This window comes from Camelus ferus, chromosome 16, assembly GCF_009834535.1.
Source record: "Camelus ferus isolate YT-003-E chromosome 16, BCGSAC_Cfer_1.0, whole genome shotgun sequence".
Lineage (NCBI taxonomy): Eukaryota > Metazoa > Chordata > Mammalia > Artiodactyla > Camelidae > Camelus > Camelus ferus.
In genome coordinates this window covers 4,847,300-4,962,961 of record NC_045711.1, presented here as the reverse complement: position 1 = coordinate 4,962,961, position 115,662 = coordinate 4,847,300, and the positions used below count along the sequence as shown (strand labels likewise).

General features: G+C 34.7%; 2 protein-coding genes and 1 pseudogene across 6 annotated transcripts; 1 reads left to right on the top strand and 2 right to left on the bottom strand.

The window, feature by feature from the left end:
• Positions 1 to 3,557: 3,557 nt before the first annotated feature.
• Positions 3,558 to 8,829, bottom strand: PTRH2 (peptidyl-tRNA hydrolase 2). Of its 3 annotated transcripts, none has more exons than XM_006181434.3 (2): positions 8,602 to 8,829; positions 3,558 to 4,187 (listed from the first exon to the last, which is right to left on the bottom strand). In XM_006181434.3, exon 2 carries the CDS (start codon positions 4,185 to 4,187, stop codon positions 3,648 to 3,650), a length of 540 nt encoding a protein of 179 aa, XP_006181496.1. In that variant the 5' UTR covers positions 8,602 to 8,829; the 3' UTR covers positions 3,558 to 3,647. The 3 variants fall into 3 exon arrangements, with proteins under 3 accessions (XP_006181496.1, XP_014412003.1, XP_032354277.1); XM_014556517.2 differs by having other exon boundaries at positions 8,611 to 8,747; XM_032498386.1 differs by lacking the exon at positions 8,602 to 8,829 and adding an exon at positions 4,548 to 4,954.
• On the top strand, positions 8,790 to 114,515 carry VMP1 (vacuole membrane protein 1). Of its 3 annotated transcripts, none has more exons than XM_032498383.1 (12): positions 8,790 to 8,997; positions 30,609 to 30,710; positions 32,590 to 32,725; positions 33,786 to 33,876; positions 35,244 to 35,354; positions 54,481 to 54,648; positions 61,485 to 61,616; positions 88,686 to 88,766; positions 92,354 to 92,470; positions 96,369 to 96,430; positions 110,875 to 110,977; positions 112,104 to 114,515. In XM_032498383.1, the coding sequence occupies exons 2-12, from the start codon at positions 30,635 to 30,637 to the stop codon at positions 112,245 to 112,247; spliced, it is 1,221 nt and encodes a 406-aa protein (XP_032354274.1). In that variant the 5' UTR covers positions 8,790 to 8,997; positions 30,609 to 30,634; the 3' UTR covers positions 112,248 to 114,515. The 3 variants fall into 3 exon arrangements, with proteins under 3 accessions (XP_032354274.1, XP_032354275.1, XP_032354276.1); XM_032498384.1 differs by having other exon boundaries at positions 8,838 to 8,993; XM_032498385.1 differs by lacking the exon at positions 54,481 to 54,648 and having other exon boundaries at positions 8,838 to 8,997.
• On the bottom strand, positions 69,395 to 70,936 carry LOC102515515 (annotated as a pseudogene).
• Positions 114,516 to 115,662: the final 1,147 nt, after the last annotated feature.

Below are 115,662 nucleotides of genomic sequence, written 5' to 3'. Positions count from 1 at the left end.
TAGCCTTGTATTGCTCTGCAACTCTCCAAGTCTGGCCAATGGCCATAAACTCCTCAGAAGTTTTTTTAAACTTAGAACTCTTGCCTCTCCCCTGCTCCAATTTTCCCTTAGGAAATTACAGTATTAGTTGGAAAATCCCTTTTCCTTTTTTGGTTTGTCAGAAGCAAGTCATCTTGCTGTTCAGGTCCTGGCTGTACTTGTGTTTCTCCTGGATCTCTGCCTGCTCTCTTCATTATCAAAACAAGAGGGAGAACAGTGATGGTCCCTGGGAGCTCATTCTTTTCAGAGTCAAGATTTGTTCTCCTGGCCAAACTGAATCAGCTGGTTTTCATCAATGGAATGACTGTCTCTTTCCCCTTCCCTAATAGAAACAAGTTAAAATAGTAAAGGTTTCCTTACAGGATACTTAAAAATTTTTTTTTTTAAAGCCTTGTTTAAATCTGGTGCTGTGTCTCTGATACTGAGTTGCCACTTAAACCATCCATAATGGGCTGCAGTAGAAAGAGAAACTGCTGTAGTGTATGACTTAGGTCCAAACTGAGAGCAGGCTGAACTTCTAAGCTTGTTCTCTGATGTGTATGTTCACACTGTACGTACTTTTCAGAATTATTTGTTGGAGTATGTTTAAACCACAAAATACCTAGCTCAAGACTTGGGCAGTAATAAGTATTGTACAGTAAGAGACAGAATGAATTGGTAATAAATTGTAACTTAAGGGATCTTCCCTAACTTCACTCTGAACAGGATGATAGTTGATAGTCTGGAAGAAGGAATTGAAACAGAAAACCAAGAGTACTAAGAGTTCTTAGCACTCTCTAAAGGTAACAAACAGGAGGGAAGAAGGGGAAAGAGATTAATGGGAAACTTCAGGAGGTAAATGAGCTTTCAGTGATCTTCCTCCCTAGCATCCAAATATAGCCACTATACAAAAAAAAAAAAAAATGATAGTGTTGACAACCATTTCAACATAGACGTTAGTATGATAGCAAGAGACTGCTGACCTCCAAGTAGGGCTGCTTGAATTTTCTATAAATTTGCTTTTGTCATTTAGACATTCTCATTCTAGTAGTTCTCAAACTTTCTTAGGATCCTTTTACACTCAAGTTATTTAAGATCCCAAAGAGCTCTAGTTTATGTGGGGTTATATCTATTCACATTTACTATGCTAGTAGTTGATTTTTTTAAAGTATTAGCCCATTTAAATATGACGGTAATAAATTCATTGCATGTTAACATAAACAATTATGAATTAACCGTATTTCCCAAAAAATCAAGGGAGAAGAGTGGCATTTTACTGTTTACAAGTCTCTTTAAAGTTTGTCTTAACAGAAGACTGCTGGACTCTCATATCTGCTGCTGCATTCAATGTTAACATTTTGAGGTATATGAAAAAGATCTGGCCTCATGCAGATATGTAATTAGGAAAAGGAAGGAGTATTTTAATAGCCTTTCAGATACTTGTGGTTAGTTGAAATGTGGACTCTGAAGCTATAAAAGTGAACTTTTTGTAGTTATAGCTGCCAAACATCCAAGTCTGGATAACTAGGTTTTTGTCAGTTGTTCCAGTAAGTAAAAATGTTCCATGATAAAAGCAGCTAGTTTGCTCAGGACTCAGTCTCACAAGTCTTTTTCCTCAAGATAACAGTCATACGTCGATGTGCACTAGAAAAGTTTGAGTATTAAGACATAGTTTAGGGTCAGATTTAATAATTTTTTGTACTGCTTCATCAAGTACACAAATGAAACTTTTTTTTAACAGTTAAGTGTAGGGCAGTGGAAAACTACAATGACTACTTGTACAGGTAGGTGCCCCTGCCTTGATTTGTGAAAGGTGCCAGCAGTTTTACCCACCATTGCTTTTTTTATCGTCACTGTAAATGTCGAAACATTGAAAAAGAAAAATAATGTCTTAGGATTATGAGTTTTGATCCCCTGAAAGGGTCTTTGAGACCATAAAATAAGATTATGAACCCTATAAAATAAATACTAAAGAACAAGTGAGCTAGAAAACAAGCCTGTTTCCATAATTACCAGAATTTGTATACAAATCATCCTAGTCGATATGCCAAGATTTATTACAATTACTTCTATCAGCTGCACACAGCGGACCATCCTGTTGGGAATGCATTGTCTTTGGACCTGTAACCATCAGTCTCTGGGGCAAGCCTCAGAAATTACCTGAGCCAGAATCATACATTTAGGATTGCACTGTCTTCAGCTGTTACTTGCTGTTGCATCACTTTCCAATCCAGTATAAACATTTTATTTAGAAACAGTTGCTACTGTGGCATCACTCACAGTTGCAATTTCTTCTGTGCTGTCAGATGCCAGTGGAAACCATAAAACTGAACAAATATTAGAACCTTTAAGGCTGGCTGCAGTAGTCTTCAGTGCTCTGCCCAGACTCCACTGACCTTAGACCTTGAAGTTGTAATATTTTGCTGCTTATGTTGATGTTAACTGCTAACAAATGCTCATTGTTTAAGTTAACCATGGAGAGTTGCAGTCACTTAACATGCGTCTGTTACCAGAATTCTCCCTGACAATCACTGTTCTTTGTGATACACTGAATTCAGAAATAGTGTCAGGATCCCCTAAAAGAAGGCTTTCAGGAAAAATGGCTTTTTGCAAAGAGATCAGGAAGCTATGTGGCTCTTGGGAGCTGGGACCTTCCTATTCTGGGCAGCTGTTGTAACAGAAATTATTGGAATTCTGTCATGCTAAATATATAAACAAACAAAAAAATAAGGTGCCCTTAAATAATTGAACCATCCAGTTCCTTAAGTTCTAGGTAAAGAAATAGTGGGATGTTGGGGTGATAAGCTAAGTTTACTTCACAATTACCATAAATTTGTTTAATTCCTTATTTATTTTTTAAACATTTTTAATTGAGTTATAGTCATTTTACAATGCTGTGTCAAATTAATTACCATAAATTTTTAATGGGCCCATTACCACCTTCAGCAACCATACAAGTCACTTCACAAGTGTCAATGCCTGCATTGTTAGGAGGGGGGGGGAACTAAACATGTAGAACAAAGAGCTGAGAAACGGACTAATGTAGGTGAGGGAAATGAACATGAAACACTGCACAGGTTTCAATGCTAGAAAAACCTCAACTTTAAAACAAAAAGAAGTCCACAAAGTTAGATTCTAAAGCTTGTGGGTGTCTATAACAATGATCTATTTAGTAAAGCAAGTAGGCAGTCATCCAAAAACTGAGAGCAGGAGAAACAAACTGCAGTTTGCTTCCAATGGGAATGCCCTCGAACCCCTGATTCTCCAGGGGGACAGCACCACGATCTTGGGGAAGAAGAGCTATTAACACACAAAGGGACCTAACCACACAAAGGAAATGCTGTTTCCCACCTCGTAATCCAGTTTTATCGTGACCTGTTTCACCTTAAGTACTTATTTCAGTACCCATCACTTGAACCATCAAGACTATTTATTAACCAAATTTTTTTTCTTTTTTTTAGCCCAAGATGTCTGTGTAATTTTGCCAAGTACATGATAGAAGAACACAGGAATGGATTTTCATCTCAAGAATACTTAAGTTGAGGGAAGAAATTCAGCTTTTATTGTTAGACTGTGACAGTTTCAAACACTTGTGGTGGTGGGATGACCATCATCATACAAAATTCCACCTAGTAAAGTTTTAGGTGACCAGTGACCTTGTCAATTAGGTCTACCGGTCCTGGTCCAATTCCTAAAACAGTTCGAGAGCCTGGTGCAATCTGAGTACGTCCAGCATCTTGGATTAAACTTACAGTCAGTCCCAGCATTTTTGCATGGGTCAATAATTCAACCAGAGTTTCTTCATCAGGGGCTTTGACCACCACTTTGGGCTGGCCACAGTATTCCCACTGTTGGAGTAATTCGGGGTTTCTCCTTTGAATTTGCTTGTAGGCAGAAACAGCAGCATGAGAGCACTGGGCAGCCACCTTCCCTTTTCCCATCTTTAAGTCACTTCGAACCACAAGAATCATTTTGTACTCCCCACTCTCTCCTAAGATGCTTGCTTCAGTTCCAGTGTCGGTGTCTGTCTCACTCGCTGAGCTCCTGGGGGTCATCCCAAAGCGTGCTCGGAGGCCCCAGCCCAGGCACATGCCACAAGCAACTCCAGCAGCCAAACTGAGTGCACCAGGATGAGCCAAATACTCCATAACCAAGGATTTGGAGATCATCTTAAAGGAAAAGAAAAAAGTTACCACTATCTAGCAGTGGAAAGTTAGAGGCTTATCAGATAAAACACACAATATATAAGCAGCAATATTTTAGTTCATCCAGAAAAAAGGCAAAATATGTTTTGGGTCTGAGGCATGTATTGATTTTTTTTCTCCCCTATGTATCAGAAAAGATTCAAGAATACAGATAAAGCAGTTTAGGTCATTTTGAATTTCTGTGAGGAGTACATCTCTCTTTCTTGGACACAACAAAGCTCTGTTCCTCAGTCTTCCCTAAGTCTTTTGGAGAAAGGAAATGTTCTGTTTTACCAAGATGCCTAAAGGATATAGATATAAAGAAACCAAGAGTAACTAACTCACCCTCTTCGGGAATATAGTGCTTATTGTGTCTTCATAATGCAGCTGTTCTCAACAGGGATGGTACCAATCCCTTAGAGAAGTTCCTGGTTGTCACAGCAATGGGCCCGGAGTGAGGTGCACCGCTGACATTTACTAGACCTTGGCGTGGAATGTTAAAAGCCGCACAAGTGAAAATCTGTCTCACTGGACATGACTGTAGGCGAAAAACTACTATACCTAAAACTAGAACCCGACTTCATTTTGTGTATGAACACAAAGTTTTTTTTTTTCATGGTTTTAACGCACACTGAATTTACCAGTAGTATAACTATCATAGAAAACAAAGGAAGATTATCCTTTTTCATTTTAGAAATTCCTGTCACCCCAGCAGAGCTGCTCATATTTGAATCATCAACAATAAAACACCTATATCAGTCTACATTTGAGTCTGTTGGATTCATACTTACATGTATAGGCACAACAACCATGAGCTTCTTCTAGCAGAACAGTATCTAAGCATTTATACATTGAGATACATGAGGACACCATGTTTCTAGTGCTTATAAGTAGTGCCCTTGGAATCGTGCAGTACATAATCTGCATGGATAGACAGCATTTGTAGAAATACATATGTTATCATAAATTCCCTTTTTGTACTTATTTAAGTTAAAATTAGGACATTATATTAATGTTTCTGAAAGAAAGAATGTGTTGGGTCTGGTAGGGTGAGAACCACTGCTCTAAGTGCCTATGAGTCAAGTCTCTAACTCAGAAACAAAATCTCCAATGCCTTTGCAAATAGATTTTCATATAAGTCACGGCTGTCTCCAGATCTACACGGATTAGGAGGATTATGAGAGAAACTGGGCCAACAGACCTTCAGTAATTGTTAGAAAATGATAAATTACACTCTATCTGAAGAAAAAGAAAATGTCTATATAAGTTTGTGTCCAAATTATAAAAGTACAATTAACACATTACTGCTGTGCTATGTATCTTGCTTTATAAGGCTAGATCTAGGTCAAAGTACAGTTAATAAACAAGTGAAACAACCCAACATCCCATACACTTGCAATCTCAAATTCAAACCTTGCCCTCTCCTCAACAAAACTAATTTCCCTGAAACTGCTACTTAATCTTATAAAACCTGTAGCTACTGCCCCTTCCTTGGAGTCCATTAGAATCCTTTACTATTCAGATACTTTCCGAAACACCTACCAAAAACCCCTCTGCATTTTTAGTTTATGCACCCCTTTCTCTAGTTGGAGTTCTTTCTGAAGCTACCTTCGTTAAAGCCCAACTTTTACAGATAATGGAGGCAAGAATACCAGGACAATGTGGTGAGCAACATATTTCCAGAAGTTCAGAGCATTCTAAGACACTCTTTGATCCTTAGGATGTTCTAATCTCCTATCAGCTTGATCTGATTATCATCTAACTCCTCTAAAAGGTGTTTCAGCCTGTCCCCTTCTCTGTGTATCTCTTATAAACCAGTAAACTTATGTATCAGTAAACCCAGTGTTTGAGACTAAGGTAAAATAACTACTCTTAGTCTCATTGATAATCCCAAGCAAAACAAACAGGTCGTATGAAACCCTCCTCTTGGTGCCTTCCAATTCCTCTGCCAGATTAAACCCCTTTCACAAATGCTCCTGATCCCATTACCTCTAGAACCATCCTCCACCCATTAATCTTGTTTCACTGGCTATTGCCCCTTGGCCTTTTCCAACCTTAAAAAAAAAAAAAAAACCAAAAACTTCCTGAATCCTCTTTGACCCTTAAATCACTGTCTCACTTTTCCTCTAAACATCTTCAGTTACCTGCCTCCCTTCCTCACTCAACTGAAATTCCTAAGGAATCAGAAACTAGCCAACTGCCAAATGAGGTCTCTTTAGTTTTTGGCACCACTCATTGGTAACTTTTCCTTAACTTTCTTCCCTTGAATTCCTTAACCCAATTTTCACCCTATTATCATCCTACCTTTCTGACAGCTTTTTTCCATAGTCTTTCTCTGGCTATACATCCTCTGTTTGCCCCTGATTTATCTATCACCCAAGCTTAAACTTTAGCCCTCAGTCTGTACGTATGTCATCCTATGTAGCAACCATTAGCCAAATGTTGTTATTTAAACTTAAATTAATTACGGCCAAACTTTAAAATTCAGTTATTCTGTTGCACTTAGCCACATTTCAAGTGCTCAATAGCTCAACAACTTAAAAGTGGCTAGGTGCTGTTCCGTCAGTCAGTGAGACAGAGAACATTTCCATGACTTTCATGGCAGAAAGTTCTACTGGACAGGGCTGGTCTATATAATCTCTTTCCATTCTATCAATCAATCAATATCTACTGAGGGCCTACTGTGCACTGTTCTGGATCCTGGAGATAAAGCACTGAACAAAACAAAGTCCCAATATTCATGGAGCTAACATTCTAGTAGGAGGAGACAGACAATAGTTTGTCAGATGAACAATCTCATCTATTCCTGAACCATCATATGCTGAGGAATCCTAAAGCCTCTCCCAGGCTCCACGCCTGAACTTCCAGCTTCTGCTGTATTTCATCACTTAGATGAATATGAAGTAGCCTGAACTGTGTCCTAAACTGAACTCAGTATTTTCCCTTCCCTCTCAGACTTCCTGTAATCTTTCCACATTTGGTTCACTTGTGCTTTAGGTCACCCTAGTTCATCTGACATTGTAATTAATTGCACTTCTAAAGCACAAATCTCATCCTGTAACTTCTCTGCTCAAAAATCACTGGATAAATGCGTAAGGTATGACGAAACTGAGTTCCCCTAAAACTGAGTCCTCTTATTGGGTTTATAATTAGTTTCATTAGTCAAAACTTAATTCCCTTTCTTGTCTGCTGTGATCTCAATCTTGCACTAATTCAACACTAATCAACCAGAGTCAATGACTAAAACTGCTGTTGTAGATATCATCATTAACATACAAACTCGGGTTGTTTCGCCAGGGCAAGATGAACTAACAGACTCTTGAGCCAGGGACCACCTGGCCGGGAAAATCATAAACCAGAGATATCCTGACTCCTGAATTAAAAAGTGTCACAGAAATGTCAAGAGATGATTAATCTAAGCCTCTCTGTTCTTCTTAAAAAAAACCAACCAACCAACCAACCATCCAACAAAACTAACTCCAAGACCAAACTGGAGTGGAAATGAGGCTTATCGCCCACTCCCTTGCTTGGGGCAGGGCCCCACAACAAACACTCCTTTCCTTCACCACAACTCGGGTTGTCAGTATTATTGCCTTTGCTACCCATCAGGCAAGTGGACTCGTTCGTTGGGTCCCTTAGCACAAATTCAAAGCACTACACACTTTGGTTTTGATCCACTTTACCCTTCTAACCTACTTTCCTGTCACATACTGTACTATTCAGCCACACCAAATTACTATGTATTTCCAAACAGCAATTTCACTTAAACACACAAACATCCTCTTCACCCATGAAGCTGCAGTTCAATGAAACCTGTCTCTTAAGTCTTTACCATCCCCCGGTCACCTTATTTACTTTTCAGAGTCGCTGTAGCAATTATACATAACCACTGTAGATCATATTCTCAACGTCCAGTACAGTTCCTGGGGTACAATTTGAAGGAGTAAATACTTCTCTAGACATTGTATCTGTGTAACACAGGAGGTCAAATTTTTGGATCATATTCTTAGAGATCTTTTCTCTCCTCGTAGGACTCAACAACTTGATGCGCTGTGGGTATTCAACTAATACTCATCAGAGCGTGAGGCCTACTCGGTATCTTCTGACTTTTGGGGCGAGTGCATCGATACTGCCTATGGAGGCGTTGCCTGGAAACTAGAAATTCTGGGTCCTTCCCCTCCCCAGCAGCTTGGTTCCTTCCAAAAGACTGGCCGAACCAGAACAGTGGCTCCAGCGGCCACTGGGCGGAAGACCGTTTATAAAGGAGAAGATGAAAGGTTGGAGGAGGGCGAGGGGGTGGATAAAGAATGAGATGGGAAGAAGCATTTCAACTGGGGAGAGAACGGGAGAGAACGGAGAATAACATCCTTCTCCTTCGCCCCCTGAGGGACCGACCTACCTACAGTACCTCTCCTCCGTTTCACCCGCGACTTCGCGTTCCTCACTTCTGGGCGGCGAACACGCTTCTTTCGTGCGAGTTACCTCTTCCGGGGTCTCTTAGACAACAAGTTCCGGATCAAGAACCGCGAAGAGAACAGTCATTCTTCCTTTCGCCCCGCCCACAGGTCCCTAACCTAGACCCGAGCTGAAATCCCGCGACAATCAGCGGAGGTGGCCAAAAGGAGAGGGGAACGCTTCTCTTTTGGAGGCAGTCTCCCAGGGTGGGGCGGGGGAAACGGACCGGAAGTGACGAAGGCGAGTTCCGGTTGGCCGGAGCCCAGCGGCGGGTGTGAGAGTGGGTCGGAAGCCGCTTCCAGGATCCGGAGATCCGGAGAAGCTGGAGTCAGAGCGGTAGGTAAGCGAGCGCGGGGATTTGGGGACGGACGCGCGAGACTATCCTCAGAGCTTGGCTTCTTCTGAAGCGCTCTCACTTAGACGGTGCAAATCTGGGGCACCGTGATTTCGACTTCAAGCAGTGTTTTAGGGCGCTGCTGACTGTCTCAGTCTGGCAGGAGCCAGGTTATTTTGGGACGCCTCCCGGTGGTTGGCTACCGGCACATTGAACCCATGCACTGGACTCCCAGCCTCTCATCGCCGCGGACTTGCAAGCCGTTCTAAGCTTCTGTAGAGTACCCGTCTCCTCTTCCTCCTCGGGTGTCTAGGACCTTGGAATAAATGGAGAAAGATCTTCCCTGCTGATGACCAAGCTGTTTCTCAGGGTCTATCAGTTGCTCTCCCCAAACACTAACGCATCCATTTCTAAACAGAATTCAGAGGTTCAAGTGCCACCTAAAACGTTGGTGACCAAGGGAATGGGGCCTTGGCTCCGTAGATCTCTGCCAGATGACCTGAAGATTATCCCCCACTATTTTCATGAAGAATAGCGTTCTCTGCCTTTTCCAAACCCCTGACCCACTGACCTTTTTATTTCATTACAGTGGAGACATTTGCAATAAAACGTGAAGGTTGTCTTAATCTCTAAACTTCTAAGAAGCCATATGTGACCCAGTGTCACGCTGCTAAGATTTATGACCTAAGTTTTACACTATTACCTTTTGTTTTTCTGCAAATTCCTGCAGAAATCTCATAATACATAGGCTCTGGCACTGTTTTCCTGTCTTGACAACATAGCTCCTTTTCCTAACTTTGATACCTTTCCATTATCTTTTGGGGCTCTTCAGAAATTTTGTAGGCACATTGCACTGATCCTTCGGAGAAGTTTGTACAAGTATTTCTAATGTAATGATAGAAAATTTAATGTTCTAACTGCTACTACCTATTAATTGTATTATCATCAGCTCTGATTTTTGTTGTGTATTCTTAGCATAAATGATGATAGTAAGAAACTTATCTACTAGGCAACATTTTATGCATTCTGGATTACATTTTTATTGACCTTTGGAAGAGGTGGTGGTACTCACCCAGACAAATGTGGCTGATTTGTATAGGTGTGAAATGACTCTACAGAAGAAATCTTTTATATTTTACTTCTTTGTCTATATTATTTTAAAACACTGAAGCATTTTTTCCCTTTGAGATATATATCCTGCTTCGTTAATACAGTTTAATTCCTGTGATTCATGTTCCAGAATAACCAAGTGTCTGAAATTCTTTGATAAATGGTTTAATGCCTTTTACCAATTTAATGCCTTATAGCTACTTTAATTTACATATTATTTTTGACTTAGAAATTTTTTTCACGTTTGTCTTTGAAATGAAGTGACAGAATTTTTTGAGATATGGAATTATATAAATTAGAATCATTAGTTTTAACATCTGATAAATTTATTTCTCGACTTTATAACTGCCAAACTTGGTCTTATATTCTTTTTATTCAGTTCAGTTATCTAGGGACCAATTATCCAGATTTTCTCACTTTCCAACTTCTTCCTGCCTTTGACTTGATTACCACTTTTTATGATTGCAAAGATCATTTAACTTTAAATCAGAAGACTGAATTGAAGTCTGGGCTCCAACACTTGTCAGCACTGAGTGTATGTTGACAAGTTACCTAATTTTCTCAGCTAATCTGGATTGTGTTGATAAAAGTATTGCTCACTTCATAAGACTGCACAATGAATAAGTAAGATAGTAAATATGAAATCACTACATAAATGAAAATATGGTGATATTGTCATTGTACGCTGAAAGCAGGAAATATATCAGTGCAGAATACTGTTACTTTGCATCATTTCAAAATTTGATTTTGTTTAATACTAAATGTGTTATTGATCGGAAAATATTATCACACACTTTTCTGAGATGATCTTTGTCCTACTTTTGAACACAATAAAAGCTAGCCAGGAGTAGTTTGAAACTGTAATCAATTGAATTAGTCACCTTGGTTAATAAGTAGGTGGCTGGAAAATGAGTATAGTTTTGCATCTGGAGTTTAAATTTGATCTCTTTGGCCATCGTGTATTGTCACTCAAGAATTTCCAAGTGCAGAGGGAGTTGAAGTTTTGGGAGCTTACCTGTAGTTAACTAAAGCCCTATTTATGTATATACTTGCTTATATTAAGAAACTTTGTCATTCTTCTGAAAGCAGTATTTAAAATTAGAAGCCCCCTCTGTGAACACATAGATTCTTCTTATTTAACAGAGGAGAAAATTAGGGCCCAGAAACAGTAATTGGCTTGCCTGAAGTCATATGGCTTAGGTAGTGCCAGAACCTGAACTGGAAATGAGGTCCCAAGTGTTCTTTCTTTCTGCTTAGGTTGTCTCTGGGTATCTTTATTTGGTTTGGTAATACTTCCTGATTTGCATGAAAATGGTTTCTTATGTATTAAAGGGATCTATATGTGTGTATGTATTTTTCCCTTTTTAGCTGATTTAGTTGTATGAATTCTAGGAAAACAAAAACTATGCTTGGCAGGATTTGCAGTGGAATGGAATAAGGAAAGAAAAAAATTAGTTCTATTCAGAACAGTTACTCTGTGTTTATGCTTCATTACTATCAGGTATCAAGGTGTCTTCTTTCTAGCAAGTGGAAAAGACAGGATCTTTGCAACACATGGCTCCACTGAGTGAGTGTTGTTGATGAAAAGAAAGCTGTGTTATTTCTTTGCTTCTGATAAAAAAAATTTCCCCAAGCTGTTTGTAATTTTCATATAATTATTTCATTCTGGATAAATAGCCACTGTAAAAGAGTTATTTTTTTGTCTTGTTGGGAATCCTTTTGCTTCCCCTGATTTCAAAAAACTTGTTTAGGTCTTCCCTTTCTTGGAGATTATAGTGCCAGGTGTTTATTATTACTGTTGTTTTGCCTAAAAGTGCTCGTTGTTGGTGTTTCTCTCTCTTTGGTATAGAAATAAAGTCCAGATTAGAGAATTCTGTGTAACCTCAGGAACGGATTGGATGAACTGAAACTGAAATTGACAACTTGTTTGTTGTTGTGTTAGTTAATCTGTTCTCAGATTTGCAAATATTTTGGGCAGTAAGCTTTTAAAGTATTTATTGCTTCAAGAAACTCCTTTTTTGTCTAAGAAAGCAACTTTGTATGGAGTTTACTTAACTGCTATTATGTATCATGTTAATCCCTTAAGTAAAACTCATTTCAAAATAATAGGTTCCTGAAAGGTTTTGGAAATTTGAACAAGATGTACTTTCTGTGTCAGATAAAAGGTGATACTTAAAGTTTGAGGCATTTTTAAATTAAGCAAGGGCAGTCCATTGAGTAATCCTATCCCAGCTGGTCTAATTGTGAAGAGTTTGTCAATATTCTAGAAATACAATCTTTTCAGTAGGTTATTGTGGTTTTTTCTCTTGTTCTTGAGGTTCATTAATAATAATCTGAGTCTTTATAGATTTTCCTGGAAGGACTAGGTAGATAGCGTTAAGAGCCTGAGCTATGAATTTAGATTTCCTTGGTTCCAATTCCAAATTTACTGCTGTGCAACCCTTGGGCTAGTTATTTAATTTCTTGCTATCTCAGTTTCTTCCTAGATGTTGAAGTCAGTACATGCCTTTATTGTTAGGGGTGAATGAATACATTTAAGTAAAGCATTTAGAACAGTGCCTGGCATATAGTTAACCATGATTGTTACATCATCATTATCTTGTGGCCTACCAAGCAGTTGCTAAAAACTTTCTCAACCCTCTTTTGAAAGCATATCTTTGTGTCTCTTTTTACTTGATTATTATTTGCTCATTATTAATATAGTTTCAGTAAATAAATAAATATATATATATATATATATATATATATTTCATTTTGGAAATATTTTACAACATATGCAGGATTCTTTACCAAATGTGTCCTTTTTGTAGGCCATTACCTCAACCTTTTTGTGTTATTATTAACAGTTTATGTTATATTTGTTAGGCCATAACACAGAATTTGAGAATTGCAGCTTGGAGATTTGATGTTTAATGATGTCTTCTAGCACTTACTTTCTTTGCATGAGAAGATCATTTTGCAGTGATATCTATCGCCTTGTCTATCTGTTCATTCATCCAGTCAGTGAACAAACATCTTGTGTCTTAAGCCTTTTACCAGGTTCTGGGGAGAACAGTGGGAAACAAAGACCAATAGATATTTTAGTTAGGAGCCTGATAGAGGAAAAAAATACAAAAAATGAAAGACTAAGCACTGTGTAATAAATGTTATGAAGGAAACAGGCAAGGGTCTGAGAGAGTTAGTGCGGATATGTGCCTGTTTAAGACTCTAGCACAGTACACCTAGAATATGGAACATGAGATGATGTAGGAAACAGCCATAGTCCAGGTTACATAGAGCTTTGCAGTCCATGCAAATGAATTTGGATTTGATTTTGAGTATAATAGGAAATCATTCTACAGTTTGAAATAGGAGAGTAATATGATTTATAAGAAGTTTACTCTTGCTCATTTGTGAAGGATGAATTGAAGGGAACAAGAGTAGAAATGGAGAGAGGTTAGGAGTCCACTGGAGTAGTCCAAGTGAGAGATGAAAATGGCCTGGACCAGAGTGGTGGCAAAAAAGGGGAGAGCAGTGAGTGGATACTAAATATATCTGGAATAGGACTTGGTCCTGGGTTAGATGTGAGGAGTAAGGAAATGAGAAGAGTCAAGGATGACTGTGCTTCTGCATTTAGTAACAGGGTGGATGGTTGTACCAAGTACTGGAAGAGGGTAGTTTTGAGAAGGACCAGGTTTGTTACAAGAAGGGGGCTAGGGAAGGAAAAGAAAGTACATGTTAAATTTGAGATGCTTAGAAATTAATTATCCAAGTGCTGCTATTTGGTATACACATCTAGAGGTCAGGACCAGAAGTACAAATTCAGAGTAGTATTTTAAACTGTGGAGCCACGTAAGTCACTTGGGGAGGCAGGGAAGAGCAGAGGGCCCAGGTCAGGTAAAACAGAGAACTGGCAACGGTGACTAAGGAATGTTTGAAGAAAGAATGATCAGATACACAAAACTAGTAAAAGTGGTCACCCCTTGCAGGGAGAGTATTAGATGACAGAGGGGAGCGAGGTTTTTTTCACTTTTTTTCTTTAATATTTTAAAGCATACGAAAGTCAGCTTATTCAGACCTCGTTAAGAAATGTTCAGGGGGTGGGTATAGCTCACTGGTAGAGCATGTGCTGAGCATGCATGAGGTCCTGGGTTCAATCCCCAGTACCTCCAATTAAAAAAAAAGAAAAGAAATGTTAGGCTCTGTCAAATGCTGCCCACTGGTCTACAGAACGGGATAAATTCAGTAAAGTAGTATTGGTTAATCTGATTAGCCACTTCTAACCTCATCATTAAGACTGGTTCCTTCCAGTAACTTTTAGGTCACCACGTTCAAAAGCATTTAATCAAGAGAATATGCAAGTTTCTTTCACTCTTTATTGAGTTTTTAAGGTCTATTTAGAGGAGATTTTAGTACTGCTTTTGTGGGGCAGAGGAATTTTCTTTAATTTTTATTAAATAATCAGAGAGATCTCTAGAATCTCTGTATCTATAGAACTATGCTTTTTAGGAATTTGAATATTTGAATTTATCAGTAACCTTAATAACTATTGGTAGTTAAAACATGCCAGGCAGATTCCTGCCTCAAAGTCTTTGCACGTCTTTTTTTCTCTTTCACTATAGTGCTCTTCCCCATATTTTTCATGTTCCTTTTCTAATGTCAGATTCTCAGAGAAAGCTTCTCTATCCACCCTGTTCAATATTGTGCACAAACACATAAACACACACACCAAATTGCTTTATTTTTCACTTGTAGCACTTACTACTGTCTGATACATGTTTGAATTTCTGTGTGTTCACTGCTGTGTCTCTAGCATCTCAAACTATGCCTGGCAAGTAGTATATACTTAGTAAATATTTGTTAAATGAGTAAATGAAAAAATTCGTTTTCATAGCTGTATAATATTCCATTGTGTAACTATAACTTTATTTATTTGACTTCCTGACAGTGGACATTTGAGTTGTTTATAGATTTTGCTGTTAAGACCAGTGTGGCTAAAAACATTATTGTACACATCAGCTCTTCACATATGCAAGAGGTTCTTTTGGCTATATACCTAGGCACAGAATTGCTAGCAAGGGTATACCAGTATTCAACTTTATAAGCTATTTCCCAAACTTTGCTATTACCATCCTTCCTAATTTTTGCCAAAGGAAAAGAAAGCATGTAAAGAATGATGTAGTGAATTATAAAATTGATTGTTGGATTATAAAATGGTCACAAATTCATCTCATCATTGTATACATACCCCTCTGCAATGCGATTTTACTTCTAGAGTCTGTTATTCCACCCCTAGACTCTGTACTTGGCTGTGTGACTTGTTTTGGCCAAAGGGGCATCAGCAAGTGTGACCAAGGAGAGTCTTGAAAAGCCTGACTTCTCTTACTGCTCTTTGGAACCCGGAGCCCACTGTGTGGAAAAAGCTCAGGCTAACCTACTGGGTCAAAGAGGACCAGGTGGAACAAAGACAAGGCATCTCAGCTTAGTCCTGTCTAGCACGAGAGCCAAGCCAGGCGAGACCAGAACTGCCCAGCCTAACTCACAAAATCATGAGAAATTTTAAATGATTTTTTTAAGTCACTAAGTTTTGGAGCTAAGTTGTTACACAGCAAAAGATTATGGATACAAATGATACCTCATTATGATCTTGATTTATATTTTTTGATTGCCATTGAGGTCAGGTAGATCCTCTGCTATGAAATATCTCCTCATGTCTTTTGCCTGTTAGTTTTATAAGGTTGTTTCTCTTTTTCTTAACATTTTAAATTCTTGATGTAGTCTGCCTTATAGTCCTTTTTACTTATATGTTTCTCTGGTTTATCTTCTCATTTAAGGAATCTTGTGATGAATTTAAGTTTTAATACTGTCCAATTTATCAGTCTTTTCCTTTATGAATAGCTCCTTTGTGTGTCTCAAGAAATCCTTCCCTACCCCAAGGCAGAACGCTGTTTATGTTTTCTTCTAAAACTTTTGCTTCTTGACTTTTAAATCTTTAATCCATTTGGAATTGAATTTTGTGCACGGCTCAAAGTAGGATCCAAATTTTCTTTTCTTTTATGGATAACCAGTTTGAATAGTCTCTTCTTTCCCCACTGATCTGTCTTGCCATCTCTGTCACATAGAGTTCCAAGTACAGAAGAATCTTTTGAGAGGTCCCTTTTTCTGTTTCTTGATTCATTTTTCTATCTCCATATCTATACAACTTTCATTATTAATATAACATATCCATAGAGAGAGACAGCTATACTCTGGATACAAGAACTTTGTCATATACATGTAGTGCAAGTTTTTTCTCTTGTTCCATGGCTTACCTTTTTTTAACAATGTGTTTCAAAGAACAAGTTTTTAAACTTGATGAAGTTCAGTTTATAAATATTTTTATGATTCTTTTTAAATCCTGAGAAATATTTGTCTGCCCCAAGATTGCCAAGATTTTTCCTGGTTGTTGTTTTTTGTTTTTTTTTTTCCCTAGAAGCTTTATAGTTTTAGTTCGTACATTTAGGTCTATGTCTGTTTCAAATCAGTTGTTGAATATGAGAGATAAGAGACAATGTTCATTTTTCAAAAGAACATGCAGTTATTTTAGCACCATTTGTTGAAGACTTCCCTTTCACCATTAAATTGCTTTGCACTTTTGTTGAAAGTTAATTGACCTTATATATGTGGGTCTTTCCTGTATTCTCTGTTCTGTTCCGTTGAATGGTATCTATCCCTTTGCCAAAACCACACTGTAGCTTTATAGTAAAGGAAGTCTTGAAATCGATTAGTGCAAGTCTTCCAACTTTATTCTTTGTCTAAATTGTTTCATCTATTCTAAATTCTTTGCATTTCCATATAAATTTGAATCCATTTGACATTTTGCTTGAGTTTTGATTGAGATTGCATTAAACCTATACATCAGATTGAGGGAAATTGACATAATAACAGTATTGAACCTTCCAAATGATGAGCATGATATATATTTCCCCATTTATTTAGGTCATCTATGATTTCTTTAAAAAAATTTTTTTAGAATAGGTCTTGTACATATTTTGTCAAACTTACCTGTAAGTATTTCATGTTTTCAGATGCTACTGTAAATGAAATTTTTAAAAATTTAACTTTCTGTTTATTCCAGGTATGTAATAGAGAGTGTTGGTTTTGACTTTTTATCCTGTGACCTTGCTAAATTCACTTAATAGTTCTAGTAGTTCTGAGCATTTTTCACTTTTCTCTCATTTTGACCCGAGTTAGTTAGAACTGTGTACATTAACTTCTAAATATGTGCAAATCTTATATTTTTGTTGCTAAAATTTGACATAATTTCTGGTTGAAAATGTGGTCTATGATACCCATTGTTTGGAATTTGTTAGTTATTTCTTGACTTGATCATAAGTGGCTTATGAAAAAATCTGTATTCTTTGTTAGATGCTGAATCTTATACATATCCCTTCCTACATTTTAGTTATTAATTTTATTGTTAAATCTACTATTTTACTTGATTTTGTTTTTTATTTGCTTGAGATGCCAGTAATTAACAGTCGTTCTGTGAAATCGCCCAGTAAAATGTTGGATCTAGCTCTGTGTATTTTTATCTATTTTAATGTTATAAATTTTGATGCTATATTCTACTAGGTGCATTCAGATTTAGAATTCTTACAGTTTTTTTTTGGTGAGTTGAACCTTTTATTATTATGTTCTCTGTTCCTAATGATGACTTTTGTCTTATTTTTAACCTTTCTATATCCTTATTTTTTATATGTTTTTTAAAAATAATTTTATTTAATTTATTTGTGGAGGGAGGTGATAAGGTTTATTTGTTTTTAGAGGAGGTACTGGGGATTGAACCCAGAACCTTGTGTATGCTAAGCTTGTACTCTACCACTTGAGCTATACCCTCCCCCTCCTTATTTTTAAAAATGTAGATTTTTAAAAAATATAATTTGCAGCCAGTTTTTAAAGGGATGAGTTTAATCTGTTTATGTTTATTTTGATTATTCACATATTTAGACTTGTTTCCAAGAAGTACTATTTTGATACTCACCAACTTTAGAACACGTTAGCTCTAATCTCTCTCTTCCTGATTTATATACCATTGTCCAAATTTCAGTTCTTTTAAAAATGATCACAAACTAGACTCATTATTTTATACAAACTTTTAAAAATTTGCCTTTATATTTACCATTTTTCTACATTTTGCATATCTCATCCAATTTGGGGGATTATTGCTTTCTTCTTATAGAATATTCTTTAGAAGTTTCTTTTTTAGCAGATCGGGTGGTAAACTCTGATTTATTGCTTACTATTAATGTCTTTATTTTGTTGGGCACACACTCAGATGATATAATTCCATTGTTTGTTTTCACTTTCATTGTTATTTCTGAGAATTCTGCTTTCATTCTAACTGTTCCCATCTTCAGCAGTCAGTCCTTTCTTTTTGACTTCTTTGAAGATTAAGAGATCTTTGATTTAGTGGTCTGTAGTTTTTAGTTCCTGGATGGGATTTATTTTCATTTGTTCCTAGATCTGTGAGCTCATTTCTGAAAAAAAATTAGGCCTTCATTTTTTTTTTAATTTACATTTCTCCCATTATTTCTATTTTTCTGGGGTTCCAGTCAAACAAATGATAGACCTTCTCATTCTGTCCTCTATGTCTCTTACTTACATTTTCCATTTTATCTCGCTGCAGTCTTAATAAATTTTGTGAATAGCTCATCCAGTTCACTTCTGATCTGCTATATAATCCATCCATTGGCCTTTAATTTCAACAGTTATATTTCTTATTTTTAGAAGTTACATTTGCTTTTCTTTCCTTCAAATCTGTTTAGTTGTGATAGTTTTTATTGTATGCTCAGATTTGTAATTGCATTTTTTTCTGTAAACATTTTATACATAGCTATTCCATAATGTATTTATTCTTCACCTGAATCTCTAATATCTGTTGTTCTTGTCCTGAAGGAGTAGGGGGTGGAGGGTGGGGTCTATACTAATAATGGCTGCTAGCATCATGTTAGCTAATCTACATGTGAACTGTAAATCACTATACAGAAGGAGTTATTATGTAAATCAAAAACCCTGGCCTTGGGCTGGGTAGAATTCATAGACTATTAGAATAGAAAGAAAATTATGTCAGTTTTTTATTCTGTGTGCCTGATAATTGGATGAGGAAAGAGAATTAGGGTGTGAAATGACATTCCTGAGGTCTCTCAGTCAGCTGAATCTCCCAACTCTAAGACTATTAGACTATTATTCCTTTTGCTATCTTAATTCTTGACCTTACGCTTACTCCCCCATCTTTTTGGTGAAGATGTTTTGCTGAGATTGCAGTAATTATGAAAAACAGTATGAACATTTACGAGTAGATTGAGAGAAAATGCAAAATGGGGTTTTTTAAGTTGTAGTTTTACAAGCTGTGCGTTTTCCCTATGAAAATAAAATCGTATTTTTTACACGTAGGAACATAAGATGAAGATGATATTTTTACATACTAGAAAGAGAGTTGAAGAAACCTTCCCCCAAATCAGTCAGGCTTGCAAAAAAGAAGTGTCTAAAATGTCTTCCAGGTTGTAGCTTTCTAAAATTTGGATTTTTACTTAAAATTTTACCTAGTGAAAAAGTACATCTGGAGCAGTGGCCTTTTCAACAATTAGAAGACTGTGATGAGTTCAATGTATTTTACACTTAACTAAGTTGAGGGACATTTTAGGCCAAAAATATATACAGTCATAACCTGCTAACCCATTATTAGGAGATTTGTTGCTTTTCTCTTGCTGATTTTAGTATTTTCTCCTTATCCTTAATTTTTGTCAATTTGATGACTATGTTCATGAGTATGTTCCTCTTTGGGTTGATCCTGTGTGGAACTCTCTTGTGCTTCCTGGACTTGGGTAACTGTTTCCTTTCCCAAGTTGCGGAAGTTTTGGGTTATTGTTGCTTAAAAAGTTTTCTTAAGTCCTTTCTCTCTTCTCTCTCTGAGACCTCTATAATGCAAATATTAATGTGCTTCATGTTGTCCCAGAATTCTCTTAAACTATTGTCATTTCTTTTCATTCTTTTTTCTTTTTTCTGTTCTGCAGTAGTGATTTCCACTAATCTGCCTTCTAGCTCATTGATGCATTCTTCTGACTCATTTAGGCTGTTCTTAGTTCTAGTGTGTCATTGATTTCAGTGATTTTATTCTTCAACTCTGTTTGGGTATTCTTTATATTTTCCAACTCAGGAGGAGCTGGTGCCTGCCCACTGCTGGGTGAAGCTTGGTCATGGACCTCTGGCAGTTAGGGCCTGTGGCATTTGTGGCTCAGGAGATCTGCTGATGTATGGAGTTGTGTTCCCAACTCATATGTTGTTTGGCCTGAGGCTTCCCTACAGGCTGTTGGGTGGGGCTAGGTCTTGGTGCTAATGATTCAATCAAGTAGCCAGCCTCCAGGAAAGCTCATTTATATGAACACTCCCAGAATGTCCACCACCAGCTTTTATCTCCCCTGAGTGAGCTGCAGCCGTCCTCTACATCCCCAGGAGACCTTCCAAAACCAGCAGCAGGCCTGGCCCAGGTTCCTATGAAATCACTGCCTCCCCTTGGACCCAGCACATGCAAGATTCTGTATACACTTCCCATGAGAATGAAGTCTGTTTCCCCCAGTCCCCTTGGGGCTCCTGGAGCTAAGCCCCACTGCTTCAGAACCAGATGTCTTGGGGTCTCCTCCTCCTCCTGATGCAGGAAAAATGGATGTGGGGCATGAGGAGGGCCATGTCCCAGGTCTTGGTGGAGCCCCTGGGACATGCCGCGCCAGGTGTGGGTCCTGGCTTTGCACAGGAGAGAATTCAAGAGCGAGCCACAGCTGAGTAAATGTAGATTTATTTAGAGAGATACAAACTACATAGAGTGTAAAGCAAGAGAAAGACCACGAGGTGTGGCGGTTGGGTGCTCAGGTTAAAGAAAAAGCTGATGCACACTCCATAGACAGAGTGCGGGCCATATCCAAAGAGTAGGGAGTGAGAGAGGCGTCTTCAAGGCGCAGTGTTGTTAGTTTTTATGGGCATGGTATCTTCACACAAGTGGGAGGACTATTCCAACTGCCCTGGGGAGGGGGCTGGGATTCCTAGGAATTGGGCCACCGCCCACTCTTTGACCTTTTGCAGTTAGCCTTGGGACTGTCATGTCGCCTGTGGGCATGTTTTTAATCATGCTAATGTGTTACAGTGAGCATATATGAAGCTCAAGTTCTGCTAGAAGTCAAACCTCCCGCCATCTTAATCCACAAGGCCTACTGGGAGTTGAATCTTCCACCATTTTGGTGTTAATTGCTGTCATTCCTTGAATGGCTGTGCCCTGCCCACTTCCCTCCTGTCTCACTCCGAATGCCAGAACTGTGGTCTGGGGAGCCTGACATGGGGCTTAGAACTCTCACTCCTGTAGGAGACCCTCTGCTACTTAATTATCCTTCAGCTTGTGGGTCCCCTACTCAGGCAGTATGGGGCCTGATTATATCGTGAGCATGCCCTTCCTGCCATCTTGCTGCGGTTCCATCTTTTGATTTCCAGTTGAAGAAGATCTTTTTTTGCTAGGTTCCAGTCATTTCTTTGATGACTGATTAGCAGTCAGTTGTGGTTTTGTTGTAGTTGCGAGGAGAGGCGGGCTCATGGTCCTACCACTCTGCCATCTTGATCAGAAAGTCGCATTTTAAGGGAGGTACTGGAGATTGAACCCAGGACCTGGTGCATGCTAAGCATGTACTCTACTACTGAGCTATACCCTCCCTTCCCCCCTGAAAAACATTGTGTTTTATTGAGAAAGCTGACTTAATATTTTTGTGAAAAAGTAGAAACAGTTGGATAGATGATTTTCTCAAAAGGTAGTGTGTTCATTTTATTTTGGAATTCAGTGATGAAGAAAATTAGAATCAATGGCTTCACTGCTCTATTTTCTTTTCCTTTTCATCTTGTTAAATTCTCCAATAACTCTTATACAACTCAGTGAGTTGCCATTTTCATTTCATCGTTAAATGTTTTTTTGTCGCTTTGGGGGACTTAACAGTAGATTAGTTTCATACTGTTTTTGCATTACAAGTGTAGCTAATGTTTGAAATGAATGGAGTATTATATTCTTAGTGCACAGGATGTACAGCCTACAAAGAAGCTTTGTGAGCTGAGTTTAGCAGCGTTTTCTGAGCACTTCTGCCAGAACCCCACATATTTTAATATCAACCTTATATTTTAAGTGCTTCAGCTGTATTTAAAATCTGCTAGTTACTGCCTTTAAAGTATTTCTTGTATCTATATATAGCTTCACAATGAAAATTATTTGATATTTGAGTTATGCTTCTTTTCTATTTCTGTCTTCTCATCCCATCCACAGACCTATAGAGTTTATTTCAACAGCTTCATTCTTAGAAACAAAACTAACTTAGATGCTTGCTGTTCAAACTGGTATTATGGCCCTCATTGCCAAGCTCCATTGTATGTCAGAAATATGTCGTGTGCTTGATTTCTGTTTGAGAAGATTTCAGTATTTTGAACAGGCTAGTAATACTTTGAATTTATTCCCACATCCAGGAATCTGACTGACATTGTTTAGTAACAAGTTTCCGAAATTAATGCTACTTCATTGAACTGAAAAGTGGCTCTCCTTAAAAATGATTATTTCATTTTACTCTAGCTACGTTGGCTTGAGCCCTTTTACCATGTAATAATTTTTTAACAGATTGTCCTTTTGATACTTTTCAAAATGTTTGGATTGATGAAACATAACTCGCTTTTGTTATCCAACATAACAAATTTTTCTGTGGATGCTTCTGTGTAAACCAGTTACTCAGGCTCTTTTATATAACATCAAGATATGGAAGACAAATGCCTATAAATGAATACTTGGGGTAGTATTCACTATGATTATTTTGGAAAATTGTGACATTCATGAAAAGGGTGTGGAAAAGCTAATTCTAAGTGCTGCTATGTGCCAGTCACTGTGCAGGACAATTATATGTAATTTTTCTTGAATTAGAGAAACTAGATAACTGAGAATCCCTTAAAGCAACACAAAAAAAAAATATAAGGATGACATGAAAATAGGAATGGGAGTATTTTACAAATAAACTCAAATACAGACATTTAAATAACTTACCCAATGTTATGCACCTGTAAGTGATGTTGGTTTTAGCACCAAAGAAATAAAATTACTTTCAGGTGGGAAGGAGAACAATTGGAACAGCATAGATGCCTTCAGTCTTGAATTGTGGAGTATGGATAAGTACCCAGACCAAATGCTGCTTACCTAGACTTGGCCGCAAGTCAGTTGAGACATATTGGCAGCTTTGGGGCCCCGAGTCTTCCTGTTTCCCCATAAAATTGGTTATCTTATAATGAGGAAGATGATAATGAGTATGATAACAGGGTATGCTGATGCTAGATTATACGTAGTCTGTTGCAGTTTGAAGGCACATGCAGTAAAGTTCGTAGGGTATTTCCTGGATAAAAGATAGGCTGGCATACACAGCTGAGTCCGCTTAGGGCACCTGGATCTACATCTTAGTGTCTGATCCTCAGCTTTATAATTTAGAAATTTGACGTTGTAAGCATATATCTAAAAGGACTCCAGAGGATGTATTTACTTCTGCTAACCAAATTCACACACCAGGATACCAATTTATCAACATTACCAAGAAAAATATTACTATCGTGTTATCTGGTTCCCCTTGGTTATATTAACCAGCATTGGGTTAGTGTGCTGAGCAGACTAACAGAATAACACAGATTGGTTGATTTAAACAACCAAAAATTTATTTTCTCACAGTTCTGGGGAGGGGAAGTCCAAAATCCAGGTGCTAGCTATCTTCCTGGCTTGTGGATATACCTTCTTGTGTCCTCACTGGCCTTCCTCTGTGTGTATGCAGAGAGAGGGGTCTCTGATCAGTCTCTCTTCTCCTCTTGTAAGGACACCAGTTCTGTTGGATTAGGGTCCCACCCTTAGGACCTTATTTAACCTTAATTACCTGCTTCAAGATCCTAACTACAAATACAGTCACACTGGCGATTAGAGCTTCAACATATAAATTTGCGGACAAGGGGACACACATTTCAGGCCACCACTAGCATAGTCTCTCCTTATAGAGTAATTGTGGCATATGAAATATATATTTGGTCTTTGTCCCAGTTCCAGACACAAAACTCCTAAATCCCTTGTAGTTTTCCTGAGTGATGTGAGTAATAGGAATGTCTTTTGTTCTAATGAGGCAACTTTTGTTGGGCTCCTAGAATCTTCCAGAGTGGGAGTTAGTGTTAGAATTGAATTGAATTGTAGGGACAGTCATTTTATGTCTGGAGAGTTGAGAAGTTGGTTGTTGGTGTGGAAAAAAACCCACACATTTGATGTCAGAAGTGTTGTGAGTAAAAACATTTTGGACTAATCCTCCCAGAAGACCAGGTTACAATCAAAATATTTGGTGAACATACAGTCAGTGGAAGGTAGCAAAGATAATCAGTGATAATCATGATGCTATATGCCCCACAGGCATGAGATTTCTAAGTGCTGCACTGCATTGGAGATATATTTTCTATTTTTGTCCTGTTGAGCCTCCCTTTTACCATAAAACCAGCCTCCTTAAATTACTGTTTTTCCTTCAGATAGTAACTTTATAGTTATTGTCCCTGTCTCCTAATACCTTCCAATTTATCAAAGAAAACTCAGACTCACCCCTACTCTGACTGGATGAGATTTAAGTTGAGCCTTTAACTCTTAAATCACATTATGGACCAATTCAAATTGGGCTTATCTCTTTCAAGATTCTCAGAAAAATAATCTTAAATTTAATTTTGAGATGGGGGGGTTATCTTACAGTAAGTAAATGTCCTCCATCCTGTTGTTGAGACCACCTGTATGCAGACACCCAGGTTTGCTGCTAACTTGTTCAGTGACATTGTACAAGTCACTTTACCTCTGAGACTCACATTCTTTGTGAATTGTAGGGGTAGGATAGGCTTTCATGCTAAGATCTTTTCTATGATTGTATTTACTTTTGCCACATGGACCATCGTTCTACTTTTGAAGAGAGAGAGAATTATACATGGTATTTAAGACTGCATGAATACATGACATCATTAGGGAAAGAGTGCAGAGAAAACACAATAAGGATTCCAGGACCAGACACTGAAGACCACCAGGAAGTAGAGCAGTGGGAGCTATCGATGGAGTAGGCATAGAAATAGGAAGAAAAACAAGAGAGAGTATTTCAAGAAAGGGAGTGATTGCTTGTGGTGAGTGAAGACAAGAGGTTCATTAAAGTGTGTCCATTGGATCTTGCAATGTGGAGGTCACTGGTGACCTTGACAAAAGAAATTTGTCTTGATTTGTTGAAACAGAAGGCGTATTGCAATGGTTTGAAAAGAGATTTGGTGATGAGGAAGTGGAGACTATGTTTGCCTAGGCAGCTCTCTGGAGAAATCTGTCTATGAGGGACTGAGAATGGGAAATGCTAGATAATGCTTATTTGCTACTGAGAGTAATCCAATATAGGGGAAAAATTGATGACACAGAGATAACTGAAGGAGCAAAGTCCCTGAGAGGGTAAGCGAGGATATACAAAATGTATATTGACGTGGTAGCCTTTGCTGGTAGAGGACACTGCCCCTGTCGTAAAGAGAGGACGAATGCTAACATGGCTGAAGGTATAGATAATTTAGTAGATTTAGTGGTAGAAAGACTTGGGGAATTCTCCCTCTGCTTTCTTGATTTAAAAAAAAACAAAGAAAGAAAATAAATGCCTGAGAGTAAGGAGGGGAAAAGTTTGAGAAGAAAGAACAAGGAATGAAAGTATGAGAGTGGAAAAAAAGTATTAGTAAGAATGAGCATCAATTTGAGGTTTGAGATTTGGCATCTCAAATAATTGTCACATGATGAGTACTTGATAAATATCTGTTTAATGAATAAGTGAAATGAAAGTGACTGTGCAAGTGTGTGATTTTTCTCCAGCTTTGTTCAGCTAATCAGTTATTCCATAAAAATGCAGGTTGTTCCGGGAGCATCGCAGTTTTGCAAAGTATATATGGGACTGAGGAAGATAGGGACGAAGGAATGGAGGATATTTTTAGGGGAATTTTAAAAGACAAGGAATTTGTGTAAGATATTTTGGAAAATGGTTAAAATGCAAAAAAGTTTTTATGCTTTTATAAGCTTAACTATTTAGGTCACAAGTGATTCGTTACATTTTTGGCTTTATATTATAGTTCTGTTGGGAATGATAAAAGTTTTTCAAAAGTTTTTTTTTAGGTTTCTTTTATTTTACAATGTCATAGTTTTAAAATTGAAGTATAGTTGATGTACAATGTTATATGTTACAGATATACAATATAATTCACAATTTTTAAAGGTTATACTCCACTTATAGTTATTATAAGATATTGGCTATATTTCCCATGTTGAACATTACATCCCTGTAGCTTATTTTATACTTGATAGCTTGTATCTCTTAACCCTCCACCTCCATCTTGCCCCTCCCCCTACTCTCTCCCACTGGTAACCACTAAGTTCCTTCTCTATATCTGTGAGTCTGTTTCTTTTCTGTTATATTCACTAGTTTATTGTATTTTTTAGATTCCACATGTAAGTGATACCTTACATTATTTGTTTTTCTGTCTGACTTATTTCATTTAGCATAATGCCCTCTGAATCCATCCATGCTGTACGCCAGAAACTAATACATTTTAAATCAACTGTACTTTAGTTAAAAAAGCAGACAAAGAAACAACCCATTTAAAATATGGGCAGAACTGCACTGATACTTTTCCAAAAGAGGAAATGCAGATGTCCAAGAGGAACATGAAAAGTTGCTCAACATCACCAATATCAGGGAAACAAATCAAAATCACAGTGAGCTATCATCTCATACCTGTCAGAATGGCAGTCCTCTGTCCCAGCAGTACACTCCTCTCTTGTCACCCAAGGCTCAGGGTCCAGCCAGTCCCAGTGTAGAGTCTGGCCTGTGTTTGTGGATTCTTTCCACAGGCTTTGGGATTGTTGTTTTCTTATTTCTGGTACCTGCCCCCTGGTGGATGAGGCTGGACTAGGCTTATGCAGGTTTCCTGGCAGGAGGAGTCAGTCCACTGCTCAGAAAGTCTGCTGATGGGTGGGGCTGTGTTCCCATCCTGTAGGTTGTTTGGCCTGAGGCTTCCCAGCCATTAAGCCTACAGCTGTTGGGTGGGGCTAGGTCTCGGTGCTAATGATCCAATCAAGATGTCAGCTTCCAGAAAAGCTCATGTAGATGAAAACTCCTGGAATGTCCACCACCAGCTTTTATGTCCCCTGGGTGAGCTACAGCCATCCCCTGCATCCCCAGGAGACCCTCCAAAACCAGCAGGTAGGTCTGGCCCAGGTTCCTATGAAATCACTGCCTCTGCCCTTGGACCTGGTGCACACTAGATTCTGTGCAGGCTTCCCAAGCGAATGGAGTCTCTGTTTCCCCCAGTCCTGTGGGGCTCCTGAAGTTAAGCCACACTGGCCTTCGAAACCAGGTGTCCTGGGGTCTCCTCCTCCTCCCCATGCCAGAACCCCGGGCTGGGGAGCCTGATGTGGGGCTCAGAACTCTCACTCCTGTGAGAGAGCCTCTGCAATTTAATTTTTCTCCAGCTTGTGGGTTGCCCACCAGCGGGGTATATGGTCCGAATATATAGCGAGCACGCCCCTCCTACCATCCTGCTGTGGTTCCCTCTTTCTGTTTCCAGTTGAAGAAGATCTTTTTTGCTAGGTTCCAGCCTACCCCCCTCACCATGGTTGTTTAGCAGTCAGATGTGGTTTTGCTGTAGTCACGAGAAGAGGCGAGCGTGTTCCTACTATTCCAGCATCTTGACCAGAAAATCACAGAAGTTGTTTTTTAAACTGTGAATTTATTTTGTTTATAAAGAAGTAGACTGATTAAAAGAAAATAACTTAGTCTCGTAGGTTATTTCTTTAAAAACGAGATTCCAGACTATTTTTTTTCTAGAGAATTTTTTTTTTGAAAATTTTTTGAGTAGGAAATGTCAGTAGACCTTTTTTTAAAAAGCATACGGTGTAAGGACACATTTGCTCAAATAAAAATTCCTGTTGAAATAGCTTTAAAAACATCTTTGAATAATTGTGTAACACCATTGTTATAAGTAAGAACTTAAACAGACCCAAGTTTTGGATAAAACTCTTACAGATGATACTATGGGAAAGGGTAATACTGGGGAAATGAACTCAGTTATCATTGTTTTTCAGGGGGAAAGGTTTTAGAATGTTTTCTTCGTAACACAGAAGGCCTTTTATGCATTCTTTATCTTTTTACTACAAATTAATTAAATGTTATTTGTGATGATGCAGATGAAAGTCTTTTTGTCTCTAAAATGAATTACCTATAGAATTTGGCTGAATATTAGTTCACACAGTTTTAAGTATTTACAGAACTTAACTATGGCTTCAAGTTGAATGATTGAAAGATGGAAAATCTTTGACTGCTTTATTATATGGTCCATTTCAGACATCTTTCGTTAATTTTATTATTAAAATCCAGAAAGCTTGATTTGTGGAACAGATTCACATTGTGTAAACCTATTGTGATGCTTTGATTTTATAGATTTTCACAAAATATCTTCATCTTTCCTTTTTTTGGTAATTGCTTGTCTAAGTTTGCAGAATCAATTTTCAGCTTCTTTGACTCCTTTGAATGTGTTGCCCTCTGAGCTCCCATATTTTCTCCTGTGCTTTCTTCCTCATCATCATTATAACTACTATATATTAAGTTCATACAAAAGGTGAGATAATATATTGGTATTTTATATACAATACCTGCTTTAATCCTCATAGTAACCCTTTAATGTGTGTCATGTTATCTCTATTTTGCAAATGAAAGAAACTGATGTTTAGAAAGATTTAGAAACCTGCCCAAGGTCAGAATAAATACTTGTGAAGTTTGGATTTGAATCCAGTTCTGCTAGATTCTAAAAGCTGGTTTTTCCCAGTAAGTTATTTACTTTGTATCTCTTTCATTGTATTATATTATAATTGAAGTCTTGTACTCATCTGGCTTCCCTGCCAGACTCTGACCGTCTGGAGGACAAGGATCTTGTCTTATTTGTATTTATACTTCCAGTGCCTGTTATAGACCCCAGAACTTTTTTTATTAGTGTTGAATGAAAGACACTGACGTCACTGATATGGTAGCAGTGAGTCATGTGTTATATAAAGTGGTATAGAGAGTTTCTAGATTAACTGCTTCATATAGCTCCTACCCTTTTGATGTATTGCCTTTTACAGTTATATACACGCATGCATGCCCAATCACACACCTTCATCCTCATCGATCCTGTGGAAGTGAGAGTTTTTGTCCTCATTTTATAGATCCAGAAAATCAAGATCTAGGAAGAAATGAGACTTGCTTAAGATCACACAACTAGTTAGTGGCAAATCTGGTCTGCATATCCAGATTTTAGACTTTTAGTCATCTGCTCCAGGCTATCCATCTGTGCTGATGGAAACCTATACTTAATTTCCTGATACGTTCATTGGTTCACATTGTCCACAAGTGGATTGTCTAAAAGAAAAGATCTTCTGTTGGAGTGATGAATGTGTGCTCTTTTCTGAGTCTTTACAGCCTTTCACTTATTTTCCTTTATGAGGCATACCTTTTGGGAATAGTAATTATGGTCAGAATTTTAGTCAGGGAATGAAGTAGCTCAAACTAATGAACTGTAGGAAGATTGAACTTATGACCACATCATATTCTAATCAGCTGAATGTAAGTCTAGCAGGACTCGGCACAAGCAGAGGACTCAGCACTGAGACTTTATTGAAGTGATATGCTTTCTGAGTAGAAAGATTTGTTTTACTAACATCTGAGTGATATAGGCACAGGTAATCCGTGTTTTTGTGTAGAATAATTATGTCAGCACAATTTATATGTTGTAATACAGGGACTTAAAGTAAAAATTTACACCTATACTTGTAATGTGAAGCATGCTATAAAGAGTACCTTTAATATACATTAAACATTTAAAATTTTCATCTTCTATGCCCATATCATTAATTTTTTAGATAGAATTGTTGCATGAATAAAATTGACCTTGCATCTGTATGTTAGCATTTTTGACATATTTAGTAATATCAATTTTTTTCTAATGCTAGAAGGACTGAAAAATTGGTTAAATTTGAGTAGATAATGTGTATGATATTAAATTATGAATCAGAATGACTCTAGATCTTATAGGTTATCAATATTTGAAGGTACTAGTACTTAATATCCTTCTGTGGACAAACTACCCCCAAATTTTAATCTGGAAAATTGTTGGAATAACTGTTTGGAAAAGGTTTACAACAACATGGCTTTTATATTTTAAAATGGCTTTTATGTTTTTACTACTTCTGTTACAGTTTCTATACAAATTATTAAATCTTGATTATAAAAGAGAAATTTAAGGTGTAAATACATTATTGAAACAGCCCGGGTGGTAGTACTGCCATGTTGTTTCTCTATTCAGCGTTATTCAGTCGTAAATGCAGAGCAGAAGTATGTAACGTATCCCTGGACTTTATTTTGTTTTATTAGCTCCTCAAGAGTTACTGATCTATGAAATGGCAGAGAATGGAAAAAATTGTGACCAGAGACGTGTAGCAATGAACAAGGAACAATATAATGGAAACTTCACAGGTGAAGTATGGTGGTTTAGAGGGAGAAGATCTATGGGTTATCCTTTTCATTGGAGTAAAATAGAAATAGATTATATATAATATTTATTATCTTTTGTTAATGAAATAATATATAAAATACAAGATATGTAAAATTCATATGTATCTTGTAAAAGATTAGTTATCATTTGTTTACTCTTCATAGTAAATTAAATTATGGGTATACAGGGCCTATAAGTGGTTTTCCACAGTGATAGCAGAGGCAGCCTGGCCATAGTTACATCAGCAGTGTTCTAGGTACAAGGTAAATATTTATTGCACCACAAGATTAAGAAGTAATAATTTGGCTTTATTTGGTGCTCAGTTTTATCATGCTATTTTATAACTTTAGAATTAGATTATAAATTTACTTATTATGATAATCCTAATTATGTAATTATCCAAAAAGTCAGAATGTGCTTATTGTGGATTTATTTTTAAATTTTAGTTTAAGGCAAATTTATCTTTTAACTGAATTTGGAATTTGTGGTAAATTTCAGTATATTTGTCTCTTATTCATACATTTACCCGGAAAATTATAGCTTTCATTTATATAGAGGATTTAAGTAGGAACTTTGCTTTATATGTTCAAAGGAAAAGGAAAAGTTTTCCTTTTCTGTTCATTGTAGTAGTTTTCTTTTTAACTTCTAAATCATTTGGCATCTCAAACACATTGCAAATAATACTTCGGCATAGCAATATTATATCATAGAAATTTTCTTGCATTGGAAGAACCACAAGCTATCTGAAATAGTAGTTTCCACTTGTTTGATTACCACATTGCCTTGCAGAACACATTTTGCAAAATTTTTGACTTTTGGGTTACTTTAGCTGTCAGAAGTTTTGCATCATTTTACGAAGAGTTTCAGGATTCAGAGATAGGCATTGCATATATCATAGTCTCTTCCCATTAGGAGCTTATGCATGTTATTTTTTCTTACCTTTCTTTTAGCAAGCACATACATTTATATATTCTTTCCCTCCTGCCCACTCCCTTGGAATTTAAAATTAATGTTAGTATGGCACACTTATTCTTCTGTACCATGGTGTGTGTTTGTTTAGGGTTTTTTCCTTAATATTTCCTAGAGATTGTACATGAAGATCTTATTCTTTATTACGGCTGCTTAGTATTCCATTGTCTGAGTGTATCATATTTTAATCACTCCTCTGTCCTCTATTCATAAATTTAAGTTGTTTATAATCTTTTACTAGAACAAATAACACTGCATTGAATAAACTTGTACAAAAGTCATTTCCCCTTATACCTAATTATTCTTAGAAATGGAATTATTGGGTATATGCATTTGTAATTTCAAGAGATGATGCTTAGAGAGTTATCATTACTACTAATAATAACTAACCTTAATTGCATGTATACATTCTTATATTAACTCAGTTATCTTTATAAAACCCTAAAAAGTAAGTACTATTTTTATCTTTGTTTTATCTTTGTTTTAAAGAAGAGAAAACTAAGGCATAGAAAGGTTAGCTAACTTGCCCAAGGTCACCTGACCAGTAGATGGCAAAGCCAGGATTTGAAACCAAATAGTTTGCCTTCACGTTTTGAGCTCTAAACCAGTTTGCTCTATGATACGATGCTAAATTGCCCTTCATAGAAAGTGGGCTAATTTAGTATTTCAGTAATGTACGAGAGAAACTTGTGTCCTGATGACAAAATAATTGCAAAAATAAAGAGTAGAACAGCAGGGCCTAGCCTAGACTTGTCACAATGTGAACAACATTATTTGTTTTTTGAGGTTTATATGCAGTCCTTCAAATGTGGAATGGGGAGGTAAGTGAATTTTGAAAGTGATTGGGAAAAGTGAGCATTCTGTTTTAACCTCTGCCCTAATCTTTTTCAGATCCCTCTTCACTGAGTGAAAAGAAAAGGAGGGATCGGGAAGAAAGGCAGAATATTGTCCTGTGGAGACAGCCACTCGTTACCTTGCAGTATTTTTCTCTGGAATTCCTAGTAATCTTGAAGGAATGGACCTCAAAGTAAAGAGTCTTCCATTACTTTTTATATAAACCTAATTTACTAATTTTAGAAATCTTCAACAATCTCCTCCCTGCTCTGTCAAAATGGATTAATTACATTTAGAATGTCATAGAAACATTTATTTTCCTTTCTCTGTATAGTTCGAAGAAAACTAGGTTAGGGGAACATATTTCTATTTGCTCACTGGATTATTACAATTGACCGCTTTCTCATGTTGATTCTTCTATGTAAAGGAGAACACTGAAAATGAGAAGTTGTTTTCTTCTGGCTTGACCTGCAGGAGAAATCAGACCTGTGTGCATTAAATACACTGATTCTTTAGTAGGTCAGGGTTCAGGATACGTGGCACTTTTACTGATAGTTTGAACCAGTGAAAGAGGACTCTGCCATGGAAATTGTGTTCTATCTTGAAATTTAGTACTTGTACCTGTTTCAGATAAAGAGCAAGTTGAACTTTTATTTGCCTTAATCATTTTCTGGCTTACCTTTCCAAGTTATCTGTGACAATATTTTAACATTTTTATTGTACTTAGAGTTTATAAAACGTTTTCTAACATTTTCCAGCTCATTTGACCCTTAAAGGAATTCTGTGAAGAAGGTAAAACAAGTATATGATCATTATGATTTTTTATTGCTGTTGTTGGATCATTCTGATTTTAAAAATAAGAAACAGGATCAGATAGATTGAGTGTCTTACTCAAAGCACAATACTTAACGAACTCTGATCCAGGTCCTCTGACTATAGGCCAGTGCTCTTTCCATTGTGTTATAATGCCTGTCCCAATTAGAAGTTAGGGTATATACAAGATCAGCCTTTGGATAAGGGAAAGGCTATGATGGGGTGTCTAATAAGAAACTAGATTCTATACCCATGTACCTTCTATTGACCCCCTTCTTCACCAAGAGACCATAGTGCTTAAGAACAAAAGACCTTCAATCCAGAAAGAACCACTTCTGTAACCAAGCTAAATAACCTGCTTCATCAGGAAGTTGTTTTGAGAGTGATGAATCCTGAAAATGAGACTGACATATTTCATTTTTAAAAAATTTGTTTTCAAGATTATGGCATCGTCAGAGCATTGTGGTGTCTTTTTTACTGCTGCTTGCTGTGCTTACAGCTACGTATTATGTTGAAGGATCACATCAAAAGGTAAGAGGTTCAGCACCTCTGTTTCTATTCTTGTATCCTCCCTAATCCCAAACAGTTTCAAAATGGGCCTGTTGTGCATTTCGTAGAATTTTTATCCTCAACATTTTTAGGCTTGGTTGATTTTTTTTTAATTTATCTCTTAATTAGTATCTTGATGTCTTAGTTTTAAGACCAACTAGTAAAAACTATTCTTGTCGTAGTTCATGGATGCTCAGCATTTATATTTGGTATCTATCATTCCTTTTTACCTTTAAGGATTTAAATGTAACTTTCCTGATGCTGTTTGGTCAAAACAGCATGAATCCTTTCATCACTACCGAAGTCTTCATATTTCCTGTAACACTCCTATTATCTATCCAAACTGATATACTCATCCTAGATTGAAGGTTTGGTTTTATATGTATAAAATGGGAAGTTCATTTGCCTATAATCTGTAAGTACAGCATAACTGAAGGGAAAATAGAACATTTTATTAATGACTTTTGTTAAAATAGCAAAAGGTTAATGTGTTCTAATAGGACGTGGTTCTAAAATGGTATTACTTCATATTTTAAAGCAGTTTATCTCTAAATGCATCAGAATGTTGATTGTCTCTGAGGGGGGTAGAGATTACAGGTGATTGTTATTTTTAGCTTTATGCTTTCATGTATTTCTAGTTGTCTAATAAACATATTGTTTGTAAACTTGGAAAATGATAAATGTCATTAAAAATGGGGGGAGGGAAGCAATTTAATCTCAGAGACATTCTTAAAGTTTTAAATGCATTTAAATATTTTAAAGAAATCTGTGTGTGCTATCAAGAGTGCAGGGAACTGGCTTGAATTTACTTGCCAATGTGAAAATCTAGACTCTAACGTCTGTAAATCTTCCAAGTCCATATCCCAGTGGACTTCAGTTTACTCTTGTTTGAAAAGCGTCTTGGTCTTCAATATACAAAAATAATTTTATTCCCGTTTTTGCCTTGGATAAACAAGAATACAGTCTGGTCTCAAACATTATATAAATAACTGCTCTTACCAGTATATATTATTACGCTTTTTTAAACAAAGTTTTTGTAACTTTTAAGTATCTTAAAAATTTTTATTCTCATAGTTATCAGTAATTTGCATTTTTCCTATAAATGTCGTTGTTATAATAGGATTTTTTTAAATGTAGAAATTAGCTTTTTTCCTATTAGAATAACTTTTTTGCTATCTCTGCTACTACGTGTTAGAGGAAATAAGCCTCTTCATGGAGCTTTTAACCTTAATGCTTTCTTCCCATTGGAAACTTAATTGGTTTGTTTTATTTGGATTGTAGTTGATAAATACCACATTTCTGTTTAAGAATTCTGATTTTGTTTTCACCTCATCCCTTTTGTTTTTCAGTATGTGCAACGTATAGAGAAACAGTTCCTTTTGTATGCCTACTGGATAGGCTTAGGAATTTTGTCTTCTGTTGGGCTTGGTACAGGGCTGCACACCTTTCTGCTTTATCTGGTAAGAATGACTTTTAATAAGCAAGGCTGAAAGAGATTATGTTTTAATTCATTCTTTTACTTCAGAAGTTAAAATTCTAAGTTTTGTATTTGAATACCTTTGTGTTTCATATGCATGCTAATCTTCTGGTCAGTGCTTTAAGTTTGATTTGGAATTCTGTTTTGTTTTTCCTGTTGGTTTGAGGATTTAAAAAGAAAAGGGAGGAAAAACCTTTAGGCAAATGAGATTGTTTACTTATATTAATTCAGCCAGGAAATGTTTTTTCCTTCCAGAGCTTGGAGTAATGATTCTCTTGCTTATGCAATTGTCATTTTAATAGTTGAAGTTATTTAAATGTATAAAATTCCATGTAAGGCTTAGAATTAATTTGGACAGTTTATTTTCTCTGTTAATCAACAAATGAGAGTGTCTTCCCTCGCATCTTCAAACATCGTGTACATACCTGGATAGTTATTTTGATATTCTTATTGAATGTAATTGATGAAATATTACATATGTAGAACTAATGCTTTCTTAAACCCTTTAAAATCAAAGTATAAAATGTACCCTTCCTAAAAAATACTTTTTTACTTAGTTGAAATTAGAGAGAAAAGATAGATTTTCCTTTAGACATTGACAGATATACTGAAATAATAGCAAATGTAGGACTAGGGGTGACAAGCAAGACATGTAGGGCATAGAATTTACGTAGGCACTTCTGGGGTCATGTGAGTGTGGAGTTGATAAGTGAAGGCCTCCTTAAATTTTGTGCCCTGGATGCCTCTCGTGTCAATCTCTTCCTGCCTCTGACTAATATATTGAAAACAATTTCATACTTGAAAACAACTTGACCTTGATGGAGAAAAACAGCTGAAAAGTTGTCACAGCAGTACTGATTGTGGAATAAAGTTCAACAATGCAAACACTTCCGCTCTGTGCTTCAGTGAGTTCATCTGAAGCAGGTGTAATAAATATTAAGATATGATTATTCAAAGGGTTTCTTTATTAATGGTTTGAAGAATAATTTAAGAATTAATCTGTAGTACACAACTTCTCCAAGATTATGGGACTTTTTCTAAAGTGGTTGCAGTGGCTGTGGCTTGGGATGAAACAAGACAGATTTTGGGGAAATTTTATTGCTTTAGTATGGGGAAGAAGGAGCCAAAGAACTGCTGGTTTTTGAAATGAGAAAATGTTGATACCATTAGCTGAATAGAAACCTGTTAAATATTCACTTGTTCTTTCAGAGCATAGTATATATTCTGAAAAGAGAAATTTAAAGAGATACTGTAATTATGTTGCAAGGTAGATGAGAGCTTCACCTGATCCTGGTGGGTTGCTGGTGCCAGAGGCTGGATAGAGAGAAAGGGGAGATTTGTGAAGGACTAAGAACACTTTCTTTTCCTTTCTTTTTTTAATTAGTAGGCTTTGTTTTTCAGACCTGTTTTAGGTTTATATGAAAATTGAACTGAAAGGATAGAGTCCCATATACCTTTACACATGTACAGACGCACACAGAGAGTTTACCCTATTTTTTTAAATCTTAGGCATAATTGATGTATAACATTATATTAGTTTCAGGTGTACAAACATGATAGTTCCCTCTATTATTAGTATTTAAAGTTTCTACATGTCTTCATGGCTTGATACCTCATTTCTTTTTATTACTGAATAGCATTCCAGTTTCTGGACTTACCACCACAGTTTGTTTATCCATTGACTTACTGAAGGACATCATGTTTATTTCCAGGTTATGACAATTATGAATAAAGCTGCTACAAACATTCATGTGCAAGTTTTGTGTGTGTGTGTGTGTTTGTGTATGCATTCAACTCTTTTGGGTAAATACCTAGGTACAGGATTCGTGTATGTTAATTGCTGATATATAGGAAAGCAACTGACTTGTGTATTGATGTTGTATTCAGCAACCTTGCTATAATCACTTAATAGTTTCAGGACTTTGTTGTTGATTTCTATGTAGAAAATCATCTCATCTGGAGGTAGCTTTATTTCTTCCTTTTCACTCTGTATACCCCTTCATTGTTTTTTTTTTTTTCATTGTCTTATTGCATTAGCCAGGTCTTCCAGTATGATACTGGATAGTAGTGGTGAGAGGGACATCCTGCCTTGTTCCCAACCTTAGTGGAAAAGTCTCTAGTTTCTCACCGTTAGGTATCATGTTAGCTGTAGGTTTTTGTAGATGTTCTTTATCAAGTTAATGAAGCTGACTTCTCTTCCTAGTTTGCTGCAAGTATTTTTTTCCTGAGAGTTTTTAATCATGAATCGTTATTGATTTGTGTCAAAAGAACACTTTTTTAGACAATAGTGATCAAAAATGGATAAAAGGCTAATATAGCAAGCAAATTCAGTACATAAAGCCTTGGAGAGCAATAAATATGTTAATATTAAAAAGAAATATAAAGAGACACCCAGCATATCCCATTTCCACTTGACCATATTATCTTTAGTTCTTTGATATTTTAGTTTAGACACAAGATTCCTCCCAGGATTCCCTAGGTGTAACAGGAAGAATGAAGAAAAACAAACATTTACCAAAAAAAGCATTTTCAGAGAGCTCAAGCAAAAGGAAAATAAAAGATGTCACTGATCTTTTATTTTTCAATTGCCTTGTTGGGATGGAAGTCAGACTACAAGAAATTAACTACTTCTGTTGCTAATAAATACAACAGACATTATCATCATCATTGTCATCAGAGTAATACTAGCTGAAGTCAATTCTGTTGTTTCTTATCCATATTTGGTGCTCATTTTTGTGGTATCTATACCTGCGGGGAGATGTTGCATCCTCAGCCTGTTGAACTGCAGCCATATGGTTTGCTTTGACCAGTGAAATCTGAGCTTAAGTGGTAGGTGTTGCTTCCTGGCAGAAGCTTCAAGCTTTTGTCGTACTGTCTTTCACCTGAAGCCTGAGTCTCTGGCTTTGATGCGCAGATTCCTTTTGCTAGCCTCTGATGGATATACAGAGTAAGGGAGAAATAAACTTTGTGATTTTAAGCGACTGAGATTTTAGGATTGTTTGTTCTTACAACCTGTCCTGACTGATAGACTAGCTAACCTTTATTGACTATTACGCTCTGTGCTCAGCACTTTACATGAATTATCTCATGTAGTCCTCCCAGGAGCAAAGGTAGTCAGCAACCAATAGTGTAGCAAAGGTGTAGTAAAAAATATCAGTGAGTATAGACCATGCATTTGTGAACTTTGGCAAATAGAGAATAGAGAAAAATAGCCAGGAAACCAGAGGCAAAGCAGAATCAAATAAAGGATTAAGAATTTGATCTGTATTATTATTTAAGAAGCTAGTTGAAATAATTTATGGTTAGATTTTTAAATCTTAACATTTTCTTGGTGATAGATGGTTGATAGAGTCATCCTTACAGATCACCATTCCTTTTGTTTTATATTTGCAATGTGCTTGTGTCTAGAAAGTTCTAATTATACCTCCTTTCCTTTATGAGCCTTTACATAATCGTCAGCTAGGGAGATGTGACATTAACATTCTCATGTCATACATTTTTGTGCTGATAGTACAGGCACCTTTTCCATATACATATAATTCCTTAGTCAAGAAAACAAATGACCATATTAAAAGAGTGATCTGGTCAGAAATATAACCCTTCTTTTAACAATAATTTGCAGCAAAACAGTTAAAAAAGAAACTGAGTTTAACAGAGGGAGAATTAATTCATTCTTGATCATGGTTCTCTTTACTGGAAATCATGACTTCAAAGTGAAACAGAAAAATTTTTCCTGCATAGACAAAATTTCTCAGTTAGATTCTTCCCAGTATGGAAGTTAACCTCTTTTGGAAATATCATTCAGTTAATTATATCTCATTATACAACTAAATGGTGATCTAGAAATGTTACTATATTTCCTAAAATATTAGATATCTATGTATTTACCTTTAAAATGAAAAAGTTATCTTGATTTTTAAGTTTATCAGTCAATAATTCCATTTATATTTTTAGATACAAGTGAAAAGTTATGACTTTATGTAGATGTCCTGGAAATTCTCATAACTTCTTTAAACATTAGAAGTAAAAAGTTATTTGGTCCACACTCAATTTAGTGAAAATCAATAGGGAAAATGATTAGTTTGGTCTCATATCAAATTTTGTAAATTCGTTTGAGAACGGTAGAAATCTAGTAGTTTGCCGAGGACAGATATGTAGCCACAAAGGAAAAGTAAGATACTGTTTACACAGGAATAGTGCTGCTAACCCAAGAGGAAGCGATGAAGGGAAAAGTGAACGGATTCCTTCTGAAGGCTCAAGGGGAGCTCTTGGGCCTCTCAGTTAGTTGGTTTGTTCCATTAGTATTAATAGTCAACAAATGGGCTTTAGGATCTCTGTTAATTTCCTGAATGGTGTACGTGTTATGTGTCTTTGTAAATATGCGTCTTTTGGGCAAAAAGGACCTGTAGTATTAGATTCTCCAAAGACTCTGTAACCCATAAAAGGTTAAGAACCACTCTTCTAGGACTTTTTTTTCTTAGTATGTCTATATTAGTTTGCCACTAGGTGGCATTCATTGCTGATACAGCCAATATACTGGACTATATTTGCAGGTTCTATTCTGGATAAATATGAAACCCTCAAATAGCTCTCCTTAGGTTCTATTATTTACCTGTATTTCTATTATTCTATTCTATTCTATTCTTTCTCTCTATATTATTTATCTGTACTTATGACTATATAATGCCAGTACTTTAATGTACTTTAATCCATAATTAGTGTGTTCACGTAAATTTGAGAATTTTGGCAGAGCATTAGAAGCTACAAAGGAGAGCAAATGGAAATTTTAGAATTTAAAAAAACATAGTAACTGAAGTTAAGAACTCAATTAATGAACTTCAGTAGACAACAGCTAAGAGAGAGGTAATAAACTGCAAAATAGGTCAGAGAGAAATATCCAGAAAAAAAAGGAGCGATGGAGAAAAAAAACATACTATCTTCAGAAGAACTCATTTGCCGTCATTGATTTTGCTGAGAAGTCAGATGACTGTGGAATGGTATCTTCAAAGGGCTAAAAGAAAATAACTACCAACAGAAGATTCTGTACTCAAAGTGTCCCATGACCGATATAAAATAAAGATATTTTCAGAAAAACAGAAACAGTTTGTCACCATTAAACATGCTCTAAAGGAAGTATAAAAAATATTCTTTGAATAGAAGGAAAGTGATTCAGGATTGAAGCTCAGAGATTTGGGAATGAATAAAGATTAAGGAAAGGGTAGATATATGGGTAAATTTAAATTGGTTGACATTAGAAGCAGTAATGATGGAGGGAGGGAGTAGCTCAAGTGGTAGAGCTCATGCTTAGCATGCATGAGGTCCTGGGTTCAATCACCAGTACCTCCATTAAAAAAAAAATTCAATAAACCTAATTACCACCTCCTCAAGAAAAAAAAAATTTTTTAAAGCAACAGTAATTATGTTTTGAGAGATTCGAAATAGAATTAGAATACATCATATACAAATCATATGTGGAATAATTGAAATTAAATTATTCTAAAATCTTTGCATTGCTCTGGAAAATGTAAAATATTGATTTATATAAGACTTCAAATAAAGATTTCTATTATAATCTTCAGGGTAAGCAGTACAAGAATATACAACTGTTTAACTAATGGGCACAGGTGAAAATCAAGTTATTTTTAAAAAGTCAAGCCAATAGAGGGAAAGAAAGGAGGCCAAAGGAACACAGAACAGGCAGGATAAGTAGTAAGCCTTTGATGGTAGATTTAAATTCAAATATATCAATAATTATATAAATGTAAGTAGAATAAATGTTCCTTCCAATTATCCAAATAAATATTAAGAAATTCAACTGTTTGCTATATCCAATCTACATACCTAAAATATGAATACACAGAAAGATTAATAGTAAAAGGATGGGAAAAAATGAGCCATTCAGTGTCAACAAAGAAGAAGCTCACGTAGTTATATTGAAATCAAAGTAGAATATGAGGCAAGAATTGTTAATACATAGTGTTCATTGTTAGATTCAATTCACAAGAAAGGAATAACACTTCTAAATTTGTATTTAATAATATATACTCAACGTATAAAGAGCAAAATTTGGCAAAACTAAAAGAGAATGAGATAACTTCCACAAACTTGGAGAGTTAATAGGGAAGTATAACATAGATCAAAATACGTGTAACAGTTGTATTTCTGTATAGTACAGTAAACACTTAGAGAATGAACATTTTTAGAAGCACCATTTGTAATAACATTTTTAAAAGCAAACATCTAGGGATAAATCTAACAAGAAGTGTGCCTGGCCTCCACGTAAAATTGTAAAATGTTATTGGAAGCAAAAAGATCTAGGTGAAAGAAATGATATATTATGTCAAACCTACTCTGAGTAAGTATTTTTGTGGAAATTGACAAAGTGATTGAAAAAAATTTTTATCACAGCAGCTTTGTAGTAAGTCTTGACAACCAATATTATATATCTCTCGGGTGTTTCTGTTTCTTGATCTAGATAGCAGATACCTGTCTGAAATAATTTATTAGGATTCTTGCGTTATATACTTTTCTATATGTACTATACTTAAGTAAATACTCTCATTTTAGAACATCTGCTCTTTTGTTTTAGAATTTTATAGTCATTTTTGGGTAAATATACCTGAAAATAATATCTGTTGTAGTTATTTTAAATGGGCATCTAACTACTTCCTAAAATTGGAAATGTTACGTTTAGATAACATTCGTTTTTCTGAGACTTTTTTCAAACTAGAGCTGGTATATCCTCTTTTTTATTTCCCCAGTAAATAAAACTGTATCTACTCTCGGCTTTATAAATCAACATTTTAATATGCTCTTTGCATTAAATTTACTTAAGATAACAGGCACAATGAATGGCTTAAATGTGGTTGTAATTTTTTAATGTATGCAAACATGCTTATGATCTCTGATGTATCTGTGTAGTAAGTATGTTATATTTTGATATAAGGAAAGAATCATTATTATATAATGGATTAGAAATAGCATTTGTAAACTGCTTTTCTTCTTTTTATTTCTTATGCAGGCACTTTTTTGTTCCTTTGTTGAATGTCTTATTTCATGAGCAAATTTTGCCTGGCAAATAGTGCAGGTTTACTGAGTTCATCCATTTACTTTATTTGTGTTTTTTATAAGTAGATCAGATGCATAGAAGATTCTGTGGCTAGCAGATTTTTCTAAGATCACACCTTATAAGCCCTCTTCTCTTGGATACTAATTTCCTGAAATCCATTAACAAATTTGTTTTAGTCTTAGCAAGCATGTAGTGGGTTTCCTTTCAGAAGATCCGAAACACAAGTTATCCAGGAATGCTTATTTACTAGTGGAAATTATGCCCAGAGTAAAAACAGTAAGTTAATGAAGGGAACATGACTGCTGTTAACCTCTTTGATGCATCTCTGTGTTTGGATGTGGCAAAATTTTCACCTTAATAATGAGTTGACCCAAGGCAAGACAGCCCAGGGGCACCACTTTTTCTGTAAAGAGGCCAGATAGTAAATATTTTAGGCTTTGCGGGTCATACAGTCTCTCTTGCAGCTCCTCAGATGTGTCACGGTAATAAGGAAGCATCCAAGGGCAGAGTATAAAAGAATGAATGTGACTGTTTTCTAATCAGCCTTTATTCACAAAAACAGGTAGCAGACTGGATTTGATCCGCAAGCTATAGTTTGCGAATTCTTGCTCTAACTCATGGGATGACAGTAGTATACCAGAGAAGCGTATCGAGCTTGGGAGTCTTAGTGAGCTAGCCACCTTCCAAGATTTTTACATGACATGTTATCCATTTGATTCCTCCATTTGCCAAAAAAGGATTGTCACTTCCCTTTTCCAGGTCATAATATTAGACGTAACATGGTGTTTTAGAAGAGAATATAGTTATGCGAGTCTAGAAAACCATCAAGGTAAAAAAAAAATTTTTTCTTTTTTTTCATAAAGAGAAAAATGGAAGAATTTCTTCCAAATGAGCTGCCCGATGAAGGCAAGATTTAGTTCTAATTTCACGTTTAAACCATTGATGGATGTGATTATTAAATGCCATTTTTTTCAACACTGTATTCATTTTGAGAAATAAATAATTTATGGATTACATCTATATTGTTGCAAACAATTGGTAGAAGTGATAGGGTTGTTTCAGTAGCTACCTTAGAATTATTTCCCATTACTAGAAAATATGATTCATAATTTTATAAACAACCAGGTTACAAAGACAGGAATTTTGATACTTGATAATGAGAAATGTATCTCAGACATGCTCCTCACATGCATGTACATTGTTATTCATCAATTTATAAGGGAGAAGATTTAAGAGCCATTTGTAAACTGTACGCGCCATCAGTGATTCATAAAGTCTGCCCTATATAACAGTAACAAAGAGAATGAGCCCTTTGGCAAGAATTTACAAATAATGTGATATATGAAGTTTTTGACACTAGGTGGAGTGGTTTCCTGGAGAAAGGCTTAAAAAAACTGATATTCCTTTCAAATAAGCCCAGCTCTTAGACAAAGAACTCTGAGAACAAAAACTATCAACAATCATTTAAAAATTTTTAAAGATACTTAAATATTGAACTATAAATAGAAAACGGACTATATTTTATAGATAACTTTTCTCTTTGGCATGTGTCTTAGTCATTGAATTCCCTCGCCTTTGGGAATCAAAATGGGAGGGATTTTCACAGGTTGAAATCATTGGAACTGTCTGTCCTCTCTTGATGTGGTTTGGATGTAGAAAAGTTTGGGAACTATTCAGTTAAACTGTAAAATAAATCAAGTTTTTAAAGAAGGCATAACATCAAAGCATTATTATCTGAATGGTATTTATAAGTCATTTGTTTAATGTGACCATTTTAATAGAAAAAAATTTGGCTCTTTGTTATAAAATAAATACAAGAAAAGTTAGTCATGAGATATTCGTCTCTGTAAGATTTAAACTTTCTGCTGTAAAGTTTAGGGTTATTTCATCAGTAAAATGGGGTTAAAAATTGTGTGTCTTTTAAAATGTGACATCTTGATTAGTATCAAATATTTATAGAACATCTCTGTATATAGCACCCTGTTTCCTTTCATGAACAAGTACTTTATAGTATCTATGTAGTACTTTATAGTACTATTTTGTATGTATATAAAGCTCTTTCTTACACTTTTTGACGCTTGGCTATTTATTGCCTAAAGTAAATGTTACTTGGAAAACTGTATGTACATGGATTGAAATGAAATGGCGAAGTACTTTCAGTAAGAGAAGTATTGGAGCAATTGTTTAATACCATGAGGTGGAATAATTCTTTTGAAAATTGTTAGCCACCCCCTTCACTTTTTTTCTGCTTGACTTCTGATTATTGCTCCATTGCTTACCTGTCTATTCCTCTGTAAGACAAAAACAGGAAGAAATTGCCAAAAGTCAGTTTCTAGTGTGACTTGATCTTGATCTATATAGGTACAATGACTCTGACTATAAGCATGCAGTGACTCAGGGCTTTTGCGGGAAGACCAACAGGCCTTTCTTAGAAAAGGTCTGTTTGCCCTTTTTTTTGATGAGGGTACAGTCAGCTCTTCTCCTGTCTTTCCCCCAAGGAATGACTCATGTATTAACTCTTAAGAGCATCACATCAAAAGTAGAACCCAAGGTCTCTAGGACATAGGGCTGGGTTTTCACCACCCAGAAGGGTATGAAGAGACTGGCTGACTTCCTGCCCTAAAGTCCCTATTTATTAATGTCTACTTAAATGAACGCTAAGAAGATTCAGTTTACGCAAAATCTGTTCTCTTGGATATATATTTTAAATAATTTATAATAACCTTTTTTAAAGCTGTCTTTATAAATGTGTAGTCCATTTCTCCTGAACACTTAAATCAACTCAGTGATCAAAATTGCATAGGTTTAGAGAAGAAAAGTGCAGTATTGTTTTTATTTACAGATTGATTTAAGTAAACATGACTCTGAAGACAGTTCCTTATAACTTGAAGCATGAACTACAGAGTTTACACCTTTTTGTTTTGGTTATTTTATACTTATCATAACACTTTTAGTATATAAATATGTAACTTCATACATTGCTCTGTTACCTAGGTTGTGCAGGCATTATTATTATTAGCATTTCATCAAATAAGGAATATGAGATAGAAGTCTGATCACATCTAATAAGTTACTGACAGATTTAGAAAACTAAAATCTGCATTAACTAATGGCTGGTACTACTGCCTTTTTACATACTATACTGCATTTTATAGGGAGAGATGGGGCGAAGGTCTTTGTTTGTAAACTGGGGACCTTCTTCACAAAAAGAATATAAGCACTAGTTAAATTTCTCGGTGCCCATTTGGAATCAACAGTTTTATGCTCCAGCCTTCTAGAATTATTTGTTGTACACCATAACCTTAGGTAAGTTTTTTTCTGGCTATGATGAGAAAAGCAATGATTAAAAGAATTTGAAGAGGAGAATTCCTGTTTGCAAGAGCATTTCTAAAGTCCCCTAAAAGTCGGACTTAAAGAAAACAAAGATTTTGCAAGCATGCAGACATTCATTTGTCATCTCCTTTCATTTATTTATCACCCAGATATTCCTAATGAATCACATTCCAGACTAACCACTGACTCCTTTTGTTCCTTAGTGAAGGAGTGTGGCAAACAAATGTTTTCCCAGTGAATCAGCGCAGGATTCTTGATTTTATTACCTTTGCTCTAAACTTTCCAGACAAAACTAATTGGAAATTTTGCCTTTGGGATCTCACTTGACTTCTGTGTATGGATGATGGATTAGGCTATGAATTGACATTACAGATGTTGTGCAAACAACTCGTCTTTAGGAATGTTTTATCAGTTCTGAGGGAGCCGCCTAAAGTGGAAGAAAGTCTGTCTGTCTGCTCATCTTCCTTAAACAACTCATATATACATATACTGCATTCTTAATGTGATATCATGTTCATCTTGGTTGATAAGAAGTCTTGGCTAAATTAGGCTGGTTTACTAATATGACCATTATAGGTTTCTACTTTTTAAAAAATGTTTCTGGGCCCCCCAATGAATCCAACAGTAAAATTAAAAATCCAGAAAACACTTTTTTCCCAATGAAACGGCAATACATATAAAAATTTGTTATTTACTAAGGCAGTTATTTTCAGTGATTAAGATGTGACTATCCCTTTCTTTACAAAGACCCTGATTAGTGTTTGTGGCACCAGGACTACTTTCTCAGAGCTTATATAGGTGTTACATTATTATCAGGGCACTACTTAGAACTAACTTTGACTACCAGACTAGGGTATTTTTGTGTGGTATAATTTCAGGAATGTTAATTTTGTCTCTAGGATAATTTTTTTAATTCAAGATTTTCTTAATTAGACAGAGCTAGTAGTATATTTACTATTCCTGAAGCTAGAATAAAAGTTGATCCCATAGAATTTTTTTTCAGTCACTAAAGCTTCATCTTTTTACACTATTCATGAAAGAGTGTACATTATAGAAGTGTAACTTTAAAATTTTATCTTAAAAGAATATTTTAAGTTAAAACACTTTTTCCATAAGTACCTATATCTGCTCTTGTTAGAAATCCTACCCCTGATCTGTCTATGGTTTTGCTCTCATCTAGACATCCTCTTGCCTGGGCAAGCACTACATCTTTTATCCTGGACAAAGCAAAATTATTCCATTATCAAAACTTTGGAAAATATAGTGTAATACAGCTCATGAGACTAAGATATATGAGGCTTTGAACTGAAGCAAAACCAGATGTTCGATATGTCACAAACAGCTGAACTATCTTGTTGAATTGACTTCACTTGCAATGACTATACTAAAATACCTCCCCACCAGTTAAGGACCCTAAAATCCTGTCACTTTGATAAGAGTGTAACTTTTCATCACAATCATTAAGTTTGACCTATCTATCCTTTAAAGTTACGTCCATTGGCAATAATTAGGAAGTTTCAGGGGCTATCTGTACAGTTAGTGACTGTTACTTGTGACTTAGTGGCTAACTAGGAAATTTATAGAGCTTCCTGGGGAATAACAATGTGGGCTGTATATATAGCTGTTTAACTTCCTTCGATTACCACCACATAGATTAAAGGACACTATCCTTAAATAGAAAAATTAACCTTTGAGGACCTTCATTTGCTACTTTTCCTTAAGCAGTACTCCTTGTGTTGATCTTAACCTTGCCACATGGCACAGTCTTTTAAATGTCCTGAGGCTCATTTTATACCACAGCATATGGTCTATCTTGGAGACTGTTTCATGTATATTTGAAAATAATATGAATTTGGCTATTGTCAGGTATAGTGTTCCATATTGTTCAAGTGTTCTATATCCATACTGGTTTTCAGTTTATTTATTATATCAACTTTAAAAAAATAGGTTGTTGAAATTTCAACTATAATTGTGGATTTATTTATTTCTCCTTTTAGTTCTGTTAGTTTTTGCTTTATGTATTTTGACATTCTGTTATTAGGTGCGTGCACATTTAGGATTGTTCTGTCTTCCTGAAAATTAGCCCTGTTATTATAAAATGTCCTTATTCATTTCTAATAATATTCCTTCTCCTGAAGTCTACTTAATCTGGTATTAATATAGAATACTCCATCTTTGTATGATTACTTTTACATTGTTTATGTTTTTTCATCCTTTTACTTTTACTTTTGGGTCTTGATGTAGACCTGATGGACTTTTTATAGACAGCATGTACTGAGATCTTGCTTTTTTAATCCAGTCTGACACTCTGCCTTTTCTGCCCAACTATTTTTTTATTCTTTTTTTTTCTAAGTTCTTTTGTATTGAGCGTTTTTTTTTCTGTAAATAATGTAACCACATTGTAACATTGTACCCCATTTTCTCCATCCCATACTTTATGCTGTTGTTGTCATATATTTTACTTCTATATATGTCATACTTTTTACTTAAAACAACTAGTTATTTTCTATTTCCAGCACTCTGCACTCCATTGTGTACATTAAAGTTTCCATCTTGTATCACTTCTATCTGAGAATTTCCTTTAACGTTTATTGTAGTGCAGATCTCCTGGAACAGATTCTTTCGGCTTTTGTTTGTCTGAAAAAGTTATTTCATCTTTATTTTTGGAATATATTTTTCATGAATTCTAGGTTGACATTTTCTTTCCTTTCAGCATTTTAAAGAAGTAATCCTGTTGTTTCTCAGTTTATTTCTCATGAGAAGTCCTATCTGTATTTCCCTGTAGGTGACTCAGTCATACCTTGGAGATATTGCAGGTTTGGTTCCAGATCACCGCAATAAAGGGAACATGGTGATAAAGCAAGTCACACAAATTTTCTGGTTTCCCAGTGTGTATAAAAGCTATGTTTACACTGTACTGTACTCTATTAATTGTCTAAAAAATTTTTATGTACCTTAATTTTAAAAATAATGCTTTTGGAAAAGTGATACTGATAGACTTGTTTGACATGGGGTTGCCACAAACCTTTAATTTGTAAAAATCTCTGTATCTTCAAAGCACAATAAAATGGGGTATAACTGTAAAGTGTTATTTTTACCTCCTGTGATTGCTTTTAAGATTTTCTTGTTATTGCTCAGTTATAGCAATTTGATTATGGTGTGATTTTTGATGATTTTCAACAATTTGATTATGTGTTTTATTTCTTTGTGTTGATCCTGACTGAGGTTTGTTGAATTTCTTAAAAATGTAAGTTGATGGATTGATATTTTTCACCAATTTTTGAAAATATTTGGCCATCCCTCCCCCAACACACACACTTGTGTGCACACACACACACTTTCCCTCTCTTTTTGGGATTTCAGTTACATATATATTAGATTGTTTGGTAATATTCCACGGGTTCCTGAGGTTCTTTTCTTCCATAGTGTTTACTCCTTATTTCCTTTAGTTTAAATACTTTCTGTTGCCTTGTCTTCAAATTCTCTAATAATGTCTTCTGTGGTGTCTAATCTGTTGACTAACCAATGAATTTTTGTATTCAGATACTATATTTTCAGCTGTAGAAGTTTCATTTTTTTCTACTTTGTATTTCTTCTCTCATTATGTTTATGTTTTCCTTTAAATCAAGGATCAGCAAACTTTTTCTGTAAAGGGTCATATAGTAAATGTTTTAGACTTCATTAACCATAAGTCTCTGTCAAAGGTACTCCGTTTTGCCATTGTAGCACAGAATTAGCCAGAGACAATGCATAAATGAATACACATGCCTGTATTCTTTGAAACTGGTGCTGGGCTGATTCTGGCCCATGGGTTGAAGTTTGCCAGCTGCTCCTTTAAATTCTTGAACATATTTATATTCACTGTTTTTAAGTCCCTGTCTGCTAATTCCATTATCTCTGCCATTTCTGGCTCTGTTTCTATTGACTAGTGTTTCTTCTGGTTATAGGTCATATTTTCCTGCTTCACATATCTAGTTATTTCTTACTAGCTGCTGGAATGTGGTACTAAGTTGTTGATTGTATGGATTTTTTTTAATCTTCTTTTATAGACTGTCAGTTTTTTCTTTTGGGAGAGAGTTAAGTTACCTGTGGATCAGCTTGATCTATTTAAAGCTTAAAAAAAAAAAAACCACACAAACCAGAAACCACCGTGTTTTGGCCTATTTAGAGTGGATTTTTCTCTAGGCTCTTTCCAAGATCTTCCCTGAATGCTGAGTCTTTCCGCTCCAGCTAGTTGAAGTTGAGATGTTTCTCAGCCCTGGATGAAGTCTAGGAATTATACAGTTTACAATCCCGTTACTTGGTCTTTTCTCACTAATTATACTTTGCCTGGCCTCATGGAGTCTCATCATAGCATGCAACCCAGCTTAGTCTGAAGGCGACCCCCATGCATATTTGTGGAGTCCTTTCTCTGTGTAGCTCGCTCTTCACTAATGTTCTACCCCACAGATTTCAACCACTCAGCTCCCCAAACTCAGCTTTTCTTTTCAGTGCAGCAAGACCACCCTACTCTGCTTGGGGTCTTCCTCTTTGAGTCATGGATTTTGCTGGAGACACAGAATATGTCTACAAGTGGAAAGCCAGGGTCATCCCAGGGCTTCCTCATTCACATCCCTTCTCTCAGCAGTCAGAAGTACTATACTGCCTATGGGACAATGTCCGAAAAGAAATGTTCCATATACTTTGTTCACTTTTCCTGTTGTTTACTGTAGGAGTGAAAGTCTGTAGCAGTTACTTCATGATAGGAGGCAGAAAACCCTTAGCCGCAGGCCAGGGTCTCTAACCCATTTGTATCAGTACCTGCGTAATCCCACGAGAGCTGGAACCTCCTGCTCAGTACATTGTGTTATTTTTACTTTTTATGGCAGATCTGTCCAGGTAGCCTTTTCTACTTATACTAGAGCTGTTTATCTTTATCCCTTGTTTCTTCACTTAGTGTAGTTTAAATGTGATTCTTTTAAATTTGATTCCTTTTAGTAGGAGTTTTAGTAAAAAACAGACTTAAAAGATAGTTTGAAGATGTGTAACTTTTAAAATTCTCTTAATTAAAATGATCAATTTTTTTTAGTTTTTGTGTTGAATTTTTCATGTAAACTAATACTTATTTCAGTGAAGTCCATTCTATGTAGGAACCATTAAACTACTATGTTGAAAAGAACGTGTGAGGTTTCCTATCAGTTATCATAGTTTAAAATGTCAAGGTGCAAGTTAGACAGGCTCTTGAGAATGAACAAAGCAAGAGGCTGACTTATTCATGTTCACTTAGTCTGGGAACCACCACATCTGCCTCTAAGGCTGAGTAATCATGACTTATTAGTGTGGTTATGGAAAGTATACGTCAGTTTAATTGTGTAAACCATCCCTTCTTTAGGGAAAAAATTCTCATCAGATTGCTGAAAATTTCCCTTTTTAGAATCGTTTAAAATTAAAACTATGAGCATGTCTTTTATCTTGTTGATTAACCTGCTTAATTTGTTGGGGTGCATATTTCACTTATATTTCGGGAATAAAATATTTTTTCCTTCCCATATATCTGAGAAATCTCATTATTTTATCATCTGGGACAGTTCAGTTTTTGTTCACCTAGAGTTCATTTCTAGAGGACAGTTTTGTGGGGATATCACAGACAAACTATTGAATTTCTTCTCTTTTACTTAGTAATACCACATTTCTCTTTTGTGTTTTCAAACAATAAAGGTGGAAGTTACAGTTGCCTTTTTTTTTAACTGCATGTGATGCTTAGCTGGAAGTATACAGTGAGAAATTTTTCACCAATTATTCAGTTATTCCGAATTCTACACTCTTGGGTTTGTGTGTGTATAGGATCACAAAATAATTCTTGTTTTCTTTAACTGTGAAATATCTTTTATGCACATAATATTTAAAGAAACAGTTGTAGATTTCATGGTTAATCACAATTTAAAAAAAAAAGCCCTGAATACTCAAAAATATTCCTATTTTAAACATTCTATAATTATTTTTAAAACTTATTACTGTTTATTGTTTTCTCTGACTTAAAACTCAAGAAAAAGAGGAAGAGACTAAAAATTCACATAGGTTTTTTTTGTTTGTTTTTTTGTTTTGGTCTAGAAAAAAACTTACAGTTAATTGATTCAGTGCTCAGTATAGGGCTTCATTTTTTAGATTTTTATTTGAACACAAAATACCAACTGCATTTAGGGAGAAATGTAGCTTAGAGTTATGAGTATCTTTCTTTTTCATATTAGCATGCAACAAAAAAGTTTATAATCACCTTTTATCTCAATAACAGTATGAGTTCTTTACTGTTTTATTTTCATCAGTATTTCTTATGCACTTTGTCTTTGAACCACAAGTTTTTTCACCATGTAGTTTAAAAATCCTTTCTTATATCCAATGATCCCTTAGCTTATGTGTATCTGTATATAAGATACATGGATGTGTGTGTATAATTTTACTCTACAAATACAGTATTTTTCTTCATAAGAGCTAATGGCTTATACTTTCGGGGGGCTTACTATATGCCCAGCACTGTCCTAAGCTCAGCAATTTATATAAATTAACTAATTTAAACTTCACAGTATCCCCAGAATATAGATCCTGAAGGTATTTTATTATTCCCATTTTATAGATGAGGAAAGCAAGACTTAGAAGATAAGTGGCAAAGGTCAGAACCTGAATCAGAACATCTGGGTCTAGAAGTTATGCTTATGGCAGCTGCTATAAACTTTGTCTACAGCATTCTTTAAAGTGAATACTTACATAACATCTGTTAGAAAAACATGTTAAGAATGTCCAACTTCTGGAGCTTGTATTTCATGAGAACTTTGGAAATTAGCAGTAGATTTTATTGATATACTTGATTATATTTAGGTTTTTGGTTTTTTTTTTTAAACTTTGAAGCTAGATAAAACCATAAGATAAATCTAATACTTTTGCCTTGCAGGTGAGTAAACTGAGGTCCAGAAATGTTAAGTGACTTGTCTGAGGTTGCTTATTTTCTGACCATTAATAGCTTATTAAGAACCTAACCTATTTGAAACTCAAAATGAGCTTGTTTAAAACATACAGGTTCCCCTCCTACACTTTTGGTGGGAATGTAGTTTGGTGCAGCCATTATGGAAAACAACACGGAGATTCCTCAAAAGACAAAAATAGATTTACTCTATGATCTAGCAGTCATACTCCTGGGCATGTATCCAGAGGGAACCTTAGTTCAAAAAGATGCATGCACCCCAGTGTTCATAGCAACACTATTTACAATAGCCAAGACATGGAAACAACCTAAATGTCCATCGACAGATGACTGGATAAAGAAGTTGTGGTATATTTATACAATGGGATGTTACTCTGTCATAAAAAAGAATAAAATAATGCCATTTGCAGCAACATGGATGGACCCAGAGATTGTCATTCGAAGTGAAGTAAGCCAGAACGAGAAAGAAAAATACTATATGATATCACTTATATGTGGAATCTAAAAAAAAAAGAAAAAAGATAAAGATAAATGAACTTATTTATAAAACAGAAACAGACTCACAGACATAGGAAATAAACTTAGGGTTTCCACAGGGGAAGGGTATGGGAAGGGATAAATTGAGAGTTTGAGATTTGCAGATACTAATATATATAAAGTAGATAAACAACAAGGTCATACTGTATAGCACAAGGAACTATATTCAATATCTTATAGTAACTTATGATGAAAAAGAATATGAAATCAAATATATGTATGTTAAAGCATTGTGCTGTACACCAGAAATTGACACAACATTGTAAACTGACTATACTTCAATTAAAATACACACACACACACACACACACACACACACACACACACAAAGAAAAGTTAAAAAAAAAACCTTACAGGTTCCCATGTCCACCTGTTGAATCATTTTATGCTTAGGGGACCCCGAATTTGTATTTTTAACAAAGTCCTCCCCTTAACATACATGTGCATTTGGGAACCATTGTGTTTACCTCTTTATCACACATCTAAATATTAATCCATTTTAATCCATATGATTATAATCAGTTTGTAATCTTTCAGAATAAAGGTACAAAGCAACACAAAAGCTTCCTTAGAAAAAGTTAGTTTAAAAGAAAAACTCTGATACTGGTTCCAAATTTTTATTTTCATTTTGAGTTCTCAGTGGGAGAGATAAGTGAGATAGTTACTTCATTAACCGTTTTTCAAGTAAGGACAAAAAGTGGTATTCTCAAATTATGCCTAAAGGAATAGGGGCACAGGAGGTTTTATCATAGGGAATAACATTCTTACAAATAAGAAAGATGGATAAATAAAATAAGAATCAAGCTAGAAAGCATATGGTTTCCAGGGGCTAGTAGTGCTGACGAAGGAGACTGAAAAAGGACACAAGGGAATTTTTTGCAGTGATGGAAATGTTCTATATCTGTATCTTGATTGATTATGGTTATATGGCTGAATATAATTTCAAAACTTACTGAAGTATAGACCTAAAAAAATGACTCTTACTGTGTATAATTATACCTCAATGAATTTGAAATTGATTTTTAAAAAAGCAAACTGGGAAGAGGTTCTGGGAAGGATAATTTTTTCAAATTATCAATTGCAACTTGTCCTTTAAAAGCTAACATTTTTCTCTTAATATATAATGATTGAGGTACCATTAAAAAAAACATGTCTATTGATAATTCCTTTTTCATTAATATTTCTCACCAGAGGTTTCTCATTTTTTTTTAATAGGGTCCACATATAGCTTCAGTTACATTAGCTGCTTATGAATGCAATTCAGTTAATTTCCCTGAACCACCCTATCCTGATCAGATTATTTGTCCAGATGAAGAGGGCATTGAAGGAGCCATTTCTTTATGGAGCATCATCTCAAAAGTTAGGATTGAGGCCTGCATGTGGGTAAGATGTCCATTTTCGTATTTGTTTAAAATTAACCTCACTCTCTTGACTCTTTGTTGTACCTCATTGAAACTGAACCAAGCATATACCAAGTCAGTAGATAATTAATTCATAAACTCACCAGCTACCTAACTTCCAAGTAAAAGAAACCTTTGAGAGCTTCTCCTGTTCATGAGTGACATTCAGCAGGAAGGCAGGAAACGCTTGGTGCCACGAAGCACTGATGCCATGTAGACAGCAGCAGAGGAAAGAAATATAGGTAATGCAACCATACCATTTTTTAAGTTTTAGTAATGTTTGTAAAACTTGACAAACACGTAACAAATGGTTATGTATCAGTCCAGATTGGTAAATATTATATGTCTCTCTCCTAGATATAAATACTCTGTGTTTATTCTTAGACGACTCATTTCATTTTCTGAGTTGTTATTATACTGAAGTAAGGTCAATATTTATTTCTTAATAAACCACGCTTTACTGTAGTGGAGGGTATCAGACTATATCGTTGTATACGGTGATCTCACTTTCCAGTCTACCAATTATTCTTTTTATAGTTTGCTTAATATATTTTGGTAAGTTTTAGACTGCTTGTTCAATGGTAGAAGTATTTTAATCCACATATCTACACAAAGCATTTTTTTATATGCCTAAATTCATTCAGGTGTCTGTCATTGGGGAATAGTTCATTTGCTAAGAGTTCCTATTACTGTTTGAAATATTATTTTAATATCATTTGGAGTCATTAAGTTATATGTTCTCTGTAACATTTTTTCCCTAACAGTTTTCTTATAAAATAAAAAAATGTGGAACAGACCACTTAAAACTCTTAATTAAAACGGACATGAATACCATGCCCACAGAAGAGGCAGAGTTTTCAAACACATTTAAATGTTAGCAACTTTGTCATGTTTTAAAAGAATTAAAAGGGAAATGCCATACATTGAATTTGTTGAATGTGAAAGACAGGAAAAACTGTCATGTTTCCTGTTAGTCTTTTATAAATACTGGAAGCAAATTCATTGTACTAGTTGCATATGTTTTATAAATTTCACCACATTAATCGTTTGATGAAAAGCTATTAATGAAATAACTGGATACTTAGAACATGCTAGAAAGGGAGTATGTATATAATAGACTTCGGTTTTCTGTTTTTCTTTTGTTCTTTTGAAGATGATTTACGTGGCTGGATTGACACTAATGCCAAGAAAGAAAATTTTTCATCCCAGCTGGCAGCGATACCTGCCTCTCCAAATTCCCATAGTGCATACTGTCTGAGGTGCTCATTTGGCCTAGCTCCATGCATGCCTCAAATTAGTTAAATTGGCTGGTGTGGTCGCTTACTTCCCCAAACAGATTTAATCTCCAAAAAGAAATTCAGACTGTACCTTATATTTATTACCCTCACAGCAGGCAGCATTAAGCTCTGCGCATAGCGCAAGAATGTCAGTAAATACTGATTAGTCAGCTGAATTGCTCTTCCTATTCCCTTCTTTGAAACTGTCTTTTGTTATGTTAAAAAATGTCGCACATAATCATGTTTAAATTGGTTCTTACTGTTTTCACCATTTACAGTGACAGTCCCTTCAACAAAGAATATTGAGGAAACTGAATATCCACATGCATAAGAGAGAGGTTGGACCCTTACCTTACACCATACGTAAAAATGAACTCAAAATACATCAAAGACCTAAACTTAAGAGCTAAAACTAAAACTCTTGGAAGAGAATATAGAGACAAATCTGCATGATGATTTGACAGTGGTTTTTAAAATGACACCAAAAGCAGAGGCAAAAAAAAAAAAAAATAGATAAACTGAACTTTGCTAAAATTAGAATCTCTTGTACATCAAAAGACCACTATTCAGGAGAATGAAAAGACAACCACAAAAAGGGAGAAAATATTTATAAATCGTATATCAGATAAGGGTTTAATATCCAGGATGTTTAAAGAACTACAACTCAACAACAAAAAGACAAACAACCAAATTAAAAAGTGGGCAAAGAACTTGAAGAGACATTTCTCCAAAGAAGATAGACAAATGGCCAATAATTGCACAGAAAGATTCTCCACATCATGGGTCACTGGGGAAATGAAAACCCAAACCGTATGGAAATACCTCTTCACATACATTAGGATGGCTGGTTTTTGTTTTTGTTTTTGTTTTTTAAAGGAAAGTAAGAAGTGTTAGTGAAGATGTAGAGAAATTGGAATCCTTAGGGGGTGGTTATAGCTTAGTGGTAGACCATGTGCTTAGCATGTGCAGGGTCCTGGGTTCAATTCCCCAGTACCTCCATTAAAAAATAATGTCCTTACTTATTAGAAATATGGGATGAAGAGATACATACCACTATATATTTTTTTAAAATACGTAAAATAAATACCTGTCTATTATCTAAGTCTTTCTGTCTCTTTATCTACCCTGTTGGTTTTGATCCTCTGGAGAACCCTTAATGCAATTTATTAAAGGCTTTTTTATTTAAAAAAAAAAAAAAGAGAGGTACTCTGGATTGAACACAGGACCTCATGCATGCTAAGCACGCACTCTACCACTGAGCTGTACCCTCCCCAACAAGCTTGTATCTTTTTGATCTTTCACAATTTGGCTATATCACTAGTGCAGGGCTTCAAAAACTTTCTTTTCATTTATGAATTCCAATAATATAATAATAATAATAATAATTAAATTCAACAATATTAAGCATACGAACATTGGAGATTCAGGCTGATCAAAACTTAATGGTCTCTACCCTCATGGAATTTTACATCTTAGTAAGGGAAATAATTATGGGAAAGATATATATAAGTATCATTAAAAAATATACATATAAATATTTAAACAAACAGTGATAAGTGTTATGAAGGAGAGATCTGCATAACATAAAAATTTTTCCTAGTCTGTGATTCAGAGAAGATTTCCGTGAAATAGCAGTGTTTCAGTGGATATCTAAGGATCCTTGTTAAGTTCATGGTTTTGTTTTTGTTTTTGTTTTTCTATTATGGTAAAATACTTATAACATAGTTTACCATTTAACCATTTCTAAGTGCACAATTTGCTGGCATTAAATACATTCACAGTGTTGTGTAACCATTGCGAATATCCACTTCAAGAACTTTTTTGTCATCTCCAAACAGCAACTCTGTACCCATTAAACAATAACTCCCCATTCCCTCCTTTCCCCAGTTCCTGGTAACCTCTCTACTTTCTGCCTCTATGAATTTTCCTATTCTTGATACCTCATTTAAATGGAATCATACAGTATCTGTCCATCTGTAACTGGCTTGTTTCACCCAGCATGTTTCAGGTTTCATCCATGTTGTAGTATGTATCAGAACTTCATCCCTTCCTGAAGCCACTTTAAAACTAATCTTAAGGGAAATTGGAAGCATATTTTCTCTTTTTTTTTGTTTGCAAAACTGTCTGATAATTTTACTAGAGTTGGTATAGTTGTTTTTTAAACATTACTGTAAGAGCCCTGAATTTCTCAATGGTTCCAAGTTACCCTGCAAACTTTTGCTTTTAACTTCTGTCTCATGTTTTTAGTTGGAATAATTAATAGAAAAATGATTTTGTTTTTAAAGATCATTAACACACTGATAATACCAAACTGCTATAATTTCTGAGTGGTCAGCATATATAAAAATTTCTACTCTCCAGATTTTTACCATTTAATTTAGGATTCCTAACAGAAAAAGCAAGATGCTGGTGATTTACTTGTGAACTCACTTGACAAAACTTTTAAAATATATTTTTATTGAAGTATAGTCAGTTTACAATGTTGTGTCAGTTTCTGGTGTACAGCACAATACTTCAGTCATATAGGAAAATACGTATATTCAGTTTCATAGTCTTTTTAACCATAAGTTGCTACAAGATATTGAATATAGTTCCCTGTGCTATACAATATAAACTTGTTGTTTATCTATTTTATATATGACAAAACTTTTTAAAAGCATAACAGTTCAGGATTTTTCTCCTCCCCCAAATCTTTGAATAAAATTGACATTCCAGAAAGATACTTTTTATCTTTTGATTTTGTATATTTTGTTGCATATTAAACTCTTTTCCAATTCAAGAAGCAGGGACTTCAGGGTTAATAAATTGATACACAGCAGATAGTTTTTAGAAGAGCTTTATGAATTATTGCTTGACTAAATACAAATTGTCTTTCTTTTGCAATAATAAAGCCAGTCATCTCTTTCCCTTAATTAAACTTAGGCTGACAGTTTTTAGTGTTCCACAGTTTAGTTTTTTTTTTTTTATATTGATTTTGTTTGTAGTAATTATAAAATTGTTTTGTAACAACTTCAGTATCTAATTTGAGATAACTGACTAAACTTCTGTGTCTAGACAATAATGTATTTTGAGGAAACTGTCTGGATGATTATATTTTCTTTTTATTTTATTTTATTTGTGTGCATAGAAAATAGAACCCTGGCCCGTGATCACCATTCTTATTCCTTGCTAATATGGGAAAACATGAGCAGAATTAAAATGTAACAGTGAATATGATCAGCTAAGATAGTACGTAGTTCTTGATTTCATCTCAATACATTACTACTTCCTTTTTAACTTTAAGGAAATTTGTCATGAGTTTGAATCATATGATTGTTTTCAGAACTATTGAGCATTTGACTTAATAGCTTTTAAGAGAAGTTTATGTTTTGAATGAAATGTTGCAATTAACTTTTCTTCCTACTTTGTGTTAAAAAAAAATTTAAGTATAGGAAATTATATAATTAATTCAAAATATTATCAACCAACTTCAGCTAATATTAACTCCTGGCTAATACTGTTTTATCTAGACCCCTCCTCACTCTGCTCACAATTATCTTGAAGCATATCCCAGATAACATTATCATACCTCATCTGTAAATATATCAACCTGAGGACATTGTCGCACCTAAGAGAAATTAGGAATTGTTTCTTCAAATCAGTTACCTGATGAGTGTCCAGATTTTTCTGATTGTGTTTATTTCTCTTTTTTCTTTTCAAATGTATTTGTTGATGAAACTGGATTGTTTGTCAAGTTCAGTTTTCCATAGTTGATTTTTACTGATTGTATTTTGGTGTAATTTAAATGTTTCTCTTTTTCCTGTGAATTGATAGCTGGATTAAGAGGCTTGGAAAACAATTTTTTTTGACAAGACTGCACTTTATACTCTTGTGTATTTCTATCACAAAGTGCAATATAAATAGAAACGTCTCCTTACCACCAATTTGGTTACCCTGAGGTATCTTTTGTATAGGTTAAGACAGGGTAAATAATTGATTATTTCTCTCTATTTACCAGTTTTTTTTAAATAATTAGTTGGTTCTTTAACATCTTCCAAAGGTGAGTAACATTAACTCTTCTTGTTTAGCAAAATATGATTTGAATTTTATTTTCGTATCCTTCTATGTATATGTGTCTCCTCTTCTCTCTGTTCTTTAAATATAGTCTTATTCTTCTGGCACTTAAGTATGCTCTTTTTATAACACCTGATTCACATGTGGGTAATGGAGTTACACTTGGGATTCCACACTCTGGAAAATAACATTGATCATGAAATATTTGAATTTGATAATGTTCCTTGGGGATTCTTGTCAATGCATTTGCAGGTAGAGTCATAGGACAGAGCAAATAGAAAGGCCTAAAGTTGCTTCTGAAAATGAGCAAAGCTTTTTTATTCACTATGATTCAGGACAGAGAAGGATGGCTCAAAGTTAAGAATTTTCTTAGAGACTATAGGCCCCTTGTATTATTATCTATCCTGTATTTAAGCCATTTAAGACCAAGCAAGTTCCTGATTCTTTTACCTTTGTTTTCATCCTTTTGTCCTAAGTTAATTGAAAAAAAAATTATCTTCAAAAACAAGAATCCACAAAGTGACTGAAACATGAGTCACTCAGTGTCCTGAGGAAATCAACATTTTTCCTGTGGTGAAAATTTATCCATCCTATGTTAAGATTTCAAGTGGCTTCCTGACCACAGTTTGTTAAAAGCTTTAATTCTGCACAAAAAATGTTATATTGGGATTAAAGCAACAGCCTGAATACCAGAAGATTCCCTAGAAAATATGTATCTTAACAGCTATCCTAGTGAATGCTCATTAGCAAATCATTTGAATATTTGAAAATGGGGATGACAAAAATAACTGTGTGTGTGTATGTGTGTGTGTGTGCACACAAAATCTAAAGAATAAAACAAACTAGAGAATATGTCTGAGGAACAGATTCTCAGATATAGAGAACAGAATAGTGGTTACCTTTGGGGAGGAGGGAACAAGAGAGCTATAGGGGATTAAGAGGTACAAACTACTATGCATAAAATAAGTAAGCTACAAAGATACATTGTATAGCACAGGGAAAATAATCAATATTTTATAGTAACTTTAAATGAAATATAATCTGTAAAAACTTTCAAGCACTGTTTTATACCTGAAACTAATATCATATTGTAAATCAATTATACTTCAATCAAAAAGATGTCATAACATGTCAAAAGTCTAGAAAAGCATATGTTATTTCTAAAATTAGTAAACGGAAAAGATATGTGAAAAATAATAACAACAGAGGCTGTAAGTAGAGATGCTTGACAATTAACATTAATTTAGTGTCTGCAATGTACCAGGGATTGTCTAAGATTTTGGTGTATGTTTTCTGGCCTGGCATTACATAGGTCAGTATTCGGGTCAGGATTCAAACTCATATCCTCCTGATTATATAGGATAGCTTTTCCTCCCTAATACATGCATGTTAGCATGCTTTTTGGTGAGAACTGACAAATATAGATTTGATCTGTTTAGCATCGCTGTGTTGAGAAGAGAATCTCATATAGTATTTTGGTTTTTCACAGGGTATCGGTACAGCAATTGGAGAGCTGCCTCCATATTTCATGGCCAGAGCAGCTCGCCTCTCAGGTGCTGAACCAGATGATGAAGAGTATCAGGAATTTGAAGAGATGCTGGAACATGCAGAGGCTGCACAAGTAAGATCAGTAGGGGAAAAAAATTGAATAATTATCCCTTAAAGAGGTTATGATTAAGGTAAAATTGTCAGTAGTTACTTTGAAGAAGAAAACTGCCAGTGTGAAAACAAAATCATACATGGTTTGTTATAAAAGATTTCGAAAAGCTGAAATATAAAAGTGATTATAATCATGATCTTAGAATAGAGAAATACAGAAAGAGTCAACAAGACAACTCAGACTAAACCCGGGTAAATTCCTCTAGCCAGTGAGGTTAAGGAGCTAAACATTATTTGTCCATTATGTGTTTACAAGTGTTATCAAACAGACCACTGAATAAGTAAGGGGGATAAATAGTCAGGCCAGGCTGTAGTCCAAAATAAGAGAACTTCTTACTTAAGTTAATTTTTAAAAAAATAATTAATTTTAATTGATTAATTACTTTAAAAAAAATAACAAAACAGTTCACCGTGTTTAGAAGAAATTTAACTCCCAGTTAAGAAAGGACAATTAAGATAAACTTATCCTTTGTTCTGGGGGAAAAAGGCCAAGTCCTTTTTATACCTGAGCACAAACTATATATCAACCTGTATCTTAATGTTACAAAATAGGTGTTTTTTTTCTTTGTAGGAAAATTCCTAAGAACATTATTAACTGATTGAGTCTCCATCATAGGGATGACAGTAGAAATCAGCCTAGACATAAATCAAAGATTTAAAGGAGAGATTTTTGAAAGAATATATATAAAAAATACATCTCCCTCTTGAAATTTGACCATTACTCTATGAAATGTTTAAGAAATTGTCTTATTATTGTGTGTCTGTAAGTGCGTGCGCCCACATAAGTATGCGTAAGTTATTTTGAGGAAGGAGTTCATAGTTTTCTTCTCAGTGGAATCTGGGACCCAAAACCTGCTACCCTAGAGAGGAACAAATACGTACTTTTTAGTGACAGGTGAGCTTTTTAAAAAAAGCATTATTAAATGGAAATCACCTAAGCATAGTTAACGGTTTTTAATTGAAAATACAACTTTCAAATATAAATATAGACTAGCCAAACATAAAACAAATGAACTGAAGAGCTATGGACAACTGCTCAGCATGGAAAGAGGCAAGTTGTCCTTCAATCTGCTTTGTCTTCACCAGATACTGTGCCTGTCCTCCTCACATCATAATGTTTATATTAATGCTAATAATTATTACTAGTAATACCAATAATACTTTTAAATTATTTTTAATGCTTTTTAAAATCCAGTCTCTAATTTGACCCTAATGTTAACTCTCAAGTAGTATGGAAAGGTGCCATTCTTCTAATTTTATAGAAAACTGCAGAGCTAGAAGTTGTTACCTCCTTAATTTTACATGCTTAGAAGTAGAGCTGGAACCAGAACTCAGAATGCCAGCATTACTGGTAAATTCCATTTACTGAAACTGTGTCCATCTGTAGACATAGATGGTTAAGTACCCTCGTTTGGGATAACTCTGTCATTTGTGACACTAATTAGTGCATGGCATTTAACACATCAAAAACTTTTTTCACCTATGTAAAATCAGCAAGTTGAAGTAGAATCAGTGTAGGATGGCATGCAGCTTTAAATCTTTATGCTATGATTAGATACCAAGCAGGTATAAGTATTGTTTTCTGGTAAGCCAACTAATAATACTATGATTATTTTCCTTTTTTTAAGAAAGTTTTTTGGTTTAGAATTAATAATTTTTCATTGGCATAGTTTCTTCAATCTCTTCTCTTCCTTCATCCGGCTCTGTAAAACACTTCTCAACATCACTTGCCACTTGGTAACACATTTAAGTTCATATCACTTTTATTTGATTGATTGATAGATTGATCGATCGATTGATTGATTTTTGGAGTCATCATTTTGGATTCATCCATGCTCCCACTCCAGTCTGTATTTGGTGTTCTCTTGGCCCTCTGCACGGGTGCTTCCCTCTTGATTTGGGACCCTTACCTTCCTCTTTCTGGATTTACTCCCTCATTTTTAGTTGAATATATTCTGCAGTGGCTTTCTGAGAAAGGATGAGTAGAAGGAAAATTCTTAAAATACTGTATTCATTCACTTTTAATCAATTAAATGAATATAGGATTCTAAGTTGAAATCACTTTTTAACTTAAGATTGGAAGGCATTTCCCAGTCATCTTCAAGCTTCTAGTGTTGATAGTAATATACCTCATGCCATGGTGAGCCCTCTTTATAGGTAGTCTTTTTGGTTGTTTTGTTTTTTTCTCTGAAAGCTTTTAGATTTCATTATCTGAAGTATGGATCTTTTTAAAATATATTCTGCTAGGCACTCAGGAAACTTGTCAACCTAGAGTCCCTTAGTTTTGGGAAATGTTCTTGTATTTTTTCTGTGTAAGTTTACCCTCTTTGGTCTCTACTCTTGCTTTCTGGAATTATCATTATTTTGATATGGGGACTCCAACACCCATTATTTTAATTTTTTTTTATCATTTTGCTGCTAATACTTACTCATTTTACTTTGTATGCAATTTCTTCAACTTTATCTTCTAAACCTAATATTAAAATATTTTTCTGCTGATAGATATTTATTTTCAAAAATCAATTTGTATTATACTTCCAAAAGATGGCTTATCTTTTTGAAGATTTTTTGTTTCTTCAAGTTTTCTGTTACTCCAGGCATTTGTTTTCTTGTTTGTTTCTCCTTTGTCTGTTCTGTCTTCTGTTGAAACCTTTCCTCAAAACCTGGTGATCCTTGTTCATCTGTTTATATATAAGAATAAGGCACATAAAAGCTGAATGGAAAGTATGTATGTGGACACAAGGTGTAGGAGTGGCAGACCACTGGGTTTATTGGAACCTCTGTTTATCAGTTCCTGTGCATCTTTCCTTTGGGATGGTTCATTTTCTCTAGAGGTGGATCCTCTAATTTCTTGCCTAGGGAATATAAACCTTGCTGCTGACATTCTAAACCTAACCTGTGAAGGTGAGTTAGAGATCTCCATTTAATGTGTAGCCTTTCATTTAACCTACTTTGTGTTCAGTCTGTGGATACCTGCGCAAAAATGTCCTGAGCCCAGAACTTTCGGTTCACTGTGTCCGGAGGCTATGCTTGATGTCTTCTTTGGGACTAGCGGAGGAAGTTGTCTGGCTGTGCTGAGTACTTCTTATATAGTCTCCTTGTTTTCAGCCCTATCCCAGTTTTGGAGTTCTGTAGTACAAATTACTTCTCTTCCATGTCTCCACTGCAGGCTTTCAGGTATAATCTTTTCTTCTATCTGCATCTCTCTTCATTTATTAATGCTAGTTTCATCAAAGACAGAGTTCATGTTCCTATTTTCTATGTTTTGGTGTCATTAAGATAAAGCATATTCCAGTTATCTACTGCTGAATAATAAACCACCCCAGTGTTTAGTGGTCTGAAACAAGAATAGTTTATATTGCTCACAGATGTGCAGTTTGGGCAAAATGGCTTAACTATAAATTGGAAGATCTACTTCCAAGGTTTACTTACATGATGAACAGGTTGATTCTGGCTGTTGGTTTGGGACCTCAAATTACTCTTCTTGGGGCTTCTTGGGCTTCCTCATAACACCTGAGTTCTAAGAAACAAGTGTTCTGAAAGAACGTCGCTGGAAGCTGCAAGGTTTCTTGTGACTTTATCTTGGAAATCCCAGTCACTTTACCACTTTATGTTGGCCAAGTAGATCACTAAAGCCAGCCCAGACTCAGAGAGGGGAATTAGACCCACCTCTCAATGAGAGCAGTAAGCAAGAGTTTGCACCCATCTTTAATCTGCCACAGGGGCAAAGGTCTTATATTGTCATCTTGAAGTGGAAAACTTACTGTAATAACATTTTTAATAGGATAGAACAAACTAAAATTATTCTAGAAGGGGGAATGAGATGGTAGTTGATCTTGACATCATATAATGTAAGAAATTGTTGAAAAGAATTTAGAAAGGGGGAAGTGATGGGCTTGTCAAATATACAAAAGTTGTCTCTCCTCTGGCAAGAGCACATACTCATGCTGAGAACCTACAGGGATAAGTTTTGTCTTAGAATTAGCAGGTTAAAATTTTCTAAGGCCCACATTGGCTCAGTAATTTTTTAAAAATTCCAAAAACTCAGGTCTTCTAGAATTTGATGAAGAAATAAATTGTGCTTCATCTTATATGTATAATTTGAGCTCTTGAAGACTTTTGCACCTTGAAGACTCTTAGTCTTTATCTAGCTCTAATTTGCAAGTTTTGAGTTGTAGAAACCAGAATGCACACAATACTCTGATGGTCAAGAGGGTTAGCTGTTTTCATCTTGTAAAGCCAATAATTACCCATCACTATTTTAGGATAAACTATTTCTTATTCCCTAATATCATTTTAGCTTATATTAAAAAATCAAGTAAACAAAATGTGCACTTCTGTTTCATGTTCTTTAGTCAGAAATTATATACTCTTTCTGAGCATTTTATTTAAAAAATTTATCCCAAATTACTGTCATATGTAATGTCAGTTGATTATGCAAACTAAAAAATAATGAGTAAAATAATGAGTAAAACAACCTCTCCCTGACAACTTTGTGATCTTCCCTATTAAATTTCTAAAGTCAATAAAAAAATCTATGAATAAGGCACTTGAATGAAGTGTGTCAGTACAGCTATGAAGCAGAAGATATTTTCCCTGATTTAAATAGGAAACACACTCTCAGAGCCATTACCCAACCCAGTTTTCTGACTTTGAATTAGTGCTTTGCCTACTGTAACACAATATAGCAACATTTTCATCCTGGTTAATGGAACAAAAAAGTGAAGAACCGATTACAGTTTTTTTCTTTCTACTACATTTGATTTTTCTTTTCTTTCTTTGTTGCCTTTCATGCTTTTTTTACCAGTATCCGTCAGTTTAGTGGCTTATTATAGATTTCAATGTATGTAAGTATGTTTATCCCTTCATACTTTCCCCCAGGTTTAGATAAGGGGTTGTATGAGGATTTTTAACTTTTATTTATTTATTTTGTGGGTAAAGGAGGTGGAGGAAGAATAGTTGGGGAGGGGGCTGTTGTCAGTTTTCCACATTTTAAACTAACTTAAACGGTGCTAATGTTTTAATTCATTGTTCAAAGAAGAGTTCTTGCAAAGTAAGTTTGGCAAATAAAAGGTTTTTGTTTTTGTTTGTTCTTGCTTAACACTGTGGAATATTGCTAGAGCCAAGTAAGATACCTCAACTGCTTGATAACACTTTTGTGATGCATTCTTGTTTTTGTTTTTCACTTTTACTGTGCAAATAAATTTACAACAATTTAAAAGGATATTTTTTGTCATTTTAGTTCTAAGTCAATGATTTTACATTTTTTTATGTTTCTAGTGACAGATTTGTCTTACACTTTTTATTTCTATTTTTTCCAGTTTTGCATGTTTTTGAATTGTGTAAGTGCTTATAGATTGAAATATTCCAGCAGTATTAAAACTAAAAAGTGAAAGCCCACACACGTACTCCCCAAAGTAGAATAATAGTCACCATATTCTAAACAGTTTTCTTTGTATAATTTTTTTAATACAAACTAAAATCATACTGTATATATTAGTCTTAGGGTCCCCTTTGACATATATATTATAGACATTTGATACTGATTTTTAAAATTGTGTTCTTACTAAAAAGTGATTGCATACAGCTTATTGCAGAAAATTGGTATTTGTATACTTTTAAAAAAATCCCTTTTTCCTTCAGTCTATAAATATTTATGAGTGAGTCATATTCTATTTATTGTTTTGTGACTTGTTTTGAATATAAAAACATATTGTGAACATTTTTCACTGTCGTCAAATATTTTCCACATCTTTTTTTTTATAACAATTTTATTTCTCACTACAAAGTATGTTTATCATATAAAATGTTGAAACTACAGAAAAACAAAGAAAAAACTTTCATCTAACTGGTTCATTTACCCATTTTTAAAATATTTAGTGTATCTTTTCATTTTCTTATTGTTAGAACTTTTTAAGGAGATTCCATTTGTCATATGCTGACAGTATTTTTTCCGTATTGTTTGTTGTGTGTTTTATTGTGTTTTGCTTTTTGGATAAATAAGTTTACATTGTTTCTTTATTCTGATATCTTAGATGTTTCCTTTTGGAGTTATGCCTAAAATTTATCTTCCTGAACCATTAGTATTATGCAGTAGATATTCAGCTGCATTTTCTTTTAGTATTTTTATGTTTTTATTTTTACCTTTAAATCTTTAATCTATTGAAATATTCTTACCTGTCATACAATATGGGAATCTAGGTTTCTCTTCTTCAGCTCATTAGCTATTTATGTATTGTTCCAACACCATTTTCCCAGTGATTTTAATGTTAGTTTTCTCTTAGGTTTTATTTTCATAAATTGGATATTATATTTTTGTAAATAATTATTAATGGTATAAAGATACTAGATTTTTATTTGATAAGCCGTGACTTTCCTGACATCTTTTTAGTTATATCTTATCAATTGTGATTTAAAAGGTTTTATAGTAATCAGTTTCATAAAGACGTAAAAGTTTACCTGATTTTGGTGCTGGAATCTCCTTATTGTTGGCATGTGTTTTTTAAAACCTCCAGTTTGACAGGAGCAATAAAATGTTAAAAAAAAAAATTGGATTGACTGTAGCTAAAACAGCAAATTAAGTAAAATGAAATGAGGTGGGAAATGTATTTTTTATTCTTGAAGGCAAATCCCTTTGGTAGAGTAAGTTTATCAGCAGGAAGAGTAAAAAAAATACTTGGCTCTCATTGCTTTCCCATGTGCTCTCCAACTAGATTAAAGTGTGTATATACTTTTACCAGGAAATTGTTACTAGGTAGCAATTTTATAGCTAAGTATTTGCCTAAATTTCAGTTTTGACTGATGGTTGGATTTTGTTTTATAGATATCCTGAGGGGAAAAAAAAGATTATTGATGCATTTATTTGAATTCTGATTCCTTATGGTACCTAATTTATTTTCGTGACCACAGTATTGAGATTAGGCAGTATTTTTCCACTAAGCTGACTTCCTTTTGCTCTTGGCTTTCTATCGTGTTTTTACTAGATGTCTGTGGGAGGTAGACATGAATGAATGTAGCTTCCTATAACTTTTAACAATGATAGCATTGTTTATAAAAGTTAGGTCTAGATAGCTGTTGTGTGCTTTGTGGACTATTTCTTGCAAAGCTTAATTACTCTCTTTATGATCTTTTTTTTGCCTTTGTTCATGATTTCTGTTAATGATATCACCATCCTCTTAATCACTTGGAGTTCAAATCTGACTCCCTCCTTACCTCTCATATCTAGTCATTCTTCAAGGCTTGTTGATTCTACCTCCACAGTATCTTCATATTTGCCCTCTCTTTTTCCCTTCTCACTACTGGTTCATACCTTTATCACCTCTTCTCTGAACATTTCTGGTGACTTCCTAATAAGGTCTCCTCTTTACTAGTCTTTTTTTTTTTTTTCCCAATCTATTTCCGCATAAAGCAACAAAAACAATTTACTGAAAAATTCCTCTGGTCATGGACCTTTGCTTCTCAAAAATCGTCCAGATCCCTGAGGATTGTCTTGCTGTATCTTTCTTGTGTCACTTACCACTTTCTCCCTTCTTTTAAAACTATTTGTGAATTTTTCTCATTTCTCCCAGGAGTTTGTAAGCTCCTTGAGAGGAAGCCACAAAAATGTGTGTATTTTTGACACTGCCTGCATTGACTTACACATCCTACTTATGTAATAGATGCTTTGAATGAACTAAGAAATATTAAGAGAAAATGTACTATTACCTGAAGCATGATCACTTAATATTCAGTCTTTTTTGTAACATCACAAATAAGATTTTTTTATTTATCACCCTTATAGTTCTGAATTTTAAACAGATTTTTGGACTGGTGGCTCATATCCATCAGCTTGTTCAACTTTAGCATCTGTCTTATCCCCAGTAGCTTTTGCAAAACCACTGCCTTCACTATGATACATGAATTCTCCCAATTCAAATTTGGGGATTCAGCATTTTTGCTTTGCTATCAAAGTCATCATAGGGCAGATTACTAGATTGGCATACCTTTTCTATATCTTTTCCAACACTATCTGAAATCAATTTATTGACCACTTTTTTAAAGTCATTGGGATATAATTTCCATCATCTTCTTCTGGATTTGGCAGTCCTGTTGGTGCTGCGTGTGAGGTCTTCTGAATCTGACTGTTGCGTTTTTAAGTAAAACCAACACAGAATAGATAGAGCTAATAACCACCCGTAGTCTTGACATCAACATGAGCATCGGTCATGGGCTGCCATTTTTTGACCGTGCAGCACATTTTATCACAGGTAAGATCTGTGCCCTGGAAATTAGTCGAACAGTTTTTGCCTTGAACATTCTCCATAATTAGCTTAGTTTTCTAAATGCAACTTCATCATTCTCCAGATCAGCAAAGCACACTTCAAAAACATGATTCTTCAGGCCATCAGATGTGATTTTGGTTCCTTAAGTTCTCATGACTAGTTTTTTCAATACTTTTTATATTGAATATAGCTGGTGGTTTCACATCTTACCAATCTTAGAAAATGGATCAACCGTTTTCCTTTCGGCTCCCTTTTTGCTGCCTTTCATGAGGCGCTTGTTCTTGCAGACTGCCATGTTGCTGCTCAGAGAGACAAAAGGGAATATTCAGTCTTATTCCAGTGAAAAATAAAAAATAAAACAAAAAATACAGTGAGCACAGAAATCATCTTACATAAAAAAGATTGAACTGTTTTGCATATTTGAGTTTAATAATCTGATTGTAAAGCACTATAAATTAAAGAATCTTTCATTCAATTAAAAAAATCATCTGAGAGCAATGGTTGAAGATAATATAGAAAACATCCTTAGTTAAATGACTTGTAACCTTTAATTCACATTAAGTATAATAATGTTTGTAAAGTTAAATACTTTAGCAAAAATAAAGGTGGTTGTGATGGCTTGTTTATTATGTAAGCTGCATAATCAAAGAAAAAGGAAAATTAAAGACATTAAGATTCAAAGAATTTGAAAAATAAATTATTTGCTTGATGTATCCTAAAAGATTAGTGCAGCCAGTATTATTGATGAGGAATGGACGGGGGAGAGTGTAGCTCCAGCGGTAGAGCGCATGCTTAGCAGGCACGAGGTCCTGGGTTCAATCCCCCGCACCTCCTCTAAAAATAAATAAGTAAACCTAATTTCCTCCTCTCGCCAAAAAGGAAAAAACAGAAAAGAAATAATGAGGAATGGATGGTTGTGGTATTTTTGTGTTTAAAACTTACACAATAGGGTAGGAATGTTGTACATATTTACTGAGAAGAATATGGTTTGAATAAGTTTGCTTTTCTAAACATCTCTTCAAGTGACCGAGCTACTTGGATTCTTTTTCACAAAGTATTAGGTTACTGACTGTGTGAAACTTACTGTTTCTTATTACTCCTATCAATATAGGAAATTGAGAATTATGTTAGAAATAAGAAATGTAAATTTCTTAAAACTTCATTTTTTTAAAGGATACAGTATTTTCCTTCATGTTTATAGTGGTTAGCTTTCTATTGAGTATAATTCATGAGTTTGTACACCATCTTAGATTAAGTAGTTCCTCAAAGGATGTTTTATAGTCACTGGATTTAATCTTATTTTAAGGGAGCATTTCTTAGGTTCTGTTTAGGACTGCTATTTTTAAATTAATTAATACTTGCCACTTAGTCTGATTTATTGAAACTAAGCCACCAAATTAAGTTTAAATATCTTTTACTACCTTGCATTAAACGTATTTAAGAATGAAAAATACTTTTTTTTAGCTTTAATAGGATCCTTTTCTCATTCAGAAATTTCAAGCTATTTACATTATTTTATTAGTGAAAGCATGCAACACCAAAAAAAAAGTTAATCAGTTGTAACGTAGCTCTCATTCTTATGGCCAGTGCACTTTCTTTTTATGCAGGAATAGATTACCTATAAACATCCGCACTACGCATGAGGTGATAATTAAAGTTTTTTTTTAAACATTCTTTTGGTAATGATAGAATATATGTTTGGTCATTTGATTTAAGAGACAATGGGAAAGGATTTAATAGTGATTATATACTCGCTGAAGTGCTTTTAAGATTCCTTTGATGGTATTCTTTGTTAAGCACATTTTCCTATGAAGTGTTTGTCGTCGTACATACCATGTCAATGCCTGCTGGTTTTTCCCCTATGAAATATCTGTTCTTTCACATACAGAGATCTATGAAAGAGTTCAGGGTGTAGATGATCAGAAACCCAGCAGGATGCATTTTCATATAATTCAGTGCCAGTTGAACACTCTGGGTGTCGGTTGCTGCTGGGACCTGTTTTTGACTCTCTTGAACCTTACTGGCTGTGGTTTGTCTGGCCATCACATGACTTCTCTGAAAATTCCCCCTCCCCTTCATTTCCAGTAAACTGTTTGAGTAGGAGTGAGTCAGAGTGAAACCAGCTTCCCTGTAACCACAGGGCTTGTTAAAGAATTTGTCAACGTGGACTCTAGAGGGTTTGCATTAAGCTTTGCAGTAACTGCTATGGTTTGTGTTGCGTCAGGAGTTCCACAGAAAAGCTTCCTGCTCTCAGACTCTCTTGCTTGTTTGCAAAGGGTTAAACCTTACCGTGATGCACATTAGCGACACACGTTTAACACATTTCTTTATCATTTAAAGGCCGAATCAAAGCTACCGAGGCTCACTGTAGTTTCTCTTTTCAGAGTCAAGCAGCCACACCCAACAACGTTAAGTTTTTGAAAAGGCAGGCCTGCTAGATCTTCTTTCAGAGCTGGCTCATGATTTTACCACAAAGTACCATCAAGATTAAGCAATTTTAAGTGGTCTCTTTTGAAGGATTCTGTTGCAGGATGTTGCGACTACTAGCACAGTTAGCTTTGGTACACAAAGGTCACTTAACTTGCATTTGGTTGAACAAGAGAAGATACTTAAAACAGTTCTATAGTTGTAGTTTCTAAGCACATTTAGCATGATTTAGAGTGGAATTCTTAATGCCTCATTTTACTTGCTTTCTCAGGAAGGTTTTACTTTATTTTGAATTCTTCTCTTGCCTCTCCACTCCCAGACTTTTAATCTTTCTTCCTTTTCGGACTCTTCTCTATTTCTTTAACCCATTGTTATAGTAGTATTAACTAACTAAACAGGAAAGAGTTGCAATTTGATGCAAGCTGCCAAGTGAATGTCTGTTGTGTGCATTCCCGAATCCGTTTGTTTTTACATATTCATTTCTATACTTAACCATGTCATCTCGACCAAACTTTTATTTTAAAAATAAATTTAATGAATACATTTAATTTCAGCCTCCTGAAAATCATTTTATTCTGCTAACCTTCTATCATAACAACAACAACAAAAATTTAGGGAAAAGAACATGGTAGAAAATTTTGAGCTAGTTATTCCTCACAGGAAAGGATACTACAGAATAATGAACGTTTGAAATTGTTTATTTTAGCAATGCTCACTAACTCTCAATGACCAAATTAAAATAGAAAAAGAAATAGTTGTTTTAATGAAGAAACAATTCTAGTTGAAATTAAGTGAGTTAAAAATGAAAATAAGAGGTTAATTCAGTGATTTACAAAGTGCGGTAAGTAACAAATGTTTAAGGCTTTTCTTGTTAGTTTGCTTTACACATTGGAGAAAAATAATAGTTTTGTTTTATGTCTGCTTTGTTCTTTTCATTTGCACACCTGTTTATAGATATGGGGGAGAAATAAGCAGTGGGCAGGCATTAGGTTACCTTTGTTGAACTAATTTAAAGATTTTTTTTCAGGTTTATGTTTCAAACACCTTTTGTAAAATGCCTTTAGAAAGGCCCCTTTCATTGAAACTTGGACCAGCAGACTGTATGTATGATGTGCTTTTTTTTGCTCATGAGTTTGCAAATCAGTAACACATTAAATACAAACCCACCCTCTGTTGTAACTGCTGAATGCTCCTAGGGGTCCTTGCCTAAGATCAGAGTTAATGCAAGACACGGGCAGCATAATAACTATTATGCTCATTTCCTATTACAAAAGATGTTTTTATTTCTAATTAGTCAAGATTTTTGGTTTGCCCATAATAGATCTGTAGTTCCCGCTTCCTGAGTATTTTTTAAGGAATTTTCTCTGGTAGAACGTTCTTCCCATTTTCCTGTCTTGGGCCTTACAAATGATTGTCATGCTTTTAAACATGCATTTAAGTGGGCATGATAATTCATCCAGTGTTCCTCTCAGAAGTAGAAGTGTACTCTAGATTTCTGTGTCCCGTTTCCCTGATGGGGATCTGCATCAATTAATGTATCAAAACTTGTAAAAATTTATATTTTTACTACTTCTTAAGGTAAAGACATTAGTCAGTTCATAGCCTGTTATTTAAAGCCATGCTTCCATTTGTTTGAAATTTGCCTCTTTCATGTTATAAAGGGTACCACCCTCATTCTAGTATTGCAAGTTTTTTTTTAACATACATCCCCTTTCCTCTTTTCATACCTTTATAGATTTTAGTTGGTTCCCCTTTCTAAAGAAGATAATCATTTACTTTTTATATCTGATAGCCCCAAAACTCTGATCATTTTAATACCCCCTGCCATGGATTTTTTTTCCCTAAATTCCTTATATCTTTTCTAACATTTAGTTGTCAGAACTGCACGTGATTTTCCAGGGACAACTACATAACTACACTTTTTTTTCAGATTTCTACAACTGTATAGTCCTATTAGGCAATGTGTTTTGCTGATGTTTTTAATAAATTGTTGACCTCAATAAGCTGTTTACTTGGGAGACTACTCTTTTCTTTGTTTATAGCTTAAAACTTTTATAGCCCATTATTTTATATTTAAATAATTTTCCCTTAAATATGTCATCTTGTTCTTGTCCACTTGGAAACTTACCTGCCATGTTTCCTCTTTTCCCCTCAGTTTATTGCCATGAATTTGACACTTCCTACTTTAAAATTTTAATTTCAGCTGTAGATTTGTGGTTTTTTGTATTTATATATATTTATTAAAGTATAGTCAGTTTACAATGTTGTGTCTGTAGATTTGTTTTTGTTTGTTTTTTCCCTCTTTTTTCTGCTGTAGATTTGGAACTTAAACTCTTCCTTTTTCCAGGACTATTTATAAACTTAAGTAGGATGATTGGTTCTATCTTAGGAGAGAATCCCACTATTTACATTTCTCCTAATAGAGATGGACCCATTTATCTTTATCTTTTGTTTTCAGTCTCTTAAGTTTCCTGTCCCTGACAGTTTTGTAAATTCTGTACCGACATAGTTTTCTTAGCTTTGCATGTTTAAGTTCATCTCAACCATTTTTACCTTTTTCTTTTTTTTTTTTTTCTCACAGACTAGTATTATTGTTTTCACATGTACAGTAGATTGTCATATGCTTTCTGTTTTTTAAATTCCAATTTGAATCTGGACATAAAAGTTATTCATTAATTACTTGTAACTAAAATACAATCTGTTATAAAGTGCTAAAAATGAAAGGTGATTTTTTTTTCCCCTAGCATCAACTAAGATTTGCTAAATACCCTTTCTGATGAGACATGAGGAGATCACATGAGGAGATACTGGCTTCAGACAGGAAAAAAGAGAAAAGAAAAATGCATTACTTGTGTAATGTGTCATTTCTCATAAATCTTGCACACACAGACAGTTTCCCTGAGTGTCTGGAGCACTGTTGTTCTTCCTGGGCTGCAGGGTTCATTGTTATTTCAAGTAGAGGCCAGGCAAGCACTGATAGGAGGAGTGCCTGCCTGCCTGCCTGCCTGCCTTCCTTCCTAAGAATTACCATATGGTTTCTTCTCAACAGAAATCTAAGCAGGCAGAGAGAGAGGAAGGAAAAAGACGCAACAGATACTGGCCAGTTTTACTGCTGGTAACTTAAGACCGTGAAAAGGAGGAAAAAGCTCTGTATACTTATCTGGAACTTCCAAAAATACTTCTCTAGTTTTTTAATCTGAAAATGTTAACAAATGGTGATGGTCAGCCCCTGAGAAAGCCTCCTGAAACCTTACTTCTTCCATCTCTTCTTTCCTCCTAGACTACCCAAGAGGTATTTTATGTCTAATAGATGATTTGTGCATTTTAAAATTAGTAATCATAGTGAGGTAACCATTACAGGTGTAAATAACTAAAGAATGCCCTCTTTATTTTCTGGAGACAAGAATATGTTGATTAAGAAGGAGCATTCAGGAGCAGTAATCTCATCCATCTTTACCCTCTTGCGATGGAGTATTTAGTTAAGCTAATTGTTTGCACTGGCAAAGCAGGTTTGCTAAATTTTCGATCCTTAATGCATTTTCTTCCTGAACCCTCCTCTGCTTTATAGCCCTCTTCTTTCCTTGATATTAACATGTTGCTTTTCTTTTTGAAATAAACGAAACAAAATAAAAAATCTCATACCCCTTACTGGTGTGTGATGTTGCACTAGCACTGAGCTCACATGTTTGACTAAGAATTCTGAGTCTTAGGATTTTTTTATCTTTTGACAGAAATGTAACTCTAGTCTAAACGTTTTGTCACATAATCAGTTTTGTCTCTTAATTATCATGGTGATATTATTATCATCATTTTACAGAAAAGATGAAGAAACTGTGGCTCAGAGAAGTTTGAGAACAACATAGTTGGTGTGCTATCATTTGATGTCGCAGAAAGTCTGTAGAATTGATCTTCATATTCTGTTTCTCTAAGCATTTTTCATCCTTTTTGTTTTTCATGCTTTCCTTTTCATTGTATATTTCCTGAGCCATCATTTCTTTCCCCTTCTCTCTACTAATTGCAACCCACCACTTACATACACATACTAGATTATTTATTTATCTCAAGGGAAAAAACTTGCTAGAACTCTCTTCCCCTGCATTCTCAGCCTGGCTTATTCGCTCACCTCCTTTGGGTTTTTAATATGTCACCTTTTCTGTCAGACCTTCTCTGACCATCCTATTTAAAATTACAACTTCCCTGCCACCTCATGCTGTAGTTTTTGTCTCCTCTCACTAAAATGTAAGCTGATTGAGGGTCCAGATTGTTATCAGTTTAATTCAATGTTGTATCCCTTGCTCCTACAGTAGTGTTTGGCATGTAGTAAATACTTGTTAAATATATGTTGAATTAATGGATGAAGCATGATGTCTTTGTATTCTTTATTACCACATGTGAGGGGAGGATAGTTACCAGCTTTATTGGGTTGAATTGAATAGCTTTTAAATAAGAATTCTCGTTTTTGAAAAAGATTCTAATTTTGTCTTCTAAAATTCTATATGAGCAAAATCTACATGTGTTTTATTTTTCAAAACTCAGCATTTGAAGCTTTTCATTTCCTCTTTTTATGCTTGAATTTATTCAATCTTCATATGTTTGAATTATCAAAGCTGTTAATTATCTAACACTCACTAGAACCATCTGTAGGAGAAGGGGAAAGTTTAGGGTTTTTTATTTCAATTGAAATTTATTATCAGTTGGCTACAGTGAAGCAATATTAAAAGTAATATTAATACTCTTACAACAAAAGTATTTTGAAAGGGGTTTGGCACTGTCTAGTAAAGTTAGATGTAAACATAACTTACGATCCAGCAGTTCCATTTTGTAGATTTATACCTAGCAGAAAGATGCTTCCAGAGACTCATCCAAGAATACTCATAGCAGCGTGATTCCTAACAGGCCCCAAACTAGATAAAACCGTAATGTCCACCACAATAGAATAAATTAACTTAATTTTGGTATATTCATATAAAGGCAACAAATTGATTATTGCTACATGCAAGTAGGAATGAATCACATGAACATAATATTAAGCTACATAAGCCAGAAATAAGAAGATCTACTATATAATTCCATTTATATAAAGTTCAAAAATAGCCAAGCTACATCTATAGTAATAGAAGTCAATGATAGTGGTTATTCTGGGGGAAGGAGTAATTACTAGGAGTGCCACCAGTGGGGTTTCTGAAGTTTTGGTTATGTTCTATATCTGGATCTCGGTGGTAGTTAACATGGGTGTGTTCATTGTAAAATTCCACCAAGATGTATATTTTAGACTTGTATGCATTACTGTGTATTTGTTGTACGTCAGTTAAAAAAATAGTTTTACCACCTTCCGCTGAAGTAAATTTGGTGGCAAATATATGAGTACGTGAAGAAATCCATTTAATTATGACCTTGAACCAGATAGCTGGTAGCTTGCTATTTTAGGCACAACTCTCTGAAATGTGTGTTGTTCACAGATTATAGATTCCATGTGTGTTATTTTTTATGTGGAAAAAAAATCTTACTAGTCATGCAAGATACAATGTGGATGAAATGTCTTAGAACCTGCTACAGACACAGTTGCCTTTTTATTAATGAGTTTTGGATCTTTATTTTTCCATATCCCATAATACAAACTGCATTGATTGTACTTTACAGTATAGATCCTGTGCATGTATAACTGAAATAACTGTTTCGTGAGGCAGTTATTTGCTTGTGTCACATGTATTGATTTCACATCTTTAGTTTGTTCATTAAAAAACAGAATGCTGTTTGTGACCCACTAAATTTTCATAATATGCAGTCTAATAAAACTGCATTAAGTAATAGAAATGTATGAACAGGGTTTTTAGTACTTATTAAATTTAGCTAGTTGCCAAAGTAAATATTTCTTGCTGTTTCAAAAACTACATGAATCTTCTTTACTTTATAGATTTTGATTGATGTGAAATCTGATTTTTTTGTTTTTTATATAATCCCGCCCCTTTTTTTGAAGGGGAAAAGATGGTCACTATGTTATTCAATTTTATTTTTAGTATGTCAGAGAAAGGGAAACCATATCCCATATCTAGATAGTGACAAAAGCAAGCAATTGACAATTCTAGCTATAGAATCCAGTACTGTTTTACGATCATTATTTTTAGCTCCCTAAAAAGTGTGCTTGTTAGCTGGGATATGAAGAAGGCAAGATAAATGTTTACTCGTTACACATTGAAGTACACACACAGATTTCTCATATTTGTCATTTACAGTCTTGATTTTTGCCACATCTGTGAGCCAGTTGAACCATTACTTCCTTAATGGTTTGCTTTTTCTTCATTTTGAACTGCTGAATTTTTATTTTTTTTATTTGAGATATAATTGGCACATAGCATTGAATTAGTTTTAGGTGTATAAAATGATGATTTGGTGTATGTATATATTGCAAAATGATTACCACAATGAATTTAGTTAATATCCATCACCACATATTGTTACAAAATTTTTTTTTTCTTATGATGAGAACTTTTAAGATCTACTCTCTTATAAACTTTCAAATATACAGTACAGTCTAGTTAACTAGAGTCACCATGCTATACATTACATGCCCAGAACTTATTTATCTCATAACTGGAAGTTTGTGCCTTATGACCACCTACACCCATTTCGTCCATCCTCCATCCATCTGCCTCTGGCAGTCACCAGTCTGGTTTTCTGTTTTTGTGACCTCAGGGTTTTTTTTGTTTTTTTTTTTTTTGATTCCACATATAAATGAGATCATATAGTATTTATCTTGTTCTCACTTATTTGACATAACATAATGCCCTCAGCATCCATCCATGTTGTTGCAGATGGCAGGATTTTCTTCTTTTTTCATTACTGAATAATATTACAGTGTGTGTCTATCTGTCTTTATGTATATATCCCACATTTTCTTCATTCATTCATCCATCAGTGGACACTTAAGTTGTTTCCATGTCTTGAGTATTGTAAATGATGCTGCAATAAACAGATTTTTTTTTCAAGATAGTGATTTCATTTCTTTTGGATCAATACCCAGAAATGGAATTGCTGGATCATATCGTAGTTCTGTTTTCACTTTTAGTAAACTCCGTACTGGTTGTAACAATTTACATTCCCACCAACAGTGCACATCTTTTTTTCTACATTTTTGCCAACACGTGGTATCTCTTGTCTTTTTTATGATAGCCATTCTAACAGTTGTGAAGTGATATCTCAGTATGATTTTTATTTCCCTGATGATTAGTGATGTTGCACACCTTTTCATGTACCTATTGGCCACCCTTGTGTCTTTCTGGAAAAATATCTGTACAGGTTCTCTACTTACTTTTTAATCAGATTTTTTTTGTATTGAGTTGTGTGAGTTCCCATATATTTTGGATATTAATCCTTTATTAGATACATAGTTTGAAAATATTTTCTCCCATTTGGTAGGTTGCCTTTTCATGTTGTTGAAGGTTTCCTTTGCTGTACAAAAGCTTTTTAATTTGATGTAATTCCACTTGTTTATTTTTTATTGTTGTTGCCTTTCCTCTGGTGTCATATCCAAAAAGCATTACCAAGACCAATGTCAAGTAGCTTACCCCTTATGTTTTCTTCTAGGAGTTTTATGGTTTCAGATCATATGTTCAAGTCTTTAATCCATTTTGAATTGATTTCTGTGTGTGGTGTAAAATAGGGGTCCAGTTTGATTCTTTTGCATGTGGCTGTCCAGTTTTTTCCAACACCATTTATTTTTCAACATCATTAATTGAAGAGACTATTCTTTTCCCATTGTATGTTCTTGGCTCTTTTGTCATAAATTAATTGATTATATATATGAGGGTTTATTTCTGAGCTCTCTATTCTTTTCCATTGATTTGTGTGTCAGTTTTTAAGCCAATACCATACTGTCTTGATTACTTTAGCTTTGTCATACAGTTTGGAATCAGAAATCATGACGCCTCCAGAAAAAATAGAAAGAAAGCATGATGCTTTGTTCATCTCTACCAAGGTTGCTTTGGCTATTCTGGGTCTTTTATCATTCCATACAAATTTTGGAATTGTTTTTCCATTTCTATGAAAAAATACCACTGGAATTTTGTTAGGGGTTGGACTGATTCTTTTAGATTGCTTTCAGTAGTAGGGACATATTAACAGTGTAATTCTTCCAATCCATGAGCTAAATATATATTTCCATTTATTTGTGTCTTCAATTTCTTTCTTCAGTGCCTTATAGTTTGCAATGTACAGGTTTTTCACCCCCTTAGTTAAATGTATTTCTAGATATTTTGTTCTTTTTTTTCACACAATTGTAAATGCAATTGTCTTCTTAATTTCTTTCTGATAGTTGACTATTACTGTATAGAAACACAATAGATTTTTGTATATTGATTTTTTTAATCCTCTGACTTTACTGAATTAGTTGATTAGTTCCAACAGTTTTTTGGTGTAGTTTTTAAGATTTTCTATATATAACATCATGTCATCTGCAAACAAAGACACTTTTTTTTTTTTTTTTTTTTTTCCATTTGAGTGACTGTTTGTTAATTGCTCTGGTTAAGACTTTCAGGAATATATTCAATACAAATGGTAAGAGTGGGCATCCTTTCTTGTTCCTGATCTTGGAAGAAAAGCTTTCAGTTTTCACTCTTGAGTATATTAGTTGTGGGCTTATCATTTTTGCCTACTTTCTTTTTGTACCCACTTTGTTGAGAATTTGTGTCATAAACGGGTATTGGGTTTCTTCAAATCCTTTTTCTGCAGCTATGAGATGATTATATGATTTTTAACCCTCATTTTGTTGATATTGTGTATCAATTGATTTGCAGATGTTGAACCATCCTTGCATTCCTGGAATAAATTTCATCTGCTTATGGTGAATGATTCTTCTAAAGTGTTGTTGAATTCAGTTTGCTTAAAAAATTGTTTTTCTTGGAGATTTTTGCATCTGTGTTCATCTGGGATATTGGCTTGTAATTTTCTTTATGTGTAGTGTCCTTGTCTAATTTTGGTTTGGGGGTAATGCTGGCCCCTTAAAATGAATTTGAAAGTGAACCCTCCTCTTCAGTTTTTTGGAAGAGTTTGAGAAGATTGATGTTAGTTCTTCTTTAAATGTTTAGTAGAATTCACAAGTGAAACCATCTGGTCTTGGACTTCTCTTTGTTGGGAGGTTTTTGATCACTAATTCAATCTCCTTACTAGCAATTGGCCTGATCAGATTTTTTATTTCTTCATGATTTAGTATTGGTAGATTGTAGGTTTATAGAAATTTATCCATTTCTACTGGGTTGTTCAATTTTTCAGCATATAATTATTCATAGTAGTTTCTTATGATCCTTTGTATTTCTGGGGTATCAATTGTCATGTCTTCTTTTTATTTTAAATCCTCTTTTTTTTTTATGAGACTAGCTAACGTTTTTGTCTGTTTTGCATATCTTTTCCAAAACTCAGCTTAGTTTTGTTGATTTTTTTTCCTGTTGTTTCTCTAGTCTCTATTTATTTCCACTATGATCTTTGTTATTTCCCTCCTTCTACTAACTTTGGGCTTACTTTGTTCTTTATGTTCTAGTCCCTTGAGGTATAAAGTTTAAGTTGTATTTTTGAGATCTTGTTTCTTAATGTATGCATTTATCAGTACAAATTTCCCTCTTAGAATTGCTTTTGCTGCATCCCTTAAGTTTTGCTATATTGTATTTCCAGTTTCAGTCTCAAGGTATTTTTTTATTTCACTATTGAATTCTTTGAGCCATTGGTTATTTAATAGCATGTTGTTAGATCTTCACATATTTGTGAATTTTCCAGGTTTCTTTTTGAAATAGGTTTCTAGTTTCATACCATTATGGATGGGGAAAATGCTTGCTATGACTTAAGTCTTATTAAATTTATAATATCTGACTTACATTCTAATACATAATCTATCCTGGGTAATGCTCCATGTGTCCATGCTAAAGAAAATGTGTATTCTATTGCTTTTAGATGGAATGTTCTGTAAATGTTTGTTAAATCCAACTGGTCTTATGTGTCATTTAAATCCAGTGTTATTTATTTTCAGTTTGGATGATCTATCCATTGGTAAAAGTAGGGTATTGAAGTCTCCTACTATTAGTGTATTGCTGTTTATTTCTTCATTTAGATCTCTTAACATTGCTTTATTATTTTGCTGTCTCTTAGTTTGCTATAGTCTAACGGGTCTCATGGACGCAAGCCCTGTAGGCTTCCAAAGCTAGATGTTTTAGGGTGGAAGTAAAAGTTGGGGCATCAGGTGTGGGTTTGTGAGGAGCCAAACCTTTCACTCTGCAGGAAGAAGCTGGGAGTTGTGGGTTCCTCCCAGTTTTGTGTCACTGCACTGGGCATGGGATATATGGTTAGTGTGTTTCTCAGCTTCTCCTACCCCTTCGATGTGGGTTTTTATTCATTCACCCAGTGTGTAGGAATCACCCTGTGAGTTTCTGGATTTCTTTCATAGGGAATTGTTCCTTATGTAGCTATAGATTCAGTGTGTTGATGAGAGGAGGTGAGTTTAGGAACCTCCTATGTTGGCATCTTGAATCAGAACTCTATAATCTTTTCTTAAGACTTCTAAATCCCTAAATCATCTTCCAAATGAAATTGCTTTGCTTTTCTGAAACGTGTTTATATGATGTGGTTTTTTTTTTGCACTATTACAGAATTTTACCCTAATTTCCAATTTAAGTAGACAGTCCAGTGATTATCTCTGACTTAGTAATATAAAAGCTATAAATTGGATATTAAAATTTCATTTTCAAATGTAGTTGTACAGCTCTGTTCTGATCACTTTTTTTGGCAAAGGTATGTGTATTTTGTAATCCAGCATCCCATAGGTACTGTATTAAGTAGTGTATTAATTACTTCCTATTGTCATAATCACTTTATTTCACCAAGTTAATACCCCTACTTTTTCTTGTAACTCAAGAGTTTGTTTCCTAACAATCTTCATCTCATAAGTTTGAGTCCATTATAACTCAAAAACAGAATAGATGATATATGACTCTTTTGAAATTTTACTTCATTTAAAGGAGGCCTATTCAAATATGCAACATTAAAACATATTAATTACATTAATGATATTGTTGAGGATATCATTAGTAAGATAAAATATTTTATTCACCTTGATTTTAATGAATTCATGCGCTATATCTTTATGTGAAAATGGCTCATAATGAGTCTTGATAATGGGTAGGCAATTGCAATTAAGACACACTTCAGTCTATTTTTAAGAGAAGATTTAAAAATTATGAGTTATATTTCATTTAGTTTCTGTGAAGATGGTCGTATCTTTTAATTATGTTATTTACTATGTAACATTATTTCATTGTAGAAAATATGTAATTACATGCTTATTAGGATCTTAACAAGTTAATAGTGTAAAATGATGGTCTACAATGTTGAAACAGCTTACAGTATTAAGTCATTACTGTTCAGTTCTATTTCTGGTTAATAGAGAATAATAATATGACACAACATATTTGATTAGGACACAGGAATAAACAAGTCATTTTTAGACTTCACAAATATGGTATATTTTAACATAAATTCCTATTATACACAAGGAATTATTGTTTGAAACAGTTGCTCTGTGGTTTTTAATATTGACTGTGGAACTACTTTAATGTCAAATCCAAGAAGAACAATAGCTCAGCAGAGGTTGTAACATATAATGGGTTAAGATGGCAGTTAATTTATAAAACTACTGACCAATTACCATTACATTGATGGTGATAGGTCAACTAAAACTAACGCTAAAACTAACTAAAACAAGAAATCTTGGAATTTCACGTGATCACTTCTCATGCAAATGAAAAGGCTTATTGTTACCATTAGAAGATAAATATATTTCATATATATAGATCCAAGTTAATCTCAATTCAAAACCTAGTATTTTGCAGGCTAATTATAATTAGCCATACAGTTTTCTGTTCTCTCTTAATCATAAATATGTTTCTTAGGAAAATGAAATGTGTAGCAAAAAGTAGTACAGGAATATTCATATTTGAAGGCATTGTCTGCTTTTCTTTATTAATCCTTGAAATCTCAGTGGTAAGGACTTATTGTAACTTTTCTTCATTTTTTCTTCTGTAGTCACTGGAAGAATGTTCCTAGTGTCTCTCATTCTTAGTTTCAGAAGCATGATTGATTACATACACAATCACTGTCTGTGGGAAGGAGAAAGATAATTTTATTTTCTAGTATTTTGTGCATTTATTTTTAAAAAATAGAAAGTGATATATGATTATTAATTATAAATGCATGCTACTTATTTAGGTAGAACTAGAAGGCGAAACTTTCCTCTCAGGCACCAAAAGTTGTGAAATACGTAAATGTTGTGAAATGTGAATCCAGAGAAATGAAACTACTAAAAGGAATTTGGTTTTAGTTGTACAGATTTTTTTTTTTTTAATGAAGAATGACAGTTGAGGAAGTAATCAAATTGAACTTGCTACACTGTTCCCACAAACAAACCAAAATGATTAAAATGAAATATTAATTTCCTTTGAATATTTAACTTGAATATTGAATACCTAACATGTTAATTTGTTAAACCTTTTCTTTAAATTATTGTTGTTTATTTTTGGTTCACATTTTTTCTTGGCTAGTTTATTTTATTTGGTGGCCTAAGAAGAATGAAGAAATTTTTGTTCGAAGTCATTCTTTTAAACTTTAGTTTTAAAAAAGGTTGGCTTTTTGTTGTTGTTGTTTTGTTATGTTTTTCCATTTTCTGCTGAGTGTGTGTATGTGTGTGTGTGTCAAGTTGGGTTTATTGTCTACTATTATACATATGGTACATTTCTCTTTAAAATCAGACAGGAATATAAATATTTTAGTGCATAAAAATATTACTTTTACATCATAAGAAAGCTGTCAAATTATGCAAATAATGAAAAAGTACAGAAATTGTTCAAAAATAAAGAATTTTTAAAACTACAAAGCAGCAAATAAGGAACATACAATTACACTTAATATGTAACATTTAGAGAATAAAAGCAATGTTTTCAGTAAAATCTCTTAACAAAGACTTTAAGGTCATATCAGTAAGTTTTGAATATATGACTTTAAAAGTGAAATAAGTTTACAATAAAAACAACAAAAAATAGTTGTGTGTTTATGAAATCTAAACATGAGTTAATTTACTATCATAAAATATTTTATATTTGGTACCAGGACTAGTATAATGTTTCCTTGAGTTCATTTTCATTATTCTGGCAAGGAAAACCATCAAGAAAATACTGCCTCAAGCTGCATACTCTGCTACTGTTGGTTTCCTGTAATGAAGCAACTGTGCAGACTTCGTATTAGTTCAATTTAAGTAACTTTTTATGAATTATTTAATATATAAATGTAATTTTAATTCCGAGAATATTGTGAAAGACCTGGAAAATAGATTACAGGAACTGAAAGTAGCACAGTCATTGTGTGTGTGTGTCTGTGTGTGTGTCTGTGTGTGTAACACACAGTAAATACGATTTATGAAATCCATTTTCCGTAGATTACTTTCAGGCTTTTTAAAAAGTAAAACTCTCCATTAAAAAAGCACTTGACTTATTTTCCTTATAAGCCATGCTAGCTAAAAATTAATTTTAAAAGGCGCGGAGGTAAAGGGAGCTTTCTATTTCACTTATTTGGATAGAGTAAGTCTTCCTTCAAATAAAGATTCTTGAAGCAACATTAAGGATAATTGGTGATGGGCAACCAGGCATCTGAAAGAACAAGGAGTCTATCTTCCCTTGTTCTTGTCTGATTTATTTTCAGCGAAGAGATTCTGCCAAGGGATATATAGCTCCTTACTTTCAGGATGTTTTTAAAAACATGATCTCTGGAACTTTTGTATGCTTAAATTTTTTTTTATTTTGTATGTTAGGTGATCTGCATAATGTTAAACACTTTTTCTTTATATAAACCAATTAGTATTCTTACCTCTTTTCTAGTTTAAATGTATGTGTGTATGTATCTCTGTAGTAGAAAAATACTATCAGTTTAAAATGATAAAAAGTTTCTTCTGTGTAGCACAGGAAACTGTGTTCAATATCTTGTAATAATCTTTAATGAAAAAAGTATGAAAATGAATATATGTATGAATATGCATGACTGGGACATTGTGCTGTACACCAGAAATTGACACATTGTAATTGACTATACTTCAATTAAAAAAATTTTTTTAATATATATATACAATGGTGGCAGTATCGTAGTCACTTGGTTTAAATAAATAAAAGATTCTAAAGCCTTGAAATTAAGATAAAAGAAAACAGGACATCAGACATTTTAAATACAACACTTTGTTGATCTTGTCTAATTTTAAATATTGAAGACTGCATAAATACTATGATAGAAAAATGTTCCCACATCAATCTGACTTAGAAAATAGGTTTATAAAAAGTTGTGTTGTCTTTAGAATAAAATTTATATAATTATTTTGTTTGTTTTACTTTTTCTTCACAATTGAGTACCATTTTGCCTCTCTACTAAAGTAGATTTGCTGTGAAGATATCAAGGGCTGTAAAGAAGATGTTTTCCTGAATTTATATTTTTTAACCCTTTGGCTATCATAATTAAATTTTTATAACTAGTTCATAATCTGACAGTAATTTTTGGTATTTTAAAAACTCAAAACATTTCTATTTATTATGGCCAGTTTTTATTTAGTGCTCTTATGAATTAAAAATTTAGTAATTTGTGAATTGTGTAAATTATTCAAAATAAGTGGAAGTGTAGTTTGTTTTAAAATAAATTACATGGGAAAACTGATTTTGTTATATGTTCCTAAACCGTTTTTAAATCAGTACTTTACATTTAATGCAGTAAATGTTAATTTAAGAAAAATATCTTCAGTTAGAAATAGGAATAAAAATACAAAGAGTCCTTAGCTGCAGTAATTCAGTTATTCAAAATTATTAAATCTTATATAATTTACTTACTAAAAGAGTAAGCCAAATCCTAAGAAGAAAAATTTTGTCTTTGGAAATAAACTGTAAAATTACAAAGTTTAGTGATTAACTTTAAGAGCCTGTATATTTGAATTTGAAAGTGTTTGTGTTAACTGTTAATATCTCTTTTTTTGAGGGGAAGGTGATTAGGTCTATTTATTTTTGATGGAGGTACTGGGGATTGAACCCAGGACCTTGTACCTGCTAAGCATGTGCTCTACCACTGAGCTATACCCCACCCCCCACTTTCAAAATCTATATTATGGTTTAGTTCCTTTGACTTTTTCACCATTATCATCAAGTAATTAGGAGGAAGGTTTAGTTTTGTTTTTAATTTCAGTATTCACTGTTGTGATAATCTGATAGAGCTGTTCAACATAATATTATGGGTTAAAAATTTTTTTTGCGTTTATTTTTTAAAATTGAAATACACAACTTCTGTTGTGGATTAGCGAGGTGCTTTAAGCCCTGTTTCTATTCTCTGAAGGAACCTTCTACCAAAAGATAATACAAAAATATTATGATCATTCTATAAGATTGTTGCCTATTAGAGTATTGAACTAAAGAGAGAAGAGGTTCTATGATGTGAAGACTTATTGAAATTTTGGAGTACATACCATTTCAAGACCAGAAAACAGTTGAAGTCAAACTTCAGATTGAGACTTTTAAGAAAAAATTGTGTACATATATTTAATTGCAGCATCCACATGCTGAAAGAAGAAATTGTGAAAATAAACCAGCAAGCCAAATGCATGTTTCAGCATGGGAGGTGGCATAGTGAAATAAAAAGGGCTGATTTCAGAGACTGAAGAATCTACATATACCCCAGGATTATTAAAAGGCTCAAATGAAATGTTTGTGAAAACCATTTTATAAAACCTAGTACAAACTTTACAAATATAGGATAGTATTTGTTTTGGGGGGTAATGAATGCTTAGTTATTGCCACGTAACTAGGTTTTTTTCCCCCATCTTCTGGCTAGTGGTCAGTAGAGGTGTCTTCATTGGCTGTCTTAAAATCCTGTGATACAATACCGTGATGTCAGTCAGGGAGTAAATCTGCTGAGTTATTGAAAGAAAGAGAAAGAGATATGTGGTGGGCTAGAATTTCCAAAAGAATGAGTTGGTTCACAGTTAGTTTATAGCATTTTGTTCACCCCTAGATAATCCAGAAAGAATCTGAAAAATAAAGTATTTTGGCTTATTTTCGAAACGTGATAAAAGTTTATCTTTAAGGATGGGTAATTAATGTTCTATCAAGATTTTATTTGCATGTCTTTCAGTGTAGCCTGCTGTGATTTTTTTTCATCATTCATCTCATCAAATGAATCAATGCTTTCAGATTATGAGACATTTAATATGATAAACTCTATAAAGAACCATTTTTCCTTCTTCCTTCTACTTTTCATTAATGTTTTGATATCCTCCTTTTATACAGGACTTTGCCTCTCGGGCTAAACTGGCAGTTCAAAACCTAGTACAGAAGGTTGGATTTTTTGGAATTTTGGCCTGTGCTTCAGTAAGTAAATTGTATTTTTATGGTAGATTTATATTGTTATCAAATTTATTTAAAGGTACATGACCAATTGAACAAAAATGTTATCAGCTTTAGGGAGTCTATAATTTTATTAATCTATCATCTTACTCATCAAATGAGCTGTTTCCTGTTGGATATGTTCCTATTTTGTTTATTGACTTTTAAGCATTTCATCATACCATGATGATTTCAGATCTAAATGGCTTGATGTAGTAAGAACAACAGAGGCAAAATCCATCCTTCCCATGAAGAAAATAGAGTAAAGTGCATTTAACCAAATAACGATGACTGAATTCTTTCCAGGGTTATAGATAGGTAGTCTTTTCGCGAAGTTTCAGGCACTAGTTATAAAGGAAAATTCATATAAAACCTGCCTTAAGTGATTTTAACACCTGGTTAGGTATTTGAAACATCTGTGGCAAGGTTAGGGCATCTTTGGCTATTTGTGTAAAAAAAACTTAATGTCTCAAATTGCAGATTTGTGAAAATGACATTCCTTGATGAGTTCATGTTTATCCCAGTCCTTCTCTAATGTAATAGAAACAGTTATATTTGAAATGGAGTATTTTGATCAGAATTTTCTTTGTTACTCTGTACACAATTGGTAGTTTCGTGGTGGATTTGGCCAAAGTGATATGATAAAATCTGCAGTTATAAGTAAAATTCAGAAAATTATTGTCTACTGACACATAGTTACTTTGTCCATTATATATTACTATCTCTTGGCAATACTAGAAATTTTCATAATCTAACTTTTCTTTTTAATGTAGAAGCTCTTTATCACAATATTGATCTCAACTGAGTAATTTGCAGGTGTGTTGTGTTGTGGTGTAGTGGGATGAGAACTGGCTTTGGAGTCAGGCTTACTTATGTTCCTAAATCAGGTTTGCCTCTTAGCTGTGAAACCTCAGTCAAGTTAGTCTCTTTGAGCCCAAGATTTCTAATTTTTAAAATGGAGCAGTTAAGACACTCTGCAAAGGCTAATGTGAGGATTTAGGATATTATATATGAACTAACACAGTACCTAGAACACAAGTACTCAGCCATTTTTTATTGTTATTCATCAGTTTTGTCTCAACCACTGAGTGCTTGGATGAGGAAATGAAAGGGGAATTTCCTTTCCTCAAGGATCCTGAAGTCTAGTGAGGGAGACAGTTTAAATACAGTGGTAAATGAAAGGTGCCGTGGAAGCCCAAAATAGGATTAAGCTCAGAGGCCTAAAGGAGGATAACATCCTTAGCTGAGAGGCTGAGAGGACAGCATGGGAGCCGTGTGGCTGCGTTGAAATCCTGCTGTGCTGCCACTGACATGAAACAAATTGCTTAACTTGTCTATCTCACTTCTCTTACTGGTAAAATGGATGTAATGATATTGTATATAGCATTGTTTGGGGGATTAAGTGAGTTACTGATGTAGAAACCTTAGAAAAATACCTAACAATTCAATATGGGGAAAATACAAATACCTTTAATTTATTACAGAAGACAATTATTCTTTAGCACTCATCTGTGCTTTTGTCTTAACCTGCTAGAATTCCACTTTCTGTATTAGCCAGTCTTCTTTGTATTTGACTAGGAATAGTCAATATTTAACATAAATTAACAGGTCAATTTGACCCTCTAGGAACTCTTTACTAGAAAAACTCTAGTATTAATAAGTATGTAGACTTGATTTAAGGTGTAAGAAGTTTATTAATTAGTTATTTTGTTAGCATTTAAACTAAGATAAACTAAACTCCTAGTTGGGGGAAAATCTTAAAACTACTTAATATTCTTTTAATTTTAATCTTCCTTTCTGTGTATTTAGTTAGCAGTTGAGAAAAAAGAATAAATAACATGCACGTGTCACAACAAATTCATTGGTTATGCTCTTCTGAGAGTATCCAACATATACTGAGGTGTCTGACATGTTAACACATTCTAATTTTTATGTACTCTGATTTACGTATCTTGTATACTTAAAGTTAATTACCATTTCAATATGTAATGAAGTCTGATAATAAAGGAAAACAATTAAAATTTTAATTCATAGAGTTGTGAGAGTCATGAGAAAATATAAGAAATAACAGCTGTAAGGATGTAGAAGTGGTATTGCTATTACATGGTTGTAAGATAGATGAAATTGCATAGAGCTTTTGAATTTGGATAAGAAAAAATAAAACTGAGTTATTGAATCCAAGTGTTATTAACAAAAGAATACTTGAATTCTAATTTAGTTATGGCATTGTTTTTAAAAGAACATACGTGACAAATATCTTTTAAACAACTGGGCTTTTCTTTGAAAGTTCAAACATGAAATTACATAAATTAATTGGCTTATAAATGGTTTGACCAACTGACACAAGGAGAAGAATACTTCTGTGGGAGAAAAATGGATGAAATGCTCAAAAACAGCTTGTGGTTTCTTTGCATTTTTACATGAAATTGTCCTTTGGCATTCCTGAAATGTGGGAATGTTCAGAAAAGGTATTTGTTGTGAATCACTCCTTTGTCTGGGACCGATTATTCACAACATATGAATCTGTGCTCTTGTATTTCCACACTTGATTTTCATTCTAAAATAAATCACATGGCCCCATGGCCGGCCTTGGGCTGTCATAAAATACAATACAAATAATGAATTTTTTTTAATGTTGAGAAATTAAAGCACATCCACCTATAAATGTATTTGTGAATTTACAAGAATGGTTTCTATAGATTTGAGCGCTTTCTAGATAATCTTATTTTAAGCTAAAGATTTTAGAACCCTAGTAACTACTGAAATAATCTTAAGGCTTTTTCTTCATTTATACCTTACCTTATTTGTGCTAGAAACTTGTCCATTTCTTCTAGATTGTCCAATTTATTGTCATAAAGTTGTTCATAGTATTCACTTACGATTTTTTGTATTTCTTTGGTGTTGGTTGTAATTTCTCCACTTTCATTTCTTATTTTGCTTGTTTGTGCTAGAAACTACTTTATACCTTACCTTAAAAGTCAGCTACTGGATGGCCAAGTATCTACTGAATGGGATTAAATTCCTGCTGATCAATTGACTTTTTAAAAAATTTATTTTATGATTATTTGGGGGAAGAAGGGAGGGAATTAGGCTGGCTAGCTTGCTTGCTTGCTTGCTTACTTACTTATTTATTTATTTATTTATTTATTTATTTGTTATTTTTTAATGGCAGTACCAGGGATTGAACCCAGGACCTCATGAGTGCTAAGCATGCATTCTACCACTTGAGCTATACCCTACCGCCTGATCCATTGACTTTATCCAGTTTTAATGTGATGAAAAAAGTATATTTACAGGGCATTAGCCATAAGTAATATAAGCAAAAGGACAGCTGGGTTTGCTTTGAACGGATTGGACAACCACCTGGGATGAATATGAGACCCAGCTTTTAGATACATTAGAATGCTTGTCCAGCCATCTAGACAGTCTAGTACTGATCAGGGAACCCACACCTCTCTTTCCAGTTGTAAACAAGGTGTAAAGCATAATTCCACACACCTATAGGTGGTAAAATTAAAGTGTTCTTTGGATTATATATGAATGTCCCATTTTAATTTTCTTTTTTTAAACAGATTCCAAATCCTCTATTTGATCTGGCTGGAATAACATGTGGACACTTTCTTGTACCTTTTTGGACTTTCTTTGGTGCAACTCTGATTGGAAAAGCAATAATTAAAATGCATATCCAGGTAATTATACTCTGATACCCTGCTTAATGGTGATGACCCTATTAAAAGTCACTGGAAACATATTTCTCTTGCTCCAGGATCCAAGGCAAATTGTAAAGATTTTGGTTCTGCTTCTTGGTTGGTAGTATGCTTAGGTTGTCACCCATGAAATGTCATTTAGAGGTTAGTGAATTTGGTGCAGAATTTCCCTTCTGTTGGAAAATTGTGCCTATTTATTATCTTTCTCCTTGTTTTATTTCTTGCTTTCTTTCTTCCTCTCTCCTTTCCTTCCTCTCTTTATTTTGGTTTTTTGCCTTGTGAAACTGTTTCTCTCTTTGTTCTTTACCTAACAAAAATAATGTTCTTATATAGGAAAATGCACACCATATTAACATACATAGTCCAAAAATGTCGTATCTCTACTGACCATGAGCTGGGGAAGTACTGCCTTTCATTATTTCTACTTTTCTTTCACACACTCTATATATAACACTTCCTCTCAAGGAACCAGTACCCTTTATAGAATACCAGTCAATGTGGAGAAGAATGGGGAAGAAAGGGAGCCCTGAGGTGGCAAAGAGATGTGGTTTGTGGTTAGAGAAGTGAGAATCTGCTAGTCTTCAAAACCACTCTGAACAAAATCTTTAGGGTAGGTGTGTGTATGTGTGCATATATGATGAGAGGAGAGAAAAGAGGCTAAGAATAAGAACTTAAATGAGAGGAAATAGATACGTGCTTCTAGGACTATGATATGAAAGGCAAATCTCACTAGAATAAAATAAAATTAACCTGAAAAGAGTGTCTTAATTAATGAGATTTGCAACAAGGAAGCATTCACCAAAGGACAGGCAAAAACAGTGAATAATTTCTTTGCCCTGGTCTGATTCCCTAATAATTAAAAACACTTCTATCCCCCAAGTTTCTGCTTAATACCTCTCTACCTCCAGTTCTTAGAAGAGAATGAAAAAGGAAAATTTCAGCTGCTTCTACCTGCCCAGTTTCTAATATTCGATTTTGGTGTTTGAGATAAATTCATTGAGCTTGTCATCTACTCTCCTGCCATGATAGTCACTCAGAATTTCAAGTATTTATTTTTCTTCCTTCAAGGAATATATTTTCTCCCACTTAAATTAGGTACATTGTTCGATGAAATGGGTTTTTAAATATTGAATGCTAGTTACTTCGGTAAAGATTTAAAATCCCATGACAGGATTTTTCAGATAAACTCGTTTAACTTTTTGGAGTCCTTTGAAAGTAGTAATACCTAAGGAACAATAACAGATTATTTAAATTCCCTTTGTAACAGCAACTTCTCTAGGAATCCATAAACTTTATACATCCTGCTTTAGGTGCTAACTTTCTGTAAATTGTAATAAAATGTATTATGCTAAAAGTACCCTACAGGGTAACTTACTGGACCTTTCATTACAGCGTATTCAAAAATAGTATATTTTTAAAACATCCTCAGGAAGTTTTTTTCAAGTTATGATGATGCTTAATTTTTTCATGTAATACTTCACACTTTAAAGTACTTAGTATGCCATCTGATTCAATTATTAAAATCCAGACAGAGAAGGAGAAATTCTCATTTTGTAATTATCAAACTTAGGTAAATAGGTGATAGTTGCCTAAGTAAGTAAATAACAGCTGGAATTTGAACCTGAGTGTTTCAGCTTCAAGTCCCGTGTTCTTTCCACTCTTTTGCGTTGACTTCTTAACTATCACTTACTTATATGATTAAGAAAATGGAATTATTTAATGACCTGCCAGGCAGTTGTCATTGCTTATCTCAGAACAATCCTGTGAAGTGGTAATATCTATATTTCATAGATGGAAGAAGCAAGTGTTAGAGACGATAAAATATATGGCTAAGGCCCTAGAATTCAAGCCAAACTCTGTAAAGTCAAAGCTCATTGTCTGTATCTATCTGGAAGAAAAAAAAATAAAGCTAAAATCCATCTGTGTTTCTGAAAGGAAAGAATCTGAGTTCCTTCACTAAACTGAGACCATGGGCTATGTTTTCTGTGTTCTGTTGTGTGAGAGAGACATACTTTGTAAAGGCATACATCCAGATGTGGCTTGGGGCAATAAACATTTCTCATTCCTTGGGTAAGCAATATTACTGAGTGATATAAACTTTATAACTATTTCTGAAATAACAGCCCCCCTGTTATACAGATTTTTCTGTAATCTAATAGTAAACCTATCTCTTCTCCTGGTTCTCTTCTCTTTTTCCCTCAGCTTAAACTAGAAAACTTTCCTTGATGTATATTGTTATTTTTATTGATATCATTCTGTCTGTTAAATTTCCCTAAAAGTCTCACATCAGCCCACCTAATAGTGGTAATTAGGGATTTCTCTTTCCACTGAGCAAGTTCAATTCCTGTGCCTGTAGAAGGTCCCTTAGAAACATTTCCTTTCTCCCAAATAATGAGGAAGCTGAGAAGTCAGCATACTGATGTATATAGTATTTCATGTACATATAATTTACTTATCATGTGTTTTATTTATTGCCTCTGAAGACCTTCCTCCGTCTTAACCACCACACACAAATATACAGAAATATAAGCTCCATGAGGGTAGAGATTTTGTTTTTCTTGGCTCACTTAGGTATTCTAGTGCCTAGAATAGCATCTGGCATGCAGTAGGCACTCAGTAAATATTTAATATACAAATCTGTCTAAGGTTCTTCTTTCCACTGAAAGACCCTTTTTTTTTACAGGTAGGTAGTTTCTTCTTTGTTCATTCTAGCACCGTTAGTTCCCTGCACCCATATCTTTGTTTGTATTCCTCCTCTACCCTTCCCTTTATTTCCTCTGTGCACGTGGTTGAGTGGCCTCTTTGGGGATCTGTGCCTCATGTTTATTTGGTAGATTCCCCACTCAGCCCTCCATCCTCAGTATTCTGAGACTTTTGTTCTCAAATGTCTTGCCCAGCACAGTGAATTTTTAAACTGTTACATATAAAAAGAAAGTTTTGTTTTCAAGAAATGAAATTATGCAATTATCTGGGAATTGGCTTGTTTTGAATGGTAGGAAATGATGGTAGGAGAAACTCATGATGGTGAAATCACGAAGAGGCAAACCATCAACCCTGTTTCTTAGTTAAAAAAAAAAAATTATAGCTCCAAGTAACTGGCTTTTAGTATGAATACTAGAAGAAACCTCATATACTAATGCTTTTCTCCCTAAATGATTGTAATAATTTATTATCATCAAGATCTTCATATATCATTTGGATAATTATTTATAAATCATCATCCATCTCGTAACTATTTGACATCTATATGTTCTTGCTTTTTTCATGAGATAGATATCTTTTTCAAGTTAATAGATGCATAAACAAACATCCAAAAGAACTATGAACTTATTTCCTTCAGTTTTATTTTCTCATATACAGCCTCAAAGTCCGAGCTCATTCAGGATCTGAGAATGGAGCTTTCATGATACTTCTATAAATTTTCCATGAAGGGCATACATTCTTTCAAGGGCCCCTGGATTAGATTTAGCCCAGATTACTGTCATCAGGCTGATCAGCTTTAATGTCAGTAGTGGGGTCTCTATGGGAACTCATGACTTAAGTTGAGGACACTGTTCTAAGGTACATAGAACATGTGGAACGTCCACCCAGGCTTGAGTTTCATGACTCATATTTTTCCCTCAGACATGGTCATGTATCCTGGCAAGACTAGTACTGTGCTTAAGGAAAAACGTCTTTAAAATACAAAGTAGGTAGCATTTGTCAAATGCTGTTTTGTTTTGTTGAAGAATTTTTAAAATTGCATTTAGAATCAGCACCTCATCTTTTTAGACTATTATCAGAATTGTGAATTTATATTGGGGTTTTTTTTTTGTTTTTTTGTTTTTTGTTTTTTTTTGATAAGAGAAATATTTATCTTAGCTGGCTTTTTTTCCAACAGAAAATCTTCGTTATCATAACATTCAGCAAACATATAGTGGAGCAGATGGTGGCTTTCATTGGGTGAGTAATTCTTTAAGGACTAATATTAATATTATCACTGTTTAAATGGGAAGAAATGTATTTAAAAAAGTGTTTATTGGGATAGAATTTTTGTGGTAGCTCTTTGTTTTTTGAGAAGGAAAAATCTTTTGTCTTGTTTTAAATTGGAGATGAACTTCTTTCCCTGCAGCAGGAAGGGATGAAGCTCAGATTATCCTTGTTTAATTTTAAACCAAACTTGTATCAAATCATATAGTTGTTGATTTAAAAGGAGCTTTGGAGTTTGAGACTTGCCCCTCCAAAAAAATGTGAAATTCTCTTTATGTAGCAGACATGCGTGTATCCTTATAATTTATTTAACAGTGCTTTAAAAACTTGGATGCCAGATACACAGTTGTATTTCATTTAAATATAAATCTCTCATAAAATATTAATATTTCACTAAGTAAGGCATGATAAGATATTACCAAACTATGTCTGTTATGAACCTATTAATTACTTCACTAAAGAAAAATTAGGCCATTTAGAAAGACTAAACTATCCAAAGCTTTTTTAACATATGCTTTAAATGATAATGTTACAAATTTGTGGAGTTTACTTTGATAAAACAGTAGAGAAAGGCTTGTTTGGTTAATCAAATTAATGTCAACTGAAATGTGAATGCTGCCAGATATTAAATGAAATTTTTTTCAATATATGATTTTTTATTCAGTGTTTATAGGAGAGAGGTTTTCTTTTCATTTAATAGTGTAACTGCCCAGTGGTGGAAAAATTTTAACTTCAAGTGCCCTTTATGTAGTTTTAATACAAATCTTTATTTTAAAAGCCACTTATAAAAAAAAAAAGTAAAGAAAAAGAAACAGGGGAAAAAATAAAAAATAAATAAAAGCCACTTATAAAGCAAAATATTTGTAAAAGTTTTTGCTATTAAAAAATTACTACTTGGAAGTGAGATCATGGGTTTTATTACTCTTTGAACCACATTATATGTTATATTTACTCTTCTATATATGTTTTATAATAAAATCATTTTTGGTATTTTCTGTATAGTATTAACGTAATAATTGAGGGAAAATATATTCTTGAGAATATACTCCATGGAGTCAGCTGCTGATTTTATTACTTGCTCAGTTTCTGATTGGAAATATAGATTATAGCTTGTGAATTAAATTTTAATTACTCTAGTTTTTGTTGCCTGAATTCTTACAAATAAAGTGGTTTATTACCTCCTCCACCAAAAAAAAAGAAAAAGAAAGGAACATAATAAAAATTGAAATAAAAAAGTGGTTTATAAGTCACCATACATCACATTCAAAAAGAAAGAAGGCATATTCCTGCCCCTTATTTTTTAAATACAAAGAAGACATTGCATCTGTTCTTAGAGATTATTGTGCCTTGAGAGAATTCTGAAGGACATACAGCTAACTCCCACTCAAATCCATATGTTGTAAGAATGACTTGTTTTCCCTTTCATTCTTAAGATAAAGCTAAAACTGCTTAACATGGTCTGTATAGCCTTGAATGATCTATCCTCTACAGTTTTCTCTGCTTGGCTCTCCCACCATTGGTCTTTGCTCCTGATTTTTCCCTTTGCCTCATTCAGGGTTTCTCAACCTTGGCACTATTGACATTTCAGGTCAGATAATTCTTTGTAATGGGGGACTATCCTGTACATTGCCAAGTGTCCCATGTCAGCCCCTACTGTTACCACCAGTCCTGTTGAAAACCAGTGACCTAGGCAATGTCCTTTAGATTTCAGCTATTATGTTCACAAATCACCTTCTCTAACTAGGTCACAAATACCCTCTTTCCTAGGGACCTCTTTTTTCAGCAGCATGTACTACATGCACTGACAGTTGTATTTTTACGTTCATTTTGAGGGTGTATGATTACTGTACTTCTACAACTAACCTGTAAGCTTCTTACTGGCAGAGGCCATGCCTGTTTTTGTGTATTGTTGTGTCCAAAGCTCCTGGCATCTTGATTGACACATAGCATGTGCTTGATAAATATCTAGTGAATAAATGAACACATGGTGTTCAAATAAAAGTCCCACCAACAAGAATTAGCAGATCATTTGTATAGCCCAGATTCTTCTGTTTCCCCAGCCTTTGGAGTTTCTAAGAAATTATATTACTTATCTCTAGTAAGTAGAAATAAAAGTGTGTTTAAGGTTAGGCCAATAAATTGAAGTTAGAATTTCGTATGTTTTTCAAAATCAGTAGTTGCTTCCCTTTCCTATCTCCTCTAGCACAGCCCCTCAAAAAAAAAAAAAAAAATCCACCGATTCTTCTTAAAGGTGGTTTTGCATGAAGTTATTCTAGGTGTTGAAGGTCTACTGGAATGGGTGATGGTTTTGTTTTGTTTCGTATGTCATATTTTAAAAATTCTTTTCAGGAGACAGATGTTGGAATGTGCTGATATATTCATCTTTTCCCCAGTGCTGTCTACAGGGATTACCCATCAACTTCTTGTCTAGATGAAATATTGAACAGTATAAATAATTAGACTTTACAACAGATAATAATTCTTTATAACCAGATGCTAATGGGTACCTTTTCCATCTTTGTCCGTAATAACATTATCTTTTAATAAGATGCTCTGTTTGAGCTTGGCATGATTTTCTTTCCTACATTTTGAAGTAGGAAATGCTATACAAGTGTTCAGATGATACTTAATAAATAGTGTCAGAAAACCTAGATTAAAAATTAAGTTAAACAAGGAGAATGAATTTTCAGTAGACTTGAACTTATTATTTTGTATCATAATCGTAAAACTTAGCAGTTTTTTTCAGGAAAGGGAAGGAAACCAGTCAGACTGATTCCCTTGACTCATTGTTGAGTTGAAGTGAAAAGACTGCATGTAATCTGCTCTAGAAACATTCTCCTTTAATTGTTGGTTCTCCCTCTGCACACTGTTAAAACTCTAAATGGCATATATATCAAATCATCAAACTAAACTAGTAAAGTTTGGAATACAACTTTTTGAAGGATATTTAAAACTATGTGCCATGATAGAGTGAAAAATCAAAAGACAAGACCAAAAAAAAAAAAAGTCAGCAACAGTTCAGTTTAAAATAAAGTTATGAGATACTAAGGCAAAGCAGAATGAAAAATGAATCCCAAGAGTCAAAACAGCTATGGAGTAGAATATGAAAAGAGCACACAGGCTTTGGACAAAACAAATCTAGGTTTGAGTATAAACTCTGCCTCAGGCCAGTTACTTAATTCCTGTCTGTATCCACTTGTAGTTGCTATTCTTTCAAACAAGTTTCTTTAAGTAGCGTTTCTTCCCCAGTTCAGGAGACCACCTTTCCAACTTCCAATCAAAATGTGAAATGTCCTGTCTCAAAACATCTTACAGTTGAGTTGAAATGTACTCATGTCAGCGCTTTAAAATTCTAAGGCATGTGAATTTTTAAAATACCTTTCCTCTCAATTTTTGTGTTGCCTGTGTCCTTAAAGTCTCATTTTTTCCCCAGAGTTTCTATTGATGTGAATAGAAAGCCTGCTAGGTGACTATTTTGTTATGCTCTCAGGGAAGATTGAGGGAAAGCCTACTTCTCCTTGAAGAAAGTTCCCATTTCTTTACTCTCTGATGAATAAAATGCCTTTAACCAGGACAAAGTTTTTCGTCAAAGATTATATAAATAATTCTTGAGGATACTATTTATTGAACATCGTGAGCACTTTACATACAGTTATTATCAAACTATATATGTAATCTCTGGGGGCTTTTCACTTATTATGTTGCTAATATTATGTGCTGCTGAAATTGTTCATTTTGTCCATTATATTTTATTCCATTGGGTAATTATTCATCCACTCTCCCACTGATAGACATTTGGAATGTTTCTATGTTTTTTTCTGTTTTGAACAAGTGTTTCTGTGAGCGTTTCTTAGTGCAAGATAGGTAAGCACATAATAAAGATCTAGAGTATGATAAAAGGGCAACACAGAAGAGGGGAAAAGTGAATAAAAGAAAGATTGAACATAAGCAAGATAACCCTTAGTCTTTGATAACTTAGTTTTTGCCTAGGATGAGATTTTGCCTAGGCAGGTCTGCCTGTGGCCTGCCGTGTTAAGCTACTCACCACCCCCCAGGTGGCAGGCATAGTTTGTGTGGACCATTACGTCTCTGGTGGTGAGGGTGAGTATCAGTTTTATGTAGGTTTGAATGCTGTACTGATGACTGAAAGAAATACCCTTTCCCCAAATGGCTTCTAGTCTCAATAAAACTGTGAAATGGCCCAGCTACGTGTGATACCCTAAAGTATTCCTTTGGCCTGTGGAAGTTTTATTATGGTATGTCATCCTATGACAGTCTAAGGTCCCAGAGATAATGTAAACCCTGTCGCAAAAATTTATTGTCATTTTAAGAGTAAATAATTCCCATCGCTGAACTAGAAATAATTTGTAGGTTTATTTCTTGGACAGTTCTGGAAAGCAGTCGTTAGGATCTCTGGGCTTAGGGGAAGATATCACTGTTGTCTATTCCTAAATCAAAGGGTTTGTCTAGTTATATATGGAAATATGTAATGAATCAGTTACATATTCTGAGAGAGGTTAGAATAGATAATAGCCTTGAGGAGAAGGCCTTTTGGTTTATGGTGTATTTGGCAAAGAGACCAAGAAAGATTAGGCATGTAATGGAGTTTTCTCAATTTGGTATCCTGGGTTGAAATAAGTCAGAGGACAGAACCAAAGAACCAGGGAACTTTACAGCTTCAAAGGCATTACATTTGTTGCAGTCTTTTTTTTATTTTTTCATTAAGATTTAAAACTAACTTTATTTAATTTTAGATTTTCTCCAATGAGAGCAACCTGGAAGTGTTTCTTAAAAAGCATGACCAACTTTAAAAAAATGACATGTTCCGGGTATTCTCACCAAATAGAGAGGATGAGAATTCCCAGAAAATAACATTAAGCGTATGACTCGTAGCAAACCATATGCAGAACATTGGCTCGTTGTCAGGTTGCCAGGGTCTTATTGGAAGACAAAGTCCCCAGTTTTACCACACAGGAAAGTTTCCGTAACTCAGTCATGGAACTCGGGGGATGGGGTTGGCTGGAGCAGGGACTTTCTACCAGATACAGAATGTTCCATGCTCTTCTTTGCTGTCTCCTGTTTCTGAGTTAACTTGACATTTGACCTCAGAGTCGGATTTGCCTGTGGCAAGAGAGATCATTTTAACCAGTGAGTAATTAAGTGCTTGAATCTTAATGTTGTTTCTTGTTCCTTACTCTGTGACAAGTGGTCAGAATGAGCTCTATTGGCCTGGACTTTTTCTTCTAAAGAAAAAAAATCTATCCTCTCATTTTAAAATATAAAATGGTTTGTGTGCTTGGTTCTCTTTGGCTTTTTTTTGATCGCTGTAAGAGAGTCAGAAAAAGTTATGGACGCATGAGACACACACATTTGTATTAACCAGAAGAGGATATATATGTTTTAAAACCCCAGCAGCTGAGACCCAGTTGTACATTCTGATTTTAATATAGTCTTCTGCAGTTCAGGAGGTCGGGGTGTAGTTCAGCTGGTACAGCGCATGCTGAGTATGCACGAGGTTCTTGGTTCAATTCCCAGTACCTCCACTTGAGAAAGGAAAAAAAAAAAAAAGAAACCAAAATGCCGTTCCGGTAGAAAACGCCTTCCTTTTTGTGTCCTCTTCTTAGAGTTGATCTTCTTTTTTGATTCTTAACTCTTTTATATTCTTGTTATAGATATTGGGAGGCAGCATAGATGAAGGTTAAAGCAAGAACTCTGGAGTTAGACTGTAAGGTGAGAAATGGACATTGTATTAGGAAGTGACTATTAACATAACTAGAGCATTTCTGTAGAATGATGAAAACTAAAACTCAGCTATATTAGACTACACAGAACTATTGGGTAAAGGAAAAATCAGGCCAAGGTCGTGCCTGACACATTTTAAATGTTCTATAAATATTTATTGACTAAATGAATTCATGTATTCATTATTAGGAGAGACCTCTGTGTATTTTAGGCTGAGGGAAATATTCTGGTAAAAAGCTGGAGATGAAAAATACAAACAAAATAAAGAAAAGGCATGGGATGAAAGTTAGCATTTAGTAAAACACTCAGTGTGCCAGAACTTTACCTACATTTTTATGATCCCTAACAAAACCTGTAAGCTAGTATCACTGTATAGAAGGGGAAACTAAAACGTATCTAAATTCATGTAAATGATAAGAGATGTAAGGAGATAGGATCAAAAGCCTGAGTGGATTGGCTTAACCACGTCCTTCAAAACTGGAATGAAGATTTCAAGATCTTTTGAGGAGCAGACGGACTTTGAGGGAATGCCGTAGAAGGCAGTGCGGCAATTTACTTTCAGTGGGGGTTTGGGTGAGAGTGCTGGTTTCAGATGGCTTTGTGAATTTGTTAGGGAGTCAGCATGAGTTTTTCCTGTCCACTCTTCTCTTCTCGTTCAGACCTGTCTGTATCTACCTGGCACCTCTGAAACTGGTTACTACTGGTGTTACTTTGAGAAACCTGCTGGGTTCTATACTCTAAGTTTGTGAAGGTTTATATGCATTTTTTTCTGTCTGATCACCCTTCTAGATTAAGTTCATTGAAGGCAGACATCGTGACTTTTTTGTATTGTAGACTATCTGCTGCATTTAGTGATTTTCTGCCTAAAGGTTGGAGTAACTGGATTTTTCTTAGATGAGATTAAATTCCAGTCAGTACTGTCACTTTTTTTATCCAGTCACCATCATGCCACTTTGAATGATAGAAAGACCAATGAGCTTCTGTGCCGTTTCACCTTAAACTGAAAATTCTTCAAACTATTCTTTGGGTCCGTGGGTCCCTGTTGCTGATTTCATTCTTTCTTAGAACTCGGAGGGGCATCCAGCCAGCCACAGATTGATTTGTCACCATATAAAGCTGCCATCAGCTGTCATTTTCTATAACTGAAAGCAGTTGATTTTCAACAGGGTTTTGTTTTGGCAGCCAGTCACTTTTACTTGGTTCTTACAGACTACTTCTTTAACTCTGGCCTCATTCATTAACATAAATGCCTGTTTGGTTCCTACTACTCAAGTCTGCATTCTGAAATGAGGTTTTGTTTTCAAAAGCTTCCCTTTAATGATAGAGTATTTCAAAGAGTAGCTGCTAATTATAAGGAGATCTTAACTCTGTTCTGATTCTTATAGAAAACAATTCCAAATGTTCAAAAGCAAGGGCAGTTGCGATTTTTTTTTTTAAAGAAGGCTGTGATAGAAATACGCTGTGAGGCAGTAGAAACAAAATACCTGACGTTTCTAGATAAAGCAGTGGTCTTCTTCTACACAGCCACTAAGAAGCTGATGGTGTCATGTGTTTATAATACTACTCAGCACACAATGGACTAGCTTGAGTATAAAAGAGGTTTTAATAATTTGAAAGGGGCACAGCTGTGAATGAAATTCAAGATGTTTTAATCCCAAATTCTGAGGTTGAATCACAACGAATTTTAGACGGTGCCAGAGGCTATCTATCAACCCAAACTTGTATATATGAGAAAGCCCTAGATTTTTTTAGTGTAGCACATAATTTTCGTTTTGAATTGATTTTTATGTTGGGGCACTATTTGAACATCCTGAGATGTAAAAGGAACTTGGTTTGGGTCAGGCTTCCACACTTCAGATCCAAAAGCAAGTAGAATATATCAGTTACCAGTTTTTTTCTTATAATTATCAGCTTCAAAGATTCAGATTCACAACTTAGTTAAATTTTAGTCATATAGGATTAATAGATCCTGTTTCTACTAGGTTAAGTTGATTTGCACCTAGCACTAGTTCATTTACTTGTCATATTCCTGGATTAATTAGGTATCAATTTATTTCTCTCTCTCTCTCTCTCTCTTTTCTTCTTTCTCTAATATCTGAGGACTGGAAGGCTGTAAATATTAATGGAAGTCAGCATGATGGCCTTTGGCTTCTTCAGAAAGATTGTAGGATAAACTCTCCCTCCTCCTCCTTGCCTGCCTGAGCTCCAGAGCAATGGACCTCAGGAGGAAAGACAGTCCCCCCCACCCCCTCATTTGTAGGGCAATCTATCATCGTTGAATCAGGCCGGGTGTCTGAGATCCATTCTGAGTCACTATGAATAGAGTTCTAGTATTGGTCAGGCCCCAGGGAAACTGGTGGTTAAATACTGTGAGAATCTTTATCAGACAGGAAATGACAACTCATTAAAATACTAACCGTTAAGCCTGTTTAGATCGCAGCCTCATTGCAGGGGGGGTGGGGGGCAGTTGTATTTAACTCTACAGTGTTTGACTAAAAATGTGCACATTTCTGAAAACAAAGAATTATTTATAAGACTTATCAAGAAAGAGAATTGCTAGTCCATCTTGTCGCTGAATCACTGAAGTTCCACGGTACTGTCATTGCATCTTTTGTTCAGCGGACAGATCAGCATGTAATAGAGGTGGAATAGGGAGAGGCTTTTGCTTCATCCCTGAAAATGTATCCTGCTAGTACCTTACTGGTAAAGTTCAGTCTCTTTAGCAGAAGACTCTGTTAGCTTCAGTCTGGAAGAGTCTTTTTAGGGTTCTACTCCTCTGCTCCCAGACCAAATCTCAGTTGGTAGAAGAATTCTCTAGTCAGAGGATGAATCTGATCTGTTGATTTACATACAGTGATCCTCAATCAAGAAAATGCTAAAGAGCCTGATGTTCATTTAAAACATAAATATAAGTTTAACTGTGGGCACAGGATTTCATTCTCTTGATCTTTGTCTGTCTAGATTCTTTAAGGCCCTCGTGGGAGGATGAGTGAAAAAGAGACACCTAATCTGGATCTTTCTTTTTCTCTAGTATGTTACCTAACAATTTTGCATTGAGTTGGTTGGCTAACTAAGCCTTAAGATATTTTTGACTTTTTGGGAACAGGATATTATATATTTGTACCCCTTGCAGTTTAGTTTCAAGGTCTAAACCAGTGGTCTCCACCATCAGAGTGGGACTAAAATAGAACTTCTGTTTATTTTCGTCTTTGTTTTTTTCTTTTTTGCATATTTTTGTAATGTATATAACACTATGGTAGCACACACATACATATAGTTTATGTGGCCATACATACATGGAGGATGTAGCTCACCGTTAGTCTGATCCTCATGTCAGAATATCACATGTTATTACAAAAGTAGGCTGAGGTAAGAATAGGAGTTCCACAATACATTAGGGGCCTATAGTGGGCATGCTGCAATTTATTGTGTTTTTTCTATGCCCTATTAATCAGAAATATTTACTAATGATAACATAAAAGCCATCATAATTATTTAAAGTAGCAATTTAAAACTTTTATTTAGATTTCATCTTCATTTTATCCAGTAATTTCTATTTGTGCATTCTGCGGTTTGCATAAGTAGCATATACATAAAACAAAAATGTTTGCAGAGCATTGGTCTAGACTCTCCTGCCCTTAAAAACTGCTTTTGGTACTATCACAAAGTACTGGTCATTAGCAGTCTACTTCAAAAGATCTCTTTTATGTTTTCTGAATTAGAGCAGCAGTAGAATTGGTTAAACCCTTCTTTTCTCTTTCTTCTAATACTACCCTGACCTGAATCTTATTCTAAAACATTTTCTCACATTTTTAAACTTTCAGTGGTTTGACTAATCACACCCTGAGAATGTTATTTAGACAATTCAGTTAATCATCAGAGGGATGTTAAATAAATCAGCCTCAAAGTACTGCACAAATAGTGAAACGAAGGTTAAAAAAAATTTTTTTTTGGCACTTTTTTTTTTCTAAGAAAGATAAAGGTTTATTGCCCTGTAGACTTACTATGAGTCTATGTCACACAGTATGGTTTCTGGAAAACCAATGATGTAACTTATGTGACCACATTAATGCTAAGATCCTCAAAAAAAGTGGTTAAGAAAGGAACAGAGCCTTTATTAAATATTTACTTTATTAATATCTGTTTAATTCCCTTAGGTATTTCAACTGCCTAACCTTTATATAAGCCCTGTGTAAATAGAGCTGAACAAGACAAATCAATTTTTTTTCAAGTTTATATTCTCTCTATTAAGCACTGTGCCCCAGTTCTATGATGGCACATAGTAATTTTCTAAAAACCCACATCTGGCTGGAAAAATCCAAACAGAATCATGAACAGGAAAATTTCAGGTCATCTAATAGCAAGTCCTAGTTTGATGATTATCTCCAGGATGGAGAAGGGATTCAAAGTAAATCAAACGGTGTGTTTTTTGTATCTGGTGAACCAATTAATTTGTGTGAGAGTTACATGATTTGAAAGGAGTCCCTTGAAAACAGAATAAGAATGACCGATGAATTTTTGTAATGGGTGTATGCTCAGGACTAACCAACAAATGAAAATTTATGCATTGTGGATGAAAAACTGGAATAATCACGTCACCCACTCTCTGCAACCTCTGCCAATTGTGATGCTTCCTATGGAAGATTTTCTGGCTTTTTGTGGGAACAGAATGCAGACCTTTATTTATAATGAGTCAATATGGGGAGAGTTCAAAAATACAGATTTCTTATCAGATAAGTGATTTCCAGAAATAGAGTCACATATGCATTAGAAACTGTAAAAAAAAAAAAAATAGACTTTTGTTTGCATATTGGTCAGGGCCCTCGACGGAATTTTGTAAAGCAGTTTGTCTTGTTTGTGTTTTAACACATACTTGGGTCTATGAGCATGGCAAAATAGTGTTCCCATGGAACCATTTTTGAGCTCTGGGTGGGTTTAGACTTTTGTGGGTTTTTTCTTTTTTCCCCGTCTTTTATTTGTATTTTCTGAGGGCTTTTTTTTTTTCCTTTATTAAAGTCAGTAACAAAAGCTTAAAAATTGCCATTAGAATAATTTGCTGGAAATTAGTTTCTTCTAGAGTTATATTATCTGAAGTGTTTGTGCCAAGAAAATAAGTATCAAGATACTCCTACTATCCACAAAGCTGCTTCTACCCACCATGCTGAAGGTCTACAGCAATGAAAAGTAAATGAGATCAATTTTATTCTTGCTTTTTTCCCCTTCTTTAAGGCTTTTTTCACATAGAGAAAGTGGCTATTTAAAAGCCAAGTTTAAGCACTGACTGAAAAATAGTTCTGTGTGTTTGTTCTCCGCCTACCTTATGTTCTTCTGTATCACAAATCTGTAATACTTTGAACTTAATTAGCACCTACTGGCAGATGGAGAACTTCACCCACTCACTATGGGTTGAGATGAGAGTCCTTAGCCAGGTGCACAAGGTACTTTGAATTTAATGGCTTTCAGAAAATGACATTTAAGTTCTTTCTTAAGCTAACTATAAAAAGACACTGAAGGAAAGCTGTATAGCTCAGCAGTAGAGTGTGTGCCTAGCATGTAAAAGGTCCTGGGTTCAATCCCCAGTACGTCCAGCAAAAATAAAAAACTAAATAAACTAATTGCCCCCCCACACACAAATAAACTGGGAGGTGGGGGGAGACACTGACCTGTGATGCAAGTTATTCCTCCGCATTTTCCTCATGTGTGTACCTTAAATTAATCCTGAATGTCAGAATGAACTCTTACTTCTGTCTGCTGCTTGAAAATAACTTGAAGGATGAAGTTCTGACATGGTGTTATTATTTTCCTTAAATGCATGTTAAGAGTGAAAGCTGTAATTTCCATTTTTATCTGGGCCATTACTCAAAGAGCTTTAGTTAAGCTCTTAAGAATTAAGAAAACTATAGTATAAGAGTGCTTTGTACAACCTGAGGCATGTGTGGCCTAAGCCATTGTTTGTAGACATAGAGAAATGAAAATAAAACTAAAATTTTGATGAATATATTTTAAAAATTAAGAGGACCTAACAAATAACTCACTATGTAACACTTAATACCTAGATTTCAAATATGTTAACTTTTTAGATTTATTTAGATCATGTGGCATTTGTTCATGATAGTTTTAATATATTGCTATAAAAACCTTCAACTTCTTCTCTGTTTTTAACTGTTCCTAGTCTCTTATGAGAAATTACATCTCCCATTGCACCACCAAATCTCTCCAAAGCAGGTAACACCATACATACCATAGCACCTTGAAAAATTAATTTCTGCATTAGCCCAAGATAATTCTTTGAAAGTTACACATCATGTAAATGTACCATGACACAGTCTCTATTAGCTAAATAGTAGCTCTTAATGGACTTAACAATGGCAAATCATTTACATTTTCCAGTTATTTTGAAGGGAGTTTACAATGATTGTTGCCTGTCCCTTCCTCCTTCCCTTAAGCAACAACAAGGTAGAACCTTTCTAACATTGGCTATGGTTCTTAATTTTCCCTTTAAATAATGGCTTGACCCTGGAGCCCTAGAATGACTTGAGGAAAACTGTAAGCCATATTTCTGCTCAACTCTAGTCTGAAGTCAGATGTCTGAAGAAAGAACAAGACATACATAATGGAATCCATCTCTTGGAGGACATCAAAAAGGGAATTTTCAAGTTATTTCTTGTACAGCCTAGCTGTTCAGATAAGCATACAATCATTTCAGCCTCTAAATAAAGTTTTTCTTAACTTAAAAAAAAATAACATAAGGTATTGTTATTAAGAGTGAATGAATTGATTTCTGAAGGAAAGATCTTATAAATCTACAGTCTTCAAAGCCAATCTTGGGCATTTATTTTACTAGGTTTTTCTTTTTATATTCATGTGGTTTATTTCAAGTGTAAGTGGATGAGCTATTTGCATTCCTTTATGTGTTATATAAGAAACTATTCAAGGAAAATATTTTAAAGTGAAAGTTTGTACTATGGTTGCTCCTCTGTAGAAGAGTCATTACCGACTGGTAAACAACAACGGAGCTCAGAGACAGCTCTTCTGGTTTACACTACTAATATAAGGCCACTTGAAAGTCTGTGAGAGGGAGAGAAGACTGTGGGTTAAGGGGATTTGCCCTTCTCCATCTTCGATGTCTGTCATATGGGCCTTTTGGAATCATCGGTGCAGTCATTGCCTCTACTACGTATGTCAATTCAGGCCTTTTTACATATACTTCAGTATTTATTAAAGGACTTTTTAAACAACTTCATCCCACACCGATCTCTTTTGTCCCTTCAGTTTCTTTGGAAACTTCTGTACCAAAAATGGAGAAATTTAGTACTGATTTGTAAATTCTTTGTTCATAAATTAGTTCGTGTGTGTTTTGAATCTACATAATGATTTGGACATAGACCATTTCTTGTAATTTTTTTCTTTTCCCATAGTACCAATTACAGTGTTGGATACAAAACAAGGACTCTATTAAGGGTTTGGTGGTTGATAATTAAAAGGATCAAAGAAAAGTGTCAGCCAGGAATTATATACTTGTTAACCTCTGGTAAATATAGTAGCCAAAAATTTCTCTTCCTCTACTCTTGCTTTTTGTTACAGAAAGCAGCAATTGAATTATTGTAGGGAAAAAAGGAGGTGAAATTAATTTAATACTTACTTTAAAAGGAGAACATATTAGGCACTGTTGCAAATATATAAAATACCTTTTGCTGGCCCCAGGAAAAAGATTGGGCTCATTTAGCTTTTAGCCCTATTATGACAGATGAGAAAATAAAGGGTATAGAAAATAGAGATGTTTGGTTTTCTAAGTTGCCCCCAAGTTACCATTTTTTTTTTAAATGCCTGCAAGCATTTCTAAACCGGGAGCCCGATGGCTGCAGTTGCCAAACCGGTTTAACAGTGCTGCCTCCACGTATTCTAGGTGAGAGGGAGCTCCGAGCACATAAACTTATCAGAGATCACCCTGAGATCCCAATCATCTCAGAACAAGTTGTTTAGTAATGTACTGTAGTTTCTGTGCAAACCATCTACCATAAACCACGAAGTGATTCAAGGTTCATAGTTCCTTCTTTGTTCCTTTGTTAATCACTGACTTCTGACTAGTGGGAGGTGCCTCCCAAATTTGCTAATGCATTCTTTTTGGATAAGGATGACGCACAGATTGTCCTAATAAGGACTTGGATTGAGAAAGGACCGCCCCCTCTGAGAAGATGGGACAAGTCAGAGAGAGGGCGGGCAGTTTCTTTTTCAACTGGGGATGACACAAGCATAAGTCATTTCCTTATTAATCGGTTCAAACCAGTTCTTACAGGAACTGGTGGTGATAAATGTGAGACTTCTCAGAAGTCATTCATTTTATTCTTTGTACCACACCAGGGTGCAGCATCAGCCGGGCCGGCCTCACTCTGAGAACTCACTCCTCTGCTAGAAGGGACTCTCAGCCCCTAGGTTCTTCTTAAACATGTTGGTGGGAGAGATTTTTCTCCCTTATGGGGTTGTTAAAGGATGGATTTTTATCCACTGCAAAGAGCTCCCAGGGTTTTGCCAGCTCTGCTGATTGTAGTTTACTTTTCCTCTATCTAATCCCTGCTTCTTGAGTCGAGGCGGTAAGTGGATTTTTCTTTAACGTTTTTCCTGCTTTTCTTCCCAAATGTATCTTTTTTCCTTGGGTTATTGTACCCTGCTTCCAGTGCTGTCCCCGGCATAGGTCCATCTCTGCAGAAGCCATTCCAGGAATACCTGGAGGCCCAGCGGCAGAAGCTTCACCACAAAAGCGAAATGGGCACACCGCAGGTGAGACTTCCCTCTGCTTTCTCCTTTCCCCACCCCGACGGTTTCAGGCTGAAATTACATTCATAGCACTCCCTGGCATTTTTAGGCAAATAGAGTAGAGGTTTGTTTGTCTGTCTTCTTTAACAGAAGTTCGAGGCTCTGTTTACTCTCTACTGGCAAATTTGTCTTTGTCTGAATCAGAAAATGTGATTTCTCTTCTGTACATCTCCCCAAAATCAGGGTTGAGCTAATGGAAAATAATAGGTCTGTTACGTAAAATGAGTTAGCTTCTTGATCTTAAATGATTTATTAGCAAGTAAACTTTCCCAGTGGATTAAAAAGTTAAAATTTATTGCATAACAAAGTGTCGAACTTAGTGAGGTCCTTTGAATATCTTCCTTCATTTTTGCTCTATTTTTCTTTTCATAGGTGGAAAAATCTTTTTTTTTTTTTTTTAGTGGAAATCAAAGCTGTTAACATAGCTGAACTTAAAAACTTTAAATTAAACGAAGCCTGCCTGTTCTATAAACAGCTCTGTGGCAAAAGGAAGTGACTAGAAGAGGATGAGTAGGCAATGACCTGAAGTGGGAAAGTTGAAGGAAGCATAGTTTTAATTTTTGTGTGTTTCTTGTTTGCTTTTTTATTTGAAGGCCTTGCACTCTTTATGTGGCCCTTTGCTGCCCTCAGTAGACCAAACATGACTTCAGAAATAGATAACATTTATATTTTAAAAGCTGCTCCTAATACTGGAGATATAATATATTTACATATATATATATTATAAAAGTATCTTGACACTACAGTCTACAAGTATCTACGGGGTTACTTCAGGTAGAATTTAATCAAAAAAAGATAAACAAGAAGGGTGGATACCTTACCTTAACACACTTGTCCCCTTAAACTAATGTGAATCAACCTGCACTTTATATCCAACAAAGTGAAATCTTAATAACTCCGTATAAAAAGGCCTGAATGTAGATTTCACAGTAGCTGAAAACACAAGACTTTTCGTTTTTAATTGTTTCGGCTTTATAGGTTCTAAGCTCCAAGTTCTCCTTATTTTCATTAAAACATGGTAGGTGATCCTCCTTTTACTAGTGAACTAGTGAAGCATTTCTCATGGGTTGTTCTGCCTTCATTCCTGCAGGGAGAAAACTGGTTGTCCTGGCTGTTTGAGAAGCTGGTCGTTATAATGGTGTGTTACTTCATCCTGTCCATCATTAACTCCATGGCACAAAGTTATGCCAAACGAATCCAGCAGCGGTTGAACTCAGAGGAGAAAACTAAATAAGCAGAAAAAGTTTTTAACTGCAAAAATTAATACGGATGGGTTCTGCCTTAAATTGGGAGGACTCCAAACCAGGAAGGAAAATTCCCTTTTCCGACCTGTATCAAAATTTTTTCCCCCCCTGAAAGCAGTTTAGCCCATATTTTGCACTGACATACTGTTCCTTTGTGTGTTAAGGTAAGGTATCCACCCTCAGTTCAATCCAAGTTGTATTTTATTAGGGTGGAATGTGATGGTCAGCAGCAAATTTAACAGAAACTGGCCTTCTATTTGTTACTTTCAAAGGCCCACATGGTACGATTAAAGAATTCCGGACACCAAAAAAAAAAAAAAAGTTCCTTATATGTTAAATAAGTCAGGCTTTTCAGGCTTGTCACAAATGACTTCTTTGTTTTTCTAAGTCATCAAAATGTATATAAATTATACTAGATTGGATACCAGTCGTGCATGTCTATCATGGTAAAATTTAATATGCCATCCTGCCCAGTCTTTCCTCTCCCACCTTTGAAAAAAGGCCATTTTACGATGTGTTGCACACCCTCTTGGGAAACTGATCTTTAAATTTTGAGACAGTATAAGGAAAATCTGGTTGGTGGCTCACAAATGAGCTGACACCATTTTTTATTCTGTATATTTAGAATGAAGTCATGAAAAACTTTATAAAGACACCTTTGATCATTCCAAAATTGTGTCCGTTTTCTTGAGCGTTTTGATTTTTTTTTTACTTCCTTTTAACCTCTACCAGCTAAATGCAGCCTTGCCAAATTCACCTACCACCACAATTTCTTAAGCCTTTATTTATTTGCGTGGAAGAGCTACCACCGAGGCATTTTTTGCTAGGATGGGACTGGTCAGTAGCTACGCGCTGATGAAATGGCGCCTTGGGGACTGGCGTATGGAGGGGATTTCTTTGTTTGTGAAAACAGAAGAGATGATGGTACACAAATCAAAGGACACTGGAGAGAATGATAACTTTAAAAAAAAAAAAAGACCTTTCTCATATCCATTTTTAATTTAGCACATACTCTGGTTTTAACAGACAGAAATTTACTTTCATGTGTAACCTAATTTTCTTGTCTTCAGTGTGTGTTTTGTCCTTATGTGATTTTACCTCTGGGATGTTTCTGGTTGAACTTGCTCATCTTGTTTTGCTTGGGAAAAAAATAAACAATTTTACTTTTTTCCTTTAGGAAAATTGGTACTGACAATTATGTTGAATGTAGAATTGGGTTTAAATGCGAACAGGCCAGAAATGCCTGGTTTGTTTCATCAAATCCTGCCTGAATGTCCGCTTGTTTGCCTCCGTCGTGACATCTCCATGGCTGTACCACCTTGTCGGGTAGCTTATCAGACTGATGTTGACTGTTGAATCTCATGGCAACAGCAGTCGATGGGCTGTCTGACATTTTGGTATCTTTCATCTGACCATCCATATCAAATGTTCCCATTCAAACATTACCCAGCATCATGGTTTCCAAGTTTAAGGGAAAAAAAGAAAACTGGTGCTCATGTCTAGTGGCACTTCGAATCTTTTATGCCATGATACTGCACTAGTTTCAAGAGGATTTATTGGAAGATGGGGTTAGTCTCTGTGAGCAAAGCTAAATAAACAAAGGACAAGCAACCTGCTCTGTGGGTTTTGAAAAGGTTACTTCTTAACAGTCTTTTTTTCCCTGCCCAGGGACTTTCTAGCAGTATGACTTTTAACCTTACTTGAAAAGCAGTAACCGAATGCTTTATCTTAAATAGATTCACATTAACCAACATAATTTTTTAGATTCTTCAGGGTTAGTGTGTTTCTAAATCAGCTTCCAGTTGTGTTTCATCTCCTTCACCTGCATTTTATTTGGTGTTTGAAGAAAGGAAAGAGGAAAGCAAGTATGAATTGTACTATTTGTACTAAATCTTTGGGATTTGTTGGTAAATTTATTTCAGGGTAAGGTATTCAAAAAAAGAAAGACTTTTTTCTTAGGCTGAAGGTCTAAATGATTATAATACATTTAACTCATGATAACGGCTTGTTCACTCTTTCAAATGAATTTGCTTTGAAAACAAATGAAGAGCAGCTTTCCTCTTCCCTCCGCTAAGTGTCAGGTGTGGCATGCGCAGACGATCCAGTCACCCTTTTGTTCCAGCGTTTGGTTTGTCCCTTTCTTTTATCCACCAGAGTGAATCCCAAAGACATACCTAGTTAATTCCAGCTAACTGGAGACCAGAAAATTTGTAAATGAGTGGTTTGGTATTACTGCAAATAAAAAAAGGGCCTGGGAATTCTTTTGATTCCATCTCTACTTTGTTTAAGTGTCATTTTCTGTCTTAAACATCTGCAGCGTCTTACCATGTGTCAACTCAGTTGCTATCAAGCACTACAATACCGTGCAACACATCCTCAGTTTGCACACTTAAGTCCTGAGGAGCACCTCCAAACAGTGTGAGGTGGGAACATGCAGTGTTTTCTGTATTCTCTGTGTAAAACCATAAGCTGGAGTGTGGAGCTTAGAAGAAAGGGGGAATTTTAATTTCATTTGGATAATGGCCATTATTTCCATTCTCTGAAAATCCAGAAAAAGACAAGGCTAGAAGTGACATTTCTGAAACACACTAGTTAATTCAGTGTATATAGTGGCAAGTGCTCCTTACAAACAAACATGGCCTGTGTTCCAGGGTGCTCTGTGCTGTTTGTAGCTTTATTTGGACAGCTTAGGTTTGTCTGCTTTCGCTAGTTACTCAAAGTGATTAAGCACAGATTATGCTTCCAGGTAAATAAAATAAATGTGCATTAGTTAGTTATTGATGGTTTAGGTTTCTGCCTCTAGAGTATGTGACCTTGAGAAAGTTTTTAACCGAGCCTAGATTTCACCTATAAAAATAGAGTTATAGCCAGGTGTCCTAAGAATTAGATCAGACAAAATGTTAAGACGCTGTAAGTGTTAGTATGTTACCAGTTTTTAATTCATCAAAGACAGCATTTGCTACGCATACAAGAATTTAACAACATTGCATTTATTCCAGAAACAAAAATAGATTTTTAAATGTTCTCTGCATATATGCCTTTGTTTGGGAGTAAATATTCTGTCTAAAAATTATTAACTAAATCCAAGATACAAATTAATAAAAAAAATAAAAGAAGAAATTAGTCAACTAATGACTTGATTAGTAAGACCGAAACCTTAAATCCAGAAATAGGCCTCCAGCTAGCCTGGTTAAGGTACAAAGCATAGTGAACGCAAAATTTCCTATGAAATAACTGAAAATACTTTTCTAACCTTCCCACCTTTAAGTGTTGACATTTTCTAATTTATTTTTATTACAAAGACAGTTAATACTAAAAAAAAATCTGGAAGTTAGAGAAAGAAAAAGGGAATGATCAGCTTTTAGTACCTTGTTAGAAGCGCTCCATCTGGAATATTTGGTGAGT

Bases quoted from the DNA above. Each gene is read 5' to 3' on its own strand.
- PTRH2 (XM_006181434.3), bottom strand. From the start codon at position 4,187: ATGATCTCCAAATCCTTGGTTATGGAGTATTTGGCTCATCCTGGTGCA.
- VMP1 (XM_032498383.1), top strand. From the start codon at position 30,635: ATGGCAGAGAATGGAAAAAATTGTGACCAGAGACGTGTAGCAATGAAC. The intron at 96,431-110,874 runs GTGAGTAATTCT...CCCTGCTTCCAG, and splicing joins CAGATGGTGGCTTTCATTGG to TGCTGTCCCCGGCATAGGTC. The intron at 110,978-112,103 runs GTGAGACTTCCC...TCATTCCTGCAG, and splicing joins GCGAAATGGGCACACCGCAG to GGAGAAAACTGGTTGTCCTG.